Here is a 143,274-nt window from a genome sequence, read left to right as displayed (position 1 = left end):
TGTGATCACAGAGTGTACTTACACAAACCTAGATGGTATAGCCTACTGCACACCTAGGCTATATGGTTCTAATCTTATGGGACTACTATTGTATATGCAGTCTGTTATTGACTGAAATGTTGTTAGGCAGCGCATGCCTGTGTATGCATATACAATTTTGAGATTACTCTTTACGAAAGGTTACAAAAAAAAAATAGAAAGTGTCCTCAAACTATGCAAATTATCTAGGTACTACCTCAGCCTGACTAAGTGGACTCTCTGAAGATGGTCCTGGGAACCCAAAATTCATCTCCATTCAGATGAGTCTTACACACATTTCAATTCGGAACCACTGGCTTCTGGGTATAAGAATTATTTTGGGTGGAAAGGTCTCAGGTTCCTATTTCAAATGAGCCCACTTCTTGGGTCCTGAAGAGCCTCAGGTTTCAGACTTACAAAAGGGCAGAACAGCTATCAGAGCAGGGCCTGACGCACTCCCTGTGTACACACCAGCTACTGTCCTTCCAATCCCTGCACACACATCCTTCCTGTGTGATTCACACTGGGCGTAGTCACCAGGAGTACGTGGCTGCCAAGTCCATGTGGTGTCCCCATTTTGGAAAGAAGGGACTTGAGGACACTGTGGTATCACTTGCACCTTTCGTATCTCAGCCTCTAGTAGCGCCTTCATTGAATGAGGCTATTTTCAAGACTCACTGAATGGAAATGTCTCAGATGTTTGGTCAGCAAGCATTGTCAACATATGTTCACTCTGCTGGATCTCTTGGACAGGCCCTTCCTCTCAGGCTCCAGCATCTTCTGAAGGCTATACATTGGTCCTGGCACCAGGAGGAACTTCCCAACCAGGAGGCAAGGTCCCCACCTGTTCTGTCCAGACTGCCCTAGGCAAGGCATTTCCCATCCCAACCTCAGGGTCTCACCTGAATCATGAGGCCTATGTTACTTAAAGGGTTATATGAAAGGTACCAGGTAACTGCCAGAGTGACCTTGGGGAAGTACATTCAGTGGTTGGTGGTTATGCAAACTCACACACCTGTCTTGCCCCTTCAGAATGGATTCTACCCGGTTGTCCCCAGATACCAGCACCTTCCAGGTCCCTACTTTTTGGGGTCCACTGACTTCCTGGTGATAAGGCTTCTGGAAAATCAAGTCTCAAAAGACTAAACCACCTCCTTTAATTCTGGGGACTTCTAAGAAGTCCAGGAGCCTTTCTGACCTACTGGAATCAATTCTAATTGGCCAAATGGAAGAGTCTGACATCTTTTCTTTTTGTTCTTGCTTTTAAAATTGTCAATTTACTATCACAGTGACACTGAATCAAAAGAAGGAAAACTGTACATAGTCTCACAAAACAATTACAGATGTCCTCATGTTTTGCTTGCCTATAGGTACACATTTGAAATAATTTGTTAGCCAAATAACAAGTGTACCACCAGGGAAGGAAATACTGCAGAAAGTTTAAAACGGAAAGCAGCATCTTCTGCCCCACCCCACCTGACAGTTATGCAACCCAACGACCACTTTTACCATTTCCATTCCGGTTCTTCCTGAGCTACCTCTGGAATTCTGATCTTTCGTGGCCTAGAGACTTTACTGACTTCCTGCTCTGATGAGAAATTTAGATTTGACTCACATCACTGCTCCTCTATTTGCTCCCAATTTTTGTCATATTAGTATTGAACCCCAATTTTGGTCTCCTAATTAACCTATTATATTTAAAAGCCCACATCTAAGAGTAGGCTACAGGGACCCCCCCACCCCCGACTTTACAACAGCTGCAGCCTGTGCTGTTACTGTTCATGACAGGGCTGACAACAAAGGTGCTCTACCATGCTGCCATTATGAAATCCTCATGTCACAGCTCTGGGTTTCTTCCACAAATTAACACCACCAGTACCTACTGTTTATATCATATCCATGCAAATACTGTTCAGTGAAGGGCCAATCAAAAGAATCTGATTATATTTCCCTCTTTTATTTCAATTTCCTAAGTCCTCTGCCTCTTCCAGGAAGAATTATCAGCATCAGGGTCAAATGAATACTACTTTCTAAAGTTTGCTTCATATTTGGGCAATTGTCTTGTACCATCTGTACACTTTCTTGAACAATTTCTTGACCTCAAAGTCTCTGATTACCTACTTTTTTTTTTTTAATTCAAAGAAACATTCCTTTTCTTTAAAAAAACCACATTCCTTTCTTGGTTTCAAAATTATTCTCTCCAGAAGATTCTGCAATATCTTCTTAATAATGGTGTTCTCAATTTTTCATGCTGTATGGATCTTACATCAATCCTGGATAGTGGTTGGCATGATCTGAAGATATTCCTTCAGCTCTGGGAAGTTTTCTTTTTTTTGGGTCAAGAATCTTATAAAAATTTTATTTTCTTCAAGATTGGCACCTGAGCTAACAACTGTTGCCAATCTTTTTTTTTCTTCCTGTTTTTCCTCCCTAAATCCCCCCAGTACATAGTTGTATATTTTAATTGTGGGTCCTTCTAGTTGTGGCATGTGGGATGCTGCCTCAGTGTGGCCTGACGAGTGGTGCCATGTCCGTGCCCAGGTTCCAAACCAGCGAAACCCTGGGCCGCCGACGTGGAGTGTGTGAACTTAACCACGCAGGCACGGGGCTGGCCCTTTTACTTGAAATTTCATAGTCTATTCTTGTTTTCACAATTCTCTTTTCTAAAGAGCATCTTGTATTTATCTTTTATTTGCAATTATATCTTGACTTGCTCTTAGAACAAAACATTTTAAATATTTGGTTACCGTGAACAGTTATTTTCTTCGGGGCTGTTTTTCCTTAGGTATTTTTTCTTCCATGTTGGAGGCTTTCTTCAAGCCTCTGGCTCCTTGGCTCCCACCCATACAGAAGGGGCTATTGGAAAGCAGATGGGAAGCTCCATAGATGGGGGGAGGCAGTTTAATGGCATACCTTGCTTTAGGGGGAAAAGGGCAAGAACTAGAAGGTCCTTGAAATGCCAAAACAAGGCAGCCCTTGTTCAGGAGCATAATACACCAGATTCCCTACTCCTCCAGACTAATTTTTTAGCATATAACTCATTCCCTTCTTTACTTATTGCTTACCCACAGCCAGATACTTAATGCAAGACAAGAAAAAAAGGGGAGGTCGGGGGAGAAAACTTGGGAGTTTCATGGCTAGACCTTCAATTAACTCTTCTCTCCTGCTCCACCTGTCAGTCGGCAGCTCTGTGGGGGTCCCATGACCACCACAGCTGCAGTCCTCTCTTCATGCTCCTGGCTTCAGCCTTTCCCACTCTGCATCTTCAGGTGACATCTCCTACCTGCTTTCATCTTGCTCAAGTTTGCAGTAATGGCCTCTCCCATGTTGTTCACCATTGTTGATTTACATTTCAGCCGTTTTTTGAACACGCTGCTCAATTGACCTTCTTAACCATCTATGTACACGTTTTTATGTAGTTGTAATGTTTTGTGTACATACTATTTTGGGTCCTGTTTTCATTTCACCTGATATTTTTCATATTGCTATGCACCCAGTTCTGATTACAGTCAACCTAACTGTGCAACAAAGGTGAGTTAGAGTAGAACAGAGTCCCTGAAATACTCAGAGTCTACCTTTAATTCTAATAAAAACCATTTCAGAAGACTTCCCATCCTTAGTCTTCCTTCAATTTGTGTTGTTAATTGCTGGTTTACATTGAAAATGGCTGGTTTTCTAGTTCATCACTCAACACCAACTTCCTCATGCAATGATTTCTTCTTTGATGAAATGTTTGGGACTCTGTATCAGGAATATCTTCCAGTCCCCCATCATTTCTAGGAATGTGTTACAGGGACAACATCTGATTAAGTTTGGCTGGTTGTTTGCACTAAAAAGATTATCTGGTAGGGAATTCAGAATGGCATTGTACCCAAGTCCTGTTAAGAGCTCTGACTGAGTTTTTCATCAGTGGTCCCGATCATAGCTTCTCACCTAAATTCAGAAGTAAACACATTTTAGTGTACATACAAATCACTTGTGCTGCTTTTGGAAACTGCAGGCTCCTGGGTTTTAATGCTAGAGATTCTGATTTTGTAGATCAGGGTGAGCTTGATAACGTGCAGTTTCAACACACACACCAAGCAATTCTGATGCATGTGGTCACTAGACCACATTCTGACAGTCATACTTTGGTCATCTGATGTCTAGTAAAGTAGGTCTGGCAGTAAGCTTTTCCATCTTGATTATTCATAGGTTTTCTCTCTCATGAGTTTTCTCATGTTGAACAAGGGAAGTATTATAACTGAAAGATTTCCCACATTCGTTACATTCATAGGGTTTCTCTCCAGTATGAATTCTCTGATGCCTAGTAAGTTGACACCGCTGGCTAAAGGCCTTTTCACAATGATTACACTCATAGGGTTTCTCACCAGTGTGTGTTCTCTCATGTTTTGTAAGGGTTGATCGATCACTGAAGGCTTTCCCACAGTTGACACATTCATAGGGCTTTTCTCCAGTATGTGTTCTCTGATGTTCAATAAGGCGTGACCTCTGACTGAAAGCTTTAACACACATCTTACACTGATAGGGCTTCTCTCCAACGTGTGTTCTCTGATGCACAATGAGGGGAGACCTCTGGCTGAAGGCTTTTCCACAATGACTGCATTTATAAGGTCTCTCTCCAGTATGGGTTCGCTGATGCACAATAAGCTGTGATCGCTGCCGAAAAGCTTTCCCACAGTCATTACATTCATATGGTTTCTCTCCAGAATGAATTCTCTGATGTGAAAGAAGGTGAGAGCTCCCAGTAAAGGCTTTCCCACACTGATCACATTCAAAAGGCTTCTCTCCAGTATGAGTTCTCTGATGTTCAATGAGGTGAGAGCTCCCAGTGAAGGTTTTATCACACTGATTGCATCTATATGGCTTCTCTCCAGTGTGAATTCGCAGATGCCTAATAAGTTGAGTGCTTCGGATGAAGGATTTTCCACACTGGTTACATTCATAGGGCTTCTCTCCAGTGTGCGTCCTTTTATGTGCAACAAAGTCAGAGCTTTGGCTGAAGGATTTTCCACAATGAGCACACCCATAAGGCTTCTCTCCAGTATGAATTCTTTGATGTACAATAAGGTTAGAGTTCCACCTGAAAGATTTCCCACATTCATGACATTTATATGGTTTTTCTCCAGTGTGAGTTCGCTGATGCCTAATAAGTTTGGAACTCTGGGTGAAGGATTTCCCACACTGGTTACATTCATAGGGCTTCTCTCCAGTGTGAGTTCTCTCATGTACGACAAGGTCATAGCTCTGGCTGAAAGACTTCCCACACCGGCTACATTCATAGGGCTTTTCTCCAGTGTGTGTCCTCTGGTGCACAACAAGCTTAGAGCAACAGCTGAAAGATTTTCCACACTGATTACAGGCACATGGCTTCTTTCTGGTCTGAATGTCACAGTCAGTAAAAGATGAGGCCACATGGAAGGCATCACAGTCCTCCTCATACCTGAATGGTACCTTTCCAGGATCTCTTATTTCAGTTTGTACAAGGCATTCGTCACACTCACACTGACTTTCCCCAAAATGCATTGGCTTGTGTTCACTCAGAGATAGGCTATGGTTAACGATGTCTCCATAGTCCTTACAGTCATTACTGTTCTCTGCTGAAGAAATTATATTATGAAAATGAAGGGAGGTATCACAGTTGAAAGAGTCACTACTGACAGTATATTCACAAGGTTTTTTATTTCCCATTTCACCATTTGCAAGTTTATTCAAGTAAATGCTCTGACAGAAGGCTCTAACACTTTGATGACTTTCACAGGGCTTCAAGTCAGTCCAGTCTTTCTGATGATTAATGAAAACTGAATTCTGTTTCAACTTTTTAACCTGTGCATTGAACTTTTGGAAATGTGTTCTTATGGGTAATGTTGAAGGTAGAAGGCTTAAGCTCAGATAACTTCCCCAAAGGTCATGCTCACAATGTTCCCCTTGAGCAAACAGTCTCTCTGACATGAGTCTTGTTTGACTCCAAGAGTCCTCCTGGTGCTCTCCTAGCTGGTCCCTCCAATCCTGCTCTTCTCCTAATGACAGGGACCAGAAGCCCTCTTCCCAGACACAGTGTTTCACTTCCACGTGGTGGGATGTATCCTCTGCAGCAGTACCCTCTTTGGAAGTTGGCTCTTTCTTTTCAAGTGTAGTCTTCCAGTCTGAAAGAAATCCAAAATGTCTGAAAAATGGAGAAGCATCAGAGGGGAGGGTGAGATGAAGGAGACCACTAAGTATGAGAAGTGTCTCTGGGTTGGTTTCTAATCCATAGACTGTAATTTCACACAGGACATGAAAGGGAGGGATGGATCAGCAAACAGGAAATCAGTGGTAAAGTACAAAAAACAAGCAAAGATAATGAGGTGGTGACCCAGGAAGACTGGTCCCCAAAGAGGGAGCAATGGAATAAGAAGCAGCAGGGGAGGGTGAAGATTAAGGGAGAATTCACAGAAAGAATTGGGTCTGAAAGTATACAGCCCTCAATAACCACAAAAGATACCTATGTCCTAATTGCTGGGACCTGTGAATGCAGTGCCTTATTTAGAAAAAGGGTCTTTGCAGATGCATTAAGGATCTCGAGATGGGGAAATTATCTGGTGGGCCCTAACTGTCATCACAAATGTCCTTATATGAGGGAGGCAGAGGGAAATCTGATACACACAGAGAAGGTGATATGAAAATGGAGCAGAGAGGTTTGAATATGTTGGCCTTAAAGACTGAAGTGATGTGGGCATGAACGAAGGAATGCCATAGCCACCAGATCCTGGACAAGACAAGGAGAGATTTTATCCTGGAGCTTCCCAAAGGAGCATGGCCCTGCTGACACCTTGATTTCAGCCCAATGATATTGATTTCAGGTTTCTGGCCTCCAGAACTGTGGGAGAATCAATTTGTGCTGTTTTAAGCCATTCAGTTGGTAATTTGTTACAGCAGCCACAGGAAACTAAGATGGGATCCTAACTGGTGCTTCTACCTAGATTACTGACCCTTAGTTTATTTATTTCCTAGTTTTGGATCTTGAACAGGATTCCAAATACCAGTACTGACTTAATATTCTCTTTTTTCTTTTCCTCAAAGCCCCCCAGTGCATGGTTGTATATCTTAGTTGTACGTCCTTCTAGTTCTTCTATGTGAGCCGCTGCCTCACCACAGCAACTGACAGATGGGTGCTGTGGTTCTGCGACCAGGAAACAAACCTGGGCCACTGAAGTGGTGAAGTTAACTACTAGACCATCATCGCTGATCTGACTTAACATATATATATTTTTTGGTGAGGAAGACTGGCCCCGAGCTAACATCTGTTGCCAATCTTCCTCTCTTTTTTTTTTCTCCCCAAAGCCCCAGTACATAATTGTATGTCATAGTTGTAGGTTATTCTAGTTCTTCTATGCAGGATGCTGCCACAGCATCACTTGATGAGTGGTGTGTAGGTCCACACCCAGGATCCAAACCAGTGAACTCCAGGCTGCCAAAGTGGAGCGTGAGAACTTAACTGCTTGGCCACAGGGCCAGGCCCTGACTTAATATTCTTTTTTTTTTTGAGGAAGATTAGCCCTGAGCTAACTACTGCCAGTCCTCCTCTTTTGGCTGAGGAAGACTGGCCCTGAGCTAACATCCATGCCCATCTTCTTCCACTTTTTTATATGTGGGACGCCTACCACAGCCATGTCCACACCCGGGATCCGAACCAGCGAACCCTGGGCCACCAAGAAGTGGAACGTGCACACTTAACCACTGCACCACCGGGCCAGCCCCATGACTTAATATTCTTAACACATCACTTCTACCATTTCTTCAGGCTGCCCACAGAGGAAAAAAAGTCTTTTGAATCACCCCAGAATTGATGCCACAGACTCCCCAGAAAAGCACTGTCATCCCAGAAGCAGCATGGTTGGCCAAACTGGGCTGCAACCAACTGGCCACTTCTGAGGCTCATTTTCCTGGGCAGTAAGCCAGGAACAAGAATGTGTAGTTTGCAAGGTTCACTGTGAGGTGTAAATGAGTCAATATGTGAGCCTCACACGGTGTGTGGTACATGGTGCACTGTTAGCACATGGTACTGTTGATAAAGTCACACTTGTTACAGTCCTACTGGGGACTCCCCCCTCTGCTGAAGATACTGGGCGTCTTACAATGAGTGCCACAGGCTCCCAGCTCAGGACTCTGGCCTGGTCCTCCAAGATTCCCCCTTTACTTGTCACTCTGTCCATTTTAGTCATGTAGCCACTCATATCCAGTGCTATCAAGGCCTCTGCTTGAGTCCCCATGCTTTGCTCTCCAGGCCTGCCAAGGAGACAAAGATCCTCCTTCTGGCAAAGTATTAACTACACTCTCTAGCCATCACTTACCTTCCAAGAGGATGTTTCCCTCATGTCAGAGACCCTCTTTCTCTCTTGGGCAACGTCCTTACCTACACTCAACATCCTCCACAATCAACATAGTTCTCCTTCCTAAAACTCTCCAGTTTTCCTTTGGAGTATGGCCTTGGAATCCCTGTTGATAAAGAATCTTTTCAAATGCAACAATGGTTCAACAAAGGAGAGTGAAAGGGTATTTGAGGATGAGAAGGAGGAAAGAAATCTTTGGTTGGCTAAGATATGTCCAAGTTGTGCCTAGCCATTGGAAAATGGGCAAAGGAGGCTAAACATTCTACAGCAGTATCTCCATCAGGAACATGAAATGAGGAAGACAGACTGTGCAGGTCAGCCAGAAAGTAACGTCTATGACAGACTAGAAGGGAGACGCTGCCAGTAAACCGAATAGAGAATGACGTCATTTGAGAACCAAAGATAAGTACATGTAGGTGAGACTTCAGAGGAAGACATAACAGGCTGCAGGTGAGAGTCACAGGGTAGGAAGGAGCAGGAATACACGGGATAAATTCAACACCTCCAGGTCAGGGGCATGTCAGATATGTGAAGGACACATATGATGCTTATTGCTAAGCGAAAGCAGCCAGTCAGAAAAGGCTATACATCCATGATTCCAACTACCGGACATTCTGGAAAAGGCGAAACTCAGAGAGACAGTAAAATAATCAGTGGTTGCCAGGAGTTAGGGTAAAGGGAGGGATAAACAAGTGGGGCAGAGGATTTTTAGGGCAGTAAAACTACTCTGTATGATACTATAATGGTGGATATATGACATTATACATTAGTCCAAACTCACAGAATGTACAACACCAAGAGTGAACCTAATGTCAACTACTGATCTCTATTGATAATAATGTTATCAATACAGGTTCATCAATTTTAACAAATGTACCACAGAATGCAAGATATTAACAATAGGGGAAACTGTACGGGGCGGGTGGTATATGGGAACTCTGTACTTTCTGTTCAACTTTCTGTAAACATGAAATTACTCTAAAAAAATAAAGTCTGTTAGTTAAAACAAAACAATAAAAAAATCAGAAGCAGCCCAATTAGTTGGGGTGATGAGCATGTTCTAAAACTGATTGTGGTGATGGATGCACAAGCTGTGAATATACCGAAAGCCTTTGCATACTTTAAAGTAGTGAACTGTATGGTATGTGAATTGTATCTTGATACAGCTGGCAAAAAAAAAATTCCAATTAGGCTGACACACTGGGACGTATAAGGAGATGGGTCTATGGGATGAGGAGAGGCGGGAAAGCAGGTCCAGGAATGGCCACTTAGGAATCCTGGAAGGGTTGCTGCCATTTCCTAGGTCACACGAGTTCTCATCACACCTCAGGATCACCTAGAAGTCATGGAAACGTCCAACATGGAGGAGGGGTGGACATCCAACTGCAGGGCAAAGGCCAGGCTTGAAGGGGAGGCCCAAGGAGCTGCTGCCCCAGGTGCAAGTCAGGATCAGGGACTCAAGGAAGAGAGGCGGCACAAGGACCTGGGAATAAGACAAGTTGGCTGAGGGGTGAAGACCAAAGGGAAGATGTGAACAGAGTGAACCTTCATGTGATAAATGGCTGGATGACAGTGACATGTGTTCTTCATGGCCTGGGACAGAGGGACAGGCTGACGTGGATGGGAACGTGGCTGCCTTCTTAGACATGAGGAGGCAGCAGAGAACACCGAGGAGGCTCCCCACAAATGGCCTCCCTCCTCCTCAGACCCGGGGCCCAAAGAGAGCCCTCTGCCCATGTTAACCGACTGGGCTGTGGGCCGGCTCTCACCTTGGGGGGGTCCCTGCCTCGCCCTCCATGGGTCTTCCCCTTGCTCCAGCCAGGAGATCATGTCCGGTTTGGAAAGCAGAAGCCCTGGTCAAGGGGGAAAACACAGGACTTGGTGCTCTGCTTGGAGACAAGGAGAACCATGTCCTCGGGCCCGGCCCTTTGCCCTGGGGTCAGATGTGGATGGACTAGGAGGGCCCCAGCACCATCCCAAGCAAACTCCTTGCTCCCTGAACTACAGGTCACAAACCTGCCATGGAGGCAGAACAAGTGGCCCACCCAGGATCTGCATCTCAAAGGAACCCACTTCTGGAATGCTTCCTCCCAGCCTAGGTGCACCTATGAGAAGAGCCAAAGCTTTGAGCCCCAGAGCCCGCCTTACCCAGGGAGAACAGGTGGCTGCAGGTCTCCAGAGTCACGTCACGGTACAGCATCCTTTGGGCTGGGTCCAGCTGTCCCCACTCCTCACGTGTGAAGGTCACAGCCACGTCCTTGAAGCTCACAGGGGGCTGAAACATCACTGTGTTACCATGAGGCCCTGCCTCCCGACGTGGAGGGTGGGGGGTTGGGGTGGCACAGGGGACGGAGAGGACGTGCACTGAAGATAATGTCCAGGAGTGCCCCAAAGGTTCCTGGCTTTGGGCTGTACTCAGGTCAAACACAGACCCAGGCACATGGCCCTTCACCTGCCAGCCTTCCTTGAGAGCAGGCTTGAGCAGCCTTTTCTGGTGCCAGGCCCAAGTCGGCATCTTAGCTTCACAACTTACTATCTGGACATCTGGACATGTCTCTGAACTTCTCTGGCACGAGTTGCCCTGACATGACTATGAAGACAGCCTCCCATATCAGGGAGTCTCACAGGACATGAGGGGAACTGGGCCCTGGCACCCGGGAAGCATGCAGACAATGCCTGTGGTGTTGGGACCCTGAACAAGGTCAGGGACCTGCTCCTTACCCCATAGCGTGCTGCTGGTCTCTAAGGGTATGGAGGCTCCACTCTGCCTGCCCTTGAGGGCCCACTGAGCAACGACCACAAACAGGAGGTCTGAAGCAGAGACCGGGCCCATGGAACAAAGTAAGGGAGGCTCAGGCTGGGTCAGGTCCTAGGAGCTCCTGGCCCATTCACACAAGGAAGGCAGGGAGCCCCTGGGCGTCTCCCGAAGGCATAAGGCAGCATTACTGAGCTCCCATGTGTGCCGGCCTGAGGAGGCTGGTGCTACTCGTGGAGCCATTTTGCAGCCGAAGAGACTGAGGCAAAGAGAGTGAAGGTCCCTCACTCACCTGGGATGGGACCGGCTGAGAATGCGCTTCTGTTTCCTCCTCATAGCTGAAAAAGTTGTCGTGAAGAGGGCAGAGATCCTCAGAAGGCAGGGCTGGGGTTAGGGGAATAATTAGGGATTCAGCCCCACTTCAGAAGCCCCAGGCTCACAAGCCCACCCCCAACCCCCAACAAACGAGAGGTGGCTGGTACAGCTGAGGAATATTCTCTTGGGGTGTGAGGAGCAGGAAGGCAGGGCTCCGACCTCGCCAAGGCTCTGAGGTCAGACGAGGTGGTAAAGCTGGCTTTCCAGTTGCAGAGTGGGCCAGCTGCCTACGTCTGGGCCTGGGCTGCCCCAGGCTCGAGGTGAGTGCCCAGGCACGCACTGGGGTGTCTGAACCACGAGTCCATAGATACACAGTTGTCCCTCTAGTCAGAGAAGGAAGGGCCAATTTCTCCAGTCATTTCAAGAGACCAAATAGGAGGAGGCAGAGTGTCAAAACAACAGTACAATTTAAAAATATCCCAATGAAACATCAGCTGGTTTCCAAAAAAACCTGTTTAGTTTTCACATACCAGTGAAACATGAGCTGATTGAAAAAAAATTTTAAATATCACAATGAAACACTGGCTGGTTTCCAAAAATGAGGGGTCTGGGGGGGGTGAGAATGGGGATAAGGAAGATATGAAAATTCCCAGGAGGACAGCTGAGGACACTCGATGATGGGGTGGTGTCACAGGCGTACCCTCCTTCGAGCCATTCTGGAGGTGCAAGGATGCTGTCCCACAGCCTGGGTGGCTCACTCATCACCCTCTGCTTTCCTTCACTTCGTCATCATTTCCCACACTCTGCTTGTCCCACTGAGACAGCCAGGCAAAAACCCTCCTAAATCTTGCCCCCAATCCTTCCCCATATTTGACTCCAGCTGACCCCACTGAAAGCACACCCACACCCATGCCTGTGCTCGCACACCATCTCCCCAGTCACTGGTCAGCGGGATGGCCCAACACCCCACAAATGCATCCTGTGCGGTGCCTTTGCTCACACCCAACAACCGCTCACTTGGCCAGATGGCGCCTCTCACTCACCTGGCGCCTCTGGCTGAACTCTCACCCTCTTGAAACTCAGAACTACCATCTGGCCTAGAGGCCCCAAGGGACAACGACTGTCACTCGTGACTTCCAGGAGGCAGACATTCACCATTCTCCCAGCTTTGAACACTGGCATTTTCCTCACCTCACTTTCTCTATAAAACCCATTTTCCTGGAGAACCAAGGATCGAGTCACAAGTCAGGGAAATCATGCTCTCTCCGTGCCTCATGTTTCTGGCAGGTCTCACCTTTGTCTTCAAATGCTTGGGTAAGTTCTTCCACCAGCATCATCTCCTCTTTGTGGTTCTCCAGGTGCTGGGGTTTCTCTTAGGTCCTGAGCTCCCGAGAGCGTGCGTTGGGGGGCCGCTCCTGGACACTGCCAGCAGGAACACAGGGCCAGCACCACCTGCAGCTACTGGAACCATGAAACCCTCCAAGGCAGCTTCCCGCCAGCTCTTATTTCCAAGACAGTCTCTTCTGGGAACCCTACTGCTTCGACACACAGCTGGGGTCTGAGAGCTCCCTTAACTCTGCAAGGACGCTCTCCTTCTGGGCACAATCTAGGCAGTGGGTCCCAATCTCTCTTCCTCACACAAACTTACAGTTCTTCAGGCAAAACAAGCATTCAACTCCTCTCAGAATAACTAGAAAATGAAGAGAAAGCAAGCTGAGCAGCTATTTCCATGCTGACACAGAAGATGATGCCTTCACACCGCAGGGCTGTGTCTGACCTGGCACCCGACCAGGAGATACGGCAGCAACGCACAGGCAACGGATGGAACGCCAGAATGATCAGAATTGAGGTCAAATAAGGAATTTGGGGGGGAAAACCATTCATATCCCACTAAAAAATGTTTAAGGCAGAACATAAGTCTGTGAACAAACGTTCAACGTTCAAGTCTCTTAGAGTTGGTGTGAGCACACGTTTACCTGACTTGCAGCATTAAACTCAAAGAATAAAATGACCTCCCCCCAAAAAGGCAAAAGCTCCATCCATCCACAACATGGGGTGGCCACATGGCCAGCACACAAGCGGCTGACTCCGCAGACCTGAGTTCTCCACGTCCTGCACATCCTAAGGAAAGGTCTATTCCATGACCAGCTGCAGGGAGGTCACCTCTGAGTCCTTGGGGATATCCTGCCTGATAAAATGTCTTTGTTTCCTCGGGGACCCCTCCACAGTGAGTGCCAGACTCAATGAAAGGACAAGGCCACCAAGAGGAAGATGTCTCCAGGACGTGTAAGAAAGTCGGCCATTTCTGTAGAGCAGTGGCTCTCAACTGGGGGTGGTTTTGCCCTCAAGGGACATCTGGCAATGTCTGAAGACATTTATGGTCGTCACAACTTGGCAAGGGGTGGATGTAGAGGGGAAAACTACTGGCTACCATCTAGTGGGTAGAGGTGAGAGACGTACTAAGCATCTTGAAGCGCACAGGACAGCCTCACCAGAGAATGACCGGCCTCCTGCGTGGAAAGTGCCAGGGACGAGAGATTCCGCTTCACAGACAGACAGGAACTTGAGGGCAATGCTGCGTCACGGGGGCACCAGGATTCTTCAGCTCAGGGCAATCTTACAGATCAGCATATCTGCAGAAAATCTGAGGCTATAGATCACTCAGCCCCCTTTATTTTCACTAACTTCTCTTCTTGAGTGAAATGGAGAACTCAGAGGTTGGTTAGGTCAGAAGTGACAGCCAGCTCTCAGGATCCTCACCTCTCACTCACCACAAAAGGCTGTCACCCACCGGATGCCACCACACCTGCGACCACATCCCCTTCCACTCTTTCCTCCTCTGCTCACGGTGTCTCAGTTGACCCCTCTGTTTGCACACTGATTGGGGTTTTGCAAATTTTTTTTTTTAAACTTTAAAGATTTTATTTTTTTTTTCCTTTTTTCTCCCCAAAGCCCCCCGGTGCATAGTTGCACATTCTTCGTTGTGGGTCCTTCTAGTTGTGACATGAGGGACGCTGCCTCAGTGTGGTTTAATGAGCAGTGCCATGTCTGCACCCAGGATTTGAACCAACGAAACACTGGGCCGCCTGCAGCGGAGTGCGCGAACTTAACCACTCAGTCACGGGGCCAGCCCCAAGTTTTGCAAATTTTTTTACCATGACTGTGGTTGGCTGAAAAATGGCCCCCAGAAGACGTCCATGTGCTAATCTCCAGAACCTGTGACTATGTCACCTCCCATGGCAAAAGGGACTCTGGAAATGAAATTCAATTCAAGATCCTGAGATGGGGAGATTGTCCTGGATTTTCTGGGTGGGCCAATGTCATCACAGTGCTCCTTACAAAGAGGGAGGTAGGAGGGTCAGGGACGGAGGAGGAGAGGTGCTAACAAAAGCAGAGGATACTGGGCTGTTAACCAACACGTTGTCCCTGCCCTTTGTGCTGCAAACCACTCATGTATGTATTTCCCAACCTGGAAATGTTTATTTTAACACCTGATCCCCACCCTTGTGCCAAGAATGCGGGGGGCCGAGCTAGGACACTAAAAGTCCTTCTTGACACCTCCTCCATGCTCAACTGTCACATTCGGTCAGTCACAAAGACCCGGGGACCCTGCCTTTCAAATATCACGCACCTCTCCACACCCCTGGTCCTCAATGCCTGGCCCTGCTATTGCTTCTTGCTTGGGATACCACAGCAGACCTGACTGGGTCCTGCCTCTTATCTTTCCCCTGTTCTCCCAGGAAACCATGGGGACCTACAGGATGCAGCATCTATCACAACACTCTTCTAAGTGCAGCTTCTCGCTGTGCTCAGGTTAAACTCCAAATTCCTCCACAGGCTTTGGAAGTTCTTTTCCAGATTGAAACCACCCATGGAGTTCTGGTTCAGATGCCCACCGTGTGTGTCAGTCATGTGAACATCTTTCAGTTCCCCGTGCTCCCAATGCTGCACCTCTAGTCATTGGTACGTGCTTTCCCATCTGACAAGCACCTCATCACTTTGCTGACTCCTCAAGTCTCTGTTTCCATGCCAATTAGGGGCCATGCAAATGAAACTCTGGGCTTCTAGCGAAGTTCACACATTGGGGTGTCCACTCTGCTCCTTTGACAGATAAGATACAAAAAGGAAACATATAAGAGACACAGCACAGATAAAAAGCAGCACTGAAGTCTCCATGGATGAGTGGAAAGTACAGCAAAGTGGTGGTGGGTGTGGGGTCCTTGGGCGATGGGCTTTTGGGGGCCATGCAGGAAGCTGGCAGAGGCTGGGGTTTGGTTCCTGTGGCCTGAGAGGATGAACCACGTGCCAGGCTGTGCTGCACCAGAGTGGAGGCCTCAAACTGAAACCAGAACCCACAGTACCCCTACCCTACTTGCTAAGAAATCTGCTGACAAAACTGCATGAGATGAGCAAGCTGCTCACCTGGTGCATCAGTTCCCTGCGGCTGCTGAAACAAACTGCACAAACATGTAGCTTAAAACAACAGGAACTTATTCTCCCACAGTTCTGGAGGCAAGAAGCTTTTCTGCTGAATGCCCTTTTTATTTGTTGCTTTCATCTCTTTGCGATTTGTTCTGAGAAATGGGTGAGCTGAGGCTATAAAACATCTAGGAGGGCATTCCTAACTCATGATTTTCTTTTTAAAAGTCACCAATAGGTAAAAGTGAAGAGGTCTGAACAGCCAAGTCAGAACTGAGTAAACTAATACCCAGGAAGCTGCCCAACCTCACCAGAACCAAGAACCCCAAATGCAGGCTAAGGTGTGGCCACGAGAACTGCTCAGAGGAAATCTGTTACAAATGGAGAGCAGCATGGCAATGTATAACAAGAGGCTGAGTTATCAAGGTCTCAAGTCTAGAAATCCCATCACCAAAGTGATGGAAGACATTTTAAGGTTAAAGAAAAAAAAATGTGTGTGGGGGTGTAGCCTACATCTTTGATAGTAAGAGTTAAGCAGTCTGTGGAACATCCTCTTGATGTTTTATTGTGGAACCTTTAAAGTAAGACTTTCAATGAATAATATTCAGGAGGAATGTTCAAAGTTCTAAAACTTTTAATTTATTTAAAAGTCACAGAGCAATCACAATCTCGGGCATTTATTCCAGATAAATGAAAACACGCATGCAGAAGCCTGTATGCAAATGTTCATAGCAGAAATTTTCATAACAACCAAATACTGGAAACAACCAAAATGTCCTTCAATGGGCGAATGGCTGAAGGCTGGTACATATATACCATGGGAAATTACTTAGCAATAAAAAGAATGAACTATTATACATAACCTGGATAGCTCTCAAGGGCATTAAATTTAGTGAAAAACATTAATCTCATAGGTCAATTAAAAAAAGAGAGAGAGAGAGAAACATACCATGTTCATGGATTACAGGACTTGACATAGTAAAGATGTCAATTCTCCCCAAATTCATCTATAGGTTCAACCAATCCTATCACAATCCTAGCAAGGTTTTTGTAGACACGCACAAATTTACTCTAAAATTTATATGGAAAGAGAAGGGCCCTAGAATACCTAAAACAAATTTGAAACAGAGGAATAAATTGGGACAAGTTACTCTTCCTGACATTAAGGCTCACTACAGAACCGCAGTAATCAACAGTGCGGTATAAGCAGAGGAATGAACACCTAGATCAATGAAACAGAATAGGGAACCCAGAAACAGACCCAGAAACATATACCCAGTTTATTATTATTTTTTTAAGGTATAAAAGAATCCATTGGAGGACTGAAAAGCATCCAAGAAACGGTGCCAACAATTGGATATGCACAGGCAAAAAAACGAACCTCAACTTATCTCACATCTTACACAAAAATCAACTCAAAATGGATCACAGACATATATAAAACATAAAACATTTAGAAAAAAATAGGAGAAAATCTTCAGGACCTACAATGAGGCAAAGAGTTCTTTGACTTGACATCAAAAGCATAACACACGATAAACTGGACATCAAAATTTTAAAAAACGTTTGTTGCCTGAAAGCCCATGTGGACAGAATGAAAAAGACAGATTATACATTAGGAGAATATTTGCAAACCACATTTCTGACAAAGGACTCATAGCTAGAACACACAACGAACTCTGAAAACTCAACATTAAATAAACAAAAAAAGTCCAATTAGAAAATGGATGAAAGACATGAAACAAACATTTCACCAAAGATAAACAGATGGCAAATAAGCACATGAAAAGATGCTCAACATAGTAAGTCATTACAGAAATGCAAATAAAAGCCACAATGAGATATCACTACACATCCATTAGAATGGCTAAAATTTTTTAAAAAGTGACAATACCGTATTGGAGAGGATGTGGAGAAATTGGATAACCCATAGATTGCTGGTGGGAATGTAAAATGGTGCGGCCATCTGTGCTATGGAAAATAGTTTGGCAGTTTTTTAAAACGAAAAATGGACTTACCATATAACCCAACAGATGCACTTGGGGCATTTATCTCAGAGAAATGAAAACTTATGTCCACACAAAAACTTGTACACGAAAGTTCATAGCAGCTCTATTTGTAATAAGCCAAAGTGAAAACCACCAAAGTGTCCTTCAATGGGTGAACAGTTAAACCGTGATACCTCCATACCATGAAATACTACTCAGCTACAAAAAAGAACAAAGTAATGATACATGCAACAACGTGGATGACCCTTGACGGAATTATGCTGAGTGAAAAAAGTAAAGCTCAAAAGGTTACATACTGTATCACTGCATTTTTATAATATTCTTAAAATAATAAAAATATAGAGATGGAGAACAGATTAGTAGTTGCCACGAGTTAGAAACTAGGGGGAAGGAGTGGGTATCCATATAAACATGTAGCAGGGAGCCTTGTGATGGAACAGTTCCGTATCTTGACTGCTGAGCTGGTTACATGAAGCAACACATGATAAAACTGCATAGACCTATACAGATGCACGCACACACACTAATGAGTGCATGTAAAACTGGTGATATCTGCAAAAGCTCTTTGGAGGGTACCGATATCAACGTCCCGGTTTTCATATTGTATATAGTTATGAGAGAGGTGGACACTGAGGGAGGTTGGGTGAAAGGTGCACAGGATCTCCCTGTACATCTTTTTTTTTTTTACAACTTCCTATGAATCTATAATTATTTCAAAACAAAAAGTTTTTAAAAAGTTATGTATGATTTCATTAGTAAAACATTCTCAAAAACACAAAACCATAGGGATGAAGAACATACCAGTGGTTGCCAAAGGATAGGATGGGGTACAGATCAGGTGTGAATACAAAGAGGTAGCAAGAGGAAGTTCTCTTGTGGTGACAGAAAAGAAGGCGCTACCGCCAGAGTCCTGGACTCAGGGGACTGCAGGGTGATGGAGAGAAATGGGCAGATTCATTCTCCACCTTGGAGGCAGAATGGCTTGTGCAACAGATGTGGGGGATAGGGGTCACCAATGACATCTCTCGTTCTGGATGGAAGAACTACAAAAAGGTTGTACCTTTTGTGGAAACAGAAAAGGGGGAGGAGAATCAAGACAGGTTAAGACTGGACACAGTTTCCAAGTGGAGATGTTACACAGGCAGTTAGATCTGCCAGCCTGAGAAGAAACTGGGCACCAGCAACATAAAGATATTTAAATATCTTTTAATTTAAATAATTTAACTTCTTGTAAGCCTGCCTGCTTGGAGACAAGAAATTCAACCCTCTTTAACATCTATGTTTTGCCCTCCTCACAATCCTCAATTTCTACTGAAACAGTTCAGAAGATTAATTTGACACTGTATTAGTTTCCTAGTGCTCCTGTAACATATTACCATAAACTTCCTGGCTCAAAACAACACAAAGCTATTATTTTATGGTCACCGGGTTAAAATCAAGGTGTCAGCAGGACCGCACTCCTTGGGGCCCTGGAGGAGCCTACATTCATTGGTTGTAGCCCACAGTCAGCAATCCCATCACTCTGACCTGTTTCTGTCCTCATATCCCATACTCTGACTCTGACCCTCCTGCCTCCCTCTTATCAGGACCTTTGTGATGACATTGGTTCCGCCCAGATAATCCAGGATAATCTCCCCACCTCAGGATCCTTAACTTAATCACATCTGCAAAGACCCTTTTGCTATGTAACCTAATATATCTACAGGTTTCGAGGATTAGGATGGGGAAATATTTGGGGCCATTATTCTGCCTACCAAAAACATTATGTTTTTCTATTCTTAAAGAGAGCTTGGTTTCCTTTAAAAACCCTTTCCTGAAACCTACATAACAGTTATAACCAAATAACAACGACAGTTTAGATTTAAAAAAAAAGATTTAAAAGTTTTTATTTCTTTATCAAACACCATCACAGTCATAATGGATATAATGTTTAAAAAGCCAAAATGTATTCGTGATATAAAAAACAAAGGTGCAAGATGAAAAGTCAGAATATTCTGTCCCATTTTCAAAACAGAATGCTGTGATTTATTGTGTATCCTTCCAGAAATGTCGTGTCTAAAGCTTGTGTTTTATACTTTATAATATAAAATATGTTTCATCTGCACACAGGCACATACACAAATGTAATCAACGTGTACTAACTGGAAGCTTTTTTCACTTACGGTTCCTGGACTCCACTCCATATCCATACAGACACATCAGTTGTATTCCTTTATAAAGCTATCTGAAGATCCACTCTACACAGGGACCATAAGTTATTCTGATGGACATTTAAGTTTGTCCTGTTTTTTGGCTATTATAAGCAATGGGCAACAAATCTCTTTGCACATATATTTTACACACTTGTGGATTTCTGAAACAGAAATGCCAAGAGGTAGAACTGCAAGGCCAAGAGCATGGCTGCATTTAAAAATTTCAGTAAATGTTGCAGAAGCTCCGGCAAATGGCTGTTGCATTCACACCACTATGACTCCCACCAACAATGTGTGAGAGAGGTCGATTCCCTCTGCTCTGAGATCAGAACACCAAAACCTGTTAAAAAAAATAATTAACTCCCCTAAATTTAATGTGTAAATTCAATAAAAAGGCCACCAGAATTATTTTTTGAACTTGACAAAATTAGACTCAAGCTTCTTTATTAAAATAAAGACATGAGAAAGAAGAGGAGCAAATGATAGACATGAACAGGTAATTCACAATAAAATAAATGCCATGGCTGATCCATGTAAAAAGCTGCTCTCTGAGTCAAAGACATGTGAATTAAAACACCACGGGGCCTCTGACCCCAGCCTCCTCCCCTGCCTCACTCTCCTTGCATTTCACCCCTCAGAATCCACCGACCACTCAGGCTGTACTTCTTGTAAGCCAGGTGCTGTGCCCAGCACTTGCCTGAATTCATGCATCTGATCCTCCCCGCAACCCAACAAGGAAGATTAACAGCACTGTCCTCATTTTGTAGACGAGGACACCAAGGCAGAAAGAGCTTGAGTAAACCCTAATCAAGGCCTTATGGCTGGGGAGGAGGAAGCCAGGAACTCTGCACCCATGGCCCTAAGCACCCTGCCATCCTAGCTCTCAGCCTCCTGCTCTGGTACACCCCTGCCCAGTCCACTGCCCCTGCCTTCTCTCTTAGCATCCTCCATCCAGGGCTCACCAGTCAGCCTCTCTCACTTGGGTGCTGTGCACAATCTGCCCCACGCCACTGGCTGCCCTCTCTGCCTGCCTCTGCTGGCTTCTGAGTCCTGTGTGGTACAAGACTGCGATACCGACATCCACTCCATCTCCATCCCCCTTACAGCAACAAGTCCATGCTCGAACTCCCTCTTCCAGCCCCTCTCACCATTATCCTCTCTGTGCAGACAAACCTGCCTCCTAATTCACTCCAAGGGATGACCCTAGACAACTCCACTTTCCTGGCACACAAACTCCTCTAGGCCTGCACCCTCCCTAGTGGGTCCTCTCAACTTCTCAGAGGAGAGGTTTTCCTTCTGGTCAAAGTAATTCCTGCATCCCAGCGCCCCGCTCTTACCCCTAGGCTGCTGCTCCTCAACAGCTGAGCCCTTGGCAGAGGGGCCAACACGCCCAGTCTCGTCCTCTCCCTGCCCTCTCACTCAGGAACACACACACACACATAAATGTACACCACACCTAAGAAAGCTGCCCAAGACTCTACATGAAGCCATCTTGTCCTGACACTCCTGCCCATCCTTGGGCAGTCTCCCACTGTCTGTGTCCACCTCCACCCTCTGTTCTCTCCTTCCTTGTCCAGAGGCATCCAAGGGTGAGGGCTGGGAGCACCCATTCTGCTGCCAGCCTGCCCGGTCTCAAAGTCCCAGCTCCACCAGTTGCCACTGTAGGACCCTGAACAGCCCTCCTTCACCTCTCTGGGCCTCAGTTTCCTCATCTATAGACTTCTGGGAGAATAGCAGGCCCTGCCTCATGGTGCTGCTGTGAGGACTAAATCAGTACTATTTATAGACCTTAACATCGTGCTGACACACAGCAGTGGCAGAGCAGATTTAGTCCTATCACTATACTTGCACACAAAAGTCCCCTTCGTTCGTCATGCTGCACCCAGAAGGGGACTAGTCTGGCTGCAAGGCTGGGGAAGAGGGTGCTTCTTCTCCTTCCTTCTCCGGTTTCCTCTTTCCCTGTTAGTGGGGTGGGGTTTCAGGGACCGCCCCAGGCTCCGTCTCTAGTCCAGACCTGCCTGCCTCCAGGGCTCCCTGTCCCTGCCATTCCTTCCTGCACATCCAGCCACACACTCCAGAATCCTAAACTCAACACCGCTGGAGAGACCAGGAATTCCTTCTCTCTCTCTCGCTCTGTAACCTCCATCCTGGCTCCTCGCTAGAAGTGGAAACTCAGAGTCCTCAGCTCTTTCCACCCCCCCTTGCACTGAGTTACTTCCACAGCCAGATGCTTCTACTGCATGAGGCTCCTTGAAACCCAGGCTCGAGCCCTCACGGACAGGGCAGCTTCCAGACCAGAGCCCCTGCTCTCCTCACCCCAGTCCCGCTCGCCTCTCCAGCGCCTAACTTGGGGCGCCAGCGAACACAAGCAACGTAGGCCCCGACACCCCGGGGTTCATGGATGCCGTCTGCCCCGCCTGAACGGCTCCTAGTTCTCTGATCGCTTGGGAAACATACGTTTTCTCTCCAAACTGAGTTCAGAGTTCACGTACCAGTGGAAGACAACGTGTCCACGTCCCGGGGCAGCCGCACGGAGGCTGTCGCCTACCCTCCCGCACAGAGAGCCTCCCGCGGCGGGCGGCGTGAGCGCACTAAGGGGGAAACGAGACGTGAGGCGCGGCTGCCGGACAAGCCCCATCCCCTACGCCCGCCTCAGGTCCCCGCCACCAGCTGGGCGCTGAGGGGACGCCGCGGCCGGAGCGTCCACCAGCCCAGCCCAGCCCAGGCCCCGTCCTGCAGCAAGGCAGCCTCGGACCAGATCAGACCCCGTCGGGCTCCGCTGCAGACGGGGCCCTGACCGGACCCGCTCCCGCCCCGTTCACGCCGCCGGAGGGACTTGAACCTGACAGGCCGCTGCCCAGGCCCACTCCATCCCAGGGCGCGGCCCAGGTCCCTTCAGCCCGCCCTGGCCCAGTCCTCCATCCCGGGCCCCGAACGCAAGGCTCACCTACTAGCGCGGGGCAATGGCGGCGCTTCCGGTGGGCGGCGGAAGTGCGCGCGTTCGGCACAACGAACTACAAGTCCCAGAAGACCGCGGGCCGGCGGCGGTTTCTCCCGCCAGCGGCGTCGAGGGTCGAGTGTCTTGCTGCCGCCGCCAGCCCGAGGCCGGGTGTCACGGGACGGTGGCTCGCGTGCTGGTCTCGAGCGTGGTTCCTTCGGCTCTTCTCCTGGGTGCGCCTCTCCCCGTGGCCCCAGGTCTCCTCGTTTGGGGCTGAGGCCGCGACGCCAGAGCGGACGCCTGCGGCCGACGTCGAGCGCGGGGTTCGCGTCCGGGCGGCGCTGCGCCTCCGGCGTCTCCGCCTCGTGGTCCTCCGACGCCTGCCCGCGGAGGAGGGTGCGGCGCGCGGCGGGGCGGCGGGAGTGAGCGCTCCGAGCCCGGCGTCGTCCTGGGTCTCGGCCGCCGCGGAGAGGGAGGTCTGGTGGCGCCCGAGCGAGCGTGAGAGCCGGAGGCCGGGCGGCTGGAAGCAAGGCTCCCGGTGGCGGCCGAGGGTGCGCCGTTGGCTCTCTCCGGCCTGCCCTCCGTGCGACAGCGGCAGGCACAGGGCAGCCGGCGGCCCGGGCGGGGCCGCAGGGTGTGGGCCGCAGAGTCGCCTTGCGTCTGCTCGGCCGTCGCTTGGGGGCTCGGTGTCGCCCCCTGGGCTCGGGGGCGGAGACCCGCCGCCGCTGCCCGCCCGGCTGTTCGCGGAGGGCTCCCGCGGAGCCGCCCTGGCCGCGCTCGCACCTCGGGCCCCAGCGTCGCCTTCCGTGCCTGTGGCCGGCCTGCCTGGCGCGGACGCCCCCGGGGCGGGCGCTCCGCACCTGCTGACGCGGTTTTAGTCCTCCCGGAGTCTGCAGTCCGCTTCGAAAGGGAGAGGCTCAGGGAGCGGCGTTGACTCAGGCGAGGGCATTGTGGCCAAGGAGGGATGGCGCGTCTGCGGTTTTCCTCTCTCCAAAGTGGACGCGGGACGCTAGTGTGCCGTTTTGTTGGCTCTGGACGGCGTCGTCTGCGTGGGGTGTCGAACAGTACGCGGTGCCGGCACCGCGGGGCGAAGTCGGCGCTGAGAACGGCAGAGCTGAAAGGTGGAAAGGACCAGGGTCAGTGTTGGGATCCTCCTTGAGTCGCTGAATCCGCTCTGGAACTTTTCCTTCGGAGGTAATAAACGACGCTTTGTGTTCTTGTCGTAGAAAATTTCAAACGTACAAGAGTAAAGAGAATGGAATGGTGAAACGTTATGCTTTCCCCATGTATTATCCAGCTTTATTTACTGTTAGCGCTCTGCCTTTAGACTTATCTTATCCCCACCTGCTCCCAGCCACCACTGGATTATTTTAAAGTAAATCCCGCATACGTCATTTCACCCATAAATACCTAAGAGTGGCTCCCTAAAAGATGATGATTTTTTTTTCCAGAATAGGGAAATCCGTAGAGAAGGTAAATTAGTGGTTGCCTAGGTCTGGGGGGAGTTTGAGGGGAAATGTGAGTGACTGCTAAATGGATATCAGTTTCTTTTGGGGGTGATGAAAATGTTGTAAAATTGATTGTAGTCATGGTTCTAAAACTAAGTACATTAAAAACTATTGAAATGTGCACGTTAAGTGCATGAATTATATATGAATTGTATCTCAATAAAGCTATTTAAAAATCAGTACATAAGGTTACCAACACCTACTGAGATAAAAAATATATAATGGGGGAAAAAAGATATTTTTTCCTCTACCAGTTTTTGTTTAACCATTTGCAGACTTAACAGTATGTTTTTCTCCAAAAAATTCATTTAAATGGCAGACTAGAAACATTTTAACGATCTGTCGGAAAACCCATTTCATGTTTAAGGTACCAGCAACTATGGTGTTATTTACTATTTGAGTTTAGGGATGGTAATTTTTTTATTCCACTCACTATTTCTCTGTTCTTAAGATCTTCAGATTTGTTGAATATTTCCCTGGAGACTGAACAGTCTCAGCATTAAGATACGACAATGTACAGGTTTGTGCTTCAACTTGCCCTTTGCATTTTCAGAGAACTTGGAGTCATCCAGCATTACCAAGGATTGTCTCTCTGTTATAGCTGCCACCCACAGTCCTAAAGTCATCTCACAGTTTGTGATCAGTAATGATTGGTGCAGAGTGCATATGTCAACATGGAGGTACCAATGTCTGGCGACAGCCATCGCAGTCTTCCCTGTCTCTTGGAAAAAATGTTGTGTTTTCGGACATTGAATATCGAGGGGAAGAAAATGGTTCCTAGTTTTTGGTGACAGACCTTGAGCTGGGAGGTAGAGTGCTGGTCATGGGAAGATGTGGTTTCTAGTCTTGACTCTGCTGTGTTATTTTGGGCAAATGCTGGTCTTGGGCATTGGATTCCTCTTCATCAATGAAATCATGTTGACCTCTTCCAACTTTAAGGGCCATTCATATATCTTTACCATGTTAATTCTTTTAATTGAGAAATTGATTGGCTACAAGTTAATTGTACATTAGTTCTGAGTTTGATAATCTCATTATGTAGCTGATTTTGATAGCCAAAGAAAGATTTTTAAATACATAACTACAAAATCATTAACACACCTAAAAATATTAATAATTCCTTAATATCAAATATCCAGTGTTTACTCCAAATTGTGTCAATTTTTTTACATTGTTTATTCAAATTAGGATCTGAACAAGGTTTACACCTTGCATTTGGTTAATGTATGTGTCAATTTTTTTACATTTTGTTTATTCAAATTAGGATCTGAACAAGGTTCACACCTTGTATTTGGTTAATGTATGCTTAAGTCTTATAATTTATGGATTTCTCCCATAAGGGCTTTTTACTTTTATTGCCTTTTATTTGTTGAAACCAGGTAAATTTTCCCATAGGATTTACCACATTCTGGATTTTGGTGATGGTACCCTTATTGTGTCATTTCTCTGTCCCTTGTTTTTCTTGTAAACTGGTAGTTGGATCTAGAGGCTTAATTAGGTTCAAGTTTGCACGTTTGTTTGACAATCCTTCATAGGTGTTGAAGGTGTTTCCTCTTGCATCACATCAGAAGGCACATGTCTGGTGCCCTTCTGTGATGTTTATTTTGATCATTGAAGAGCTGACAGCCTGATCCACCTGTTACAAAGTTCTTCAACATTTTTCACAGAATGGTTTTAGCAAACGTTGATGATCATTGCCTACACCCATTATTTCATTAGGAATTGCAAAATGGTGGTTTTCTTTTTTTTTAATAAATTACTTTTTTTCTTAAATATTGGCACCTGAGCTAACATCTGTTGCCAATCTTTTTTTTTTTCTTTCTCCCCAAAGCCCCCCAGTACATAGTTGTGAGTGTCTCTGGTTGTGCTATGTGGGACGCCACCTCAGCATGACCTGATGAGCAGTGCCACATCTGTGCCCAGGATCCAAACCGGCGAAACCCTGGGCCACCAAAGCGGAGTGTGTGAACTTAACCACTCGGCCATGGGGCCAGCCCCATGGTTTTCTAATTATACCATTATTTCTGCATCTATTTGCTGGAATTCGTCCATAAGGAAAAACTTTCCTTTATCAACCTTTTGGTTACCTTGAGGTATGGTTTGTTCAGAAAAGCTAGGATAAATGCTTTATTCTTTCCCTTTGCTTTGAGAAGACTGAGATGTGCTAGCATCCTCCAAAAGTAGCCAGAGTATGTTTTATATACATAGATTTTTAACATATTCTGTGTGTTTTGATCTATTGCAGTGAATAATTTTTTTTTTTTAGATTGGCACCTGGGCTAACAACTGTTGCCAATTTTTTTTTTCCCCTGCTTTATCTCCCCAAACTCCCCCTGTACATAGTTGTATATCTTAGTTGCAGGTCCTTCTAGTTGTGGGCTGTGGGACGCCACCTCAACATGGCCTGACAAGCGGTGCCATGTCCGCGCCCAGGATCCGAACCCTGGGCCGCCGCAGCTGAGCATGCGAACTTAACCACTCGGCCACAGAGCCGGCCCCTGCAGTGAAGAATTTGATGCTCCACTTGTCCAAATGTTGGCCAGGAGCAGCTCCTTCAAGCTGGCTCCTGTATCCTTTTGACAGGACCTCAGAAGCCTTTGATGGCTTCTTTGCTTTCCAGTCTAAGAAGATGTTGCAAGGCTCAGATTTACATAATCTGTAAATTTCCTACCCCAACTCTAAAATTGGCCATTTCTCTGAGGAACCTGGTTCTTTTTAGTGGGAAATGTGTTTCAGAGACCACGCTCTGGGCAATAGGAGTACTCATTACTACTAGGGTAGTTATTATAAACCTCTACAGTAGACAAAGTTGGGATTTTTTTTTTTAAGAGATAAAACATTTTTGGATTTGTCCTGATATTTTTAATTCAAATTTAGGATGACAGGGCTTTGATTTTTTATTTTATGCTTTGATTTTTTATCTGTGTGGTAAGCTTTTCATTGAATACCTTCAATTTTTAGAGATCACTAAAAAATAATCTAATTTATAATTATGCAAAAACATTTTCATGGTTCCAAAGTGAAAACTACAAAAACAAGTGTACATTCAGAGAAGCCTAGCCTCAGTGCCTGCTCCTCCCTCTGTTCCTGCCCTCTCCCATTGGTAACCATTTATATAAATTTTGGATTATCCTTTCATTTTAAAAATATATATAAACAAGTACATTCTGCATGTGTATCCCTCCCCTTTCCTTAGATAAGGGGTCCCATACCACCCAGTGCTGTGATATACCTTGTGGGTTCCACCTAACCGTTTGGCTGGAGAAGAGTCCCCGGCAGCTGGCCAGGGTACCATTGTATGGCAGGACTGCAGTTCCTTCCACCCGTCCCCTATTGATGACGTGTAAGCCGTGTCTAGCTTTTTGCTATTACAGATAGTGCTGCAAGAGATACTCCTGTGCCTGCGTCCTTTTGTATTTTCTCCAGTGTATGTTTGGAATGGATCCCTAGAAGGTGGGTCAAAGGTAAACGTATATGTACTTTTGCCCAGTACCTCTCCTTTGAGGTTGTACCTTTTTGCATCTCACCAACAATGTGTGAGAGGGTGTGTTCCCCACAGTCTCATCCACTGGCTTGGCATCAAACTTTTGAATCTTTGCCAATCTGATAAGTAAGAAATGGTGTTTCAGTGTACCTCTAATTTGCATTTCTCTAATTATGAGTGAGGGTTTCTCTAATTGTATCTTTTAATATGTTTCAGAGCCATTTCGTTTCTTGTTCTGTGAACTGATCATATTTTGCCCATTTTTCTGTAGGGTTGTTAGTCTTTTAGTCTGGCTTTAGAAGTTCTTTATTTGGGCCACCCTGGTGGCGTAGTGGTTAAGCTCATATGCTCCACTTTGGTGGCCCGGGGTTCGAGGGTTCAGATCCCAGGTGCGGACCTACACCACTCATCAAGCCATGCTGTGGCAGTGTCCCACGCTGGGTGTGTTCCCAGCTCTAGGCACAAAATAGAGGAAGATTGGCAACAGGTGTTAGCTCAGGTCCAGTTTTCCTCACCAAAATAAATAAAGTCTGAGTCCCCCCCACATGCAAAAAGAAGTTCTTTATTTATTAGCAATATTAACCTGTAATTTAAATTGCAAATTGCAGTTTTTTGCAGTTTGTAATCTTTTTATATTGCTAATGGTATCGTGGGATTTTTTTTCCCCATACAAAAGTTTATTATTATTTTTTGCAAGAAAAGATTTGCTCTGAGCTAAGATCTGTTGTCAATCTTCCTCTTTTTTTTTTCGTCCCCAAAGCCCCAGTGCATGATTGTATATCCTAGTTGTAAGTCTTTGTAGTTCTTCTGTGTGAGACACCACCACAGCATGCCAACTGACAGATGGGTGGTGTGGTTCCAAGACCAGGTAATGAGCCTGGGCTGCTGAAGCTGTGAGAACAACGAACTTTAACCACTAGGCCATCAAGTCTGGCTCACAAAAGTTTATTTTTACATCATCAACTTTATTAATATTTTTCTTTATTGCTTCTGGATTTTGATTCATGGATAAGCAGTATTCTCAAGTTATGGGGGAATTCACCCATGTTTCCTCTAGTACTTGTATAGCTTTATATTTTACATTTAAATCTTTGATCCACTTGGAATGCATCCTAGTGTAGGGTGTGAGGAATAACTTACATCTTACCTTTTGCCATGTGCTTCCACAGTTACACTAAGTAGTCTAGGTAAATAGACTACCTTTTCCTGTTTTGAGGTGCCTCTTTTATCATACACTAAATTTCCACATGCAGTTGAATCTATTTCTAGATCCTCTTTTCTGTTGGATTCGTCTGTCTATTCATGTGCCAATACTACAATTTTTCAAAGATAAAGGCTTTGTAATATGTTTTACTGTCTAGTAGAGCTAGCCCTCCCTCATTGCCATTTCCCAGGGTGTGCCTGACTCTTGCTTGTTTATTATTTAGCCCTTATAAATTATGGAGGGTTGGAAGAGGAGCTAGTAATAATAGTAATATCAGTAGTAATAAAGAGCTTACTGACTGCCAGCCCAGTAAAGCACGAGTGTGTATTAAGTCAGCACTCCTCTCAGCAACCCTATAAGATGGACACTATATTAACTTCCCCACGGAACAGATAGGAAAACTGAGGCACAGGGAGGTTAAGTAACTGGCCCAAATTGGCACAGCTGGTAAGTGGAGGAGCCCAGATTTGAACCGAGACCATCTTGCTCCAGAGCTTGGGTTTTTCCCACTATCTGCCAGTTTTAGACCAGACTGACTTGGAAATTCTGGATTCCCTCAACTCCTAGTTCTCAGCCATGTCTCCTCTTCTACTGGACCCTCAATTTCCCTAGCGCTCCCAGGAGGAGGCCTCAAGTGGAGCCCTCAAAGTTGGGGTGTACAGGCTGAGCATTGGTGCTGCTGGCAAGAACCACTCACCTCACTCAGATGAGGTGAGATTGCAGGCAGAAGCAGCCCAGAGCACCGCCACCCCCGGGACGGGAGGGAACACTGCTGACCACTTCTCTGACCCGGCTGGGCTTTCCAGGTTTGGGTGCGTTCCCAGCTCTAGGCATAAAACATCATCCTGTGTGACACTCCCCGGCTGGGTAGCCCCTCACACAGCTCCCGGGAATGCCACTCCCATGCAGGGCACTGCTCATGCGGCCTTTTTCTTCCTGTTTTGTGGGTTTTTAGTTTCTCAAACCTGCTTTTCTTTCTCTTGGTGTTACGAATGGAATTCCTGCCTTTGGTTCTTCCCAATGCAGGTGGAAAAACCCCAGTGAGGGGCCCGCCTGGTGGCGCAGCAGTTAAGTGCGCACGTTCTGCTTCTCAGAGGCCCGGGGGTTCTCCAGTTCGGATCCCGGGTGCGGACATGGCGCCGCTTGGCATGCCATGCTGTGGTAGGCATCCCACATATAAAGTAGAGGAAGATGGGCACGATGTTAGCTCAGGGTTAGTCTTCCCCAGCAAAAAGTGGAGGACTGGCAGTAGTTAGCTCGGGGCTAATCGTCCTCAAAAGAAAAAAAAAGAAAACCCCCAGTGAGATGAGAGCAGGAATATTCCCTCTGCCATCGGGGCTGCAGAAGGACTCTGTGCTGCATCAGGGAGTCACCTTGCAGAGGCAAGGAGACTTGCTAACCACCTGGACTTGAGATGTTGCCATGCCCTGTGTGAATAAACGTTACCTCTAAGGACAGTCTCTAATTCTGATTGATTGTCTCCTCACCAGTGTGGCCCTGATGATACACTTCTGTTAATATCTTTGCTTCCTGTGAGAATGTGAACCTTACCCCAGCCCTGTCCTCCTGAAATATAGCAGCAGTGGAAGAAATCTCTCCCCCTTGTGTTCCTGGAAACGTCTTACTGCAGAGAACCACCACCATTCCAAGCTTGAGTTAGAGAAGACTCACAGATAACCTCTTGTATATCTAGGATCAGCCAGAGACTTTCCCTTTGTCTCATACGTGATTAGCTGAACTGTTTGTCCCCATGATCAGTTGGAACAAAATGCTTGTTACCTTGACGTGACCAAATTTAGTTAACCTTCCATCCTCCTGATAGGACCCTGAGTTTTAACATACCATCAGCCTGGGCCAGCATCAGAATGCAGAACAGCCCCTCCCTAACACTCCTCCCGAAAATCAGCTAAAAAACCCCAAAACATTTCTTGAGCAACTGTCCAATGCCTGTTCTTTCTAGTATCTCTATAAAAGCAAAACCTTTTTCTGCCCAACATTTGAGACCCAGATGTTAGAGCCAGAGTCTCCTCTCTGTTACAGGAGTCTTTCCCAATAACGTGTCCCCTTCAGTCTGGATTTCTTTTCACTTGATGCCTGCAAGGTCCTGGGAGAGCTTCTTTGTTAAGCCCCAGATGAGGGTTGTTGCCACATCTTGTCTCTCCCCCTGTGCCTGGAGTGGAATTACAGGCTTCTGCTAGATTTCATATTTACACAAAGAGTTTGAGAGTCCATGTCTCATTTAAATTAACACCTAAAATGTACCTTGGAGTGTGCACAGTGAACCAGCTCTGAGGTTGACATTTGTTGCTGAGGGTGTGATTTCTGCAAATAACAGGATCCTGTCAGCTTAGGATAGGTCCTTTCTGGATCTACTAACCGATGCCACGCAAGACGGTAAATGCCTTCTCATATCTTCCAAATAGGTCTACTTGGTTGTCCTTGGTAACGAGTGACAGAAACTGACTGTGACCCATTTGAGCAGAACAGCTGGAAGGGGTTCAGGCCAGGATGAGCTGGAGAAGGAGGCATGGAAAGGGACTGGAATCAAGGGAAGTGGTGGCAGAGACCTCCTAGCCAGATGCCTTCCTTGGCCTTGCTGTTGCAGACATGCGTCCAAACTCTGGATCTGGTATTTCTGGAACTTTCTGTAGTAGGCAGAATGATGCTCTCCTCAAAGATATCCTGGGGCTGGCCTGGTGTTATAGTGGTTAAGTTTGTGCACTCCACTTTGGCGGCCCGGGATTTGCACGTTCAGATTCTGGGTGCAGACTTAGCATCGCTCATCAAGCCATGCTGTCGCAGCATCCCACATAAAATAGAGGAAGATTTGCACAGATGTTAGCTCAGTGACAATCTTCCACACACAAAAAAAGAAAAAAGATATCCATGTCCTAACCCCTGGAACTTGTGAAAATGTTACCTTATGTGGCAAAAGGGACTTGGCAGATGTGATCAAACTGAGGATCTTGAGATGGGGAGATTATCCTGGTGAGCCCAGTATAGTCACAGGGCACCTTATTAGTGAAAGGAGGCAGGAGAATGAGAGGGAAAGGCCAATGGGACAATGTAACCACCCCCTAGCTCTTTAGGTTAGGGGAAAGTTGATAAAGTGAGTGGGGGTTGGTATAAACCATCCCACAACAGACCACCTGCTATGGACTGAATGCTTGTGTCCCCCCAAAATTCATATGTGAAAACCCTACCCCCCAGTATGGCGATAGTATTAGGACATTAAGGCTCTGGGAGTTAATCAGAATTAGATGAGGTCAGCGGCTGGCCCAGTGGCATACTGGTTAAGTTTGCTCATTTTGCTTTGGTGGCTCAGGGTTCATGGGTTCAGATCCCGAGTGTGACCTAACACACCGCTCATCAAGCCGTGCTGTGGTGGTGTCCCACATATGAAACAGAGGAAGACTGCCACAGATGTTAGGGCTAATCTTCCTCACCAAAAAAAAAAAAAAAAAAAAAGAATTGGATGAGGTCATGAGGGTGGAGCCCTCATGAATGGAATTAATTCCCTTATAAGAGTCACGGGAGAGCTTGCTTGTTCTCCCTCCTTCCACCAGATGAGGAAACAAACAAACCTGCAGCCCAGAAGAGAGCTCTCACCAGAACCTGGCCACGCTGTCACTCCGATCTCAGACTTCCAGCATCCAGAACTGTGTGAAATAAATTTCTGTTGTTTATAAGCCACTCAGTCTGTGGTATTTTGTTGTAGGAGCCCACACAGACTAAGACATCACCCATCCTTTTGCTGCAAGTATATCCTAGGATCTGAAGCTTTCTGATCCTCACCTTGGGCTTAGATGCTCCTGTATCATCAACTGCCTACCCCCTGGAGAGAATCCTACACCAGTTCCCTCCCCTGCCTCACCTACCTGCCATCTCTGACAAGTCGCAGCAGCCACTTGGTTAAGCAGAAGGTGTAAGTTGGAGCTGCGAATGGAGAGAAGGGATCTGGGTTCCACAGGTGTTCCTGAAATGTGGCAGTTCTTCCTTTCTGGATGCTGAGATAAGGCTGGGCTGTGAATAGTCTCCATAGAAAACAGCCCTACACCTGGGAGGTGGGATCAGATATTAATTAAGGCAGCAAAAGGGGAGAAACTTCTGGTCGGTTATGGAGAAGACAGGGTCGTTTGTTTTTGATAGAACGTGGATCTGCACAACTGAAAACATCCAGAAAGTGCCTGACTCACACTCAGCCTCACTAAAGATTTTTCCATACAAATATTTATATGCCAAGATTAAAAAAATATATATATGGTCTGTTTTGAGAAGTCTCTTAGTCAGGCATTTGCTGAGGCCATATACCCTAGAATTTCCAAGTGTGTAAAGAAAAAAACCTCATGCAGCACCCCAGGGAGAAGGCATTGACACGCAACACCCAACATTCCACACACCCTCGCATAAAGCACAAAGGGTCAGTGAAACCCAGATTAAGATCTCCTGATTTAGGGAAAGCAGAAAGTACTGACCACCAGGGAAGATACAGCCCAGCTCATGGAAGGGACCCCACTCTCCTTTCCTGTCAGACGCTCAGGTGAGATAGACTCACCGGATAGGCAATGGGTTGAAATGACTCCTCCCCACTTTGAGGCTCCCTGCATCACTGGATATATGGCACTATCATATACACTGTTTTGAGCACACATGCCTTCTGTACCGCCCAGACACTTACACCTGTGATGGGATTGTCCAATGGGTAGAAATGATAGAAAGTGTGGCTGTCTCACACTTTTCCAGGAATGCTTCCCAGAAGCCAGGTTGGACTTCTTAATTCTTTGTCCCTCATCTTCCTGAAATCCTCAGACAAAGGAGGTAAGTAGGCTTCTATTTTCCTTTTGAACTGTTTTTATTTGTTGTCAAATAATTATCACAGGAACGTTTGGTCTGTTTTTATTTGTTGTCAAATAATTATCACAGGAACGTTTGGTTAAATTTTTTTTTTAAGATTTTATTTTTTCCTTTTTCTCCCCAAACCCCCCCCCCCCCCCCCCGGTACATAGTTGTGTATTCTTCCTGTGGGTCCTTCTAGTTGTGGCATGTGGGACACTGCCTCAGCGTGGTTTGATGTCCGTGCCCAGGATTCGAACCAACAAAACACTGGGCTGCCTACAGCAGAGCGCGCAAACTTAACCACTCGGCCACGGGGCCAGCCCCTGGTTAAATATTTTTAAATGGGAAAATCACATCAACTGTTTATTCTACTTTTGTTCTTGTGCATGTGCGAACATCTTAATATAACAGCACAATCATGTATATCATGTACTTTTCACTTCACATCATAATTATATCTTATAGAATCTGCATAAAACAGATTAGAAACTACACTAGTAGCCCCAAATTGGAAATGTCTAAATAAACAAGAACATTAATATTACATTTCCATCTACTATTTCAATGTCTGTATCAATAATGCAGTCATCTGAGGAACAATTTCCCCACATCAGTGTTTAATTAATTTTCTTGTCCTTGTAATGGTTCTTTCTCAGATTTAGGCCTCAGTGCTATTAAGAACATTGTCTAGTTGATCAACTTTTGTAGGATTGTCATAAGAGCAAAGGTTGACCATATGGCATTACATTAAAAAATGTTATTTAACACTTTTCTTCAAGAGAGAGTTCTCTGATGCCCAGCAAGGGTAAAGCACTGCCTGTAAGGCCTTCCTGCACTGATTGTGTGCAGAGGGTTTCCTTCCACTATGAATTCTCTGGTGTTCCATAAGGTCTGAAGGCTTTTTCACATTCATTACATTTGTGTGGTTTTTCATCCGTATGAATTTTTGGATTCACAATAAAATAAGGGCTCCATCTAAAAGATTTCCCACATTGACTAAACTTGCAGGGATTCTCTCCAGTCTGAGTTCTCTGATGCCTAATGAGTAAAGGACTTCAGTTGAAAGGCCTTCTACACTCAGGATACTCATGCAGTTTCTCTGCAGTATGACTTCTCTGCTGAGTAACAAAGTGAGAACACCAGCTGAAGCACTTTGCACACTGGTTACACTCATAAGGCTTCTCTTCAGTGTGAGTTCTTTGAAGGGAAAGACAATCAGAGCTCGGAAAGAAAGATTTCCTACACTGGCTACAGTCGTAAGGCTTCTCTTCACTATGCTTTCTTTCATACACGTTAAAATCAAGGATGTGGCTGAAAGATTTTCCACATCAATTACAACAGAATGGTTTTTCTTCAGTGTGAGTTTTCAGATGCCTATTGGTTGAGACCTCCTGCTGGAAGCTCTCCCACATTCATGACATTCCTGGGGTCTCTCTCCAGTATGAGTTATATAACGTCTAACATGGGTGCCCCAACTAAAAGACTTCCCATGTGGATTACATACAGTTTTTCTTGAATATGAGTTCTTTAGAGTGTTGGTTAAATTTTATTAACAAATTTTCTGAAATTAAAGCATTCTTGCATTCTCAAAATAAACCGTTTGGTCATAGTGTCATTCTTTTGATACATTGTTGGATTTGTTTAAATATTTTATTCTCAACTTATATATTCATATTCATAGATGAGGCTCGGTGAAAAGTTTCTTTTTTATACCATTTTATCAGATATGAGTATTATGTTAACTTCATTTAATACTTTGTGAAGCTGTCCATTTTCTTTTGACGTGGAATTGTTTAACAATTTGGCATCATTTATTCCTTAAATGTTAGATTCAAAGCCAGCCATCAAGCCTCCTGGGCTTTGTGCCCATGTCTCTTCCATGGTAATTGTTCTATTCGAGTTTTCTGCTGCTTCTTGGGTCAGTTTTGTTCATTTATATCAGGAAAATTTCCAGAGAGTTTTGTGTAATAGTCTTATAAATCTTTTAATCTTTTCTGAACCTGTGGTTATCTTCTTTCTCTTTCGTATCATAATACTTTTGTTCTCTCCTGAATCAGGCTTGGGGGGCAGTTATCTATTATCTTTACCTTTTCAAAGAACCAGCGTTTAGACTCATTCTTTCCTTTCCCTTTCTTCTCCATTTCATTAATTTTGGCTTTAATCTTAATTAACTTTAATAAACTTCTATTTTATTTTTGGTTTATTGTGCTGTTTTTCCAATTCTTTAAAACAAAAAATTCTTCATTTTTAATAATTTCACTTTAATAATACAATTAAGGCTATAATTTTTTACTCTATTATACAGCTTAGCTGTGCCCCATTTATTTTGATGGGTTGTGTTTTCCCTCTCTTTTTTAAAGGGAGTTAATAATCTGATTTTATTTTCTTTTTGGTTCAAGGATTAGTTTGGAGGCTGTTTCTTAATGCCTAGGTAATTAAGATATTTTTGGTGATCTTTTTATTATTTACTTATACTCTTATTAATTTATGACCAGATAATGTGGCCTATAAAAATCTATACTTTAGGGGCTGGCCCAGTGGCGCAACAGTTAAGTTTGCACGTTCTGCTTTGGCGGCCTGGGGTTCACCAGTTTGGATCCCAGGTGGGGACATGGCACCACTTGGCACGCCATGCTGTGCTAGGCGTCCCACGTATAAAGTAGAGGAAGGTGGGCATGGAAGTTAGCTCAGGGCCGTTCTTCCTCAGCAAAAAGAGGAGGATTGGCAGCAGTTAACACAGGGCTGATCTTCCTCAAAAAAAAAAAAGAAAAAAAATCTATACTTTAATATTTGTTAACTTTTTTTGTAGTTAAGCACACATATTCTTGAAACCTTAGGGTACAAAATCCTATGTACATTTGTTAAATTCACTTTGTTAAATTGTATTACTCTTTTGTTTGTTTGTTTGTTTTGGTGAGGAAGATTGGTCCTGAGCTAACATCTGTTGCTGATCTTCCTCTTTTTGTTTGAGGAAGATTGTCCCTGAGCTAACATTTGTACCAATCCTCCTCTATTTTGTATGTGGGACACCACCACAGCATGGCTTGATGAACAGTGTGTAGGTCTGTGCCTGGACTCCAAACTTGTGAACCCCAGGCCACCAAAGCAGAGTGCATGAACTTAAACACTGTGCCACTGGGCTGGCCCCTCAATTTTTTATTAAATTTATTTCATATATTAGATATATCAGATTCCTAAGGCAGTATATTAAATTTTCTCTCCTAATTGTTTTTCTCTTCTTTTCTCTAATCAAGTTCTCCTTATATTTCAAAATTGATTTTTGGTATTTTTAAGTGCCATTTTCTGGTTACATATAGGTTTTTAATTGTCATATCTTTTATAGCACTTTGATCACACCAACATGTCTTTGTCCGGTTTAACCCTCTAATCTTTTTTTTAAGTGCAGTAACATTGGCTTATAACAGTATATTAATTTCAGGTGTACATCATTATACTTCAATTTCTGTGTAGGTTACATCATGTTTACCACCCAAAGACTTATTATAATCCATCACCACACACATGTGCCTAATCGCCCCTTTCACCCTCTTCCCTCCCCGCTTCCCCTCTGGTAACTACCAATCCAATCTCTGTTGCTATGTGTTTGTTTGTCATTGTTTTTATCTCCTACTTATGAGTGAGATCGTCCGGTATTTGACTTTCACCCTCTGACTTATTTTGCCTAGCATAATACCCTCAAGGTCCATCCATGTTGTCACCAATGGCCACATTTCATTGTTTCTTATGGCTAATATTCCATTGTGTATCTATACCACATCTTCTTTATCCATTCATCCCTTGATGGGCACTTAGGATGCTTCCAAGTCTTGGCTATTGTGAATAATGCTGTGATGAACATAGGAGTACATGTATCTTCACTAACCCTCCAACCTTAACTTCCACTTTTGCTGGATTCCACATTAGTATTGACACATCTTTTGTTTTGTTTCTCATGTCAGGTGCCACTTGTGTGGTGCTTTATTTCCAATCATTCTTTAACATTTTGGTTAAGAGTATCTCAAATTAGTAAACAACTCCATGGAGACAGAGGTAGACCAGTGGTTGCCTAGGGCTGCAGTAGGCCCCAGGGGGGATTGAGGTGAAACATGGGGTGATTAGAAATTGGTACAGGATTCCTTTTGAGGATGACAAAAATTTTCTAAAATTGTGGTGATGGCTGCACGACTCTCTGGATATACTAAAAACTGTTGAATTGTACACTTAAATGGATGAATCACATGGTATGTGACACATAACTCAATAAAGTTGTCATTAAAAAAAAAAAGTATCTCAAATAGAAAGATGTAACTAGACTGTTTTTCACCTAATCAAGTTTTTAGTAAGGAATTTTCCTTTCACATTTAGTGCCACCCTATATAATTGATATTATTCCTATAGCTCTATGCTTATTATTCACTTCACTTCTTCCTTTTTCCCCCTTGTTTTTGCTCATACATTCCATTTTCTTTCCTCTGTTATTTTGAAGTCTTACTCTGCTTTCCCGTTTCACTGCTGATGAATTCCCACTCTTACACTTCTAACAAGTACCATAACATATTACCTCATGAATATTAGATATTAAACAGGACAGCAATGTCACCATCCCACTACTTCTCTGTGTCCACCCCCACCATGGGGAAAGATAATACATTAGAATGTTTTCACCTCCTCTTCTGTAGTTGGACGTTTTGGCTACAAAAAGTAACAGAATGACCCAGCTAAAATGGCTTTAACAATAAGAGAGTCATTTCATATAACGAGAAGCAAGATGGTAGCAGGGTTGGGTTAGTGGCAAGTGAAGATACTGTGGACCCAGACACTTGCCATTTTTCTGTTCTTCCATCCTCCACAGGTTCACAAGATGACTGCAGCAGTTATCTTCACATGGAGAAGAGCCAAGGAAAAGAAGAATCTAGGGGCCAGCCTGGTGGCACAGTGGTTATGTGTGCACATTCCGTTTCCGCAGCCTGGGTTCGCCAGTTCGGATCCCAGGTGCAGACACTGCACCGCTTGACAAGCCATGCTGTGGTAGGCATCCCACATATAAAGTAGAGGAAGATGGGCACGGATGTTAGCTCAGGGCCAGTCTTCCTCAGCAAAAAGAGGAGGATTGGCAGCAGATGTTAGCTCAGGGCTAATCTTCCTCAAAAAAAAAAAAAAAAAAAAGAAGAAGAAGAATCTTGCCCAGGTCACATGCCCAATATCTGGCAAAGAGGGTGGAATTGCTGATTGGCTTATACAAATGCACACTCGGCCCCAGGGATTGAGATGCATGAGAAAATAAGCACCTGAAAGAACTGGGACTCCAAGAACAAAGAAGCAGTGGGGGGCTAGCAGTTGAGTACACAGTGTGTAGTGTAAACTGACTTTTAAAAGCAGAAAACATCAGCCCACATACCAAGAAGTGCTGAGGCAGGGGTCTCTGGGGCTTGGTGAGGCACCATGGACCCAGGTTCCTTCCATCTTCTGCTGTTGTCCTAGGCTGTGCCTCACATTTAGTCCCGGTGTGTTTTCACAATGGCTGCTACAGAGCCAGGGGTCACACCCAGAAACAACAATGTACAGGGGATGAAGAAATCATTGTGACTCTTAAACGGTGTGCAAACCTTTTGTGAGACCTCTGAGTGCACCTCCTCTCATGCCTCATCGCCACAACTGGACACTGGCCCACAACCATGTGGAAGTAGGGAGGAGAAGCATCAGGGCCAGCCTTCTTTCTTCTGTGTCCCTAGAATCTAGTTTGATTTCATGGTTCAGAAATTTGGCTTTCCAAACACTGAAGGAGCTAGAAACCCCAGTATTCTGGTTTAGGATCTGGGACAAAGTTTTCTTCTGGATTCGCCACAATCAGTTGTACACAACCATTTCTGACTTGCTGTCACATTTCCACTGGAACAAAATATATTCGGCTACCACAGGTATGACTAGTCAGGAACGTGTGAAATGAATGAGAAACCTCAACTATATTGGAGTGGGTAAGGCCTGCAGGGGGAGCTGTCAGGTCTTATCACGCATTGTCAATTACTCCAAACAGGGAGAAAGGTCCTCTTGAGTCTCTGGCAGGATGTAAAACTACTTTACGAGGAAGGAAGATTTCGCTCCACCCTGGCGATAGCCCAGCCAATGAGAAACGCCGCAGCTCGGCCAATGAGAAGCAGTCACCACCCCTGAACTATTACTTTACTCTAACAGACTTTCATTTAGGACGGCCTCTCCCCACTTCCTCTTTTTTTCTATAACTGCCTGCTTTCTTCCTTTGTTCTCTGGGTTTCCTTGTGGTTTCCCATAGCATGCACATCCCAAATTGCAGCTTTTGGCTGTTCCTGAATAAACTCATTTTGAAGGTCAAATAGTTGGCAAATTTGCTTTTTAAGTTGTCACACTGTGTAACAACGGTTTGGTCTATGATGGACTGAATATATGATGCAGGTCCCATAAGATTAGTATCATATAGCCTAGGTGTATAGTAGGCTATACCATCTAGGTTTGTATAGTGTAGGGGAGGAAGACATTTCCTCTTCCCAAATGTGGGTTCGTCTGGCTGGAGAACGAATTAAATTCACATGAGACAGAATAGCAAGAGAAAATTAAACAAAGCTTTATGAGGAACCATGGCCCGGGGCCTTTCTTCCCAAAGGAAGAAAGGGCACCGAAGAAGTGGGGTGCACAGAGTGGTTATATACCCCCAAACAGGGTGTTTCACGTATGATTGAAATGTCCCTTTTACAATAGTCACGAGGCTGCTCTGTCAGCACAGCGCTTGATGGAAACGGCAGATAGGTCTGCTGTCTCAGTGACTGCCGCGGGCTGACAGGTGTGTTGCCTCGGCCTGGGGGGTCACAGATGAGCGCTGCAATCAGTTCCCAGCCTAAGGAAAGATGCTTAATCCTTAAAGAAATGCCAACATTGGGAGGGGGAGGGAAGTCAGTTACAGGAGGTTACCAGAGAAGCACAATAAAATGCAGATTTTAAGTACTTGCCTTTGGTAGTGATTAAGAGTTTCTAGAGAGAAGGTCATCTCCTTTCTTCTTCCTGGTACAGAGAGGGAGGCACCTTTTACAGATAGAGATTTACCTTACAAATCTAAGTGTCCTAACAAAGGGCAAGTTCCATTCCTCAGAGCCTCCTGCCCTGTCCCAGTTTATCAAAAGCAATCAGCCTCAAATAATCCTGATGCCAAAGAGACATATCTCGGGGTGGCCAATTTCAGGTCCCTACAATAGGTACCCTCTGTGATGTTCAAACAGCAACATCATCTGATGATGCATTTCTCAGAATGTAATCTGCTGTTAAGCAACGCACACCTGTACTACTGGAATCCACATCTTCGCACAGAATTATCACTACCCACATCCAGGTCGAGATAGCAGTCTGCTCAACAAATTGCTTCTGTGCCTGCTGAGCCAGCTCCTAACCATCTCCTCCTCCCCAAATCCCATTCTCCCTTCCATCTTTGGGCCCCGTTCCTTTGCCCTTCTTCCACTTAAGTCCCATGATTCTAATTCTAGACCTAAACACACATCCCACAATTGTTTTAAGCGTCCCTTGAAGGATGGTTTCAAACTTGACATTGACCTCCAGTAGGTCTTGACATACCCAAATATCATGAATGATTTTGGAAGTGGTGGTTGGTTATTGTGAATGATGAGGATCTGGGAAAAGAATGAGACCATATACTTTAGTGGATGCATCTCCTAAGTAACTGGTCATCCACCAGCTCATTCCCCATTCTGAAAAAGCCCCACTCTCATACACCAAAGTCCTGCTTGATTCTGACCCTTCTATACATCCCGGAAGACTTGCTTTAATTGTTTATGTTTCATCTTGTACCTCTCATGATTTTCTATTGGCAATGTTTTTCCAACTATAATCTAAGCCCCTGGGGCTGGTGGATGGTTCTCAATGTGGCCATTGAATTCTCTTCCACAGGCCTTCAAGCACTACTTGTTGAGCAAATGATGAAATGTCTGTAGATCTCTCGGCTCTGTCACTCACAGTTCTGTCCCTTTGGACAAGTTACTCTGAGTTTTCCACTGCTCACCCACAAATCAAGAGGAATATTGCTGGCCTGGGAAGGTTACTGTGAGCACTAAGAAGACACTGAAATCAAGCAGGGGCTCTCATGTCATCCAGATGGTTGGCTTTCATTACATTCCAGCTCCAAGAACAACAGGCAGGGTGGTGGTTTCTGTGTTATGTGATCTGGGGATCTGAGGCAGCAGAAAGCCAGATCTTACTTCATGATCAGGACCCTTGTCTATTTTCTCCAGCCTTCAGTTGACTCAACATAATTCTAACCAGTTACTACCCTCATCCATTTCTGCAAGCGCAGCTGCCTCTCCCCAGATGTTACATTTGCTCCCTTTTCTACCAGACAAAAGCCCTTGTCCCAAGCTCAGCAAAAACTTGAGCATCCTACTCAGCCAGATTGTTAATACTTTTCCTACCCAAACAATCCCCACATTTCTATGAGAACCGAGAACCATTCTACAAACCCCAAACCCCTAGTTCCCTTCGGGTTGCCAATCCTAGGCAGAGCGCCTACCATCTTCTTTCCCTTCCCTGGATCCAGTGCTTCCCAGCAGGATACACCATCCCTCCAGGCACAGTATCAGCATCCATTGGCAGCAATTTCCAAATTACACATACCCCCTACATTAGTCTGCTATTACAGCAGACAAATTACCACAAACTTAGCAGCTTGAACAATACGAATTTATTATTTTATCATTCTGGAGGTCAGAAGTCTATCACAGGGCTACAATCAAGGTGTCACCAGGACTGCATTCTTTCTGAAGGCTCTAGGGAACGAATCCATTTCCTTGCCTTTTCTAGGCTTCTGGAGGGCTGGCACATTCCTTGGTTTATGGCCCTGCATCACTCCAGTCTCTGCTTTTGTCATCATCTCTCCTTCTCTTACTCAGACCTTCCTCTCTCTTCTAATGATGCTTGTGATAATATTGGGCCTACCGAGATAATCCAGGATAATCTCTGTTTTGAAATCCTAATGTAATCACATCTGCAAAGTCCCTTTGGCCAGGTGGGGCACCTTATTCACAGGCTCCAGGGATTAGCAGTGGACATCTTTGGGGGCCATTGTTCTGCCTCCCACAATCCCCCAGGAGACTTGGAAACACCCTGAGCCCTGATGGCAAATTCATGAGTGTAATGGTGTGTGCCAGTGGTATGACTTATGTGAGCGTGGAAAAAGATTGGTAACCACGAGCTCTGTATATTCAAATCTTGCATCATCTGATCCGATTTTAAGGAAAGTGGAGACTCTTCCATGAGTCTCTTTGGTCTTCTGAAGCAGTCAACTGGATTTCATATTCTGATATCAAATTAACCATAGCTTTAAATCTTTCCTAACTGAGCATTTACTACCTTCACATTTCCTTTAGTGAGAGTGGTAAGTGAGGAGAGGCTCAGGCCATGAGACAGTGGCCCTGCTGGCCCTCCTGATGGTGTCATCCACCATCCCCTTGATCACCCTCCACTCCATCATCCAGGTTCCTCACATAATCCTGACAGATGTCCATTCACATGCAGGGGGTTCGTGCAGCACCCTGCCCTCCCGCCTGTGACCATGCTCTGAGAGCTCTTCCTCCACCTGCCTCCACACCCGCTCCCCTTAGCCCTGCAGGACTACTTCCTGGGTCCACACAGCACCCATCCCACCAGCTCCTTCCCGGTTCCCTTTCCCTGGGACCCTCACTCCAAACACTTGTCAACCCCATCAGCATCTCCAGGATGCCGATCCAGCTGCTGTTTCACTGTCGTCCCTCAGCCGTTTAGATTCATGACCCATCACAATACTCCCTTCCCCTTCTCTCCTTCCATCATAATTTTGGGGGGCAAAATCCAAACCCAAATGTCCATCAGCTGATGGATAAACAAAATGTGGTCTATCCATACAGTGGACTATAAAAAGGAATGAAGTTCTGATGCGTGCTACAAAATGGATGAACCTTGAAGACATTATGCTCAGTGGAACAAGGAGATGCAGAAGGCCGTATGTTGCATGATTCCACTTGCATGAAATGCCCAGAATAGGCAAATCCACAGAGACAGAAAGTAGATTAGTGGTTCTAGAGGTGGGTGAAAGAGAAAATAGAGTAACTGTTCATGGGTATAGGATTTCTTTTGTGGGTGATAAAAATGTTCTGGAATTAGATAGTGGTGATGGTTGCAGAACCTTGTGAATACCCTAAAAATCATGAATTGCGTTCTTTAAAAATCAAGGGAATTGGGGCCGGCCCCATGGCCAAGTGGTTAAGTTTGCGTGCTCCGCTTGAGCGGCCCAGGGTTTCGCCGGTTCGGATCCTGAGCGCAGACATGGCACAACTCATCAGGCCATGCTGAGGTGGCGTCCCACATGCCACAGCTAGAGGGACCCACAACTAAAATATACAACTATGTACTGGGGGGCTTTGGAGAGAAAAAGGAAAAATAAAATCTCAAAAAAAAAAATCAAGTGAATTAAGTTTAAATCTCACTCCGACTTAAGCCCAAATCTCTGCTCACCTGCACACGGGCACCTGAACGAAGCTGGTGAGACATAACCATGCCAACAAGCTCACTTTTCAGCAAGTGACCCCAGATCTCAGGGGCCCTGGGGGAGCTGCTAGGCAAGCCCACCCCTATCCATTCACCCTGCTTTGAGGGGGTGATGTCACTCTCCTCACCTCCAACATCCTGCAGCCCAGTGGAAGTTTCAGCTGACAACCCTGCTTCTCATGTCACCAAGGAAACAGAAGCCCCCAGCATCCTCTATGACCTCATCTCACAGAAGTCACATGGTGTGACTTCTGCTTGCACTACTGGTCGAAGAAGTTACAAGCCCGGCCAAATTCCAGGAAGGTAAGGCACGCGTAGCCCTATGTGAAACTGTCACAGATTGAAAACCACTCAGTTCACCTCCTCCGAGGACCATCTTCTGGCAACAAGTCAGTGTGTGACATTTCAGGAGGAAGTGACCTTGCTTGAGGACATTGCTGTGGCCCTCACCAGCAGACACTGGGCACCATGGAGGCGCCACTCCCCACGAATGGACATCTCTACATCATCAGGACTTGAAGGAGCTGCTGTTCTCCATGGAAAACGGCTCTCTCCCTGGAAAGATCTCCACCTTGTGCAGTAGGAGGGCAGTGGGACTCTAAGGAAGTTCAACCCCAAGTGTTCTCATTGCTCAAAGCTAATGTGCACTATCAGGCTGTGGAAAAGACAATTAAATGTGAGACAGCAGCCATGAGCCCGGCGCCCAAGGCATGAAGAGCACTGGGCTGCGGTGTCATCTTCATCTTCTCCAGGCACCTGGCCTCCAGCATCTCTAGTCCTGTCTCCCAGGCTGCTCACCCTGCAGGGAAAAGAGTGAGGTGCTTGCTTTCACTGCAGAAGGCAGGACTGCACCTCACTCTGCTCAAAACGGCCCCAAGGGCATGGAAGAGGCCGAAGAGTTTTAGATAATGTTTTGAAATCTTAGGTAGCACTCAAGAGAGCAAAGGTGGAGTCAAGAAGCTAGAGATGGAGTGGGTTTCAGGCTACAGGCTGTGACCTGGAGAAAGAATTTTAATCTGTCATCTCATGTGAAATGTGGGCATCAAATACATGGCTTAGTACTGCCAGTCTTGTTGCTTAAGTTGGTGATGGGCACCGGGCCAGCATAGGTCCCTCCCTCGGAGGAGTCCTTGAGGAAAAGTGGAAATGTGAAGCAAATGAACAGCCACAGGAAGGTCCCATGCTGGCCTGGGGTTTCCAGCCCTCTAGGCCTCCAGTGGTTCCTGAAGGTTCCCATTCCCTGCTCCCAACCGTATCTCGATGATGCCCTACAGAATGAACAACCTGTGCATCCTGACTCACTTGGAATCTTGGGCTGGAGAGGCTGCAGTCTTGCATGGAATCTGCTGGAAGTGGTCTGATCATCGCCTTCCTTTCTTCTTAACATTGCTTATTTTAAATAACAAATCATTAATGAAGAGATATTTAATTAAACAGGTGGGAAAACACACACGCAGATTCTACCACAGAAATATAGTTTATTTATCCATGTTCTCTTTTAGTCCTTGCCCAAACACATAAATACTTTACCACAAATATAATACCAGTGCACCGACTTTTTGGTACCTGGCTCTTTAAACTTACATTATAATAAGAATTTTAAGGTTTCACTAATATCACTTTCAATGATCAAATTTAACAAATTACAACAGCAATTCAACTGAGTGAAAAACTAATCTGTTTTTCCAACTGTTATATTCACTGGCAACAACTCCTCCCCAGTTTTCCTATTTACTCATGTCCAGGGCAGTCTCCAGGGTTGTCCTTTGGTCTTGAGAACATCATCACTCAATGTTTTTCACTTCAGTTCTGAATCCCACCCAGGCCTGCTCATGTTACAACTGCAGGATTGGGTTGAAAAGTGCTGGCTGGAGGGCTAGGAGCTGGGCTGTTTCTTCTTGCATTTCACCCCACTGTGGGTTTTCTGATGCCCGATGAGATGCGAGCTCTGGGAGAAGGCCCTCCCGCACTTGGTACACGTGTAGGGGCGCTCCCCAGTGTGAGTCCTCTGATGCCTGATGAGATGGGAGCTCTGGCGGAAGGCTTTTCCGCAGTCCTGACACTGATAGGGCTTGGCTCCGGTGTGAGTCCGCAGGTGCTGGGAGATGGCTGAGCGGTCATTGAAGGTCCTCCCACACTCTCGACACTCAAATGGTCTCTCTCCAGTGTGAACTCTCTGGTGCTGCGTGAGGGAGGAGCTCTGAACGAACGCTTTCCCGCAGTCCTGACACACGTAGGGCTTCTCCCCCGTGTGGATCTTCTTATGCACAGAAAAGTATCTCGGGTTCCGGAACGTTTTGCCACATTCACTGCACCGGCACACCTGGCTCCCCTTGCGAATCCTCGTAAATGTGATCTGCTGAGCACTCCGGCTGAAGGCTCTCCCACAGCCACCGCTCTCCCCGGCATTTTCTCCTTTCTTCTGATGAGTTTTCACACGTGGATTAGGCATCATCTTTTTAACCCGTGAGCTACGCTTGCGCAAGCGTTTTCTAGGAAGAGTCTTCTGGGGTGAACTGCGGCTTGTGTCAAGACCCACGTTTGCCTGGGATCTGGGGCGTTCGCAGAGCTGCTTCTGGGGAAGCGTTTTTTCCTGAGTAAGCCCCCTGTGTTTCAATCCTGCGTCCAAGACTTCCGGGGCCCCACCCTGCAAGATGTCCTCTGAGGTAGAGGACCAGGCGTCATCCTTTGAGAATTCTTCCACTTTCAGGTCATGGGCTGGTTCTTCCTCAGGAGTGTCAGAGTTTGGAGTTAACTGTTTATTTTCCAGCGTAGTCTCCCACCCTGAAAGAAGCCAGAGGGTGTGGATGCAGTGGAGAGAAAGTGTTAAATTTGGTTGACAGTATGACATAACTAAGTATTCAAATTCGGAGGATTTTTTTTTCCAAGTACAGTCATGAAAGCTGGGGAGAGAGACCGTGAAAAGCAATGAAGCGTGGGGCCGGCCCCGTGGCCGAGTGGTTAAATTTGCATGCTCTGCTTCAGCAGCTCAGGGTTCCGCCGATTCGGATCCTGGGCGCAGACACGGCACTGCTTATCAAGCCATGCTGAAGCAGCGTCCCACATGCCACAACTAGAGGGACGCACAACTAAAAATATACAACTATGTACTGGGGGCACTTTGTGGAGAAAAAGGACAAAGTAAAATCTTAAAAAAAGCAGTGAAGCAGCAAAGAGGGGAATATGGAGCTTGGTGATTGAGGGGGAACATGGAGCTTCATGATGGAGGGGTGGGCAAGGGGGCAAAATGGAGCTTGGTGATGGAGGGATGGGCGAGGGCTGGGAGAGTTTTCCTGGCTGTCTGAGTTCATCTTCTCTCATACACCCTCAAGGTAGATGGCAAATTAGTCCTTTGCTAGACCTGAGGTTGCCTCTACCCATACAACGCCCACCCCTCCAGGTCCACACTGTCAGTTAAAGGCCCTGGATGGTGCAAGGACTCTCGAGGGCATGCTCAGTCCTTGCACTGGCCCAGAGAAAGGACAAGCCCTGACTCAGGGTCCCTGAAGCATCAGAGTCCCAGAAGGGAGGAGCGGCCAGCAGGAGCGCAGCCTCACCCACGGAGACCAGGTGTCCGAAGGTCTCTAGCATCACATCGTGGTACTCGGTCCTCTGCGTTGGGTCCAGTAGCCCCCATTCTTCCCTGCTGAAGTCTACAGCCACATCCAGGAAGGTCACTGGCTCCTGCAATGTCACACACTTGTGTCTCCTCAGCAGGAGGGTCAGGGAATCATTCATGGGGACAGAAGAAAGGCTGGCCGAGACGTTCCGACGGAGCCTGCTGTGTTGAGGATGCCCCTGCTTTGGGCTTTGCCTAGAAACGCTGACTTGGGGCCCCTAAGAGGTGCAGTGGGTCCTTTCTCACAAAACCAGAGTCTGGGGCCAGGCTGGGGGCAGAGCGCCTACTTTGCTAGGAGCTAGAAGTGCCACAGCAAACTGCCTCTGCCCTCCCCAGCTGTGTCCAGCCCACCTTCCTACAACTTTCCACAGGAGACTGCCCCACCTGGGGCAGACTCACGTCTTCCAGGACAGGCCCTCCCCATGTGGCGGAACCAGTCCCTAAGTGTGGAGCGGTCACCCAGGCTGCCCTGTGGTCAGTCCTTTCTGAGGAGGCGACCAGGACTCTAGGACGAAGAGGCCTCCTCCCGGCCCTCTCCCTGGATCTGGGAGGCACTTTGCCCACAAGGGCAAAGCCTGCTTGAAAAGGACCAGGAGAAAGCAGACCCATGAGACTGGCGTTGGAGAGAGGTTCCTCCATCATCTGGGAGCCCCTGAACACAGCCTTGCCTGCAGCCTACCCCAGACCACTCGTTACATGAGAGCCAATAAACTGAGCCTCAGCCACTCACAGCAGAAACAGCCCTCACCAACCCCCCCCCCCCCCCCCCCCCCCCCGCCCCGACACACACGCCACCGCTTGGTCACACTCTGAGCCTCAACAGTTGGGCCAGTCCTGTTTTATTTATGTCCCAGCTCTGGGTCATTTTCAAGCAAATCCCAGACTTTGTTTTAGTCACAAACACCTAAATCTGCATTTCTGAAGGATGAGAGCTCTCTGGTTCTAATTGGGATCCAGATGTGGCTGGGGCCCCTGCCTGAGGCTATCCTGCCTCCCATGAGTCTGTAAACACTTGGTCCCTCCCTCTTGCCTCCAGATGTCTTGACTCCCAGTCACTGTGCCCTTTCTTGGTCTCCAATGACACCAGGGGGGCTGGAGGACAGGCCTGTGCTTCACCCTCAGAAACTGAAAGGCCTGGCCCGTGGGAGGCCTCGGTGTGGGCCCACCTCATGGGGGATGCTGTGACCAGAGAAGAGGGTGACCCTCCCCACTCACCTCAGGCAGCGCTTTTGCTGGCCGGGCAGCCACAGCCTCCTGCTCCTCCTCCTGCCGAGCTGTGGTCTCCAGAGGGCAGGTGGGGCCCTGACTGGGCAGCACTGGGGGAGACAGCAGCACAGGGATCAGCCAGTGTGGAGCCAGCTGCCCCCCCAGGGGGGAGCAGGTTCTGCCTACATCTCTGTGTCTGGGGCCGCGGGGCCACCGCAGCCACATCTTATCCTGTGATTGTCCCTTCTTCTCACCAGCTCAGCTCCCTACTCGCTCTTCCTCACCGCCGGGGCCCAAAGCTCCCAACCTGGATAGCCCAGGATGCATCACCCCACACGATCACAGTGCACCGGTGTTCCCCACTGCTGAGACCCCTGGTCCCCTCCCTTCCTCTCCAAGGACTGCTCCAGACCAGTCCCTCCTCTGAGGAACCTGCCGCATCTCCACACTCACCTCAGCAACTGGCCTCATACTTCTTCCTCAGAAACCAAGACCCCAGAAACCAAGACCCCATTTCTGGCCTCTGAGTCCTCGACCCCGTTCCCCTCAACTCCTGCTATATGGAGGGTGTGACTGCCCCTCATCCCCAGAGCTGGACCCACTCTCCCAACACACACCCATCTTGATGTGAATTTACCAAATTCCCCCCACCTTAGCAAACACTCTGTCTGATTTTATGGCCCCTCTCAACCACAGCGCCTTCACAGCCAGCTTTCCTGTGTCCCCACACGGTCCACAGGCTTCTATACTGATGACTCCACCTCCACTATCAAGCGGGACATGCTCTGTGACCCAGGCTGGCCACCAGGCTACTGCTTCTCCTGGCCACAATGACAGCATCAGAGATGAACACGGAAGCCACAGCCAGCCAATGAGAGCCAAAGAAGCTTTTGTTGGAACATTTAGGAAAGAGAAATTCCACTGGCAGGGAGACTCCACATAGAGACAGCCTGCCTGTAAGTGAAGCCCACAGAGGCCAGCACAAGCATAGGAGGGATATAGGAGATACAGGAGAGAGGATGAGTCCTGAGGACACTACTGGAGCCCTTGGGTCCAGCCACGCCTAATGCTAGCTCACCCTGGGACTTCTTCAATAAATTCTCCTTCTCCCTTGGGCCATCCTGTGCAAGGTGGTGTGGCAGTCACACCCAAGAGTCCCAATTAACTCGCTGCCCACAAATGCAGGGTTTTCTGGAAGGCTTCTCCCCAGCGTCCTCTGCAATCCTGACCAACTTCAGTCACCCCCAAGGTGTAAACGCAGGACAGACTTGCTGACTTTCATCTCATGAGCTCACAACTGCCTCCTTGGCAGCTGTATTGGTTTCCTATCACTGCTCTAACAAATTGCCACAACAGGGGCTCAACATAACACAGATTTGCTATCTTATGATTAAGAAGATGAGAAGTCTGACACAAGTGTCACTGGGCTAAAATCAAGATGTGGCAGGGCTGCATTCCTTTCCGAGGCTCCAGGGGAGAATACAGTCCTTGCTTTGTCCAGTTTCTAGAGGCTGCCTAAAACACTTGGCTCATGGCCCTTTCCTTGCATCCCCCCTGCTCCTGTCCTCAGGTCTCCTGACTCTGACCCCGTTGCCTGCCTCTCATAAGGACCCGTGATGACACTGGGCCCTCCCGAATAATCCAAGACAATCCCCCCATCTTGAGATCCTTAACTCAATCCTATCTGCAGAGTCCCTTTTGCCACGTGAGGTAACATGTTCACAGGTTCAAGGTATTAGGACATGGACACCTTTGGAGGCCACTGTCCCGCTAACAACAGCGCCCCAGACTCAGTGCATATGAGAGATGACTCACACTCCTGCCCACCCACTCCCTCCCACACCTGCTCCTCCAGGGAGCCCTGTTCTCTGAATCCCACTGTCCACTCTGATTCCTCTCCTCCCCCTCCATCACAAAAGTCAATCAGTCAATCATCTGTTTGCTCAAGAAACATCTTCCAGGGACCCACCAGACGCTGGAAGCCATCGCATGTGTGGGAAGCAGAGAGCAAAGTGTGGTCTATGGAACTTAGCCCCACAGAAATGAGGTCTCGTGGAGTCTCACTCCCAAATACGTCCCATACGCGCACTCTCCCCCGCCCGCCACCACCGTCACTCCTGCCCAAGCCAACACACCTCCCACCGGGCATGGCAACAGCTCTGGTGGCCCAACCGTTTCTTGGCTTGCCTTGTTCTCCATCCCCCCTCCAACAAGCTGCGGCCCGGGGAATCTTTAAAGCTCGCTCAGATGGTGCCACCTGCCCTGAGAACTCAGGGACTGGTTCCACCGGTTTACGACAACATGAAAATCCCACCGGAGATCCTGCTAGCTATGCCTCTGCCCCTTCTACCACAGACCTACCCAATTTCTCTCGGGTTTCTGAACATACTGTGATTGCTCGCATCCTGGGCCTCACAGGTGACGCTCCTCCTGCTGGGCACATCCTTCCTGTCGCCTCCGACCTCCACTCCAAGTCGTGGGTCAGCTATGGCACCCTGGCTGCACCCCAAGCGCCTCTTGGCCCCACCACTGTCACATGCACGTTCACCTGTCAAATTCTGGTCTTTCCTACTTGACCGGAGGCCGGCTGAGCTCGTGAGTCCCCTGGTCCTATCTGTCTTGGTCACCATGTTATCGTCAGCCCCCTTGAGCATGTGAGAATAGAAGACACTCTGGGAACATCCCTGTGTCACTGAAATCAGCTCTTCTATTGGCTCGTGTGCGGCACGGATCCCAAAGGGAGGAAAATGCAGCACTTTACCTGTCAGAAACCTGTAGAGGGCTTATTAAAGGATGCAGTGCCAGGCCCCACCCGAAGGTTTCAGTAGCTCTCAGGTGGGGCCTGAGACCTTCCACTCCACAAATGGGTCCCAAGATGAGGGGCAAGAGTACGTACATCAGCAAGAAAGCACCTAAAGCTCTGACTCGGGAACACGCCAGGGAGGCAGATGACAGAGTGCACACGACCCCTTCCCTACCCCCCAGAATGCCGGGAGCCGTGTTACCGACGCCTATACAGCCGTCTGACAGGGTCCGGGCTGAGAAGGGCCGGGGGGTGCAGGGACGCCCCTCGGTGAAGAATGGCTGGCTGACACCCCTGATATTTTCTGAAATGCATGCATGCTTTCTATCAAGGTTATGACTATACTTGTTTCTGCTTTTTATTCTTGAAGATATACAGTTTAGCTTAGCTTTTCAGCCCCTTACCTTACTAACAAAATGATACTTTCTCCGGGCAGTGTGCTCAAGGGACTATTAGCCCTTCCTCCTGAAAGACAAACGAGTGCTTTCACCCCCTAAGGGGCGCGGGAATGTAAAGGTGTTCAACTACCCGCTGAGAACGCAAATAGCCCTGGGGATAAGATACCCTGGAGTCGCCTTTTGTTCCCATTAACCATCTACACTAACGGGCGTAAATGATTGAGGGAGGCAGGGATGGCTCCCCCAGGACGTAAACAGACGGAATGCTGTCCTGTCCAGAGGCCTGGACCTTCTCTCTTTGATTTAACTTTACCATGAATTACAACAGATGTCAAGGTACCTATCTCTTTTAGCTTAGAGACAACAAACAATAGTTAATTGCGGAGAAGACGATCATTAACCTTATGCTCTGTAGAACAGAATGCTAATAAATATTCTTGTGCTCGTTTTTTACTTCCTTATCTCTCTGAGAATATCTGTAGAGCTATTTCTGTACTAATCCTGAAAAATATAAAAACGACACTTGTGCACAGTAAAGTTGGACTTGATTACACCAACCCAAGTCTCACGTCTCTTCCCTCCCTGCGCCGACTCCGTCCCTCCCTCAAGAACCTGGACTCAGCCAGAGCAGGACTCTGGCACCAGAAGCCTGGAGTTCTTCTCCCCTGATCCCCTGATCCTCAAAGGTGCCTGCAGGAGTGCCCTTCTCCTCACCCTTCCCCTGCACTCACCTTCCTCCCCAGATATCCAGGTCACATCTTCCACCAGGGCCACTGCCTCCTGGCAGTTGTCTGGGTGCTGTGACTCCACCCACATCTGGAGCTTCCCAGGCAAGGCGCCTAGGAACTGCTCCAGCACCAGCAGCTCCAGCATCTGCTCCTTGGAGTGCGCCTCAGGCTGCAGCCACTGGCGGCACAGCTCACGCAGCTGGGTCAGGGCCTCTCGGGGCCCTGCTACCTCCTCAAAGCGGAATGCCCGGAACCTCTGGCGAGCAGCCTCGGGGTCAGTTGGATGCTCGCCCGGCTGCTGAGTGGGCTCCCTGAGGACGTCTGCGCTCAGGCCCTCCTCTTCAGCATAGAGGGCTTGGATCTGGGCATTCCGGGGACAAGCGAGCTCCTGGTTCAGTGTGAGGACTTCGACGACCTCAATCTTCATCAGGGGATTCCCAGCAGGAAGAGGATCCAACTGAGGGTCCAACTGAGCCTCAGGACACTCTGGAAGTCAAAGCAGAACAAGACAGATGGCAACAAGCACCTGGAAACATGTGCCACAGCATGAGCCACCAGGGAAATGCAAATTCAAGCCACAGTGAGATACCACTTCATACTCACGAGGGTGGCTGTTACCAAAGACGGATGGTGACAACTGTCAGTGAGGATGTGGAAAAACTGGCACCCTCATGCACTGCTGGTGGGAACACAGGATGCTGCACCACTTTGCAAAACAGTCTGGCAGCTCCTCACAAAGCTAAACATAGAGTTATACTCTGACCTAAGAGCTCTACTCCTAGGTATATATCCAAGAGAACTAAAACATATGTCAACACAAAAACTTGTACAAGAATGTTCATAGCAGCATTATTCATCATAGCCAAAAAGGGAAAACAACTTAAATATCCATCAAATGATGAATGGATAAACAAAATGTGGTCTATCTATGCAATGGAATATTATCTGGCAATAAAAACACATATAGTGATACACACTACGGCATGTACGAACCTTGACAACATCATGCTAAGTGAAAGAAGCCAGACAGAAAAGACCACATATCGTATGACTCCATTTATAGGAAACATCCGAAATAGACAAATATAGACAGACAGAAAATAAATTAGTGGATTCTAGGAAATGGGGGAATAGAGGGGTTTGGGGGCTGATGGCTAATGGATACAGGGTTTCTCTTCTGGGGTGATTAAAATCTTCTGAGATTAGATTGTAGTGATGGTTGTACATCCTTGTGAATATAGTAAGAACCACTGAATTGTGCACTTTCAAAGGGTGAACTTTATGGTATGTAAATTATATCTCAATACAGAAAAATAAAAAATTAGAGCAAAGAGAAAAGAGGGATGCAGAGACCGTGTGATGCTGTAGATGCCTGCAGTCGTGAGGGGAATAGTACCTGATCCTGTCTCCATGGGAGCCAAGAACCAGGCTGTTTGGAAAGGGCAGGGCTCTGGGTCCTGGCACAGAGTCCACAGCAGCATCTGCTGAGCAGAGCTCCGGGATCGCCCTGAAGTGCTAAGGAGGGCGCTCAAAGCGACAGAAAACAAGCAAGCTCTCCAGACTCTGAAAAGAGACGCTAATTCTAAATGACTTAGAGGCTTTAGAAAAATAAATACAGCACAACCAGAAGGAACTACAGCTAGAATATACAACTATGTACTAGGGGGCTTTGGGGAGAAGAAGAAAAGAAGACTGCCAACAGATGTTAGCTCAGGGGCCAATCTTTAAAAAACAAATCATGTTCTCTTTAAAAATTTTTTTAAGTAAAAAAAATAAATAGAAAAAGCATAAATAACCATGGATTATGATTTACTTCCAACTAGATTCACGATGTTTTATAAAAACAGAAACGCCACGGCTGACATCAAGGTAAACCTGCACTTTCATCCTCGCTGTTGTGAGCATAAGGGGTTAGCAAAACTCTACCCGGGAAGGAACTTAGCGCACGAAGCAAGGCCTCAGCAGAGGGTACCCAGGGACTCTCAGCAGGTTAACCTACTCACGGCCAGGGAGCTATCCGGACACAAGACGGACGTAGAAGCACGAGGGAAAGAATATTGAGACAAGGACCAGACCACACAGAACAGAACTGCAACCCACAGCCTCGGTGACAACAAGCCCAGACGGGCAAGACTGGGTCAATCACTGCCGGTTTCTCTTTTTTGCCCAAATCAATAACCTCCAACGTTCTTTTTTCGCATAAACATTCCCGTTCCCTGCCTGCCTTACAGCCTCTACTGGACACAGCGATGGGGGCTGAGCCCCTTGCTATGCAGTCTCTGAGTAAACAGCCTCTGCTTGCTTGTCCTCAACACGCGCTTCCTGAGCAGTGTGGCATAGGATGGAGCAAAACTGGAAAACACAGGTCGTATTAAGACACGGCTCGAGAAAATGGTCAAAGACTCCCCCGTAAGCGTTAAAAATTACATCAGTTTTAGTGAGAGAATGACAACAGGAAAGTTTCTGTCACATTAACTAAAAAGGAGCGGAGCAGGAAATGACTAGCGTGGAGCAACTGCAGCTGGGTTTAAGAATAAAGGAAAGAGAGCCCGGCGGCGGACGAGCGGTTAAGGTTCCGCGCTCCGCCTCTGCGGCAGGGGTCGCGGGTTCGGATCTGGGCGCGGCCTTGCTGCACCGCCAGCCACGCTGCGGAAGCGTCCCGCACACAACAGAGGAGGCTCGGCCAGGCTGTCAGCTCAGGGCGGGAAGGTCACCGGCACGAGGGTTCTTATTGTCCCCCAGGACGGGAATCAACAGAGACAATGAGCGGGAAAAGAAAATTAAGTTTATCATCACATGGCAGCCGGCGCGGAAGGAAAAGGACGGGCAGCGATTGTCCGCCTCCGCCCCTTCTCCGGTGGCGCGACGGGCACCGCCCGCCACCTCCCCACAGCCACGACTTCCGGCCGCGCCCAGACGTGCGACACGCGCCCGCGCACTACAACTCCCGGGAGCCTCCGCGGCGCAGACTTCCGGCGCCGTCACCTTGAGGGATGGGTCCGCCCGGCGAGCGGTTGGGCTCTCGTCCCCTCCCCGGACCCCCGTGACGCGGATGCGTGCCGGGAGCCTCCGCACACACCGGCCCAAGCGGCAGGGCTCCCCTTCGGGCGCCGCAGGGTCGGGGCGAGCGTCCGGCCTCCAGGCCGCTTCGCCCCGCGCTCCGAATCCCTCCGCGTCCCGGTCCCTGTGGGCGCCCTGTCCCGGACACAAGCCGCGCTTGCCTGCGGCTTCCTGTTTACGCTCTTCGGGCCTAACGGGCACCGCCCGAGGAGCGAGCCGGCCGGTCGGGAGCCCCACCCGCCCCGGGGTTGCCAAGCAGGTCCCGGGCCGCCGCCAGCCGCTCCCTCCCTGTGTTTAAGGTGTGGGTATTTTTTTGGATAAGAATCATCAGAGGCATTTGGTCTCGTTTCCCACACCTCTTGCCCGAGATGGACTTCTGGAGTAGTTTCATTTGGGGGCTCGCTCTTCCCTCGCCTCACCGGCTACTCCCTATCACACACTGGGCTTACGTTAGGCATTTGAGTCCCCGCCTCTTCCCTAGGACTTTGGGGGCTTTATCCCTCCCCCCCACCACTAATTTGGAGCCAGCTCATTCCCCCCGCCCCCCTTTTTTTTTTTTGAGGAAAACTGGTCCTGAGCTAACCTCCGTGCCCATCCTCCTCCATGTTATGTGGGACGCATGCCACAGAGTGGCCTGATGAGTGGTGTGTAGGTCCACACCCGGAACCGAACCTGCGAACCCCGGGCCCACGAAGCAGAGCGCGTGAATTTAACCACTACCCCATGGGGCGGGCCCCCTGTTTTTCTGTTGAAGATTCACCCTGAGCTAATATGTGTGACAGTCTTCCTCTACTTTATATGCGGGTCGACGCAACGGCACGGCTGACGAACGGTGTAGAGTCCGCGCCCGAAATCCAGGCCTGCAAACCGGCGCTGAAGCAAAGCCTGTGGAACTTAACCACTATGCCACCAGGCTGGCCCCTATTTTTCCTTTCAGTTAAAGCTCTTAGGGCTTGAAGTTTCCCTCTGAGGATAACTGGAGAAGCCAGGGATAGGAATTCACCGGAGTCCCAGCAGCACTAGCCTGAGGAGTGCCCCGATATGGGGGGGGGCGGGGGCGGCTGGACGACTCCCTAGGGCCCTGTGCTAGGCCACAGGCAACATTCTGAGTAGTAATCATGCATGACACTTAAAAGCAATTTTAATTCTCCAGATTGCTTCATAGCTTTCTAATTTCTATCTTTGTTCTGTACTCCTTGGTTCAGAGGGATTTTTATTTAGTGCTTTCTCCCTTAAGAAAATGTTGGTTTCTTTTTATTCTACTGCACACCCCCATCCCCAATCCATTTCTAATTTACTTATTTCCCCTTTAATCTTGATCATGTATTTTGTTCCTCCTCTTATCTGTGGGGCATCAGGGTGCTTTCTCAAAATCTTGCATTGAATACTCACTCAAAAATGTTAACTGTTTAAGCTGTAGAGCCTATGTGGGTTTGCGTGTCAGAAACTCTGCCAGTCTTTATGGTGCTGAGAGCCCAGTGGATCCCCAGTGCAGCTCTCCCTGCTGTAGCAGCCCTTCAGGCCAACACAGGTTCTGCACAGTTACCATAAAGCACCTACTGAGTGCCATGCAGTATGTGCTAGGCCACAAGCCTGGAAGCTGATGGGTAAGTCATTCTAGGCACCTCAGTTCTCAATCTCTCATCCCTTGGACCATTCCCCAAGCCCTCTAAGGTAATCCTTACTGCTGTCTGCTCCAGGAAATATTATTTGCCCCACTTCACAGAGAAAATGAAAGTTCTTAAGTTTACTAGCTGGCAGGGGTGGAACTGTACCCCAGGTACTGGCTTTCAACTCACCAGCTGAATGACCCCTGGGGGAATTTGGACAATTCAGTTCTCTCACCTGCAACTCCCTGTCTATCTAGTGGGTTGTTACACAAATTCACTGAGGCTGTGGCCAAGGGGCTTAACCCATCTGGGTCTCAGTTCTCCCACCCTAAGTGGTCAGGTACCCAATGCCAGGTACGGTGTGTAGTAAAGGCTGATGGGAGCTGCTGTTTTCTTCTCTCGTGTTCTTTCTGTCTCTCTGCAGCTTCCCTTCCAGGGTAAGCTGTCTCCCTCAGTGCTGTTTCCTAGTGAATGCTGACTGACGAACCAGGTATACTAGGGCTACCAGTTCACAAATATACTAACGATGCCCAGGATCAAGAGGAGTGCTTACCTCAGCTCCCCTCATCCCTGTGCCTTTCCCTCCTTGTCCAGAATGCCCCAGCTCCCCACCCTTTCTCCTCTCCCTATCATTCATTCCTCAGCTCTCCTGGGCACCTTGTTGCATCACCTTCTAAGTATGTCTCCCCAACTGGACTGCTGAGGCTGCCAACTGGGTTTTGTGCATCAGAGCCCCCAAAGCCAGGCCCAAAGGAGGATCTGCCAAAGGCACTGATCATCATCCTTACATTAGTGAGTCTTCGAATCAATAAGTGTAACTACTGTTTCATGATGGCCCTCCAGGACCTGGGCTTTACACCACCACAGTCCCAGTAAGTGACAGCGTCCAACTTTTACAGAAAGGAAAGTGTTGGGAGAGGCTAGGAGCCCTGCCCAACGCCACACACTGGGCAACGAAGCAGCTGGAATCCAAACCCTGTTCTTTTACGCCCTTTACACCAAAGGGGGCTTCCCACAGCCACCATCTTACTTTTCATCAAATGTGCCCCCGCAAATGTCTTGTCCAAAGGTCTCCGCACTTGCCACAGCCCTGCCTGCAAGTCTTTCCCATCTTCACCTGGCTCCCCAGTGCCACCCAGCTCTTAGCTTGGATATCACCTCCTTGGAGCTGTCTTCCTGCCTGGTTCTAACTAGTACTGAACACTCACGCCTCTCCACTCCCCCAGCATATCCCATGGTTTTATTTTTCTTCCCAGCAGTGATTGCCACCTCAAAGTATCTGGTTAATTCACTTATGATCACCTCTCCACCTTCTCTAGAGCAGTACTGCCCATTGGAACTTTTTGTTGGAGGAAATGTTCTAGGTCTGCACTTTCCAACACAGTGGCCATTAGCTGCAGGTGACCAATGAACATTTGAAAGATGGCCAGTGTGATTGAGGAGGTGAAGTGCTAAGTATATGTTAGTCGGTTTAAATTTAGAGACATGAGCTTGTGGCAGCTCTGGGATGAATGTAGGCCCACAGTCAGGCCTCGAGACCCCGTTTGTCACTGGGACCCGACCCTGTAACATACTTGGCATTTTGGCAGGTGCTCAAGCGGCAGTTGTTGACTCAACACAGCTTCTAAGTGACTTGGTAAAGGAATTTCCTTCACCGGGACTTTTGGGCCTTTTAGCCTTCTGTCTGGATTTTACCATACGTCTGTCAAATTCCAGGAAATCTCACTAGCCTTGTAATAGTGTCTAATCTGTAAATTATGGGAGGACTGCTGTGCTACAAAGTTCCCATCTTCACCTTGGGAGCCAGAGCAGTGGGTGGGACTGCAGCCACGGGATAAGAGGACACCTGGTTTACGTCCCACCTGCTTCTTCCCAGACCAGCCAGGTCAGAGGTTTGCTCTCCTGCTCCCACAGGTACAGTGGCTCCAGCAGCACTTCTGTAGAGGCTGCTGGCTGGCATGACTGTAGGACTTGAGTCAAGAAAGGGACCTCATACACTTCTAGGCTTTGTAAGCCCTCAAAAGACACTGAAGCTTCTACTGTTCAAGTCTTCCATGTCCCACTTACTTACAACTTTGTCCAAATAAAGCCTGCTCATTCCTTAATAATTTATTCTTAGGTACTATTTCAAAAAATTATTAACAAAATCTCTCCTCCGTCTGGTATTAAATTGGTTATTCCTGGTATAAGCCAAAGCTATTAGCTTCTGTATTATTTTGTAATTCGTCACACTGCTAAACTCTATTATAGCTATTTCAGAGAATTACCTTTTTGTTTTTAAAGGTGGTTAATTGTTATGAACTACAAATATTTCCTCCTTTCTAACATTTTTGTCATTTTGTGCTTTGGTGAAAACAATGCTATGTATACTTTTGCAGACAGAACCTGTTAACATGTCAGCCTGTGTTCTGTCATTGAACTGCTCATGTTCCATGGAAAGTATCTTTTAACAGGAAGTTGGAAAATACTCATTGCCTAGGTCAGTAAGGAAGTGCAACTGACCACTTTCTTCCAAAGTTAATTTTAACATTTCTCCTGGGACCAATTCTGACAACTTTATACTTTGCCAGAAATCTTTCCATCTTGTTTCTTCATTCCTACACTCAGCAAATAATTACTGAGCACCTGTGCTGTGTCAGGAACTGGTGATACAGCAGGCAGGTGATAGCTGTTTCCATTTTAGGAGCGTAGGTATGGGTAGCACCTTTAAAGTGGAAACTCTCTCTCCCACCCAGCTTCCTTGTCAGGAGACAATCACAGCCTATCAGTTTCTACATTCTCCCAGTGATAACCAGTCGACACACATTCATATTTGTGTGTGTATGTCTATTTTTAAGGAAAAAAATAGACCTCAATATTATGTGCAGCTATATATCTTTATATATGTTAAGATACATTAAAAGATAATATATTTAAGAGACACACACATATGTATCTTGGAGATTGTTTCCTATCAGCATGTAGAGCTGGCTCACCCTTTGCAACAGTTGTGCCAAGTACTGTGACGAAAACAACTACATGTGTTGCTGAGTATCTGTAAAGAGTTTTTTCCCCTGAACAGGTTTTTAGCTTGCCTTTTACTTATTCCTGTTTAATCAAAGTTGGTTTTGCATTTTGTCTATCCAGAAATAAGCTCTTGGATTCTTTTTTTTTCTCCTACATTTCTGATTGATTTGTTCCTGCTTTTATCTTTTAATTTTTCCTCTTTCCTTAGAACTTTTGGTGGTATTTTTTCCCCCAAAAAATATCTGAGTCAAATGCTTAGTTCATTTGTTTTCCTTCTTATTCAATTAACAGTTAAGGCATTTCAGGCCTTGAAATTACCCCAGGAACTACACCTGGTTGCCAGAGAGCAGTTCCCGGATAAGAGATCAAGATTACATGAGTCCTAGAGAGCATCTATGTGGAAGGTGACAGAGAACATAAAGTATTCTTGAATACAGATCACACAATATGTGAACACTCTGCTAGGCTGGATTCCTGCCAAAACATGTTTGATAGTCACTCAAGATTCTATACTCTTGACCCCGTCCCCAAAGATGTGAGCCTCTCAAAGTTCTTCGTAGCCCTTTCTCTCAAGAGTTCTCATCATCCTTTACCCACCCTCTTGTCTCAAAGCCTGGCCTCGTCTTCGAACTCTCCTCTTTGAAGATGCCCTCTTGTTTCTTGCAATTTCTTCAAGCATTTATTTACCCAACAGTTTCCTGAGCTAGAGATTCACACATTGTCTTAGCAACTGGGGATATATATGGGAAACTGAAATAAGGACGCCTGCTCTCACTCATGTTATTTAATATTTGTTCTACATGTTCAGATCAGATAACAGAACAAGTTAGCAAAGACAGGACCTGTTTTACTACATTTACGTACTTAGGAGATCAAAGTTTTATGGAGTTTGCCTTCTGTATGACTTACCTGGTGTAAAAATAGGGTAAGACATTTCATTTTTATTATTCAATGTGGTTCTTTCCAGTGTGAATTTTATTGTTGTTCTTCTGTCAAATAAGGTGAGAGCTAAGGCTAATAATCTGCCTGCACAGATTACATTGAGAGTCTGCTCTCATATGAGTCCTCTGATGCTGAACACAATGAGGACTCCTACTGAAGGGCTTCTTGCCAGTGGGTTCTGTGACTCCTGAAGCCTTCCTAACACTGATTACACTCTCAGGCCCTCTCCAGTACGACTTCTAGGGCTGAGTAAGAGAGCTACATATGCAACCTTTTCCACAGCAATCACATTCCCATGGTTTCAGAGTTCACAGATGTAATTATTGGGTATAAGAACTTTTCCAAATTCAATCAAACTGGAATTCTTTTTTTGTCCAGTACGAACTCTCTCAAGTAAAACAGAATCTGGCCAGAAGCCTCTCCTGCTATGATCATATTTCTGAGATTTCTTCTCTATTTGAGTTCTCATGTGAAAAAACTCATGAAAAGGACTTCCTCCACTCAGGGTCTCTGCACTTTAGTCTCCCATGTGAGCCTTCTCTTAGTTAAAGAAGGCTGAGCAGGGCTGAAAACAGGCTTTCTTACACTAATTTATTCAATCTTGTTCTTGAATGAATTATCCTCTGTAAAAACAACTAATTTCCTATGTACCCCACATTTAATGCCCATGTGAATCCTCTCAGGCTACACAAAGGAAATCCAGAGAAGGATTTCCTTCTCTTCCCAACAAAATGATCTCCTTGTATATTTTTTCTATTGATGTTTGTACTAATTTGAGAGTTGCCACATTCATATTTGTAGGGCTCATCTCCTGCTTAATTTCTTGACCAGCTGAAAAAGTTAAATGTCCTGCAGGCTTTCCTACAATCATGACCTTCAAAATAGTGCCCACTCCATTGCTTTCCTAATGATTAAACGAAGATTATGTCTCAAGGTTTTGTGAGTTTTTAAAAAATTTTTGGTGAGGAAGATTGGCCCTGAGCTAACAACTGTTGCCAATTTTCCTCTTTTTCGCTTGAGGAAGATTGTCCTGGAGCCAACATCTGTGCCAGTCTTCCTCTATTTTATATGTGGACACTGCCACAGCATGACTTGATGAGCAGTGTGCAGGTCTGTGCCCAGGATCTGAAGCCATGGACCCTGGGCTGCCAAAGTGGAGCGTGCTAACTTAACTGCTATGCCACGAGGCTGGCCCCTATGTCTCAAGTTTTCCACCAAAACCACACGTGGGAATACTTTCTTGAAAGAACAGGGGCAGGCCCCGCGGCCAAGTGGTTAAGTTCGCGCGCTCCGCTTTGGCGGCCAGGGATTTCAACGGTTAGAATCCTGGGCGGCATGGACATGGCACCGCTCAGTGGGCCACGCTGGGGCGGCATCCCACGTGCCAAAACTAGAAGGACCCACAACTAAAAATACACAACTGTGCACCAGGGGGCTTTGGGGAGAAAAGGAAAAATAAAATCTTAAAAAACAAAACAAAACAAAACAAGAACAGAGGGATGGCTGAGTGCCATCAAATATTCCTCCACATTCCTTCAAAGCATCTTTCCAAATCAGTGCCTTCTTGAAGACAAATGCCATCTGACCTACTTTAGCCAATGCCTATGCTGCCATTTTTGCTATCATGGAAAGCTGGAGAGGCACGCAAACTGATTTGCATCAGAAAGGCCTAGCTTTCCATTCCATCCTAGTTCTCTGCATTAAGGAGAGGCACAGCCACACCAGTGTGGGAGGAAGAGACCACTGCAGCAGATGGTTGTCCCATTGGACAGTAAAGCCATTCCAAACACCTATGAGTCCCATGGTTTTATGCACAGCCTGGACCTCCTCCTGAGGTCCCGACAAGTGCATTCACCAGCTTTACAAACCTCTACTTGGATGTCTAAGTCCCAGCTCCATTCATATGTCACTAACAGAACCAGTGAATACATGAGACAGTTCCAAACACTCCTGAGTCTAAGTGAAAGCTACTAGGAAGTTGTCTGTACTATTCATGTAACTCTGTTTAAATTATTTCAACTTAAAAAGTAAACACAAAACCTCTATTTCCACCCTTCAAGAGTCTGTGCCTTTACCAGGTTTCCCCATATCATTGACTAAGACCAAAAACTCAGGAGTAATAGTTTTCTCCTTTATTGTATTTTTTTTTTTTTAAGGAAGATTAGCCCTGAGCTAACTACTGCCAATCCTCCTCTTTTTGCTGAGGAAGACTGGCCCTGAGCTGGCTAACATCCATGCCCATCTTCCTCTACTTTATATGTGGGACGCCTACCACAGCATGGCTTTTGCCAAGCGGTGTCATGTCCACACCCAGGATCCAAACCGGTGAACCCCAGGCCACAGAGAAGTGGAACGTGCGAACTTAACCGCTGCGCCACTGGACCGGCTCCTCTTTTACTGTATTTTTAAAACGAGATATTGATACCTACATTACAAAGAATAGTTGCAGGAAATCCCTTGAAGCCTTCACCTATGAGGGATTCCAGGTGGCTTGCTTACCCTTGCCCGCTTGGTCAATTACTCACCTAGTCCCACTAAATCCACCTGGGGATGGGGTGATGAATCTCCCCACTGGATGGGGAGAAACCCATGCTAGCTACTCTTAGGCCAGCTAACACCATCTCTTCCCGAGATACTACCACGGCCCCCTGCCTGTTTCCTTCTGAGCCCTACCACAGCTTTCTTCACAAGCACCCAGAGTGAGCCGTGAACAGCCACGCCACACACCTGCTCAATGAGAATCAAACTCCCCTCACAGTGGAGGCCCTGTGTGCTCTGCCAAACTTAACTTGCATGTCAGCACACCTGTTTCCTCCTCCCAGCTCAGTGGGCAGCTTTCCCTGAATATTCTGAGCTTGTTCCATTCTCATGGTCTCCCCAAACAGCATCTCTGTCCAGGCCTGGAAGCTCTCCTCACTGCCACTCTTACAGGGCTGCAACTTCTTTTTCTTCAGAGATCAGCTCAACTCTTCACCTGCAGTGTCCCCTGACCACCTCTCTAGACTAACTCCCCATTGCTCCCTGCTTTACATCATGCTGTTCTTTCTCAGTGCTCACACAATTACATCTGTGTAACCTGTCTGTAGAAGGCGATCATCTATTAGGCTACGACGTCCACAATGGCAGGGATTATGCTGGGTCTTTGGCTTACTATCTAAGTGTTTAGTATACTGCAGGGGACACAAAAGGCCTTCCACAAGTATTTGTGAGTGAAAGGAGGGAGGCAGGGGAGGGAAGACATCACATAAAGGACTCTGACAGAGCGGAGATGAGCCAGGCACTTATCCTCTTAGGCCTAGCCTGCAAGGGTGACCTGACAAGCCTCCCTGCACCCCACCAGAATCTCCTGTCACCTGTCAAGCCAGCTCTCCTGAGATGTGCAGAACCACAGGTGCCCAACACCTCCCATGGCAGCTAGATTCAGGGAACTACTGGATCATCCAGAAGTGCATGGCTGGGAGGTTTGCCCACACAGGACGTAGGACTTAAACTCCAGGGAGGACGAGAGACAGACCTGACAGAGTCACAAAGATGGGAGGGAACATTAAGAGGCTGGATCAAGGAAGCCACCAAAGGGAACAGAAACCACAGTGAACAGATGCAAACTGCCTGTGCTGCTGGGGTCCTCCCAGAGGAGGTACAGTTTAGCAACTGGTGCTAATGGTTAGAACGGGTTTTCAATGTAGGGAATGAAAGGAATGACTGAATATGGAAAGAGAAACAGAAAACATTAATGCTGAGCCATCAAGCTGAAACAGAGTCCAGAAACAGGGGAGGAAGAATTGCAGAGACTCCAGTCTCTCTTGTGGAAAACAGAAGGTCATCACCAAAGACTGGGGCCAGGCCCAGATTTCACAGCTGAATATTGCCAGGAGCGGGTAGCTCCAGTGTCACTTGCATTAGAGCACAGAGAATAAAGGGGAGAGCATCCAGAGTTTTCTTTACAAAGCCAGTGCACTCTGATACAAAAGCTGACAAAGAAAACCACCTCCCGGACCTAATTCATTAATATTGATGCTTTTGTCCTAAAAAGTCAGTCAACGGACACCAGCAGCAGATTACACCCAGGGTGCTTCCATGTTTGTTATGTCACTGTGTTAACTGTTCAAAGGAGGAAATCCCTATGGTCACTTTGGAAGGCCCTGGAGGGAAAATTACTGATTTTCATGTATTAGGAAGGGCTGGATGACTTATTTCTTTATCCAGGTAAAAACTGTTTTAAATGAAAGCAGAATCCAACAGCGTGCTTGTCAAAACCCAAACAGTTGCCCATTCAGAGACCGGACACTCACTCTTCACACTTTCGGCTTCACAGTATTTCAGAAGTACCAACTGTGAAGAATTAATTATGTGATTGTGCAAAAGAAGTAAAAATGGGGCCGGCCTAGTGGTATAGTGATTAAGTTTGCCGGTTCTGCTTTAGCAGTCCGGGGTTCACCAGTTTGGATCTCGGGCGAAGACCTACACACTGCTCATCAAACCATGCTGTGGTGGCATCCTGCATAGAACTAGAAAGACAACTAGCATACACTATATACTGAGGCTTTGGGGAGGAAAAAAAAAGTAAAAAAGTATTAACACAAATGCCTCTTCCTTTATACTTGCTGGTAAAATGACTTTGTACTAGAGAAAATTAATGAAAATCTAACAAAAATATTACAAATAATAAGAGAACTCAGCAGCATGACCGGTTCATCAGGAACTACGCAAGAATCCAAGGGAAGATTAACCTGAGCAGATAACAGCAACGTAAAGGCCGACAGTCCTTGGAAGGCCTGACACAGCGCAGTGAGGTGAGCAGACCCTTCTTTGTACACTTAAGCCAAAACTTGACAAGACAGACCAATTCGGCATCAAGGAACTTCTAAATCCAATCAAGTGTAATATACATTCTACAGGATTTTCTCAATGAACCCTAACAGGCTGATATAAGTGTTCATCTGGCAAACTAGGTGGTTGAGGACAACTAATAATTTTTTTTTTTTTTAAGATTTTAGTTTTCCTTTTTTTCTCCCCAAAGCCCCCTGGTACATAGTTGTATATATTTTTTTAGTTGTGGGTCCTTCTAGTTGTGGCATGTGGGATGCCACCTCCGCATGGCCTGATGAGCAGTGCCATGTCCGCACCCAGGATCCGAACTGGCAAAACCCTGGGCCACCAAAGCAGAGCACACAAACTTAACCACTTGGCCACAGGGCCAGTCCCAAGAATTTTCTTTTAAATGAGAGGAACTACTATTTATCCAATTTTGTTATAAAACTATAATAAGTACAGCAATATGATGTTTACTTGGAGACAGATCAAGGGAGCAAAAGGGGCAAGGAAGAAGGCCTGCACACGCTAACAATGAGAATTTAGTCCATGGTAAAGATGGTGTTTCCAATAAGCAGAAGAACCCAGTCAGAAATGGTGTTGAAAGAACTTTTGCCCCTGGGGCCAGCCCTGTTATCTAGTGATTAAGTTCAGTGCACTCTGCTTTAGTGGCCAAGGTTTGGTTCCCAGGTGCAGATGTACATCACTCGTCGGTGGCCATGCTGTGGTGGCGACCCACATAGAAAATACAGGAAGACTGGCACAGATGTTAGCTCAGGGTGAATCTTCCTCAGCAAACCCCTCCACCAAAAAAAAAAAAAAACACTTGTGCCTCACACCACATACACTAGGAAACTCCGGATAAATCTAACAGCTAAACAAAAAAAGAATACTGGAATACAAGAAAGTATTTGTACAACCTGCCTATGTATGATAAGAAACCTAGAATAAGAATAAAGACAGATTTGAAAGGAAAAAACGCCTGAAATCATAAAACTTCTTTATGGAAACTAAAGGTAGAAAATAAACGTTGGCCTGAGGAATTTGCAACATTAACATCAATAATACAGAGCCCCCCCCGACACACACAAAAGACCAACAGGAAAAAAATGGGAAAGTATATGAACTCACAAAAGAAAAAATATAAATGGTCCACAAACTTATGAAAATATGTGTAACTTCATGATGGAAATGTGAACTAAACTGAACACGTTATCTTTTCCCATCAATCTGCAAACCTTAAAAAGACCACTATAAATTGCTAGCGATGAAGGGGAAAGGGAGCTCTCATGTACTTAAACAGCTATGTGTACTTTAAAGGATTTTAGATGATAATTTGTTGCTATCAGATTTTTAGCTTACATCTTGGTTGCCTCTGAAGTTCCATTTCCTGAAATCCTACCTACAAAAAAACCAAGTTAAATGTGCAAAAAATGTATGCAAAGAAGTTTTTTGCAACAACGTGAATGTCCATCAAAAAGAAAAAACCAGATGAGGATTACACTGCATCTGTCAAAATGAATGAAGCAGGCCTGTCTGTACTGACTATGATAAGGCCCCCAAAACACAAACGTGTATTCATATGCATACATGTAAACATACATGAAAACTGCTCAGAAACACACCAGTTACTGGTCATTACAGGAGGGGAGGGCAGTAGAGAATGAGTGGAGTAGAGTGAGGGCGGCTCTCCTGCCCACCTGCCACCAGCAACAAGTTTACATTCAACCAAGCAGTATACCCGACTCTGAGGCCAGAGGAAAATGCAGAGCTTGATTGCACATGTCTGCGGCTACTCACCACAGCACCCCACCTACGGTTTCTCCCATCTACCTTTTCTAAGACACCAGTCCCTGACTAAGCAGTCGGCCCATTCCCTGCCAGGACTCCCGTGTGCCTGGTTCTCACCTGAAAAGGTGTCTTGAGGAATTCCTCTCTCCACCGACCAGAGCTCTTCCTCCTCCTCTAACTGAGATACCACATCTGGCTTGGAAAGCTGATGTTCTGCCCAAGGGAAAAGAGACAGGGCTTGGGGGTCTGTGTTCGGGAGAAAATGCTTAACTGCTGTGGCACATGCAGTCCCCGAATTCTCCCGCTAGGGCATAACTTCTAGTCTAGGGCAGTGATGATAACCCCGCCCATCCCCTTTGCCAGCTGCTTGCTTTCCTGGACTCCCTTGCCAGTAAGGGTGGCAGTGGGACACAGTTCTGGCCAGCAAGACACACAGGGAAGTCTGTCAGCTGCCAGCCTTGAGGCTTTTTCTTGCTGAGCGTTACAGCTGTGAAAAGAGAAGTAGCCAGGTCTGCCCCTCCCCTTCTTTCTTTCTGCCTTGAACAGGGACGTGATGTTTGGTGCCACAGCCATGCAGCTACTAACTTAGAAATGGTTAGTTCACACACTAACACAGAGAAATGGAAGGGATCAGGATCTTTGGTGACACTCCTGAGCTGCTGGACACTGACACCACGTCCTCTGGAATTCTTGTCAGAAAAACAATTAAGCATCCACTACTGCACCTAAAAAGATCCCTGACAGGCCCACCTCCCTGGTATTCAAGGCCTCAGAGGGATGGATTAGGTGAAGCTTCAAAAGTCAGACGTGAAGTAGCCTTGTTCCTATGGGTACAAAGTAAATCCCTCTCCCTCAGGCCCCAGCCTTGACACTTGCACTCTGATCCCTGCAGCCTGAGCCCAAGCAGACACACACTTCAGAGGCACCACATTGGTGCTGCAAAGCACAGATCTTTATTGACACGGAGACCAGCCTTACCCACTGAGACCAGGTTCCTGTAGTTCTCCAGCATCACCTGCCTGTACAAGGACTTCTTTTCAAGGTCCAGCAGTCCCCACTCCTCGGGAGTAAAACCCAGGGTTACATCTTCAAAGGTCACTGGTTCCTAAAACCCACAAGTTCCTTAAGGCCAGGGCCTGTTGTCACCCACACTGACAGGAGGGGGAGGCTGCTGGAGTACGTGAAGGCAGGCTACAAGATGACCTGAGAGCATTCCAGGTGTCTCTTTGTGTGTTCCTGCATTTGTCCGAAACCGAGTAAACCCGAACTTGACCCTATTCAGGTCACAGTAAAGAAAACAATACGAGAGAGCAGGGAGGATCCTCCGTTCTCTGAAAACCTCTCCTTTACTCATCAATCTGGGGATTCCAACACCGGCATCAGCGCGTGTGCCCCGAGCTGAATCCTGGCACCCCAGCCTCAGCCCCCACCCACCGTCCGTGCTGCTTCTATTCCTTCACCTGCCCAGAGTCCATCCTCACTTTTTTTCTCCTGGCGACTGAGCTCAGATCACACCTAGCTTTGACGCCAAAGGAACTGCTGAAATCTAACTCTGAGTCTGACCTCCGCTGACGCCCCTCCCAGTATGCTGGATAAGTTAGAAACCCCGTCCTCTGACCTCTAACCTCTAACCACTCCCTGGGGAAGCTAAGCAGCCCACGGTTCCTGCACTCCGCAAGGTCTCATACCCACCCAGTTCCTCTCCTCCTCCTCCTCCCAGAGGGACCTGGGGCATCTCAGGGACGGTGGCGTCCCACTGCCCTCCGGCCACCCCGCCCCCAGGGCCGCGGTAGACTCAGGAACTCCAGGAAGCCTCTACTCACACAGAACCAGGCCGTCGGAAGCCCGGAGGCCATCCCTTCCTCTTCCTCGACTTGCCTCGTGGGAGCGGACGGTCCTGAGAAGGTCGAACGAGGGAATGAGGGGCGTGAGGGATACGTGGAGGGCCCCCTGTGCCCCCAAGCGACCCCCAACGGGAAACGACACGTCCTCCCCCGCCTCCGAAAACACCCTGAGGGGCCGACTCCACCTGCTCCCGGACACCCACAGCCGCTCCCAGCGCCCAGCTGAGTCCGCCCTCGCCCCTCCCCCCTTAAAGAGGTGGACCCCGCCCCGTCCGCACGCAGGCGGGGTTGGCCGTCAAGCCCGCCACGCCCGCAGAGAGCTGCCCGCCCTCGGCCCCTCGGCCCCGACCACGCCGCCCCTTCCAGCTCTGCTGCAGGAGGACGGCAGGCGACGCCGGCCCCTCTCCTGCGTTTGGCGGGGAAGGGCCTGAGGCTGGGCGCGTCCCGCGCGGCGGCTCCCAATCGGCCCGCAAGGCCCCCGACAGGCGCGGGTTTCGCGCCGCACTCACCCCGCGCGCGGCGCACAATGGCGCCCGTCGGCCCGCCGCGAAGTGCGTCAGCGCGCCGGCCGGGACTACAACTCCCAGACACCCCTGCGCCGCGCCCGACCGCTCCCAGGCGGCGGCCATCTTGGCTGGCTAGCTCGGGGTGCCAGGCGAAGCCAGGGCAGGCAGGAGAGGGCCCTCGCCGGCGTCCCTCGGCGGTCCAGCCGGGCAGGAGGAGGCCTCGGGTGGGGCACGCCGCGCCGCGGGGCTCCAGCAGTGCGTGGGCAGCGAAGCGGTCCAGGAGAGGGTCGTGCCCCGCCACGAGGGCGACCACGCGTGGGGAGAGCCGGAAGTTGGCGAAGGGGAAGGCGTGGGAGGGTAGGCGGGCCGGAAGTGGAGGGGTGGGTCAGAGTCGGTTGGTGGGGGCCGTGGGCCGGGCAGAACCGGAACTGTGGGGGCGGGGCTGGCTGCTCCTCGCGCCCACGGTAGAAGAAGGAGGGCCGGGAAGCGCCCAGGGGGCGGGGCTAACGTCCCCCGAGTTCCGCGGGGAGGAGGAGGGGCGGGCAGGAAGCGCACGGGGAGGAGCCAGAGACCTCCCAAGTTCCGGGAAGAGGGAGACAGGATGCACGGAAGTGCGTGTAGGGGCCTTAATGTTCATCCATATCTAAGGGAGAGGAAGAAGGGGCAGGACTGGGAGAGCAGGAAGTGGGCTGGAGCGGGGTAAACTTCGCCCCGGGTCCTAGGAGGAAAAGAAGGGCGTGTCTGCCCGGAAGTGTGCGGAGGGGCCGGGCCTGAAAGGTCACCCAAGTTATGGGAGGGGGCAGGCGCGGGTGGGCGAGGCCTGTCAAAAATAAACCCGAGCTGGAGCGAAGTTAGAGCAGTGAAAATAGATTTTATTCGATAAACCTATTGCCACAGGGGACGAGAGGCTGCAGTATAGAGCTGGGCTCATTTTGAATACAGCCAGAACAAGTGAGGTTGATAGCCGGGGGGCAAGTTGGATTGCAGGGTGGCGTTGTGGCAGAGAAAATTGGGAAGAAGAGACATCAAGTCTGGGGGGCATTCTGGCTGAACCAACCCAGCAGGATTCTTGCTGGAGGCAGGCCAAGGTGATCATATAGCACCTGGGGGAGTGGGATGGGGGGGTTGATCAGATATCAGGGTAGAGAATTCTTGATAAACTGATTTAGCAGGTTCTTGCTAAAACTGGATTCTCCAAGGAAGTACACGGACAGGCTTGTTCAGGAGAGGGTTCAGGAGAACCTGACTAAAGTTTGGTTAAGCAAAGAATCTTTGTCAGGGAGGAGGAGTGGGCTGCGCAGGATCCTTTGCCCAGTGTCCTTTCTGTGAGCCGAGTTGCCTGTGTCTAGGAAATGAGAATAGTTGTCATTGCTAAGGACCTGGTGTGTGCTGGTCTTCCTTGGGCCCAGCGTGCCGTAGTCTTCCTTGGGAGCCTAAGAGGAAGTATTCTCTTGTCTTCCTCAGAGTCCAGTGTCTGGTGTTCTCTCATCTTCCTCAAGTCCCCAGGCCCCGTGTGGTCTTGTCTTCTCAGAGCCCAGGCTCTGATGTTTTCTCTCCCCCTTGGTGCTTAGAGGTCTCTTGTGCCCCTCGGTCCCAGGGCCTGGTACTCTGCTCTTTCTTGGAGTTTCCTAGCAGGTCTCAGCAACCCTATGCCTCCCTTTGGGTTGTCCTATCCACTGCCTGCTGAGCTTGTTCGATGAGTTGTTAATTTTTCTGGCCACTGTGGAGAGCATCCACCTGCAGGCTGCACATCGTTCATCTTATTTGCTGCAATTAGACAGTAAGTCTGTTGATTTTTGCACGTTAGTATTTACTCAGAAACCATGCAGATATCTTTTATTCTAACAGTATTTCCTTGGATTTTTCTTGGCTATTGTAGATAAGACATCATCCTCATTCCATAAGTAATTTGGCCTCTTTTCCATTTTTTTCTTTTTTGAGGAAGATTAGCCCTGAGCTAACATCTGCCGCCAGTCCTTTTTGCTGAGGAAGACTGGCCCTGAGATAACATCAGTGCCCATCATCCTCTACTTTGTATGTGGGACGCCTGCCACAGCATGGCTTGACAAGCAGTGTGTAGGTTTGCACCCAGGATCTGAACCAGTGAACCCCGGGCTGCCAAAGTGGAACGTGTGAACTTAACTGCTGCACCACTAGCCTGGCCCCTCCTTTCCCATATTTTGACTTTAAAAAAGTCGATGTTATATAGCCCTAGGTACTGTGACGGAACCATGTTAATTAGTCATATTATTGTTTTGTTTTGGATGTGACTGAGATGCTTCTAGTGGTTCACTGTCAAGTTTGATGGAGGCCTTTAACATCTTAAGGAAACAAACTGTTTATTGGTATAGGATGAAAACGTGACTTTAGCTTCAAAGGTGATTTTAAATAAGTATATTATTGGAGCTGGCCTGGTGGCATGGTAGTTAAGTTCTCACACTCTGCTTCAGTGGCTTGGGGTTCGTGGGTTCTGATCCTGGGCATGGACCTGTGCACCACTCATCAAGCCATGCTGTGGTGACATCCCACAAACAAAAATAGAGGAAGGTTGGCAGCAGATGTTAGCTCAGGGCCAATCTTCCTCACCAAAAATAAATTAAAAAGTCCGTTATTGAAGATTGACTCACAAAAGCCACTTTAATACAACTTTTAATAATAACTGCATGTTTTTTTTCTTGTTTAGCAAATTAAGCATGCTATTTAATTTGCTGTAATTTGATTATGTAAAAAACATTTCTGAAGAAATGTTAACTGTTATGCACGAAACTGTGAAACATGTTATGCATCCTGCTTGCATACAGGGCCCCAATCCCTTGTTTAAAACCTTCAAGGCCAAAAGTATTTTGGAATTCACAAGGATGTGGATTTTAGCAGCAGAGTAAGGTGCACACACCACGCAGTACGTAACGTCCCTGACAGGTCTGGGGCAGCATCTGCCATCAAACACTTGAGTGTATCTGTAGCAAAATACGTGAAGAATCACACTAGGTTGGAGAAAGACAAGGTGTAAATAGCGTTTTTAGTTCAGGTAAATTTTGCTGATACATAATACAGAAAGAAAGTTTTTATTAGAAAAAGTTTTGGAATTTAGAATTGCAGAAAAGGCATTGTGGATCTTACATGAAAATGGCTGGATTAGCAATAATAGTTGTTTCATTCAATTGCAAAGTTTAATTTGTACTTTTCCTCACTTCATATACTCCGTATAGACACGTTTATTGAGATAACTGAATTGTTAAAATATATTAACATTCTTCTATATGCTTTCTTTAATCAGTAGTCCACTATTCGTTTAACTTAAACAATATATAAGAATAAGAGATATAAAACTATGTATTGGCCACATCACTATGGCAGCTGGTGACATTTAGTTGAGCAGTAAACCAGCCATGCGACTGAATCGTGGACCTGCGATTTGATCTCCACTCACCATTCGCTATTCTTGTTTCATCACACAGAGCAGCTCAAACTATTCCCTGTGAAGGGGAACACATGTTTAAAAGTCATTTAAAAAAAGAAGATGTATTTTTTGTCTTTAAAACATGAGCCTCTAGGACGCTTCTTGGAACTCCTCAGAGCTTGAGAACTTCAGGATGGACAAGCAGAAATAAATTAATCAGAATTTTACCTGTAAATTATTAGTATCATAACTACTTCCCATAAAACAGGCTTTTGGGTCTATTTATTACTGCTACACATTTACTCTTTGCCTGTTCTCACCAACATCAAAGATGAGGTCATCATCAAGATAATCCAAACTCTTCGTAATGCATGGGAAAGGCAAAGAGTCTGAGCTCTGAGCAAGGGTGGACTGAAAACAGCCTCCAGAAGACAGTCTGCCTCAAAGAGGAATGCAGGAAGTCCACAGAAGCCTGGACAAACCAGTAAATCAGGTTTGGAATAATCCAGTTCGTACCTTTGTGTCCTGTATCCCTTAGGGTGTGTTTGGTTGTAAATACTCGAAATCCAACTACTGTAAATAACAGACTATTTCCTTGCAGAACTGAAGGTTTGTAAACAGATGGTTCCTGGTACTGGTTTAAGCTGTCCACCGGCATCACCCAGGACTGGGCTCCTTCCTTCTTGCCATGCTCAGTATGGGAGTGTCTCATCCTTTGGCCACTAGGGCACAGACAAGAGACAAGCCAGCCACATGCTTACTGCTGGCCCTGAATACAACCCATCTCAACATTTCTCTCTGCCTTAGGAAGTCACCCTTTTCCTCCCTGATGAAAATCGACCCCCATCTTTCTTCTTGAGTCTTTCTCTTGTCTATTCACTCCTCTGGTCAATAGCCATGGATAGACATACACATCCAAAACTAAAGAACGTATCTGCTCTCAGCAGTCTTAATTTTAAAATTTCTGGATGTTCTTGTTACCACAAATAAGATATGAAACAGACCTAAGTGCTGTAACTATTGGAAAAAAATATACAAAAGTGCATTTATTAACAGATAACATTAGCACACAAAAAATCCAATTGGAAAACTTTAAAAATCAATGAGATTGCGTTAAACCACAGAGAATAAGAATTAAAGATACGTAAGTCAACACACACACATACACACAAAAGTATAAGCTTAACAAGTATATTGAAAAGGAGATTCCTTTCACAGTAGAATCATAAAAACATAAAATGTTTGGGATTAAGTTGGGAGATGCAGGGGATCTACATGAAGCTAAGTTTCTGGAAAGAATTACAAGTAAACTTGCATAAATGAAAATGCTCATCGTGTCCCAGGATGGGAAGGCCAATTGTAAACCCCAGGTCATCATCACTAGGCTCCATTCACTTCTGCGCTTCTTCCTCCTCAAAATGTGAGGGAAGGAACTGGCTGCCATTCTTCACAAGAACAATCAAGTCACATTCAAACACATCTTATGGAGAAATGCTCTCAGAAACTACTAGTCAGGGGCCGGCCCTGTGGCTGAGTGGTTGGGTTCTTGTGCTCCACTTCAGCGGCCTAGGGTTTCTCTAGTTTGGATCCTGGGCACGGACATGGCACTGCTCATCAGGTAATGCTGTGGCATCGTCCCACATGCCACAACCAGAGGCATTCACAACTAGAATATACAACTGTGTACTGGGGGGCTTTGGGGAGAAGAAGAAGAAGAAAAAAAAAGAAGATTGGCAACAGTTGTTAGCTCAGGTGCCAATCTTTACAAAAAAAAAAAAGGAAACTACTCGTTAAAAAATGTTCTCTTTTTTCTTTGCCAATAAATTTAGACCTCAAAGCCATCAGTAGCATAGAGTTGTAATTACAGAACTTTTTATGTGTAGTGGGGGAACTCGTAGGTCAGCAAGTTGAATTGAGGTGTGTGGTTTGTTTCAAGCACCTTTTTTCACTCTGAGAGGACTCCTATGTCACCCACCATGAGGAAGGACATGACTGACAGAGACTGTATCCCTGTCTGCATTTGTAGTTTGAGGAATTCACCACATCGGCTTGGTCCCACTGTGTGTTTTCACATCACACCCTGGACCTCTGGATGTCTCCATCTCTTCTCTGCATCCCCTTGGCTGTGCCTCAGACTGCAGCTGTGGTAACTTGGCCCTTCCTGCTGATTGCAGTGGGTGTCTGCTCTCTCTGGGGTGCCCACCTCCCGAGGAGCGACTCTGAGTCAGGCCAGCAAGTGTCACCCTGAGCCTGCAGACCCTCGTTACCTGTGATGCCTGCTTCTAGTAGGCCCTAAGTTGTCGCTTAGCATTCCTAAGGAAGAGACTTGAGAGCAGAAGCTGGTTGTGAGCAAGAAAGGGTTATCATGTAAGACGGTCTTTTGGCCACAAGTAACAGAATGTGTCACCATTCATTATCTTACATTGCCTGAAGTCCAGAGGCAAGGGCTTCTGGGCATGGTTCCTGGGCTCGACTGTCACACTTAGCCAGCCACCATCCATCTCTTGGCTCAGCTCTCAGCATGTTGTCCTGGTTATTCCTAAGGCTTGTGTCCTCATGATCTCAAGGTGGCTGTCACAGTTCCAGGCATTGCACATAGCCATGCAACACTTGTCTGAAAATATTGGCATCAGGGGATGTATTTGTTTCCTTTGCCACTGTAACACATTACCAAGTCTATCATCTCACAGCTCTGGAGGTCAGAAGTCCATAATGGCTCTCACTGGGCTAAAATCAAGGTGTTGGCAGGGCTGCGTTCCTTTTAGAGGCTCTAGGGGAGAATCCATTTCCTTTCCTTTTCTGGCTTCTAGAGATCACCTGCATTCCTTGGCTCATGGCCTCTTCTTCTGTCATCAAAGCCAGCAGTGTAGCATCTTCAAGTCTCTCTCTGACTCTGACCTCTGCTTCTGTCATCCCATTGCCTTCTCTGACTGACTGTCCTGCCCCTTCTTAAACAAGGACGATTGTGATGACATTGGGTCCACCACAAATAATCCAGGATAATCTCTCCGTCTCAAGATCCTTAATTACACCTATAAAGTCCCTTTTGCCCTGTAAGATAACATATTCACAGGTTCAAGGCATTAGGATGTGAGCATCTTTGGGGAGCTATTACTACCCACCATGGGGAAGGAATAAAATCTCTTCAGATGCCTTCTTTCTTGTAGACTTCCTCAGATCCCATTGTCCAGGACTGACACCTGTGTCCATGTCTTGGCTGTGAGAAAAGCTGGGAAAGAGAGTGGCTGGCATTTTGGCATCTGTAGAGGGTGCTGGACTCCTCACCATGAAGGGGGGTGGCACAGCCACAGTGGCTGGCACAAAAGTCTGTGTGTGTGCTCATCTGCCCCAGAGACCTCTCCTCAAATTGAGTTATAAGGCCATATGCCCAATCTGAGAGCAGCTAGTGCTGGAAATTTCTGGACTTGCTGCCAGCAGAGATCCTGAACTGAATGAAGTCTCAACATCTAGGGGAGCAGCGAGGAGGTGGGGATCCTGGTAGAGGGTCTGATGGTAGTGCTGGAAAGGAAAGGTGGCATTTCTGTGAGTATAAGGGAACAACAGGAGATCTCCCTTGGGTCCAGGAGGAAAGCTAGCATTTCAGAGGCTTCTCATAAAAGCAGAGAGAGAGGAAGGTCTTCAGGGTTCATGTGTGGAATCTTACCCCTCATCTCTTTCCCAGAACACGCCAGATGCTCTTTTGCATCTATGGGTGAGGTTCCCTCCCAACCCCAGCTTTGCAAGGGATTTTAGTTGAAGTTTGTGAGGTTTGCATCATCCTTGGAGCGTGGACCATCTGCAGGCTTTTTAATCCTGTCTGCACACTGGCTGTGCACCCCTAGAAGTGTAAAGATGCACACAAGTCTTCATGCTACCTCTCAAGGTTAGTAGTAGAATGCCATTTGTGAAACAGCGGAGAGTTAGCATCGAGCTGTCTGATTTGTTTGAAATGACAGCATTTGAATTATGCAGGACGAAAATGGATGGGATATTCTCCAGCCCTCTTCTATGAATACTATAAAATTACATATATTACATAATTACATATTATGTATTATGTCATTACATAAAATATATTGACCCCTGTGATTCTAAAAGATGAGTGATCTCTGCATGACCCTTCAAATTTGGTGTTCTCTGAGTCACATGTGATGTAAAGAGATAGATGTGCTGTTGTCATGGAGAACATTTACATTTTATTATCTATGGCAATCATTTCTATGAGACATTGTCCATTAGGCCTAGACCCAAGTCGCATTAAGTAGTGTTTCTATGGCAAATTAAGGGCGTACTTAGAGCATACCTGCTCCTCCGTGTCTGCAGGGGCCACAAGTGCAGAGTCTTATTACATCCCAGCAACTATTTATAGGTCAAAAATAATTTGTGGATCCTGCCTCCTTTGTGGTTTATGTCTGATGTCAAATAAAATGGAATTCCAATCAACATCTTTCCCATATTGGTTATGTTCAATGAGTTTCTTTAATCTATATGAATTTCCTGGTGTCAAATAAGGCGAAAGCCAATGTGGGAAGCCTGCCAACATTGACGCTATTTGTAGTGTTCTCTAGTGTGAGTCCTCTGGCGCTGAGTTGCGAGAACACCCCCTGAAGGCTCTTCCTCACTGAGACAGGCAGAGGACCTTTCCAGTATGAGTTCTCTGATGGAGTCACACAGTGCTGAGGTATGTTTAAAGCCTTTCCCACAATGACTGTATCCATAGCTGTCTCTCCAGTGTGCCTTCTGTGATGTCGAGTAAGGAAGGAGAAAAGGATGAAATCTTTCCCTGAATGATTACATTGTAGGGTTTCTCTTCTTTATAGACTCTTAGATGTAGAGTAAAGCCTTCACTCCTTGGAAGTAATTTCCTGAATTCACCACAAATATAAAGTTTCTTATAGGTAGAAATTCTCTCATACTGAGTAAGGATAATTTGTGCGTCTGCATGTATAGGATTTTTCTCCTGTACAAGTTCTGAAATGTACTGAAAGTCAGTCTTTCTTGGTGGAGACTCTCCCACACTAACACATTTGTAAGGTTTGTCTCCTGGGTGAATTTGCTCATAGTGAAAAGGATTGACCTCTGTTCAGACTTCTCTACACTCATTACATTTACATAGTCTCTCTTGAGTATGGCTTCTCCAATGTCACTGTACAGTGGAGGAAGGATTGAGTTCTAATTAACTTCCCCCAAATTCATCATTCTTGCAGTCTCTGTCCTGGGTCAGTGTTTTCTCAGGGCCATATGTTCCACTTGTCTCTCCAGGTTCTCCTGCTGCTGCTTCAAGTGGGTTTCATATTCCTGGTCTCTGCCAAATGTGGAGAGATATAGTCCATGCCTTGTGAATCTTTGTGTTTTCAGGACCGCATATGGTTCTAAGCGAAGTGCCCTGCTTTCTGGTTAACTCCTTGCTTTTGATTCTACTTCCTCAACCTGGAAGAAAACAACAGATAATTTTAAGTGTTCAGAGAAAAACTCCTGGAGAGGAAATAGTGAGATCAAGTGAAGAAGCACATCTGAAGCATGTGGATTTGTTTTCAAATCTGCCTTGCAAGGAGGGGACGAGTTGTGAGCAGAGATGAGCCCAGTCCTTTGAGGCAGCTGATGGGACACTAGGTCATCTCTGCTCTGGTTCACTCCTCACTCTCCTTTTCCAGATGCTCTTCTAGACTCCAGTTCTTTGGGCACTGATCCTGAGCTCTCTTCTTTCTCTTGCCAGTGTGATCTCTTTCATTCCCCGGGATTCAAATACTATCTCAATGTTGATGAATCCCAGTTCTGTAGCTTATCCCAGATTCTTTCCTGAGCATTGGACACATTCATTTGTCTGCTAGGCATCTCTACTTCTGCACCCATAACCTGTCAAAACTGAACTTGAGTCCTACATCCACATCGGCTCTTACCCCACCTTTTCCCTACCGGTAGATGGCCAGGGGCCAAGGACCCCTCTACCTCCTTGAATCAATCACCAAATTTTGAGTCCACCTTAAATACCTTCCATTGGCCCCCTTTCTGTTTCCATTGCCCATCCTGCACCATCACTGCCCTTCTCAGTTGAACTACCACAGTAGTGCTTTCACTGTCATCTCGTCTTCTGTTCATAGCCCTGTCCAAACACATCCAGAGCAGCCTTTCAGAAATAGAAACCAGATCATGCCATTTCCTGCTCAAACTCAACCAGTGGTGCCCTGCTGCTCTGATTTGTAATTTTCTGTAGAAGATCCAACTCTTCTATGCTGATGACTACAGACAGGCAGATACCACGTCTGTGTGTTTATCCCTTTAGTCCCAGCACCTGGTGTGGGACAGCCATCACTGTTTGTTGAATGACTGTTTGAGGTCACTTGCATCCCTCACCACTTCACATGTAGTTGACTTCCAAGTTGAGATCACTAACCTCCAGCTTCTAAATTTCCAGACCACACGTCTGCTGAAGATCTTTCCCACATGGCAGGCAGTGACCATGTAATGATGTAAATCAGACCACGTCACTCTCCAGAGTGACCCCACCTCTGGTGGCTTCCCATCGTTTTCAGAATGAAGCCCAAACTCCTAATGAGGGCCCATAAGGCCTGTGCCTCTGAGCCTCATTGCTCCTGCCCCTCTCCTTTCTGCTCTCTCCTCTCACCCATCCATTCTGGCCTCACCACCTGCCATCAGTTTCTTGATTGCACTGAAATCTTTCCACCTCAGAGCCTTTGCTAGAGCTTCCTTTGGCCAAAATGCTCTTCCCCAGCCCATCATGTACTGGCTCCTTCATAATACTCTAGAGGCCAGATTCAAGTTGATCTCTTCAGAGAGGGCTTCATGGACTGTTTAGTGGGCTCAGTAATAGTCCCCCAATCATGTCCACATACTAATTCCCAGAACCTGAGAATATATTACCTCATATGGCAAAAGGGACTTTACGTATGTAATTAAGTTAAGGAGCCTGAGATGGACAGATTATTGTGGATTATCGGGTGGGCCTGGTATAATCACAAAGGTCCTTAAAAGTGGAAGAGGAGGGGCCGGCCTGGTGGCGCAGTGGTTAGGTGCACACGTTCCCCTTTGGCACCCCGGGGTTTGCCAGTTCGGATCCCGGGGGCAGACATGGCACCGCTTGGCAGGCCTTGCTGTGGTGGGCGTCCCACATATGGGGTGGGGCAGGATTGGCAGCGGATGTTAGCTCAGGGCTAATCTTCCTCAAAAAAAAAAAAAAACGACAAAAACGTGGAAGAGGAATGCAGAAGAGTCAGAATCAGAGAAGGAGTTTTGATGATGGAATCAGAGGTGGGAGTAATATAGGGTCACGAACCAAGCAATGAGAATGGCCTCTAGAAGGTGGAAAAGGCAAGGAAATGGATTCTCCCCTAGAGCCTTGAGGAGTAACAGTAACCCATTTTAAACCTCTGACCTCCGGAACTGTAAGATAATAAATGTGTGTTGTTTTAAGTCACTAAGTTTGTGGTAATTTGTTACAGCACCCACAGGAAACTCATACAGGCAATATGATCTAGAGTACCTTCCCCTTTGCTGCCTCATAGCTCCTTGTTCATCATGAATGTGATGATGACTTGTACATGTGAAGATCTTCCAGAGAATATGTAGCTTCTGGCACAACAGCTGCCTGCCATGGAGAGGAGCTGAGTGGCGTTGGTAAATGAACAGAGGGTATGGTGTTAAAAATAACTGTGGGGGATGCGTCTGGACTCAATTACCTCATACTTGGATTACTGAAGCAGTCTTAATCTGCTCTCTTTAGTCTTTGCTCTGTGATGCACACTTCCTATACCCCAGTAACATCGTATCTTCAGGACACTCTAATCCCAGTCATCTTGAACTCCAGTCCCTCCAGCATGTGACCTGGCTCATTGGCAGCCATGGGACTTCAACTTTTCCCCTTACTGAATTACTTGAGTGTTCAACTGAGAGGCATAAGAGATGCATGTAACCTACAGTCCTCAAGGAAGATTCAACTGAGGGACACTTGCAGCCTGCAGCCCTCAAGGAATCTTTCATGGAGGAGATACAGAGTGGAGATATCAGGTCATGAGTGCAATGTAACTAAAAATACCAAGGCAGGAATGACTCTGCAAGTACGAATCCAGGCCTGCAAACTTCAGGAAGCGCAGATGACAGAAAAGCATCCTGAATTGCACCATGACGGGGGGATCAGCAAAACCCAGGCCATCAGAAACTTTACAGTCCCACAGCCCAGGTTTCACAACAGCTCAAGTAAAAGGAAAAGGAATGGATGGAGGTGTGGTAGGCAGCCTCCAAGATGCCTCTAGTGATCCCACCAGAATTCACGCTCTCCTGTGTTTCCCACCTCCCACACTGTGCCAGGGTTGGTCTGTGTGACTCACAGAACATGTCCAAGAGCAGATTATGAAAGACATTGTGGCTTTAGTCTTGGTTGTTTCTCTCTCTCTTCGCACTGGAGGAAGACAGCTGCCCTGTTATGAGGACACTCAATTAGCCATGTGGAGAGGCTCAAGTACTGAGGAACTGAGGCCTCTTGCCAACAACCACATAAAGAAACATGTAAATGTGTCCTCTATCACAGTTAAGTCTTCATATGACCATAGGCCCGGCTCATACCTTGAACACAACCTCATGAAAGATTCTGAGGTAGAACCATCCAATAAAGCTGCTCCCAAGCTCTTGACTTACAGAAACTGTGAGGATATCAGATGTCTGTTGTTTTAAACTAGGAGTCAGAAAACTACAGCTTCCAGGCCTAATCCAGTCTGCTGCCTTTTTTGGGCGTGTGGGGCAGATGGCTCAGAAACAGAATAGTTTTACCTTTTTTGTTTGTTTGCTGAGGAAGATTCCCCTTGGGCTAACATTTGTGCCAGTCTTCCTCTATTTCGTATGTGGGTTGCTGCCACAGCATGGTTGCCAATGAGTGGTGTAGGTCTGCTCCCAGGAACTAAACGTGGGCCGCTGAAGTGGAGTGCACCAAACTTAACCATTAGGCCACAGGGCCAGGCCCCTAGTCTTACATTTTTATTTTATTTATGTATTTATTGTTTTGTTGAGGAAGATTGGCCCTGAGCTAACATCTGTGCAAATCGTCCTTATCTTGTATGTGGGATGCCTACACAGCATGGCTTGATGAGCGGTGTGTAGGTCCATGCCTGGGATCCGAACCTGGGGCCATCAAAGTGGAGCATGCGAACTTAACCACTACATCACCAGTCTGGCCCCTAATTTTATATTTTTAAATGGTTAAAAAAAAAAAATCAAAAGAAGAATTGTATTTTATGATGTGAAAATTATATGAAATTCAAATTTCAGTGTCCATAGAGTTTTATGGGAACACAACGATGCCCATTCATTACCTATTGTCTGTGGCTGTTTTTGTGTTACAGAAGCAGAGTGTAGATGCAACAGAGACCGTATGGCCTACCAAAGCTAAAATATTTATTTGGCCCTTTACAGAAAAAGTTTGCTAGCCTTATTTTAAGCCACTATGTTTTGGGGTAATTTCTTACACAGAAGTGGATAACTAATACACACCAAATCTCCCTGCCCCTCAATTTTGGACTAAGACATGAGACTTGCTTTGGCAAATAGGATGTTAGCAGTTGTGACGTGAGTAGAGGCTGGGACTGTGCTAATGTGGCCAGACTCACCTTTTTGCGCTTCTGCCATCGCCATGACAAGAATGTGACCTGGCTAACTCACTGGTCTAAGATGGGTGGAGATAAGGGGAGCAGATCTGCTCCTCACTAGAACCTGATGGCCACCTCAGCAAAGTCCTGCCTAGATCAGCAGACCTCCAGGTGACCTACAGACATATGAGCCAGAATAAATGATTATTGTTTTAAGCTACTGAATTCTGGGGGCAGTTTGTTGCACAATCTTATTGTGGTTACAACTGACCAATATGTATTCCCAGTAGCAACGTAAACAAGAACTTTTCCCCTTGGCTTACGGACAACACAGGAATGGTCATTGTTTTTAATCTTGATATAATATTATGTGATAACAAGAAAAATTCTACATGGTATGATCTTAACCGGGGCAAAAAAAAAAAAAAAAAAAAAAAGCAAAAAGCTCAAGGAGAAGAAAACAAGTGAAAGAAAATACTCTAAAATGTTCACAGAGATTGTGCTTCAAATACACTCGTTCAGTTGTCACTGATGGTAAGTTACTGTAAGTCACTGAGGAAAGAAGGGGAATTTGTTCTGGGATCCAAGGAAGCACTGAAGAGCTTTGCAACAACAAAGATAGCTTCTGGCCTGCAGCTGCCTGTGCTTCCATCTTTGTGAGGATGGCTCACAATGGGCCGGGCTTGTCTATCTGCCAGATCCTATGCTCCTGACTACAGCATGGTGGGGGTGTGTGTGGGGGGTACAAATGGCCCAACCGAGGTCAGGAGTCCACATCCGCACCCATGAGCCAGAGCAGTGAGTTACACTGCACTGTCAGGGCCATGTGCCCGGTGGCCCTGAGGGTGAGGCACTGGGAGTAGGGGGCGTTGCAGAAGAGGCAGACACTGCAAGGAGGACAGGGAGAGTCCCCGAAGGCCATCCTGAGAGAGGCCCTTGGGTAATTTCCTTCCACCTTTCTCCTTTGTTTAAAGATTTTATTTTTCCTTTTTCTCCCAAAGCCCCCCAGTGTTACCGAACCTGAAGTGAGTTCGCTCACCCATTGCACAGCAAGCCAATCTCTGACACCGGGTGTGGTGGAAGAAAGTAGGAATTTTATTTTTTTTGCACAGCGCTGAGCAAGGAGAGAGGGCAGCTAACGCTCAAATCCCAAACTCCCCGAAAAGCTAAAAGGAAGGGTTTTTATTTGGGGCTTTAGGTAGGGGAGGGGGAGCATATGGCCTTGCTGGTCGGAGCTTTCCCACCAGCCTGTCTTTGGCCTTGAGACACTTGCAGAGAGGAGGGAGCTCATGACCTTGCTGGTCAGAAGCTTTCCCACCAGACTGTATCTCTTTGTGGGGAGGAGATAGTCCAGGTGCTTGTCCTTAACAGTGTCTGTCTCCATGGAGGATAGCGGATTCTGGAGGCAGGAAGCCAGAGAGTAAGCAGGGAATGAGTGTTTTGGTTTTAACCCCATATATGCTGGGTTTAGTGTGGGGAAACGGATATCAGGGTCGATATCACCAGTACATAGTTGTGTATTTTTAGTTGTGGGTCCTTCCAGTCGTGGCATGTGGGATGCCGCCTCAGCACAGCCTGATGAGCGGTGCCATGTCCGTGCCCAGGATCCGAACCAGTGAAACCCTGGGCTACAGAAGTGGAGCGCGAACCCAACCACTTGGCCATGGGGCCGGCCCCCCACCTTTCTCTTTTCACTAAACAATTAAAAATGAATTTTAATGAAGAACGTTAATTTAAGAAGATTAAACTGTATTTCTCACTGATAAGGTCTTTTAAAAATTTAAATTCTGTAAGCCAATTATATGGTGCCAAAGTCAAATTAGGGAACAACGTATGCTTGGAGAAGCTCCCCTCCCACCCCTGTCCTTTCCATCCTGGTTCCTCTACCACCTGTGGATAAGTCATTTTGCATTAGTTTTTGGTTTATTCTTCCATTATTCTTTAAATATATATTTATGAATAAATATATAAACAAATATAAACGTGTGTGTCACATGCATAGATATATACACATACATATCACAAATATGTGCCTCCTTCCCACTCTCATGGGTAGGCCTTGTAAGTCACTAGCAACATGCAGGGACCTGTAGTCCTCTTTCAGGGAGGGCAGTGGAAAATTGGGACCAACAATTCAATTGACTGATTTTCAGTCAGTGAATATGCATTAAGCACCTAGTATGTGCCAGGTATGAGGGTGAAGGAATGAGCTGGGCAGATATCTGGGGGAACAGTGTTCTAGGCAAGAGGGAACAGCATGTACAAAAGCCCTGAGGTGGGAGTATATTGCATATTTGAGCACCAGGGAGAGGACCAGTGTGACTGGAGCTGAGTGAGGCAGAGGGAAGGGAGTAGACAGTGAGCTCAGAAAGGCAGCAGGGCTGACCTGGCCAGGCCTTGCAGGATGCTAGTGCAGACTTTGGCACCTCTTTGGTTGTAGTGTGGACTTTTACCTGAGGGAGCTGGGAGCCCTTGAAAATTCTGAGCAAAGGCGGGAGGTGCCATAGGAACTCTGTGGGGAAATAGACTTGGGGACAGGGATAGAAGCAGGGAAGTTGGTGAAGCAATCACTATAAGAGGTGCCGGCAGCCAGGCAGGCAGGAGGAGTAGGCTGCCTTCTGGGCAGGTCTGAGCATGACACTGGCAGACCTGCTGCCCAATCACAGGTAGGATCTGAATTAGGAGAGTCCAGACAGTGGCGCGGTGTCGACCTGCACCAGGGGAAGAACAGAAACACTGGTGACCAAGACAGGCAAGGCTGGGGGAGGAGCTGGGGCTGAGGGTGGTGCCGGCATTCGGTTTGGGGCATGTAAGATGCTTGTGACCTTCAGGTGGAGTATGGTGAAGTATCAGGTGGAGAACTCCAGACTGTTTGAGTCCGGAGTTCAGGGATGAGTCTGGGCTGGTATTGTACACTTGGGGGTCATCAGCAATAGAAAATCCGAAGAAAATGAGGTGCTGACTAGAAGAAGGGGTAGAAGGAGAGGGCTCGAGGCAGAGGAGTCCAATTCTGGTGGGGACCTGGTGTGAGGAGGGGTAAAGCGGGTAGAGTTCGACTTCCTTTCCCAAGACTGAGGCACTGTGGCCTTCATGGGCTCTTTCCTCCATCAAAAAATATAAAAATTTTCTATTTTATGACTACATTGCTATGAAGATAAATATAATCCAGATAGGTTTATATTCATTTTTCTCTTCTTTTTTTTTTTTTTTTTTTTTAGGAAGATTAGCCCTAAGCTAACATCTGCCACCAATCCTCCTCTTTTTGCTGAGGAAGACTGGCCCTGAGCTAACATCCATGCCCATCTTCCTCTACCTTATGTGGGATGCCTGCCACAGCATGGCCTGGCAAGTCGTTCATAGGTCCACACCTGGGATCCAAACCAGCCAACCCTGGGCCACTGAAGCAGAACACGTGAACTTAACCACTGCGCCACTGGGCCAGCACCTTTTCTCATCTAATTTTAAAGGAAATGATACATTTTTGTGGACGCTTAAAAGTATTGTGGGGGAAAAAAAAAAGGGGGCCGCCCCCGTGCCCGAGTGGTTAAGTTCGCATGCTCTGCTGCAGGTGGCCCAGTGTTTCGTTGGTTCAAATCCTGGGCGCGGACATGGCACTGCTCATCAAACCATGCTGAGGCAGCGTTCCACATGCCACAACTAGAAGGACCCACAAGGAAGAATATACAACTATGTACCAGGGGGCTTTGGGGAGAAAAAGGAAAAACTAAAATCTTAAAAAAAAAAAAATGTGTCTCTCTCACACACACACACACACACACACACACACACACAAAAAGTATTGTGGGCCCTGGACACTGTGCCTTCTGTGCCTGATGGAGAAGTCTAGGCACTGAAGAAGATCAGAGGCCACACACCAAGGCTGATGGAGCTGGGGGCAGGGCTCTGACTAGCGTGGCTTTGTAACCTGAGTGAAGGATGTTATTCTTTAACAGCAACACATGTAACGACAGAGAGAAGGTGCCAAGGAGAGACAGGGTCTGGTTGCTGCCCAGGTTCCCCTTCAAGGAGGGACTGCTGTTAGCTGTGGGCTCCTTCAGGTGCCAGACTTATGCTCCTTTCCTAGCAGCTTCTGGCCACTAAGCAAGCCAGGCCACTGTCCAAGGGCCTGGATGTGTGCACCCAACAGGAGACTCCTCTAAAGGGCATTCTTTACTCTGGGCTTATCTCTGGGCAGCAGTGTCGTCTGACAGTACCTCCTGCCCAGGCCTGCTTTCTCCCCCTTTTTGTTCTTTTTCTTTCTTTTACCAGTGTTATTCCCCAATAAACCTTGAGAACTTCCAACTCCATCTCAGCGTGTGCTGACCTCAAACTGCAACACTTGAAGCCAGGCAGTCAGGAAAATCAGAGGAAAAGGAGGCAGGGGTGCTGGTACGTAAAAATTCAAACGCATTTATGAGATAAACAGACTCCAGCATAGAAATGGACAGACAATATGAAGTGACTAGCTCCAAAACAGATTTGGTAGCTGGTGAAAAGACATTCAGGAATTGTGCAAACTCGCTGGTTATTGAGGACATGCAAGTTAAATTAATGATGCACTTCACTTTCTGGACTGGACATTGTGGTAGGCAGAATTCCAAGAAGGCACTCATGATTTCTGCTTCCTGGTGTCACACGATGATTAGGTCGTATGGCAAAGATGATAGGATTGTGAAGATGTAATTTAAGTCCCCAAATCAGTTGACTTTAACCAAATCAAGAGGGAGATTATTCTGGGTAGGGCTCACTTAGTCAGAAGCCTTTAAAAGAGGGCTCTGATAGAGACTCTGTCCTGCTGACTTGAAAGGAGCAAGCTGCTGTGCGCTCTGCAGCTGCAAGGAAAAGTATTCAGTCACAACCCAAGCGAACTTGGAAGCAGATTCTTCCCCAGGTGAGTCTATGGATGAGAATGTAGCTCACTGACCCCTTGACGGTGGCCTTTGGAGAGCCTCAGACAGGCCCCGGGGAAGCTGTGCCAGACTCCTGCCAGGAACTGAGACAATAAACGCACATTGTTTTAAGCTACTGGGTTTATGGCAGCTTATCACAGCAACAGGAAGCAAGAGAGATATGACAGGCTTAAAGAATGAGGGTCCCTGCTGGCGAGCCTGGGTGGCGGTGACCTCCACACTGCAGGTGGCACATGTAGGAAGGGAAATTTCATAACCTGTGACTAAAACTACACAAAATATTCTTACCCTTCTCCTAGCGTTTAGGCGTTCCACTGGTAGCAGTTCTCCCTAAAAGAGCCTTGGCAGTCTAACAAATGCGAATTTGCGAGGAGGGTTTACTGCGTGCAGGGGGCAGGGGTGTGAGCAGATGCAGTCCTCACACAGCCTCTAATTGCCCCGATTGTCAAAGGATAAAGGCGAGTTTCAGAGTCGAAGTCCTCTGACTTGAGTTCCGGAGGTAGAAGGCATCTATGCCAATCTGAGGCAGAAGCTGTGTCTGAGTCCGTGGTGGCTGTTAATCCTTTTAAGTTGTCATAAAAATAATCCCAGTTATGGATAGCGATAAAGCACATCGTCAGATGTTAATCGTCTAACCCGGGGCCTGGGTGCACGGGCATTCACACAATTCTAAGTTTTCTGAACATTTGAAAATGTTCTTCATAGAATGTTGAGGAACAGTAAATCCAACAAACGCAGTACTTTTCTGCGTGCACGCCCCTTCGGCTGAGGGAATGACCCCGTAGTTCCTAGAAACTCTCTCTGAGCCGCTGATATTTATTGTATTAGAAGCAGACCCAGGCAAGAGCACCCAGGCAGCCCAAGCGCGCGGCGGCCGGGGAGAGACCCCCGCAGTCACCTGCCGCCCCCTGCCGGCCGCGTCGGACTCCGCGGGCAGCCGGAGGGCGCGAGTCCCGGCGAGAACCGCACGCGCGTCAGGCTCCTGGCGGCCTTTGCTCGAGTCTGAACACCGCAGTGGCTCTCCCTTTCGCCTGTGGGGTCACTTCAAGCCGGGGGGCCCCGGGATCCCCCTGAGCACCTCAAAAGACCCTCACGTCCGGGACCCGCTGTCATCGCCCCTTGTCGCCGACAGAGGGCGCCGCCGCCGCGGCTAACGCCACCCGCGGGAGGTGCTGGAGCCCCCGCGCCGCGAGGCCTTCTGGGAGATGTAGGCGGCGGGGAGTACGCCTGCGCAGGGAAGCCCGGAGCGGATGCGCATGCACAGTGGCGCGGCGGGCGTCTGCCATTGCGGGTGGGAGCCGCGAAGAGCAGGGTGCGGGCCCGGCTGCTGGGTGATGAAGGTGCGCCGGAGCGTTCGGCCAGGGCGGCGGCGGCGGTGCAGCCGGGAGAGCCGTGGCGGGGCGTGGGCGGCTGGCAGTGAGTGGAGGTGGTCCCCCAGGCCCCGGCTTTTGGGCGGGCACTCGCTTCCGGGCCGACCGCACGTCCTCGCAAGACTCCGCCGGTCGGTGGCTGCCGCCCTCTGGCTCTCTTTCTGTGCAGGCCTCTCTTCCCACGCACTGCGCACCCGCCCCAAGGAATGGCCCAAGTCCTGTCCACTCTCAGGAGCCAGCTCAGCTCCAGAAACTCCTCGGGATCCAGGCTAAGGGGCGAGTTCTGAACCCACGTCCTTCGCGATGTCCAGTGGTGGGCAGGGACAGGGGTCTCTCAAGAAAAGGCGGACTCCAGTGACCCCGCTCACGAAACCCTGCCCTGACCGCAAGAAGGCTCCTTGGAATCCTGATTCTTCCCTCCGGGAGTAGCTCCCCTGTACACAGCTGTAGGGGCATCTTGATATGCATTTCTGGTTGGGACTGTGCCTACGAGTGGAATCGCTGGGTGACAGGTCGTCCTGTTGTTGAGCTTCAGTAAATGCTGCCAAACAGTTTTCCAAAGTGCTTACTCTACTTTGTTCTCCTACAAGTAGTATGTGAGAGTTCCACTTGCTCTACATTCTTGCCAATACAAAGGTGGTATGAATCCTTTCAATTTTAGCCGTTCTGGTAGGTGCGAAGTGGTATGTCATCGGTTTTTTTAAAAAAATAGCATTATTGAGGTATAATTTATGAATAATAAAATGCACCCATTTTAAGCAAACAGGTAAATGTGTTTTGACAAATGTATACAGTTCTATAACCAGCAACATATCCAAGATAGAGAACACTTCCATCACCCTAAAGTTTCCTGTGGCCTTTTGTAGTTGACTCACTGCTCCCACTCAAGACCCTTTCAACCCTGATCTGCTTTCTGTCATTATAGTTTTGTCTTTTCTGAAGTTTCATACAGTTTCTGGTGCTGGTCCAGCTGGTGTAAGCTAATTACAGCCTATCTTTCCCTCTCACTACAACTGAAATCTCCAGATAGAATATAAAACCAGCTACTTACGGACTCTGAAAAGTAAACAATAGCAGGCAGATTGGGAACTGAAGCCAAAACTTGAATAGTTATCTGTGTGTAATAGAGGTGTCCTTTGTGTTTTTTTCCTCCCTGATTTTTCTCTGAGTTTTCACATAAGAGCAGGTGAAATTCTGGCACTGTACCATAGGCACAGACAGCAAAACTCCAGAAAACCCCCTATTTCTAGTCAGAGGACCAGAAAAAGAAGCCTTAGTTGAACAAACAGTTTCACGGAATCCTATTCTTTTCTTGCTCTTTTCACCCACCACTTTTCCTGGAAGGCATACCCCGTTGCGTGGAATTGCACAATAGCACAAGGGGCTAAAACTTTGAGAGAAACCTGTCTCTCTGGCTAGAGAATCCAGGAAAATGGACTGCTGTTGTCCGAAGACTGTGGGGAAAATCTCAGTTAATTTTTTGCTTTGTTTTTCTCTCACTGCTACACCCCAAAGGTGGCTCCAGTGGCACAGAACTGAATTCTGAAAGAAACTCATTTTTTTGGCCAGAGAAATTAGGGAAAAAAGCTGCTGGCTGCCAAAAAATGTGGGGGAAATCCTGGTGAGGAAAGAGCTAAAGAAGAGGATCCTCAAATTCCATGTATAAACTGAGGTAAGTCCTATGGGACAATACCAAAAGCTCTAAAATTTGTGCCATGAAAGCATCAGGAGAGGAGAAAGAGATTTGTGTAGAAAAAAAATACTTGAAGAAATAATGGCTACAAAGTCTCCCAATTTGGTAAAAGACATTAATTTACAAAATCAGGAAGCTCAGTCGTCCTCAACAGAAAACCATGCCCAGACAAATCATAGTCTGCTAAGAACCACCCCCAGCTTCCCACCAGGAAAAAACAAAAAATTATTGAAAGCAACCAGGAAAAGGAAAAAGAAACATTTTATATAAGGGAACAATAATTCAAGTGATAGTGGATTTCAAGTTAGAAACCACAGAAGCTACAAGAGAGTGAGAAAACATCTTTAAAGTGCTGAAAGAAAAGAAACAAGTCAAATGAAAGTTCCATATCTAGCAAAAATATCCTTCAGGAATGAAGCAAAAGAAAGGCATTCACAGGGGCCCAGCCTGGTGGCGCAGCAGTCAAGTTCGCATGTTCCGCTTCTGGGCGGCCTGGGGTTTGCTGGTTCAGATCCAGGGTGCGGACATGGCACTGCTTGGCATGCCATGCTGTGGTAGGCATCCCACATGTAAAGTAGAGGAAGATGGGCACGCATGTTAGCTCAGGGCCAGTCTTTCTCTGCAAAAAGAGGAGGATTGGCAGCACTTAGCTCAGGGATAATTTTCCTCAAAAAAAAAAGAAAAAAGAAAGGCATTCACAGATGAAGAAAAAGTAAGAGAATTCATCACCAGCATAACCTGCTCTATAAAGATTCCAGAGGAAGTTCTTCAGGCTGAAGGGAAATGATAGCAGAAGGATCACTGGAATTTCAGGAATGAAGGAAGAGCAACAGAAATAGTAACTGTGGGTAAACACAACAACTCTCTTTCTCATTAAAATATGCACGAATGTTGAAAGCAAAAATTATAACATTGCCTGAGGGTTTTTCAATGTCCATAGATATAATACATATGGGTAAAGGGCTGTATGTGATTGTAAGGCGTCTATATTTTACTTGAAGTGTAAAATATTAACTCTAAGTAGACTATGAAAAGTTAAATACATATATGTTAAATACATATATCATAATCACTAGAGGAAGCATTAAAAATAATACAAAGATATATAGCTAAAATGCTCATAGATAAACTAAGGTGGAAGGCTATGAAATATTCAAATAATTCAGAGAAGGTAGCAAAGGGGAAACAGGAACAAAAATCAGAAGAGACAAACAGGAAACAATAAAATGGTAAGCATAAATTCAACCTTATCAATAATTACATTAAAGTGAATGATCTAAACACACCAATTAAAAAAAAGAAATTGTCACATTGGATAAAAAACAAAAATAAGACCCAACTGTATGGTATCTACAAGAATCTCAGCTTAAATACAATGATACAGGTAGTTTAAAGATAAAAGTGTGAAAAAATATACATGGCAAACACTAATCAAAGGAAAGCTGGAACGGCTATGTTATTATCAAACATAGCAGACTTCAGAGCAGAGAAAATCACCAGGGATAAGGAAGGACATTACACAGTGATAAAAAGTCCAATTCATCAAGAAGACATAATCCTAAATATGTAAGTACCTAACACTAGAGCTCCAAAATAAATGGAGCAAAACTGGTAGAAATAAAAGAGAACTAGATCCATAATTATAGTTGGAGACATTAACATTCCTCTCTATAATTAGTAGAACAAGTAGACAATCAATAAAGTTATAGAAGACTTGAACAATATTATCAACCAACTTCACTAATTTGTGATTTGCCACATCATAAACAACATTTCTGGCCCCCCAATTCTTTTCCTATACTCTTTTTACAAAAAGTGAATCCCAATACTGTTTAATATATATATATATTTATGCTGAAGAAGATTTGCCCTGAGCTAATATCTGTACCAATCTTCCTCTATTTTGTATGCGGTTTGCTGCCACAGCATGGTCACTGATAAGTGGTGTGTGTCTGCTCCTAGGAACTGAACCCCGGCCACCAAAGAGGAGTGTGCCGAACTTAAGCACTAGGCCGTGGGGCTGGGCCGTAGTATAATTTTTGCTTGCTATATGGTGAACTTGTTTTCATATGAGTACATACAGGACTAGAGCTTTCTTCCTGAATTTTTATTTTAGAAATAATTTAGTCTTAACAGAAAAGTTGCAAAAGTACTAGAGTTCCTGTATACCTTTCACTAGCTTTCCCTAATCTTAACGTTTTATGTAACAATGATATCTTTATTAAAATTAGGAAATTACCATCGGTTCAGTGTTAATGAGTAAACTACAGACTTTATTTGCATTTTATATTTTTCCCCTAATGTCTTTGTTCCAGGATCCCACATTGCATTTATTATCGTGTCTCCTTAGTCTCCTCCAATCTGTGACAGTTCCTCAGTCTTCCCGTCTTTCATGACCTTGACACTTTTGCAGAATACTGCTCAGTTATTTTGTAGAATGTCTCTCAGTTCGGATTTGTCTGGTGTTTTTCATGATTAGATTGAGTGGTGCACTTTTGGCTAGAATTCCACAAAGGTGACGGTTAAGGTGGTGCCTGCCAAGTTTCTCCACTGTATAATTACTGGTTTCCTCTTTATCATTAAAAAATATATTGAGGGAGATTCTTTGAGAATCATCTCTTCACCCTTCACTTCCCCGTTTAGTACCCTGGGCCTCGGAGCCTACCTGGGCTTCTCTGGGGGTCCCACTATCCACCCCCAACTTTAATGCTGGATGGTGGGAGTATGGGTATTTATTATTTTTGTATGTATCCGAATTATTTGTTATTGGAATTATTTTCTTTTATACACACATACATAAAATTGAGAACATTTCTTTTTTTCAAAGCACATTTTCTAACTGCTTATTACTGATTTTTCCATAACACATACATTGATTTGTATTGTTGTCTATCTAAAATCCTTAACTGTCGTATTATTTCAAAAATGCATAGCTTGTTTCGATTTCTAAGTAATTATACTGTCAGAGAATAATGAGGGGTCCTTATCTGAATTTTAATATATTTTTCTAAAAAAATTATGAATTATGATTTAGAATTATTTTGGCACCACTGCAGTAAATAAAAATAATGCTCTACAGTAATAATGGCATCGGATTAAAGCCATGGGAGAAAGTAAATATCCGCGAGTCCATATGGATATCAATAAATAACCGAATAAGTAAATAACCGGGGGGAAGGGCATCTCTCCGCTCGCACCCCCGGCTGACCAGCGCGCCGCCCGGCGGAAGCCGCAGGCTGGGCTGAAAGCCACCCGGACTGGAGGGGAAGAGTCCAGCGGACGAGAGTCGGAACCCCCAGCAGACCCCGCCCCAGGATGAGAGGACTAGACCCGGGGTGCAGCCGGGAGCAGAGGTGAAAGGTCGGGAACGCCCTCCACACCGTGCGCTTCGGGGTGGGGCCGCGGGGCCTCCGGAGACGCGCACATCCGGGTCCTGGCGCGCGCATGCGCACCCGCCCCGAACATGGCCGCCGCCGCCGCCTGCCCCCCTGAGGTGAGTCCCGCCGCGCCCGTCGGCCTTTCGGTGCCTCGGTTTCCCCCACAGGGCGATGTGTGTGTGTTGGGGGGTCCGCCGGGTCCTGGTGGGGCATGAGCGCTGCATCTTTCGGCGTGTTTCGCGCGGTCAGTGGGCGCGTCCGGCTCGGAGGGGCCTTCGCGGGTGAGGACTCCCGGCGGCGGGTGTGGACCCCTCTTCTGGCGGGTGAGGACGCCCCCCTGACCCTTTCTTCACATCGCTGAGGCGTTCTGCGCTCGGACCCAGCCCGTCGTTCCACAGGGGCCGTTTGGCGGCTGGCCGCGTCGTGTCCTGGCGGCTGCGGCGACCGCCGGGTGTGGGAGGGCCGATGTGGGCGTCGCTGGGTCTCGGGCCCAGGTGGCCTCGTCGCGCCCGCGGCCGGTGCCGTTTCCCGCCGCGCCCCGCAAGTGTCAGAGCACCTGTTCTTTTCTCCCTTGGTATCTGCAGACCCGGGTCTTGCTGCAGTCCCAGCGAAGGCCGCGTTTTCCTCCTGCTCAGCGGCCGTTTCGCTTTCCTCTTTGGCTTAGTGGTCCATTTCCTTAGCTCCTCTCCTCCCGTAGTTTATGGTGAAAGTTTTCATAGGGAAAAGTTGTGCGACCTTATACCGACCGGTTAACGTGTGCTGTCCTTGCTGTGTCCGCATATTTTCCTCTGTTCGTCCTTTTAGCCATCCATTAATCTTTTTTGAGATACGTTGAAAGTAGGTTTCGGATATCACAGCGCTTCCCCCTCAAACACCTCACTATGCTTAACATCAGAGCTCAGTATTGCTTTTTAAGTTTTTGAGGCAAAATTGACGTACAGTGAAATGCGCAGAACTTCATTGCATCTCTGGATGAGTTTTGACAAATGCAACCCAAACCTTTATGAAAATTACCGTCACCTCTGAAAGATCCCTTATCCTTTGCCAATTTAAAAAATTTGGTTGTTAGAGACTTGGACTTGTAAAAATATGTTTTTGAGTACCAAGCCTTTGTCTCTTTTTTCCCCTCACAGCAAATAACTTGCCTCCAACCTGAGGTCCTTTCTTTCCATTCCCACCCAACCTTCTTTTTTTGTGAGGAAGATTGTTGCTGAGCTAGCATGTGCCAGTCTTCCTCTATTTTATATGGGATGCAGCCACAACGTGGCTTAATGAGTGCGCTAGGTCTGTGCCTGGTATGGGAACCTGAACCCTAAGCCACCGAAGCAGAGTGGTGAACTTAACCACCACACCACCAGGCCCGCTCCCCCACCCCAACTTTTTATTTTGAAAAGTTTCACATCTATGGAGAAGTCACAGGAATAGTTCATTGAACACTTGTAAATCCATCCAGGTTCTCAAGTTAACACTTTGCCACATTAGCTTTACCTTTCTTTTTTCCCTGCCTCAAACACATGCGCACATGCACACACACACACACACACACACACACACACACACTCCCTCTCTCTCTCTCTCTCTCTCCCTCTCCCTCTCCCTCTCTCTCTCTCTTTATGTTTTACACACACACATACCAAGAGGATAAAAGGTTTATTACTCACATAATGAGACTGTCTTGGGAGAGCAGGGCAGGCTTCCCAAGGTGATCCAAAAATAGCCTGAGAGAGCAGGAAAAGGAGAGTGACTGGGCTTTTATTGTAATTAGAGAGAGGACCTAGGAGCAGGGTAGCCTTGCATTTGTTGGGGCTGCATGGTTTGAACTTCCTGCCAACAGCAAGGAGAAAGTGCTCAGGCTTCTCCTTAGCTTGTCTAGATGTGGGGTGGAAGGAGAACGGGCAGTAGGTGGTGGTAGTGGGGGCTTGAACACAGTCAGTCGTCAGAAATGGAGTCAGACTCTATCACAACTGGTAGTTAGGTGGGTTACTTTCTCAGGACAGGGCTAATGTTGGTGGCAAATAATTTATTAAAGAATGCATTGTTTGAACAAGTAAAGTAAACGTCATGTGTGGTCCACAGATATGGCGGGAACCATACCCATGGAGTCGAACAGCTGAGGTCTCGCAACCATTGATGTCAACATCCGGGCATCCAGCCTAAGGAGATCCCTCTGAAGGGTCATAGAGACTGGGGATTAAGCCCATCAGAGGTGAGTGCCTCGGAATAGAATTCTACACAAGCTTGGCACATCCGCATAAAACTGTTACTTCTCTCATGAAGTCTTAAGGTACCAGAAATGTGCCAGGTGGGGTCTAGACCAGTGGTTCTGACTCTGACAAACTCAAGATCTGCTTGTTTTTTTCAAACAGCTTTATTGAGATGTAATTCACATATATATAATTCACCCTCTTAAGGTATACAATTCAGTGGTTTTGAGTACATTCATTAGGTTGTGCATCCATCACCAATATCAATTTTAGGATATTTTCGTCATCTCAAAAAAGAAAACCTGTGCCATTAGCAATTACTCCCCATCGTCTTCATTCCTCCCAGCCCTAGGCAATCACAAATCTACTTTCTGTCTTTATGCGTTTCCCTGTTCTAGAAATTTCATATAAATGGCTATGTGGGTATGTAGTCCTTTATTTTGGCTTCTTTCACTCAGCATGATGTTTTCAAGGTTCATCTACATTGTAGTAAGTATCAGTGCGTTAGTTTTTGTGGGTGATATTCCATAAGTTCCATTATATGGAATATTGTATGGTAATTCTCCATTGTAGGGATATACCGCGTTTTGTGTATCCATTCATCACTTAATGGACATTTGAGTTACTTCCACTTTTTGGATATTAAGAATGATACTTTAATAAACATTCTTGTACAAGTTATTTTGTGTGTGTGTGTGTGTGTGTGTGTGTGTGGACGTATGTTTTCCTTTCTCTTGGATAACTACCTTGGAGTGGAACTGATTACAGCCATCCTAGTATGTGTGAAGTGGTGTCTCACTGTGGTTTTGATTTGCATTTCCTTGATGGTTAATGATGTTGAGCATCTTTTTATTGTGCTTATTGGCCCGTTTGTATATCTTCTTTGGAGAACTGCCTATGCAGATCCTTTGCCCATTTATTAAATGGGTTAATGATCTTTTTGTTCTTGAGTTATAAGAGTTATTTATTTATTCTGGATACCAGTGCCTTATCAGATACATGATTTGCAAATATTTTATCCTATTCTGTGGGTTGTCTTTTCACTTTCTTAGTGATGTTCTTTGAAGCACAGAAGTTTTAATTTTGATTAGTCCGATTTATCTATTTTTTTCATGACTTGTGCTTTTGATGTTGTATCCAAGTTTCTGAAGATTTATGCCTATGTTTTTCTTTTAAGAATTTTATAGTTTTAGCACTTATATTTAGGCCTTTGATCCATTTTGAGTTAATTTTTGTGTAATGCTCACTCTTTATGATCAATATTTTGCAATGTGCCTTTTACCATCCTGAAAGGAATTTTATGGATAGTGTTAAATATCCGTATAATTAAAAAAATTCTAAAGTCCTATGTGCATGTAAAGAATCAATAAGAGGAAAGGCATTTATATTAAAAAATACATATATTTCTATATTTAAGTGCTTGGGCACAGCTACCCTAGAAGATGTAGGAAGCAGCCCAGTGCTAGAGACTGTAAGTTTGGATTAAGAGAAATGAGACAGTCAGAATTCATAGTCTTCAGTGAAATTGAATGAGATGAGGTGTGGGTGGATGCTGCTGGAACAGTGAGTGTTGCGGAAGTGGACCCAGACCAGGTGTATTCAGTAGGAAAAGAAGAAAGACGGTACCTTGTTGGAGGCAGGTTCTAAGTACTTAGGCAGTTAAGCAACCCAGGCTGTCTGGATGAGCTGGGTCTTATCCACATGCTAAGGATCATTCACCCCCTGTGTTATGACTGCAACAGCATCAGGACAATTTATCACAGAAAACTGTTCTCCAGACCTGAAGTCCCAGCAGGTGCTGGGGCAGCATTCAGTGTGTAGCAAGCCGTGGAGACCACCTTCTTCGATGACCATGGGGAAGAGAAGGACAGGCTGGGGAAAATTAGTAAACATGGGGCTTCAGAGAAGTGGAGTGGTGGACATTTGAGGACAGGGTCAGATGAAGAGTAGGGGAAAAACAGGAAACCCCCAAAATAAATGAACAGTATCGAGATGAATTTTTTACAGCATAATTTTGTATCATGGTATTGCTAAAAATAGTAATATACAAATATGTATGAGGGCAATAATATGAGACATTTTTAAAACAACCTTAATTAATGAAATTCAGTGCGATTCCTGCATTAAATGCCCTAATGTAATGCTATTTCCCCAAAGCCTGTCTGTCCTACTGTCCCCCTATATACTGGTGACCATGTGTTCTTTTTGCAGTAACCTCACTATGGCACTCAGTCCTCATCGACTGAGAGTATAGTTGGGATAGCCAGTTTTTGTCAAGGAGAGAGATGAAGAGTAGGGAATGAGTTCCTGAAGGCGGAGCGATATCTGGATTTCCTTTCAGCCTCCTCCTCCTCAATGAAGGCACCTTTTTCCTAATGTCTTGTAACATATTCTTGTTCTGTTCTCAAGTACCCCAGCTGGATACCTGCAGGGACTTTGATCCACAGGCTGGTCAGGCATCAAGTGGGGCAGTCCCAGGCACACTAGCAAATCTGCATCCCCACCCAAGATGCCAGCAGCTCCCCTGCCTCCATCTCTGTGACAACCTAAAGCCTCACAGATTTCCAGGTGCCCACAGGGCAAGTACTGCCAAGGTCAAGAGCTGCAGTTAAGGCTGAGGCAGACTTCTCCCCTTAAGCGGACATGTCTGTGTGTCTCTGCTTAGCATCACTGGCATAGTTCTTGAAGGTGGAAATTTACTTATTACAGTTTTATTGAGATATAATTTATATACCATATGATTCATCCATTCAAAGTGCACAATCTGGTTTTTAGTGTATTCACAGAGTTGTGCAACCATCACTACGAGGTAATTCCAAAATATTTTTATCGGCCCAAGAAGAAACCTGTACACATTAGCAGTCATTCCCCATTCCCCCTTCTCCAAACCCCTGGCAACCACAAATCGACTTTCATTCTGTATGGAATTGCTGTTCTGGATATTTCATGTAAGTGAGATCGTACACTATGTAGTCTTTTGTGTCTGAGTTCTTTCACTAAGCATAATGTGTTTTTTTTGTTTTTGCTGAGGAAGATTACCCCTGATCTAACATCTGTTGCCAGTCTTCCTCTTTTTGCTTGAGAAACATTGTCCCTGAGCTCACATCTGTGCCAGTCTTCCTCTATTTTGTATGTGGGTCAACGCCACAGCATGGCTGGTGAGTGGTGTAAGTCTGTGCCTGGGATCTGAACCCATGAACCCCAGGCTGCCAAAGCAGAGCATGCCAAACTTAACTACTATGCCACAGGGCTGGCCCCTGAGCATAATGTTTTTGAGGTTCATCTATGTTGTTGAGGCATGTATCAGTCCTTCATTCCTTCTTATGGTGAAGAATATTCCATTGTGTGCATTTCCACATTTTGTTTATCCATTCGTCAGTTGAAGGACATTTATTTAGGTTGTTTTTGCTTTTTGTTTATTATGAATAGTGCTGCTATGAACTCATAATTCATGGACAAGTCTGTGTGTAGACATATGTTTGCATTTTTCTTGAGTAGATACCTGGGAGTGGAATTGCTGGGTCATATAACTCTATGTTTAACTTTTTGAGAAACTGTTAGACTGTTTTCCAAAGCAGCTGCACCCATTTTACGTCCCCACTGACAGTGTGTGAGGGCTCCAGTTTCTCGACATCCTCACACTTGTTATTATCTGTTTTTTGATAGTGGTCACACTGTTGGGTGTGAATGGTATCTCGTGTGGTTTTTAGCATTTCCCTAAATGACTAATGATGTTCATCATCTTTTCATGTGCTTATGGGCCATCTGTATATCTTCTTTGGAGAAATGTCTATTCAGATCCTTTACCTATTTTTAAAATTTGGATTGTCTTATTATTGAGTTGTAAGAGTTTTTTTAATCTTCTATATACAAGTCTTTTATCAGATGTATGCTGTCTAAATATTTTCTCCCATTTGGTGGGTTATCTTTTCACTTTCTTAGTGGTGTCTAAGTCTTATTTCAATAAAGAAAGTATCTGTTATTGGTAAAATGGACATTCTCTTTCCTCCTTGAGGTCCGATCCTCTCCATACCCCCAGGATAGTCACGATCACAGGTTTGGTAGATGTCTTGCCAGGACATTTTAATATTTTTGCTTCCAGAATATTTGGTGTCTAAGAAATTTCCCTAATGGTATCATCCTGTATATGTCTGACTTATCTCATTTCTCTTAAGTGCACACATGCATCCTTCTCCTACAGACCTGTAGGGATGTGCTCTCCAACTCTCGTTTTCACAGGACAACCGCAGGCCACGCAGGCCCCAGTCTATTCAGAAGGCCCACTATGGGAAACGTGGTATGGTGACAGGGCAGCTTCAAGAGGGTTTTTCACTAGGAGTGTCCAGGAGTGACAACCCAGGGCATGGTCCTGACCAGCTGGCCCCTCCCATGACTACTGAATGCTGTGGACTTAGCAGGCATCTGGGGTCTTGGTCTTGGCTTCAAAGTGAACAATTCTGATGTTTCCTCATTATCTGTGATGTTTACCTTAATTCCCTGTGTTCTTAGTTGTTAAGGATTTTCGTCATGAGTTGGAGCTTTCCTTAAAGTGCTTTCTGAATTTATTGACATAGAGTAAAAGGGTGTGCTACTTTAATCTGAGAGTGTTTTAATCATGAGTCTGGGATTTCCTCAGATTACTGTCTGAATTTATTGAGATAGAGTGTAGGGGGCTGTCTTTTACTTTTATCTGAAAATATAAGGAATTGTATCAATAGATGTTCTAATGTTTTGCAGTCCTTGCATTCCTAAGATAAATCCAACGTTGCCATTTTGGTAACTTTTTACTGTTTCTTTGTTAAATCCTCTTTTCATGATTAATAGCACTTGTGTGTGCCTTGCTCTTTTTTTATGATCACTCTTGCCAAAAGTATGTCTGTGTCATTAGTCTTTTTAAAAAACAGACTTTTGGTGTTTTTCATCTTCATGGCTGTTTGTTTTCAGTTTATGTGACTTTTGCTCTTACCTTTATTACCACCTTGCTTCTAGCTCCTGTTGGCTTACTCCATGGTTCTTTCCCATAAGTCTTAAGTTGAACAGTGAGCTCACTAACCTTCACTCTTCTTTTTTTAATATGAGCATTAAAGACCAGCATCTTCCACCAAGAGCTATGTTAGCTGCATCCTCATTTGTTACATTTTCAGATGTACCACTTCCATCATTGTTCAGTTCTAGGTGTTTTCTAATTTCTGTCAAGATTTCTCTTTGATCTGTGAATTACTGAGAGATAGATTTTCATTTTTCCAGATAAATAGTTTTACTTATTGTTTTTCTTGTATTTGATTTTCTTTCTGTTCCCAGTTTTTGACTTTAACGACACTTATAGTCCAGAGGCTGTGGTCTGTGTTGTGCTGTGGTCTGGCCTTTGTTGAACTTGTTCTTTGCCCTGGTTTATGACCAGTGTTAGCAAATGCTCTACTTGTGCTTGGAAAGCATTTGGCTCTTAGTGTTGGTATGTGGCTCTCCATCCAGCTATGTGGTCATGCTGGCTAATTACGTTCTCTCCTGCTTAACTGTGTTTAGTTCTGAATTTCCATTTCATTTTTGTTTGTTTGTTTTGTTTTTGTTTTTTCTTTTCTTTTTTTTTGAGGAAGATTAGCCCTGAGCTAACATCTCCTGCCAATCCTCCTCTTTTTGCTGAGGAAGACTGGCCTTGAGCTAACATCCATGCCCATCTTCCTCTGCTTTATATGTGGGATGCCTACCACAGCATGGCTTGCCAAGCGGTGCCATGTCTGCACCGGGTGATCCAAACCGGCGAACCATGGGCTGCCGAAGCGAACATGCGAACTGCTGCACCACCAGGCTGGCCCCTGAATCTCCGTTTCTCAAAGAGGTTCATTAAAACCTCCCAGGATGGTTGGATTTGCTGATTTTGACTTGCAGTCCTGGCTGACATTGCTCTGTGTTTTGGGGTATGCTGTTAATGTAGACATCTTTGCCATTGTTTTATCGACCTGTTATGGTACTTGAAGTTTATCGTTGGTTAGCAAAGAGCCATAAAATGTTTGTTTGGTTAGTGTTTGTCTGTTCCAAACTTTCGCTTTTGTCTTCCGTGTCCTTTTGCTTTAGGTGTGTCTGTCACAAACTCATTTTTAATGCCATTTGACACAGTGTCTTTATCTGGCCCATCAAGGCCATTTACACTTATTGTTGACATCCTATTTCATACTTTCTATTAACCTGTCCATTCTGTGCTTTCCCCCCTTACCACTGTCTTCTGGGTTGATCTAGTTTTCTTTTCTTTGTTATTCTTCCCTTCTATAATGAAATTTTTCCATCTCAGCACTATTGACATTTGGGGCTGGATTATTCTATGTTGTGAGGGGCTGTCCTGTGTATTGAGGGGTGTCTAGCAGCATCCCTGGCCTCTACCCTCTAGATGCCAGTAGCATCTGCCCCCCAGACATGACAACGAAAAACATCTCCAGACATTGCCAAGTGTCCTTTGAGGGTAAAACCATCCCTGATTGGAAACTACTACTCTGTGGGTTTGAAAGTTTTACGTGATTTTTGTGCTTTGATTCTTGACTTGACCAGGTCTGACATGAATCATGAACAATATAGGGATGTCAGGACACTTAATTTTTTTGCCCCTTCCCATCTCACAGGCCACTGCCTTCTAGTTTTTAGTCCATCCTGTTGTTAACCCCCTGTCATTGTCATTGCTGCATTTTATATGGTCACTGCTGGATTTGATTTAAATACACATGCTTCATTTCTGGATTTTTCCCAGAACAACCTTTTCTAATTCTTTTAGCTAGCGTCCTTGGAGATAAACTCTGCTTTTGCTTTTCTGAAGCTGTCTTTATCTTGCTGTCACTCTTGAACGAGAGTGTATCTGACAATTTTTCCCTCAGCATTTTGAAAGTCACCTTCCATTACCTTCAGGTTTCTGTTTTTGCTATCACGTGGCCATCACCATGCTTTTCATTCCTTCACCAGTGGCCTGTCTGCTCCCTGCTGGCCTATGAGACCATCTCCTTAGGTATAGATTGCTGTCTGTCTGTGCTTGTGACTCATGCTTTCTGAATCTGAGATGCCTACAAGTGGAATTGCTGGGTGGTGGAATGTCCCCATTTTATGTTTTGATGGCTGCTGCCAAGTTACTCTGCAGAGTGGACTGACCACCTTACATGCTTGCCAACTGTCTTCCTGCGTGACCTACCCAATTTTTATATTGTCGTATCTCATTTTATTTTTATGAAAATATGAAATGGCATATTTTGTGTTCTTAAACTTGTAGTTTGTAATTGCCTGAACGATAATGAGAATGAGCAGATATTCATGTTTTCCGGACATTTCTATTTTCTTTGTGTGAAGTGCCTCTTTGTGTCTTTCAGTCATTTTTTTCTTTTTTTTTCCCTCCCCAAAGCCCCAGTTGTAAGTCGTTCTAGTTCTTCTGTGTGAGCTGCTGCCACAGCATGGCTACTGACAGACAGGTGGTCTGGTTCCATGACCGGGAAGTGGACCTGGGCCACTGAAGCAGTGTGCACCGAACTTTAACCACTAGACCATCAGGGCTGGCTCCCCATTTTTTTCTTTTTTGTGCTGTTCTATAAGAATTCTTTATAGATCTCAGCCATTATTCCTTTGTCTCTGTCTCTTTTATGTTTTATAATATTTTCTCTCCAGCTGCCACCTGTGTTTTGACTCTTATTGTGTCTTTAGTTGTATGGAAGTTTTTAATGTTGATATCAAAGTTGTTAGTCTTTGTCTGTATGGTTTTTGCTTGTTAAGCCTTGTTGATCAAGGACTGCCCCATTCGTGGAGGTATCCTACATAATTTAAACTTTGGTTTTATGTTGAGGTTTTATGGGATAAAGTATCTATCTGGAATTTTTAAAAAATATTTTTTCTGAGGTAAGGATCTAATTTCATTTTACCTGAAAATAATATGGAGAGCTAGTTTTCTTGATATCATGAAGTCAAAGGGGTGGGAAGGTGGTTAGAGGAAGATTGATAATGGTGAAGACACTGGCAACCAGTTACAGAACTCTGTCCATTCCCCAGCTCAGAGCCAGCCTCAGATGTGATCTAATTCTCATAATAACTCTGTAAGGTGGTCATCAGTATATCTAGAACTTTCAAGTTACTGAGCCTGTGCTGCATCCCTTCCATGAAGTCAGAACTCTGACCACAAAGCTGGCGTGAGAACTCCTTCAGTGCTGTTGTAAGCACATTGTGAAGTTAAGCCTTTGAAAATGTGTACTGATTGTTGGTATGAGCAATGGGTCAAGCACACAGTGGCTGAGCACGCAGTGGCTCAGATGGTGTTCCAGTGTGAGCAGTGACACTGGTCTCAGGTCTCCCACGTCTCAGGCTAATCCTTTTGGTGATATTTGCCCCCAGTACCATTCTTCCTGCCTGTTCTCTGGGAGGATGAAAATGCCATGTGGCTGTCTTTGAACCTGTTCTTGGCTCCATCTCTTGGCTCTCACTTTATCTCCCCCTTGTACAGATGTGAATTTGAAAATGAAAGCAAGTAGAAATGACACCCACATGCCTGGCCTGCATCCTTTTTCATTCCTCTTCCAGGTATAGCTTCATGTACTTAAGTCTGTATTTTTCATTCTTTACTTTTCAGCCTGGGACACGAGATTGAAGATGACAGCTCAGAAAATTCCTGAGGAAGAACAATCCTGTGGCATGGAAATGGAAGGATTTACGAGAGAGGGTTCCTGTTTCTCCATTCTAGGTGACAATTGGGACTGCAGGAACCAGGACGGACATGTGAGGCAATCAGCTTCAAGTCAGGAGAAACTAGGGGCTCAGGAAGCAATTTGTGAATATCCTGGATTTGGGGAGCATTTGAGTACAAGCTCAGATGTTCCACCTTCTCAGAGAGTTCCTGCAACAAATGGTTTCCATATACCTGACTCAGATGTTAAGAGTTTTGTTTGTGACCCAGCTTTACACAGTTGTCAGAAAAGTTATATAGCTAAGAGAACTGGTGACAATGATGCCTGTGGAAAAGCCTTCAACCATTCCGTGGACATTAGTCAATTTGGAAGAAGTCAAATAAGAGAGAAACCTTATAAATACCCTGAAAGTGTTAAATCTTTCAACCATTTTACCCCTCTTGGTGAACAAAAAGTAATGAAAAGAGGGAAGAAGCTGTATGAAGGTAAGGTCTTTGGAGACATCTTTACGCTGAGTTCATCTCTGAATGAAAACAGGAGGAGTCACCCTGGAGAGAAACTATACAAGTGCACTGAATGTGGCAAGTGCTTCAAACGGAACTCCTCTCTTGTCTTACATCACCGAACTCACACTGGAGAGAGACCTTATACCTGTAACGAGTGTGGAAAATCCTTCTCCAAGAACTACAACCTAATTGTGCATCAGAGAATCCATACAGGAGAGAAGCCCTATAAATGCAGTAAATGTGGGAAAGCCTTCAGTGATGGGTCAGCTCTGACACAACACCAGAGAATTCACACTGGGGAGAAGCCTTATGAATGTCTAGACTGTGGAAAAACCTTCAACCGAAATTCATCCTTGATTTTGCATCAAAGGACTCATACAGGGGAAAAACCTTATAGATGTAATGAGTGTGGGAAACCTTTCACCGACATCTCCCACCTCACTGTGCATCTCAGAATCCATACTGGGGAGAAGCCCTATGAATGTAGCAAATGCGGAAAGGCTTTCCGGGATGGCTCTTATCTCACCCAGCACGAGAGGACTCACACTGGAGAGAAGCCCTTTGAATGTGTGGAGTGCGGGAAATCCTTCAACCGTAACTCTCACCTGATTGTGCATCAGAAAATCCATTCTGGGGAGAAACCCTACGAATGTAAAGAGTGTGGGAAAACTTTCATCGAGAGCGCTTACCTCATCAGGCACCAGAGAATTCACACTGGCGAGAAGCCCTATGGCTGTGACCAGTGTCAGAAACTTTTCAGGAACATTGCCGGCCTCATCCGGCACCAGAGGACTCATACTGGTGAGAAGCCCTATGAGTGTAATCAGTGTGGAAAAGCTTTCAGGGACAGCTCCTGTCTGACCAAGCACCAGAGAATCCACACTAAGGAGACCCCATACCAATGTCCAGAATGTGGAAAGTCTTTCAAGCAGAACTCTCACCTGGCAGTACATCAGAGACTCCATAGCAGGGAGGGTCCCAGCCAGTGTCCTCAGTGTGGGAAATCGTTCAGAAGGGGCTCCTCCCTCCTCCGACATCAAAGAGCACACCCTGGAGAGCAACCCATGGAAGCATAATGAATGTGGGCCACCCTCATCTCCTGACTTGCTCTCAAAAATTCTGTGAAGGAGGAATGTCTTCAGGGGTGACTTTTTCATGTCAATAGAAAAGAATTCTTTAAGCTCTCCAATGAACTGATGAATGTGAGATGTTCCTTAGCTGTACTATTAAGTCTATACATTAGGGAAGTCCTGGAGAGAATATAGGATGGTGATAAATACGGAAATGGCTTCAGCCTGTCCCAAATGTGATAGTGCACACACTGGAATAAAGCCTGTGAATGTCAAGAATATACTTCCCTGGGGATACCTACCCACTCCTGCATCAGAATGCTTAACTGGACAGAACCTGTGAGTGTGTTCAGTGAGTAATCAGGATGAGGAATTCTTTAATAATGAGTCTGCCTTATCGTGCAAAAGCAGGCTCTTACTAGAATCAAGTGGAATCAGTGAGAGAAGCTTCCAGCAGCAGCTCTTACTGTCTTTTCTGTATCAGTAAAGACATCCTGGTGAGAGACCCCACATGACACTCCACCCCACAGCAACCACAGAATGATAGTGAGATTTTGCTGTTTGAACGTATTTCCATGTTACAGTCCTGCCAGATGCTGAGGACTCCTTTTGGGAGGCAGAGCTTCAGGAGGAAGTTGCTTGTGAATGAACAGTGACATCATCCCTCTTAAGAAAAGACTGAAGCAGTCTTGTACTAGGACGGAAAGGTCTGCTGCTGAGAATGTGATGGCATTGCTCTAGTTGTTGAAAGGAAAACATACTGAGTTGTTATGTTTACATTATCACTCCCATTGTTGTTCATTTAGGACACTTCTGATTTGTTCCATGTAGCCATCCTGAACCATAAATGTAAAGGTTTTGTTGCCATATTGGAAATGCTTGTAATAGGGCAGGTGACAAAAAAAGGCAGAACATAGAAGATTTGCTGTTATTACAGCTGTGTAAAGATATGTGCACATATAGATGTAGACTGAAAGTTGATCATGGAGAAATAAACTTATGGTTTTATTAGGGGACTGCAAATGTGAGTGATTTTTTTTCTCTATTACAAATCATACATTGTTGCTATAGTAATTTAATAAGGAATAAAAAAGTGAGGCCAAAAGGAGGTGAATTTTGGGTTTCTTGGACCTTTTTTACTGGAAGGGGCTAGACCAGGGTCACGGGGCAGCTGTAAGCATGGATGAGGGGCATCCAGGCAGGAGCTTCTCTGGAATCAGGGCACCCCACAGCACAGGGTGTAAAAATAGTTTCCTTCTTTGGGATTTGGATTATGAGGGAGTGTTAGTGTGGAGGAGAGGGTGGGTCTCAGGGAAGGGGGAGTAGGAGGCTACAGAGAGGTCTGGGATGACCTGGGGATGACCCTCCTGAGGCAGCGCAGTGCTGCCCAAGTGAACCGTGTAAGCTGGTTAACATGGCCTCAAAACCCTGGGGTGGCTCCCCTTGGAGTTTTGACTTGCTCCTGTGGGGAAGGAGTCTGAGTGAAGGCTGCTGAGCTACGAGATAATACATTTGTGTTAAGGTGCTAGATAGTGGTAATTTATTACAGCAACAATAGAAAATTAACACAAGTGTTAAAGAAGATTTTCGCCTGCCCTTTCCCTCTCTCTTCTGGTCCACCCTGCATTCTCTTGGCCTGCTCCTGCCTGAGACTCGAGCAGGGCCACTGCCAGTCCACACCTTGTTTTCATGCAGAGGAGGAAGAAGGTCCCCTTGGGGCAGTGCAAAAGGAAACCTCTCCACTTGCAGCAGCCCTGGCTAAAACTGGGTGCTGAGCTTCATCTACACCAGGGCTGACAGCTGAAGCTGGGAGAGGCTGATGGACCATCAGAGACCTTGTGCATCGCTGCCTGACTTACGGCCGGTTGGTTTTAACCTTTCATGTCCAGACCCAGGCCCTCCTCTGTCCTCTCACTGGCTGGGTTGCAATACTTCACTAATACGACAATCAGGAACTCCCTTGGTAGTCTGAATGATGGCCTCCCAAATACGTCTACATCCTAATCCCTGGAACCTTTGATTGTTACTTTATATGGCAGAGGGACTTCAAAGGAGTAGTTAAGTTAAAGATCTCGAGATGGGGAGCTTATCCTGTGTTATCTGGTGGCTCCAGTGTCATCCCAAGGGTCCTTATAAGAGGGAAGCAGGAGGGTCAGAGTCAGAGAAGAAGAGATTGATATTGAACCTGATGATGTGAGTTCACTCACCCATGGCAAAGCAAGCCAATCTCTGACAGTGTAGTGGAAGAAAGTAGGACTTTATTATTGCACAGTGCTGAGCAAAAAGAAAGGGCAGCTAACGTTGAAATCCCAAACTCCCCGAAAAGCTAAAAGGGAGGGTTTTTATTTGGAGTTTTAAGTAGGGGAGGGGGAGCATATGGCCTTGTTGGTCGGAGCTTTCCCACCAGCCTGTCTTTGGCCTTGAGATGACTTGCAGAGAAGAGGGAGCCTGTGACCTTGCTGGTCAGCAGCTTTCCCACCAGCATGTGGCTTGGCGGGGAGGAGGAGGGGGAGATAACAAATCCAGGTGCTTGTCCTTGGCTGTGTCTGTCTCCATGGAGGACAGTGGATTCTGGAGCCAGGAAGCCAGGGAGTAAGCAGGGAATGAGTGCTTTTGTTTTAACCCCATATATGCTGGATTTAATGTGGGGAAACTCGTAGCAGGGCCAGTATCAATGTGATGATGGAACCAGAAGTTAGACTGATGCATTTTCAAGATTCAGAGGTGCCACAAGCCAAGAAATGGGGGCAGCTTCTAGAAGCTAGAAGAGGCAAGGAGACATTCCCCCTTAGAGACTCTGGAAGGAATCAGCCCTGCCAACACCATGATTGTTAGCCCAGTGAAAGTGATTTTGGTCTAAAGCCCTCCAGAACTGTAAGAGGATAAACGTGTGCAGTTTTAGGACACAAAGTTTTTGGTAATTTGTTACAACAGCTACCTTTTTAGTTCTTTTAGATCTTTAACCTTCCCTGCTCCTGCTCAGTGAAGTGCTCAGTGTGTGTTCCCTTGCCTTGCAAGTTATTAAACCCAGCTTGAAAGAACAAAGGACTGGGCCGGCCTGGTGGTGTAGTGGTTAAGTTTGCATGCTCCGCTTTGGTGTCCCATGGGTCACCAGTTTAGATCCTGGGTACGGACTTACACACTGCTCGTCAAGCCATGCTGTGATGGTGTCCCACATACAAAATAGAGGAATATTGGCACAGATGTTAGCTCAGGGCCAATCTTCCTCACCAAAAATTTTTTTTTAAATGTTAAAAAAAAAAAAGAACCTCTGGTGGTCTCTGTCTACTTTGAGAGTAGGCACAGTGTGCTCAGCCAGGTGCCCTTTGGGTGTCTACACAACCCTGAATTCTAGAACTAGACTAGAGTTAAGTCTATTAACCAACAGCCATTAGTGAAAAGAAGTCTCAGAAAAGCTAAGGAAGAGATGCGCCTTACCTCTATGCCCACCTCCCACCCCGTTGGTTAGCCGAGGGGAAGGCAGCTTTCAGCATCCTAAGAGAAGTCCAGAGCCTAAGAATGTGTGTGGAAGTTCCAGACATGTTCTCTCATCCAATATGGACAGTTGGGATATTCCTAACTGTTGCCACCACGTTCCTAGTTCCTCTTAATTCACATCCATCTTTGCATTCATTAATGCATAACATCTCAAAGAAAAGAAAGTGGGCCTGGTGTTTTATAGAGGGAGAAAAAGGAGGGAGTTGTCCATGACTCTTAGGGGACACACGAGGAAGGATGGAGTAATTGAGGAAGAGTAGAGCCCCTCTCTACCTGGGTCTGATCTCAGATCATGTTAGAACAAGGTGGTCTTTTGCATGGTTAGCTGTTCTGGGAACACAGAAGGGTGAGAGAATTTCTCCAGGAACGTTGATCTCAGATAAAGTTCAATATTTTCCGTGTGTCTTAATCCATTCAGGCTGCTATAACAAAATACCACAGATGGGGTGGCTTAAACAACAGACATTTACTTCTCCCAGTTCTGGAGGCTGGGAAGTGCAAGATCAAGGTGCTGGCAGATTTGTGTCTGGTGAGAGCCGCTTCCTGGTGCATAAATGGCCATCTTGCTGTGTCCTCACGTGGTGGATGGACGAGAGAGCTCTCTGGAATCTCTTTTATAAAAGGGCACCAATCCCATTCACAAGGGCTCCACCCTCAGATCTAGTCAGCTCCCAAAGGCCTCACCTTCAAATACGAGCACACTGGGAGTTAGGAGTTCAACGTGAATTTGAGGGCACAAACATTCAGTCCATAACAGTATGTAGGTTTTCATTTTTCTTGGGGGAACACCCAGGAGTGTGATTTCTGGGTCATATGGTAAGTCTATGTTGAACTTTGTAAGAAACCACAAAGTTTTACAAAGTGGTCATACAATTTTGCTTCCCCACCAGCAACAAAGGAGACTTCCTGTTGCTCTGCATCCTTGCCAGCACTTGAAGGTCAACTTTATTTTTATTTTGGTCATTTTGATAGGTGGATAGAGGCTGCGAAAGTAATTTTAAGCTCTCAACAGGCAGTAATTCTGGTGGCATACTTCTATCAGTCACCTTCAGGTAAGTTATGCTGCAGTAACGAATGGCAGCAGGAACCTGGACCCTCACAACACCAAAGCCATGTGTGTTGCAGCTCTGCTGCCGCCTACTCCATTTGCTTTCACCCCCAGGGCCCAGGCTGTTGGAGCAGCCTCTCTACCTGGGGTATTGCTGGCCTCAGCAGAGGGAAAGGAGGACGGGTGGATCCACGCAGAGGCTCTGAACGCTTCTCAGAAGTGCCACCCCACACTTCCACTCACCTCTCACTGCCAGAGCCAGCCCATGACCAAGCCTGAAGTCACGGGGCAGGGATGTGTAACCCTCCCTGGGGGAGAGGCAGCAAGTATTTTCAGCCATAATACAGGTTATCTCAGTTGTCTGTCTTCATAATTTTTCAGCCTGGCAAGAATGTTTTACTCGATAGCCCCTGTCACCTCCCCAGCCCCATCTTCTCCTACCTCCCCCTCTGTCACTCTGTTCCAGGCTCAGTGGCCTCCCTGCTGTTCCTGAAACATACCAGATGTGTTCTCATCTCAGAGCCTCTGCAGTCGCTGTTCCCTTTGTGGAGATCCTGTTCCCTCAATACCTTTGGGCTCACTTCCTGCAGTTCATGACACATCACCTTCTCAGTGAGGCCTTCCCTGACTTCTCTTATTTAGAATTGCAAGTGTCCCTGCCCAGCACACATGCTCCCCATCCTCGTTCTCTGCTTTATGTCTTGCGGAGGCAATGACCACTGTCTGATTGACACGTGGTGTATTGTACTTGTTTATCTCCCCTGCTGGACTGTAAACAGCTTGTGTTTTCTTCTGTATCCCTGGATACAGAATATATCTAAGGATATCTAATATCCTTGGATATTACAGCAGGTGCTCAGTAAACATTCATTGAACTAGAAGAGTTAGATGGATGGGGCCAGCCTCGTGGCACAGTGGTTAACTTTGCACGTTCCACTTTGGCAGCCCAGGGATTGCCGGTTTCGATCCCAGGTGCAGACCTACGCACCGCTCATCAAGCCATGCTGTGGTAGGCATCCCACATATAAAGTAGAGGAAGATGGGCATGGATGTTAGCTCAGGGCCAATCTTCCTCAGCAAAAAGAGGAGGATTGGCGGTAGATAGCTCAGGGCTAATCTTCCTCAAAAATAAGTAAATAAATAAAAGAGTTAGATGGAGGTGAACCATGAGTGAACAGTGAGCAGCCACACCTTGGGTGATTATCTTTATTTTCTGTTTCTAAAGTAATCCTTGCTCACTGAAAGAAAAGAAATATACAGAAAAATAGGAAATTAAGAAATCGCATCCAGAATCTCACCTGTCACCAGCAATCATTATTAATACCTTGGAAAACATCCTCCAGTTCATTAATTCAATCAACGAACATTTGATAAGGATCTCAGATGTCTGCATGTTGGTCCCCTATAGAGTCTGATTAGGAGCATGGCAGACAGTGTGTTCAGCCTCATGGAGCTATCCAGCCAGAGGGTAAGATGGGCATTTATCAAACAATCATGAAAACATCAGTGTGAACCGTAATAGGGAAAAGAACCTAACAGAGCAGAGAGCTGCGAAAGGACAAGAGAGTAACCAAGGGGTGGGGAGGGGACACTGTCCCACACAGGGAACAGCATATGCTGATGTGGGAGGGGAAGGGAGCAGACAAGGCAGACGGAGCCTTGTCGACTTCAGATAATGTGAGGCGAACACTCAGGATGGAGACCCAAGAAGCAAGTGACCACAGGAAAAACAGGGAAAGGAGGAAGCCAGAAGAAGAAGAAATGGCCAAGGAGGGAGGAGGAAGCCAGGGGTGGGCAATGTTATGGACCAAGAGAGAATGGGATTAGGGAGGAGAGACTCCCGCCACCGTGTCGAATACCAGCGAGGGGCAATAGGGCCGTAGGTAGAATCCCTTCTTGGGCAACAGTGGGAGAAGTGGCTTCCCTGGAGAAGCGGTGGGTGAGAGGTGCAAGGCTGCCTTCACCAAATAACAAATCCACATTTACAAGGGCAACACTTAAGACCCCAAAAGATGATCAGGCTGAGAGTATGTGTAACCAAGTCCCAGGAGAAGAAAATAACAAATACATCAGTATATGGATGTCTAGGCTTCAAGTGCCCAAAGGAATTAAACTGAATAAGTGGTCATTTCTCCTAAAGTAGACTGAACAATTTTTAAGTTAAAAAATTTTTTGTGTATGTGCAATTCAGTTGTTTTTAATATTTTCACAAGGTTGTGCAGTCATCACCATTCTTTAATTCCAGTACATTTCATTACCACCCAAAAGAAACCAAATACCAATTGGCAGTCATCCTCATTTCCTCCTTCCCACAGCCCCTGGCAACTGTAAACCTACTTTCTGTCTCAACGGATTTGACTAGCCTGGACATTTTATGTAAATGGAATCATACAATATGTGGTCCTTTGTGACTAGCTTATTTTGATTAGCATAATGTTGTCAAGGTTCATCCATGTTGTAGCATGTGTCAGGACTTCATTCTTTGTTATTTCATCGTATGGCTAAACCACGTTGTGTTTATCCATTCATCAATCGAAGGACATTTGGGTTGTTTCCACTTTTTGACTATTATGAATAATGCTGCTACGATCGTTCATGTACAAGTTTTAGTGTGGATATATGCTTTAAATACTCTTGACTAGGGGCCAGCCCTGTGGCCGAGTGGTTGAGTTCTCACGCTCCGCTTCAGCAGCCCAGGGTTTCACCAGTTTGCATCCTGGGCGTGGACATGGCACCACTTGTCAGGCCATGCTGAGGAGGCGTCTCACGTAGCATGACCAGAGGCACTCACAACTAGAATATACAACTATGTACTGGGGGGCTTTGGGAAGAAAAAAAAAAAGATTGGCAACAGTTGTTAGTTCAGGTGCCAATCTTTTAAAAGTAAATAAATAAATACTCTTGAGTAGATACCTTGGAGTGGAATTGCTGGGCTACATGGTAACTCTTTAACATTGAGGTTAAGAATTTGAGGGTTGCCAGACTTGTCCACAACAGTGGTACCATCTTATGTTCCCACCAACAACGTGTAAGTATTCTGATTTCTGTGCATTCTTACCAACATTTGTTATCGTCTTTTTTATTACAGCCATCCTCGGGGGTATCAAGTAATATCTCATGCTTTTGTAAACATTTTAAAATAGTTAAAATCCATATCCCACACTATATATTAGGAGTCAAAAAACTTTTCTGTAAAGTGCACAATAATAAATATTTTTAGGCTTTGCACACTGTATGGTCTTTGCTAAAACTACTCAACTCGACTGTTGTAGTGTGAAAGCGGCTGTAGACATTTTGTAAGCAAATGGACATGGTTGTAGTCCAATAAAATTTTATTTATGGACTCTGAAATTTGAATTTCATATAATTTTCACGTCATGAAATGCTATTCTTTTGATTTTTTTCAACCATTCAAAAATGTAAAATCCATCCTTAGCTCTCGGACGCTACGAAAGCAAGTGCTGAGTTTTGACCTGCGGCCCATAGTGCGATGACCCCTGCCGTACACAAAAATCACTTCCTGAGGACTGCAGCTCTACTGTGAAAGGCAAAAAGATAGAGTTCAGAGAAAAATACAGAATATCTTTGTGATCTTGGTATAGGCAAACATTTCTTAACCAAATCAAGGAAGATTAATAAATTTGGCTACATTAAAATTAACAACTTGTGTTCATTAGAAAGCAGTATTATGTAAATGAAAAGACAAGTGACAGAGTGGGAGAAGTTAACTGTTGCTCACAGACCCAACAAAGGACTGTTACGCAGAATACATAAAGATCTCAGCATCTCAAAAACAAACGCAGGGGTCTCCCCGTTGTTGAGTGATTGCATTTGCTGCTCCGCTTTGGTGGCCCAGGGTTTCGCTGGTTTGGATCCTGGGTGTGGACATGGTGCTGCTCATCAGACCATGCTGAGGTGGCATCCCACATGCCACAACTAGAAGGACACACAACTAGAATCTGCAACTATGTACTGGGGGGATTTCGGGAGAAAAAGCAGAAAAAAAAAAAGGATTGGTAACAGTTATTAGCTCAGATGCCAATCTTTGAAAAACAAAACAAACACAGAGGAGAAGCTGGCAAATGACTTCAGCAGGCCCTCTAGTGAACGTCCCCGCGACGCCCGCCCCTTCCCCCCTCCCCTTCCCCCCTCCCCTTCCCCCTCCCCCTCGCCTCTTCCCCTCCCCTCTCCCTCTCCCCTTCCCCTCTCCCGCCCCCCGCCCCCGCCCCCGGAGAAGGCTCCTCCGGGAATCCAGCGCACGCACATGCGCACAGCGGGCGGCGCGCCGACGTGGCCTCTCCGGTGGCGGGAAGTGTGAGTTCTGCCTGGCGGCTTCTCCGCTTCGGTTTTGGCCCCCAGGTCGCGGAGCCAAGGCCTGGGCCTGGCTGTGGGGGCAGGGGGCTGACGGGGTGGGCGCCGCTGGGGTCCTGGGCGGGCCAGAGTGAGGACCCCTGTCCGCGGGGCGCGCTCTGTCCTGGCAGGATGTGGCCCCCATCCCTACCCCTCCCCGCGTGGGCGCGACGCTCCTCGCCTCCGTGCTCCCTCCGCCGCCGGCGCCCGAGGGCGCATCCCGCCTCGCGCGCCTCCCTCCATCCTCACGACCTCCTGGCCTGCGCACTCCGTTCTGTTTCCTGTGTCCCCCTCCCCCGCCCCCAGGATGCTGTTCCCTCTTCTGGTCTTCCTCCTCCAAAGACCGATCCCCCCTGCGCGTTTGGGGCGCCTGGAATGTTTCCTTCTTCTCCTGCCCTCTGGGAACTCTCCTTCCCAGGCTTCTCCCAGTCCCCCACCCCTGGATGCCCTGAAGCTGCCCCCCGGGGGCAACATCTCAGACTTTGGGGTCCTCAGCTGGGCCTCTGGTCTCCCTTAAACTCAGTCCTTCCTGTGTCTGTAAATGGCGGCTCCTCCTCCTTTTTTCATTTTTAGATTGGCACCTGAGCTGACATCTGTTGCAGATATTTTTTGGTTTCCTTCTCCCCAAAGCACCCTAGTACATAGTTGTATATTTTAGCTGTAGGTCTTTCTGGCTCTGCTATGTGGGACTCGCCTCAACCCTGGGCGGGCGAAGTGGAGCCTGGGAACTTAACCACAGGCCGTGGGTGCCCCCTGGTAGCCCTTTCTTCCGCCCACAGTCCTCAACGTTCACCTTCGTGTTTCTCTTTCTCCAACCCCATCGTCATCTCTGCCCGAAAATGCCAAGCGTGTACCCGTTTCCAGAGTTCAGTCACTTCACTACCCCCTTCTCCCTGTAAGAGGCACTTCCTCGCTGCTGCCCCCACCGTCTGTTCCCTGTTGGTAGCCAGTGGGAGCCTGACGGGTCCTGTGTCAGATCCTGTCCCCTCTCTGCAGTCCTTCGTGGCTCCCCTGGCTCAGTAACAGCCAGAATCCTCGAGAGCCCTAGAACTGGGGCTGCTGGGTTGGGGTGACAAGGAGCTTTCTTCAGAGTGAAATCAGAGCCCTGCCCCTTCCTTGGGCAGTGTGTTCCCTGAATCTGCTTGGTTTCTGAGTTGTAGACAGTGGGTAGAGACTGGGACAGTCAGGGACGCCAGCCCTAACTCAAAAACTGGCCCAGGTCTGTGTGCCTCCTGAGTTTGTTTGGGAGTGTTTGATAGCGACAGCCTTAGCATTTTGTTCTTTGTCTGGGTCTTCCCCACTAGAATGCCGGCTTCACCAGTGGGGTATCTTCAGCTGTCTCACCCGGTCCTGAGTCATCCCTGCCTAGAACAGGGCTTGGCACACAGTAGGTGTTCAGTAAACATTTGCTGAGTGAATGAAAAACTACCATACCCATGTGACCACAGGAGGGAGCTGGCCCTTGTACAAGAGACAAGATTACAGAGGGGGTGTGTGATTCATCCAGCAAACTCTTCTCTCTTGTCCCCAGGCTGTTGTTAGAGTTTTCCCTTTTTTAATGCCTCTGGCAAACTGTGTGTTTTTGGAATTGACATGCTTGATGTGTCGACCTGTGCAATGTGCTTCTCTCACCAACCTTTCAGTACAAGATGGAGCTTTCCACACCTAATTTTTCACTGCTGTGTAGTATTCCACCTTTTGAAGATGCCACGATTTATTTGTCCCCCTACCCGACCCCCCCGTTGATGTATATCTTGGAAGTTTGCAGTTTTTAAACATTCCCAGTAGTGCTATAGGGGCATCTTGAGCATATGTCTGCTGCAGGAGATTGTAGCAGCATTCTTGCTAGGCTTTAAGCCTAGGAAAAATAAATTCCAAATGGGTGACTGGGAGATATGTGATCTGCTGACTCTCATAATGCTTGTACCAGATTGCTTGTGCTTTGGAATCCAAGGCAGGAGGGGAGTATGTTATCGGGCATGAAGGCAAGGGGCTTAGGAACTCCGCCTGCATACCTTGCTGATTGTTCTTAAGATACTCCCCAAGGGAACGGCCTTGGCTAGGGTTGGTGTGCTTCGGGGGGCTGAAGAATAGAACCTTTGGGCTTTGGCTTGCGTGTCCCTGCAGGCATGAGTTCCTACTATTGTACATGCTTGTGATTCTTTACCCGCAAATAAATATGTGGCGATACGAGGGACCTCACCTCAGTCCTTCAGGCTGATGGTCCCCTGTCCCATTGAAATAATATAGATTGTGTTCTGTCTATTAATTCCGTCCACCCCTTCGGCTGGCTGCCTAGCTGGTCTCGGCAGCATGTGTCCTTGTAAAATGAGTAATGGTTTGGTGTCTCCAGCCTCCTGGTTTTCAAACTTTTGTGAGCCAAGCATTGGAAGAAACACAAAATGTCACAACTCACATACATATGTAACTGGAGCAAAAGTTTGATGAAACAACACTTACTAAGTGAGAGGTCCTCTTATGTTAGTTTTGAATTTTAATTTACATCATTGTAAAAAGAATGCCAGTGTTGATCCACTGCATTGCTTTGTGTTTTAAATTTTGATTTCAACCCAAAATTGTTCTCCAAAGAGACCATGCCACTTTTTATGCTAATAAAGACATGTTAATGATGTAGAAACTACCCATAATATACTGTTAATGGGGGAAAAACAAAAAGAGGACCCAAAATTGTATATACAGTTTGACTCCAACTATGTCAAAATGATTCTCTGGGAAGATAACAGGAAATAAATGCACCCAAGACTTAATTTTCTTTATACTTTTATGTTTTCCAAGTTTTCTATGAATGTGTATAGTGATTTTTTTCTTTTTTTTTTCTTTTTTGCTAAGGAAGAATAGCCCTGAGCTAACATCTGTTGCCAATCCTCCTCTTTCTTTTCTTTGGCTTGAGAAAGATTCACCATGTGCCAACATCTGTGCCAGTCTTCCTCCACTTTATATGTGGGTTGCCGCCACAGCATGGCTGACGAGTGATGTAGGTCTGTGCCTGGGATCCAAACCCATGAACCTGGGCCGCCGAAGCAGAGCACACTGAACTTAACTGCTATGCCACAGGGCTGGCTTGTATAGTGACACTTTTAATAGTAAAATATTGAAATGGAATTTGATACCAGTTTTATTTAAATAGGATGCTCCCCTGTCGAATCTAAAATGGAATTCTGTTTGCCCTACTTCCATTTACCGGCAACTTTTCTGAAGCATTTTGAGCTCATGTAGCAAAGAAATTAAATAAATAGCTTTCAACTGGAGTCAGTTGCCAGCTGCAAGAAGGCCAGGGAAACTGGGTGGTTTGGACAGCTTTGCCCCAGCTCGACCCCAGTTCTTCCTCCACCCCAGTTCTTCGAGGCAAACAGCCCTGGCTTTCTTGTTTTTTTCTGCATCGAAACCTACTGTGCAGGGGCCGGCCCCATGGCCTAGATGTTAGATTCGGCATGCTCCACTTTGGTGGCCTGGGCTCAGTTCCTCGGCGTGGACGTACACTACTCATCAGTGGCCATGCTGTGATGGCAACACACATACAAAATAGAGGAAGAGTGGCACAGATGTTAGCTTAGGGCGAATCTTCCTCAAGCAAAAAGAGGAAGATTGGCAACAGATGTTCAGGACGAAACTTCTTCAGCAAAAAAAACACCTATTGTGCAGAAAGGATTTTACAAGTCAGCATTTTCCCAGTGGGAGCGTTCCATGGTTTTCTTACAGCTCCCAGCTAGGTTCATGTTTTTCCCCCTAGAATACCTATAACCACCTCTTGAACACTTTTTGAGAAAACTATTATAAATTCATTCTCACCTAGCTGTTAATGAATTCTGGTCTTTGATGTAGTACCTCTCCCTAGAAGCATTAATGTTTTTCCTGCCTACTTTCTGTTTTGACAGGTTTCTAAAACATTAACAGGAAAGTTGAAAACATTAACAGGAAAGTTGAAAAAATGGGTAATGAATACCCATTACCCACCACTTAGATTTATATGTATTCAATATATGACAGGTATTATGTGTTTATGATATACATTATGTGTGTATATATGCATGTACATATGTGTATTTATACATATTTGTGTATATGTATGTGGATGTATATGTATGTGTGTATATCTGTATATAGGTGTGCATACACGTTCATGTGTGCTGTATGAGTTGATTTCTGTATATGAATATGTGAGTGTATATTTATGTGTATGAATATATTTATGTATGTATGCATGTATATTTACTTATGTGTACATAAATGTATACTTCTTTATGTGGTAACCATTTGGAAGTAAGTACAGGTATGACATTCACCCCAAAATATTTCAGGACATTTATTCTAAGAATAAAAACATTCTTCTGTACAACCATAATACTATAATCACCCCTAGAAAACTAGTGATAATCTCCTATTATCATCTGATAACCCATCTCTATTCAAATTTCCCAAGTTGTCCCTCATGCCTTTTATCGCTGTTATTTTTGAGTCATGTCCCATGATTTTGTTTTGTTTTCTTTAATCTTGTTTTATTTTGAAATAATTATAGATTTACAGAGAAGTGTGAAGAAATGTACAGAGAGATCCTGTGCACCTTTCACTAGCCTCTCCCCTTGTTAACATCTCGCACAACTGTAGGACAGTGTCAAACCAGGACATTGACATTATACTGTCCAGAGCTTGTTCAAATTTCACTTGTACGTACACATACTCATTTGAGTGCATTGTAGCTCTGGCCATTTTGGGCTGTGTAGCTTGTTGTAACCACCACAATCAAGATACTTGACTCTACCTCACTGCAAGACTCCCTCATGCTCCGCCTTTGTAGCCACGCCTGCTCGCAGCCCTCTGTCCCTGACCCTGGCAGCCACTGGTCCATTCTCCTTCTCTATGATTCTTCTTTAGCAAATGTATAAATGGAGTCATGAAGTATGTATGTTTTTAAGATTGGCTTTTTTCGCTCAGCATTATTTCCGTATCAGTAGTTCCTTCCTTTTTAATGCTGAGTGGTATTTCATGGTATGGCGGTCTCACAGTTTCTTTAATCATTTACCTGTTGAAGGATGGTAGGCTAGTTTCCAGTTTTTGCTTATTATTAATATACTGATTTTTGTGTGAATCTTCATTTCTCTGGGATATATGCCCAAGAGTGCAATTACTGGATTATATGGTAGGTTCATTTTTAGTTTTATAAGAAACTGCCAAACTGCTTTCCAGAGCATCTGCCCATTTTACATTCCCACCACCAGTGTATGAGTGATTAAGTTTCTATAAATTCTCGCTAACATTTGGTGTTATTACTATGTTTTAGCCATTCTGATAGGTATGCAGTGATATCTCATTGGGGTTTTAATTTGCATTTCTCTAGTGGCTGATGATGTTGATCATCTTTTCTTGTGCTTATTTGCCATCTCCCTTTCCACCATGAAATGTCTGTGTATGTCTTTTGCCCATTTTCTAATTGGACTTTTTATTTTTAAATATTGAGTTTTGAGAGTTCTTTATATATTCTAGATGGAACCAGCAAGTCCTTTGTCAGGTATGTGATTTGCAAATATCTTCTACCAGTCTGTGATTTGTTTTTCATTCTCTGAACAGGATCTTTTGCAGAGCAAAGGTTTTTTTTTTTTTTTTTTTTTAAGATTTTACTTTTTCCTTTTTTCTCCCCAAAGCCCCCCCGGTACATAGTTGTATATTCTTAGTTGTGGGTCCTTCTAGTTGTGGCATGTGGGACACCACCTCAGTGTGGTTTGATGAGCAGTACCATGTCCTTGCCCAGGATTTGAACCAATGAAACACTGGGCTGCCTGCAGCAGAGCGTGCGAAGTTAACCACTCAGCCATGGGGCCAGCCCCACAGAGCAAAGGTTTTAATTTTGAGGAGATCCAAGTTATTAGTTTTTCCTTTTATGGATCATGCTTTTGGTGTCAAGTCTAAGAACTCTTTGCCTAGTCTTGGGTACCAACGATTTTCTCCAGTGGTCTTTTTTTTCTACAAGTTTTATAGTTTTAATTTTTACATTTAAGCCCTGATCCATTTTGAGTTAATTTTTAAATATAGTGTAAGGTAAGGGTCCACTTTATTTTTTCGTATATATATCCAGTTTCCCCAACACTATTTGTTGAAAAGACTGCCCTTTTCCGTTGAATGGTCTTGGCACCCTTGTTGAAAATCATTTAACCATATATGGGAGGGTTTATTTCTGAGCTCTCTTTTCTGTTCTTTTGGTCTGTATGCCTGTCTTTATGCCAGTACCACATTGTTTTCATTACTCTAGCTTTGTAATAAAAATTCCTGATTTTGAAATCAGGAAGTGAGAAATCTCCAACTTTGTTCTTCTATTTCAGCATTGTTTTGGTTATTTGGGGTTCCTTGAGATTCCATATGAATTTTAAGATGGATTTTTCTCTTTATGTAAAACATCACTGGGTTTCTTTATAGGGATTGCATTGGCTCTAGATAGCTTTGGGTTATTGTTGACATCTTAACAATGTTAAGTCTTCCACCATGAAAACAGGATATCTTTCCACTTACTTGTGTCTTCTTTAATTTCTTTCAGCAGTGTTTTGTAGTTTTGAGTGTATAAGTCTTTTGCCTTCTTGGTTAATTACTAAGTTCCTAAATATTTTATTCTTTTTGATGCTATTCTAAAGGCAGTTTTCTTAATTTCCTTTTCAGATTGTTCATTGTTAGTATAAAAAAGCAACTGATTTTTGTGTGTTGATTATGTATTTTGCAACTTTGCTGAATTTTTAAATTCTACCAGTTTTTTTTTTTTTTTTTGGTGTGTGTAATCTTTAGTGTTTTCTATGTGGAAGATCATGTCATCTACAAATAGAGATAATTTTACCTCTTCCTTTCTAATTTCGATGCCTTTTATTTCTTTTTCTTGCCAAATAGCTCTGGCTAGAACTTCCAACACTGTGTTGAATAGAAATGGTGAAAGTGGACATCTTCTTTTGTCTTATTTGTGATCTTAGAGGAAAAGCTTTTGATCTTCCACCATTGAGTATGATGTTAGCTGTGAGTTGTTTTTTGTTTTGAATTTTTTATTGTGGTCTAAATAGTTTATAACAGTGTGGATTTTCAGTTGTACATTAGTATTTGTCAAACACCATATAAATGTGCCCCTGTACCCCTTATGCCCATCCTCCTCCCTTTCCCCCTGGTAACCACTAAATTGTTCTCTTTGTCCGTAAGTTTGTTTATACTCCACATATGAGTGAAATCGTATGGTGTTTGTCTTTGTCTGGTTTATTTCACTTAACATGATGCCCTCATGGTCCATCCATGTGGCTGCAAATGGGACAATTATGTCTTTTTTATGGCTGAGTAGTAGTCCATTGTATATATACACCACATCTTCTTTATCCAGCCACCAGTCACTGGGCACTTGGGTTGCTTCCATGTCTTGGCTATTGTGAATAATGCTGCAATGAACATAGGGGTGCATAAGACTCTTTGTGTTGTTGATTTCAAGTTCTTTGGATAAATACCCAGTGGTGGGATAACTGGGTCATATGGCAATTCTATTTTTAATTTTTTGAGAAATCTCTATTCTGTTTTCCACAGTGGCTGCACCAGTTTGCATTCCCACCAGCAGTGGATGAGGGTTCCCTTTACTCCAAACCTCTCCAACATTTATTATTTTTTGTCCTGGTGATTATAGCCATTCTAATGGATGTAAGATGATATCTAAGTGTAGTTTTGATTTGTATCTCCCTGATGATTAGTGATGTCGAATATCTTTTCATGTGCCTATTAGTCATCTGTATATCTTCTTTCAAAAAATGTCTGTTCATATCCTCTGCCCAATTTTTGATTGGGTTGTTTATTTTTTTGTTGTTCAGTTCTGTTAGTTCTTTCTATATTATGGAGATTAACCCCTTAGTGGATATATGATTTGCAAGTATTTTCTCCCAGTTGGTGGGTTGTTTTTTCATTTTGATCTTGGTTTCCTTTGACTTCCAGAAGCTCTTTAGTCAGATGAAGTCCCACTTGTTTATTTTTTCTTTTGTTTCCCTTATCTGAGTGGACATTGTATTTGTAAAGATCCTTTTAAGACTGATATCAAAGAGTGATATGTTTTCTTCCCAAAGTTTTATGGTTTCTGGTCTTACCTTCCAAGTCTTTGATCCATTTTGAGTCTATTTTTGTGTATGGAGAAAGATAATGGTCTACTTTCACTCTTTTGCATGTGGCTGTCCAGTTTTCTGAGCACCATTTATTGAAGAGGCTTTCCTTTCTCCATTGTATGTTCTTGGCACCTTTGTCGAAGATTAGCTGTCTGTAGATGTGTGGTTTTATTTTCTGGGCTTTTAATTCTGTTTCGTTGATCTGTTTGTCTGTTTTTATACCAGTACCATGCTGTTTTGATTACTATAGCTTTGTAATATGTTTTGAAGTCAGGGATTGCTATGCCACCGGCTTTGTTCTTGTTTCTCAGGATTGCTTTGGCTATTTGGGGTCTTTTGTTGCCCCATATGAATTTTAGGATTCTTTGTTCTATTTCAGTGAAGAATATCATTGGGATTCTGATTGGGATTGTGTTGAATCTGTAGATTGCTTTAGGTAGAATGGACATTTTAACTATGTTTATTCTTCCAATCCATGTACATGGAATATCTTTCCATTTCTTTAGGTCATTCTCAATTTCTTTCAGTAATGTCCTATAGTTTTCCTGGTATAGGTCTTTCACCTCCTTGGTTAAATTTATTCCTAGATATTTTATTCTTTTTGTTGCGATTGTAATTGGGATTGTATTCTTGCGTTCTTGTTCTGTTGGTTCGTTATTAGAGTATAGAAATGCTACTGATTTTTGTAAGTTGACTTTGTATCCTGCAACTCTGCTGTAGTTGTTGATCATTTCTTAGTTTTCCGATGGATTCTTTTTTTTCTTTTTTCTTTTTAAAGATTGACACCTGAGCTAACATCTGTTGCCAATCTTGTTTTTTTTTCTTCTTCTCCCCAAAGCCCCCCACTACATAGTTGTATATTCTAGTTGTAAGTTCCTCTAGTTGTGCTATGTGGGACGCCGCTTCAGCATGGCCTGATGAGCAGTGCCATGTGCGTGCCCAGGATCCAAACCTGTGAAACCCTGGGCTGCCAAAGTGGAGCATGCAAACTTAACCACTCAGCCATGGGGCCGGCCCCTAGGATTTTCTATACATAAGATCATGTTGTCTCCAAACAGCGAGAGTTTCACTTTTTCAGTGCCAGAGTTTCACTTCTTCAGTGCCTATTTTGGATACCTTTTATTTCTTTTCCTAGCTTAATTGGTCTCGCCAAAACCTCCAGTACTATGTTGAATAAGAATGTGAGTGGGCACCCTTGTCTTGTTCCTGTTATCAGAGGGACGGCTTTCAGTTTTTCCCCATTGAGTATGATGTTGGCAGTGGGTTTGTCATATATGGCCTTTATTATGTTGAGGTACTTTCCTTCTATATTCATTTTTTTTTCTTTTGAGCAAGATTAGCCCTGAGCTAACTGTTGCCAATCCTCCTCTTTTTGCTGAGGAAGACTGGCCCTGAGGTAACATCTGTGCCCATCTTCCTTGACTTTATATGTGCGATGTCCATGGGAAGCCATTATGGCTTGCCAAGCGGTGCCATGTGTGCACCCTGGATCCAAACCAGTGAACCCTGGGCCACTGAAGCAGAATGTGCACACTTAACCTCTGTGTCACTGGGCCGGCCCCTATATTCATTTTATTGAGAGTTTTTATCATGAACAGATGTTGGATCTTGTCAAATTCTTTCTCTGCATCTATGGCGATTATCGTGTGGTTTTTTTTTTTTCCTCATTTTGTTAATGTGGTGTATCACATTGACTGATTTGCAGATGTTGAACCATCCTTATGTCCCTGGTATGAATCCCACTTGATCATGGTGTATGATCTTTTTAATGTATTGATGTATTGGGTTTGCCAATATTTTGTTGAGGATTTTTGCATCTATGTTCATCAGCAATATTGGCCTGTAATTTTCCTTCTTTGTGTTGTGATCCTGCCCACATGCAGTTCAGGGCTAAACAAGGCAGTCTCTGGCCATGAGGGCAGAGCAGTGGTTACCTACTGGGAGATCGGGGATGCTTTATGTCATGATCTCTGGTTGCCCAGCTGTCTACACATATGAAAACTCATGGAGACACATCTAAAGACTCAGTGAACTGCTCACTATGGATTTATTCTATCTAAGTTATACCTCAATTTACAGTAAAAAAAATGAATGACTGTAGCTTGGACCACAGTGGCAGTGGTGGAGGAGGTGTGAAGTGGTGAGATTCTGGATGTATTCAAGGTCAAGACTGACACATTAGAAGTGACTTTTGAGAAAGGAGCAAAGTGCAGGATATCGTCCAGGTTTCTGGCCTGCTCCACTGGGAAAATGGAGTAGCCGTTTGCTGGGAGGGGAAAGCCTCAGGGAAGAGCAGCAGGTTGGGTGGGTACTGGCAGTGTGGGACTCAGGCATCCAGCTTTTGATTTCTTCAGTGTGTGGTGCCTGGCAGAGCTGAGAGTTAGCGAGGGGTAGGCAGTGCACTGTGCAGACCTGGGTTCAGGGGAGCCATGTGGATGGGAGAGGTGCAGTCAGCATTATAACACGAGCCTAGTGTATTGTGCTGGTTTGGGAGAGTGAGGTGCAGAGGCAGGAGGAGAGGAGGAGAAAACTCTTGTTTGGACATATGGAGAGCAAGGCATCACCAGACATCGAAGAAGCATCTTGGAGACAGTTGGAGATCAAGGGTCCCCTTGATGAGGGGATGTCGGAAATATGGCTAGATCCTTTTCTGAAGCCTCTGAAAACAGAGTCACATATGATGTGCAGGTATGTATAGAGGCCAGCAGCTTTGCTCTTCACACAATTGCTAGTTCTTCTCGATCATCTTGTTTCTTAGAGTGTGTTCCCGGCTTTTCTCAAAGGGAGTTAGTACCAAAGTAGACCCCACGTTGGCTGTGGGGCCTCTGACTCTTCAGTGACTCCCAACAGCCTAGAGGACAGCAAGGATCTAGACCGTGTGTTCACTAGCCTCTGTCACACCAGAGGTTCCTGTCATTATCACTCTGGCTGGCTTTTTCATACTGAGTGTAGAAACCCAGACCCAAGAAGCTGATCTCCTGGAGTGCATCTGCACTACCTAGACATTCGGGCTGACTCCTCTTGCCTTGAACTCCCCAAATCTCCTCATTTTCCTAGCTTGCCAGGAGGAGCTTCCTTTCTTTCTACGAAGATGTAAGCTGTGGAATAGATTCCAGACAGTTCCCTGTGAGCTTCTTGTAGTTGCTGCCACAGAGGAAGTCTAACCTTGGTTCTTTCATGGTAGGCATGCCACACAGTGGCCTTGTCACATGGCAGGATTTATTCTCAAATGTGACACTTCAGATATGTGCTTGATTTGTCAAGCTATATGCTGTTAAAAATGAGGGCCGGGGCCAGCCCTGTGGCCAAGTGGTTAAGTTCGTGTGCTCTGCTTCAGCAGCCCAGGGTTTCCCCTGTTTGGATCCCGGGCGCGGACATGGCACTGCTCATCAGGCCATGCTGAGGTGGTGTCCCACATGCCACAACTAGAAGGACCCACAACTAAAATATACAGCTATGTACTGGGGAGCTATGGGGGGAAAAAGGAAAAATAAAATTGAAAAAAAAATGAGGGCAAATTCTTTTAGAACCTCTGCAAATAACCACATTGCTTTTATAAATACAGTGGCTCAAGGGAAGTGGTTAATCCTGAATTCTGAGGAGTCAATGAGAATGAGAAACCATTCAAACAATGTTTTACTACGCTAATGGTTGGAAATAGATCATATAGCCCTCAAAATATGAAATAGTAGAAATAATACCAAATATTCCAAAGAAATAACCACCATGAGAATTCCTCCACCAATTTGTTCAGTCTTAATTAGTTCTTATTTCACTGGCTATTGGTGCAGCAGTCCACTTTTATAAAGTCGTCATTTGCTTTGGGACTAAAAGTAATGCTTGAGATCGTGACTCCCTCAGTTCAGTAGGACAGTTGTCCAGGGCATGTCCACTGGCAATCCCATACCCATGAAGTATCTGTAATTAGAAGTACCTGGGGGCAGAGCAAAATGGCAGGGTGAGCTGACCCGGGATTCTCTCCCCTCCAAGATACAACAAAGAATTGGAAAAACTGAATTTCAGAGAATAAATCTAATGCCAACACTTTAGAGACCTACAATACCAAGAAGGCGGAGAACACAGACCTTGCTGACGGCCTCGGAGGCGCTGGAACGGGTAGGAGAGAATGTCGCTCCCTCCCCTAGAGTCTGCGATCCCTGCTGCGGGGGTCTGGGAAGGAGCTGGGGAGAGGCTGCACGACTGGGGGATCATCCAGGAGTCCTGCCGCTGGTTCAGTGGAGACCCGCTGATGGGGGAGAGCTTCCGTGCGTGGGGACCCCATAAACCCAGGGCCTTGGGAGACCAGAGAACAGAACTGATCCGAATCCATATCGGCAGGCGAGAAAAGCAGCCCCTCCCTCCCGGCAAAGCGTGCTGGGTGCAGCCATCTTGCCCGAAGGCAGAGAGCTCAGAATGCGGCTCTCGACCCCCATCTAGTGGTGACAGGCTATAACTGCAACCGAATTCTACCACCATGTGAAAAAACCACTCCTCTACCATGCAGCAATTTATAAAAGCCCCAGACCAGAAGGAAAACAATAAAAACATAGAGTTAAGTCCTGAGGACTTGGAATTAGGTAAACTAAGTGATAATGAGTTCAGAGCACCTATAATCAAAAAACTCAATGAGGTAGAAAGAGAAACAAGCCAATGAGTTCTGGAGTTACTTCACAAAAGAGATTGAAATTATAAAGAAGAATCAAACAGAATTACTTGAGATGAAAAACACAATGGACCAGATAAAACAGAATACGGATTACCTGAATGCCCGTGTAGACACCATAGAAGAGCAAATTAACATAATTGAAGACAGACAGGCTGAATGGTTCCAGACAGAGGAAGAAAGAGAAATAAGAATTTTAAAAAATGACGAAAATCTCCGAGAGATAGTGGTTTCAATGAGGAGTAAGAACTTAAGGATCATAGGAATTCCCGAGAACGTGGAAAAGGAAAATGGAGCAGAAAGTGTGCTTAATGAAATTATTGAAGAGAACTTCCCAAATCTAGGGATTGATGGAGAAATGTGTGTAGAGGAAGCTTTCAGATCTCCTAGATTTGTCAATGTAAAAAGATCTACTGCAAGGCACATAATAGTACAAATGGCAAGAAGGAAAGATAAAGAAAGAATACTCAGGGAAGCAAGAAAAAAGAAGAGAATAACCTACAAAGGAGCTCCTATCAGACTTTCAGTGGACTTCTCTACAGAAACCTTACAAGCTAGGAGAGAATGGAGTGACATATTCAAAGCTTTAAAAGATAAAAATCTTCAGCCAAGAATACTCTATCCAGCAAGAATTTCCTTCAGATATGAGGGAGAAATTAAATCTTTTCCAGACAAACAAAAGTTAAGGGAATTTGTAACTAAAAGCCCTCCACTACAAGAAATCCTCAAGAAGGCTCGCATACCTGAAAAAAGAAAGAAGGGAGAAAGGGGTGACAAACCACAGACTAGGGAGACCAATGGATAGAACCAGAACAGGATAGCAAATATTCAACGATAGCATTAGGGTAAAGGTAAGGAAACTACCAAAGCAAGGACGATCTTATCACTCTAACTACAAATTCATAACACGAGTTGGAGTAAGAAATGAAAATAATCATTTAGGAGGGGAAGAGCAAAGGGTCTAAATCAGTATAGGCCAAGTAAGTAAGAGACCACCAGAGAATAGACTATATTATACACGAGATTCTAAATACAAACATCAGGGTAGCCACTAAAGTAAAAACCAAGAGAGTCACAAAACATAAATAAGGAAAAATCTAAGAAACCCAGCATAAGAAATTACAGTATTAAATGGGTAGGCTAAAGCAAACAGGAAAAGAAATGCAGGAAAACAAGATAATGAGTGACAGATTGACAGCATTAAGTCCACATGCATCAATAATTGCTCTCAATGTAAACGGATTTAAGTCTCCAATAAAAAGACACAGAGTGGCAAAATGGATTAAAGAACAAGATCCAACAATTTGTTACCTCCAGGAAACACACCTCAGCCCCAAGGACAAACACAGGCTCAGAGTGAAGGGGTGGAGGACAATACTTCAAGCTAATAGCAAGCAAAAAAAGGCAGGTGTTGCAATTCTTATATCAGACAAAGTGGATTTCAAAATAAGACAGGTAAAGAGAGACACAGAGGGACAATATATAATGATCAAAGGGACACTTCATCAAGAAGAAGTAATGCTTATAAATATCTATGCACCCAACACAGGAGCACCAAGATTCATAAAGCAACTATTAACAGACCTAAAGGATGATGTTAAAAACAACACAATAATAGTAGGGGACCTCAACACCCCACTCACATCAATGGACAGATCATCCAGACAGAAAATCAACAAGGAAATAGTGGAGCTAAATGAAAAACTAAAACAATTGGACTTAATAGACATATATAGATCACTTCACCCTAAAACAGCTGAATACACATTCTTCTCAAGTGCACATGGAACATTCTCAAGGATAGACCATATGTTGGGAAACAAGGCAAGCCTCTACAAATTTTAAAGAAATTGAAATAATAACAAGCATCTTCACCAATCATAATGCTATAAGGCTAGAAATTAATTACAAGAAAAAAGCTGAGAATGGCACAAAGATGTGGAGACTAAACAACACACTACTGAACAAGCAATGGATCATTGAAGAAATCAAAGAAGAAATAAAAAAATACCTGGAAACAAATGAAAATGATAACATGCCATACCAACTCATATGGGATACAGCAAAAGCTGCATTAAGAGGAAAATTAATCACAATACAGGCACATCTTAACAAACAAGAAAAATCCCAAATAAGCAATCTTAAACTACACCTAACTGAACTAGAGAAAAAAGAACAAATAAAGCCCAAAGTCAGCAGAAGGAGAGAAATAATAAAAATCAGAGCAGAAATAAATACTATTGAAACGAAAAAGGCAGTAGAAAGGATCAACAAAACAAAGAGCTGGTTTTTTGAGAAGATAAATAAAATTGACAAACCCCTAGCCAGACTTACAAAGAAAAAAAGGGAGAAAGCTCAAATAAACAAAATCAGAAATGAAAGAGGAGAAATCACAACAGACTCTGCAGAAATACAATGGATTATAAGAGAATACTACGAAAAACTATATGCCAGCAAAATGGATAACCTAGAGGAAATGGATAAATTCTTGGACTCCTACAATCTCCCAAAGCTCACTCAAGAAGAGGCAGACAATTTGAACAGACCAATCACAAGGAAAGAGATTGAAACAGCCATCAAAAGCATCCCACAGAATAAAACCCCAGGACCAGATGGCTTTCCTGGGGAATTCTACCAAACTTTCAGAGAGGATTTAATACCTATCCTTTTCAAGCTATTCCAAAAAATTAGGGAAGATGGAACCCTTCCTAACACATTCTACGAGGCCAACATCACGCTGATACCAAAGCCTGACAAGGACACCATGAAAAAAGAGAACTGCAGGCCAATATCACTGATGAACATAGATGCAAAAATTCTAAACAAAATTTTGGCAACCAGAATTCAGCAATTCATCAAAAGGATCATACATCAGGATCAGGTGGGATTCAGACCAGGGACACAGGGATGGTTCAACATCCGCAAATGAATCAACGTGATACACCACATCAACAAACTGAGGAATAAAAACGACATGATCATCTCAATAGATGCAGAGAAGGCATTTGATAATATCCAACAGCCATTTATGATAAAAACTCTGAACAAAATGGGCATAGAAGGAAACTACCTCAACATAATAAAGGCCATATACGACAAACCCATAGCCAACATCATATTCAATGGGCAAAAACTGAACGCCATCCCCCTGAGAACAGGAACGACACAAGGATGCCCTCTATCACCACTCTTATTTAACATAGTACTGGAGGTCCTGGCCAGAGCAATCTGGCAAGATAAAGGAATAAAAGGAATCCAAATAGGGAGGGAAGAAGTGAAACTCTCACTGTTTGCAGATGACCTGATCTTATATATAGAAAACCCCAAAAAATCCATTGGAAAACTCTTAGAAGTAATCAACAACTACAGCAAAGTTGCAGGGTACAAAATCAATTTGCATAAATCAGTAGCATTTCTATATTCTAATAACGAACTAACAGAAAAAGAACTCAAGAACACAATACCATTCACAATCGCAACAAAAAGAATAAAATACCTCGGAGTAAATTTAACTAAGGAAGTGAAGGACCTATATAATGAAAATTACAAGGCTTTTCTGAAAGAAATGGATGACGACATAAGGAGATGGAAAGACATTCTGTGTACGTGGATTGGAAGAATAAATATATTTAAAATGTCCGTTCTACCTAAAGCAATCTACAGATTCAACACCATCCCAATCAGAATCTCAATGACATTCTTCACAGAATTAGAACAAAGAATCCTAAAATTCATACGGGGCAACAAAAGACCCCAAATTTCTAAAGCAATCTTGAGAAAAAAGAACAAAATGGGAGGCATCACAATCCCTGACTTCAAAACATACTACAAAGCTACAGTAATCAAAACAGCATGGTACTGGTACAAAAACAGGTGCACAGATCAATGGAACAGAATTGAAAGCCCAGAAATAAAACCACACATCTATGGACAGCTTATCTTCGACAAAGGAGCTGAGGGCATACAATGGAGAAAAGAAAGTCTTTTCAACAAATGGTGCTGGGAAAACTGGAAAGCCACATGTAAAAGAATGAAAATTGACCATTCTTTTTCACCGTTCACCAAAATAAACTCAAAATGGATCAAAGACCTAAAGGTGAGACCTGAAACCATAAGGCTTCTAGAAGAAAATGTAGGCAGTACATTCTTTGACATCAGTATTAAAAGGATCTTTTCAGACACCATGTCTTCTCAGACAAGGGAAACAATAGAAAGAATAAACAAATGGGACTTCATCAGACTAAAGAGCTTCTTCAAGGCAAATGAAAACAGGATTGAAACAAAAAACAACCCACTAAGTGGGAAAAAATATTTGCAAGTCATATATCTGACAGAGGCTTAATATCCATAATATATAAAGAACTCTCACAATTCAACAACAAAAAATCAAACAACCCAATCAAAAAATGGGCTGGAGACATGAAGAGACATTTCTCCAAAGAAGATATATGGATGGCCAATAGGCACATGAAAAGATGCTCATCATCGCTGATCATCAGGGAAACGCAAATCAAAACTACACTAAGATATCACCTTACACCCATTAGAATAACAAAAATCTCTAAAACTAATAGTAACAAATGTTGGAGAGGTTGTGGAGAAAAAGGAACCCTCATACACTGCTGGTGGGAATGCAAAGTGGTGCAGCCACTATGGAAAACAGTATGGAGATTCCTCAAAAAATTAAAAATAGAACTACCATACGATCCAGCCATCCCACTACTGGGTGTTTACCCAAAGAGCTTGAAGTCTGCAATCCCAAAAGTCTTATGTACCCCAATGTTCATTGCAGCATTATTTACAATAGCCAAGACATGGAAGCAACCTAAGTGCCCATCAACAGATGAATGGATAAAGAAGATGTGATACATATATTCAATGGAATACTACTCAGCTGCAAAACAGAACAAAATCATTCCATTTGCAATAACATGGATGGACCTTGAGGGAATTATGTTAAGTGAAATAAGCCAGCTAGAGAAGGATAATCTGTGTATGACTCCACTCATGAGGAATTTAAAAATGTGGGCTAAGAGAACAGTTTAGTGGATACCAGGGGAAAGGTTGGGTGGGGGGGTGGGCACAAAGGGTGAAGTGGTGCACCTACAACACGAATGACAAACATTAATGTACAACTGAAATTTCACAAGATTGTAACCTATCATTAACTCAAAAAAAAATGTGGGTGAATGAACACAGAAACTAGTCTGGAGAGAAAGATGAAGAAGATAAAATATTTGAAAGTGATGAAGTTTGAGGTGGAAAAAGGATAGAGGGAGGAAGAGAGAGAGATAGAACATGTCAACTTGCCATTTTCTTAAGGCCATTGTAATTTTTTTTAAACAATTTCATTCTATGATGCTCCTCTGGGTCCTTAAAATAAATTATATTTTATTCCAAAAAAAAAAAAAGTAGTACCTGGTTTACTCATTTCCACAGAGGCTCTGAGACTGCCCTTTTAGAAGACCCAGTTTCTCTTCTGTGGCTTTTAGCAGAGTCTCTAGGCAGGAAAGCTAAAACCACTGGTGGCGATGTTCTGAGAAAATGAAGTGGCTGTGGTTTGTTCCTGGAACCAGCAATGTCAGCATGGAGTAGAGGAAATACTCTGTTGGGGTGTGGTGCGGGAGTTTCTGGCGGTAGGAGCTACCTTTCCTCTGAGGGGGATGGACACTTCTGCATAGTGAGGCCCTTGTAAAATCTCCACAATCTTCCCACCTTTCTTATGAACAATCTCTAAAACATATTTATATTGTTGACATTTTGCCAATATAGAATTAGGTAGATAAGGGGTCAAGACATCTTGAAATGTTTGTTTCTCTGAATATAGTGTCTGATTTTGGAAATGCAAAACCAGAGACTTATAAGAGGTGATTGGTCTCCCAAGAGGAGCATGGCTGCCCAAGGGCAGTTACTGTCGTAGCTGGGTTGCCTCTTCGTTAAAGTGATGACCTGGTGTTTAAGAATTAACGTGGCAACAAAACATGGCGGAAAGCAGCACATCTGTCAGGAACCGTGGTTCCTTCAGAAAAGAAGACCTTTTGTTTTTCATAAATAAGAGAATAATGAAGTCACCCTGAAGCATAGAGAGGTATTTGGTGAGGTGCAGAGCCTCTGCTCTCTGGGCTGATTACAGAGAAAGGAAAAAAACGTGGAAGGTGAATGAGAGATGGAAGCATTAGGAGGAGCCTGGTGGGGCAGGCATGATCATCAGAGAGGGAGGGTTCCACAGTTTCCAGAGTATGGTGTCTGTCCTCCCATAATCCCTTTTATTAAAGTCATTTTCACTTGGGAGGAATCAGGATCCTCAGGAGACAAAGGAGTCATTAGAATCGTTATCCTGGGCAGGGGTGGGCGGTGGATGTGTTTGTAAAAGGGCATGCGTGGTAGAGACGCTCGTGGTGTTGACTGGCGTGCGTACAAGAGCCTCCATAGATGATAAAACTTAATGTATGTCTAGGCGTGTAGAACATAGTGCACACACAGACAAATGAACACAGCTACGATTGGGGCAGTATGATAGGATTAGGGGGTCGTATGGAAGTCAGAATCCTGGTTGTGATATTTTACTGTCATTTTGCAAAATGACACCATTAGGAGAAAGTAGACTAAGTGTACAAGGCATCATTCTGTATTCTTTTGTACAAATGCATGAGACTCTACAATTATTTCAATAAAAATTTCAATTAAAATAAAAAACTAAGCAGTACCTCATTTGGAGTTCAGGCTCCACAGCCTGAGATTCATTGTACCCTGGAGTTGGGCATCCTTGGCCTGAGTGGAAGACTGGGGAGTGCAGAAGAAGCCCAGAGGTCAGAGTGAGCTTGGGGTCATGGATGTAGACCCTGCTGTGGTGTGAGAAGAGGACATGGGTTTATGGGCAGGTGTGGAGAGATTGTGACTCCTGATAAGGGCTGTGAGTGTGAGGACTGGAGGGTCTGGAGTAGAGATGGCTGTCTGTTGTGCTGCATGTAGATGTGGACCAGCCAGGAGTCCTGAGAGAGAACTGGGAGAGAGGGGATGGGTGTCGAGAGTGAGATGTTCTCCAGGAGCTGTGAATCCGTTCACCCATTTGAGAGTGCGGTAACAGCTGTGGTCATAGAGAACCTGTGGTGTGTCACGGGGCTGCCTCCAATACTGTCACAAGGCAGTGAAGCCAGGGTCCAACTCGGATCGTGAGGCCGCCCAACTGCACTGTGTCTCACGCCTTACACGCTCTCCCAGTGAAGCCTGTATCAGCTGAGGTCTGTGCGTGGATCTGGGGGTTGGCGAGCTGCATGTTCAGTCCATTAAAAACTGAGCTGCATGTGGGGTTGTTGGGTGCCAGTGGGTGGGACAGATGGGAAACTGAGCACATGGCAGCACGTGGAGTCATAATAAATGGCCTTGGTGTTCCCGACATATGGTGGGGAGGGCCAGGATGCTGCTCACTCACTGCTTCAGGGAGCGGGGAGGGGAGGTTTCTCACTAAAAGTCCCTTTCCCCTTCTGGTAGGCCACCCTCTTTGGTAGATGTTCTTCCTCTGTTAAGATTAAAAAATCTCTAAAGCTATTTTTATTCTCTATAAATGGCTCCATTCTTCATCATCTTCATAGTCTCTCTCCTCCCTGCAGGTTCCTATCTAAACAAAATTCACATACACCTGACTAATTTCTTATTTGGGGGTATGGTTTTTTAAAACTTACCATGGAAATGTAATATACATGCTGAAAAATATACACAAGTGCACAGCTCAGAATTTTCACAAAGTAAACATAGTTTGCACTTTGGGTTTGACTTCTTTCATTCAACGTTATGCTTGAAAGATTCACCTGTGTTATTTTGTGTACTTGCAGTTTATTCACTTTTGATATGTGGTATTCCATCATGTGAATAAACCACAATTTATTCATCCACTGCCCAGTTCTTGGACATTTGGGTAGTGTCCAGTGTCAGGTTGTTATGGACCAAATTGTTGCTGTGAACGCATGAACACATCTCTCTTGGCTGTACACCTACGAATGGAATTGCTGTCACAGGGTGCACATAAAATCAGTTTTCGTAGAAATATGCCTGGCCAATTTTAACATTTAAATGCCATCATTTTAATAATTTTTTTCAAAATCTTAGGATTCAAATATTTTCTCCCTTTTCCCCCCTAGCCTGGGAAACAAGTCAAAATGGAAGCATCAACTCAGGATGTTGTTGGGGAAAAACCATCCAATTTCATGAAATTGGAAAGATTCTGGAGGGATGATTCCTGTGTATACATTAGGAGAAACCTGGGCATGTGAGGACCAGGTAGAAATGCTCCATAAAAACCCAGAGAAGTGTTTGAGGCACATGGCATTCACCCAGGAGAACACAGAGGATCTGGAGAGAGGCTTGGTCATTGTGATTATGGAGAAAGCTTGAGTCTCTGCTCAGTTCTTCCTCCATCTCAGAAAGGTCCCACAACAAAAGCTTTCTGTGAACATGATGCAGATGTTAAGCATTCTGGTTACATATGTAATTGTTGGGAAAGCTGTGAAGGTCACATGCTTGATGAAAATGATGACCGTAGAGCAGCCATCGGCCAGGCTGGTCAGCTTGGCCACCTTGGTGGAGCTCTAACAGGAGATTAGCCCTCCAGATGTACTGAAGGTGGTGGTTCCTACAGTGATTCTGCACCCATTAGTGGATAGGGCAGAACTGTCAGAGAGAAGCAGCCACATAAAGGGGAGGGCTGTGAGGAGGTGTGTGATTAGGGTGCATGTCCTGGTGAGCAGAAGAGAAATAACTCTGGCGATGAATGCTATGACTGCTGGGAATGTGGGCAATCCTTCAGACGGAAATCTCACTTCCTTGGGCACCAGAGGACTCACACTGGAGACTCGAAACTGTATACCTGTAGCTAGTGTGGAAAATCCTTCTCCAAGAACTACAACCTGCTTGTGCATCAGAGAATCCATACAGGAGAGAAGCCCTATAAATGCCGTAAGTGTGGGAAAGCCTTCAGTGCCGGCTCTGCCTTTATCAAGCACGAGAGGACCCACACGGGAGAGAGGCCCTATGAATGTGACCGGCGTGGGAAGTCCTTCAGCCACCACTCTTCCTTTGTTTTGCATCACAGAACTCATACTGGAGAAAAGCCATTCAAATGTAATGATTGTGAAAAATCCTTCCCTGATGTCTCCCACCTTATTGTCCATCTGAGAATTCACACAGGAGAGAAGCCCTGTGTATGTACGAAATGTGGAAAGGCCTTCACCGATGGCTCATACCTAATTAAATGTGGAAGAATTCACACCGGAGAGAAACCCTGTAAGTGTGTGGATTGTGGAAAATCCTCAACCACAACGGTGACCTCATCATGCATCAAAAAATCCATTCTGGAGAGAAACCCTACAAGCATAAGGAATGTGGGGAAACTTTCATTGAGAGGTCTTACCTCATCAGGCACCAGAGAATTCACACTGGTAAGAAGCCCTGTGGCTGTGACCAGTGTCAGAAACTTTTCAGGAACATCACTGGCCTCATCTGGCACTAGAGGACTCATACTGGTGAGAAGCCCTATGAGTATAGTCAGTGTGGCAAAGCTTTCAGGGACAGCTCCTGTCTGACCAAGCACCAGAAGACCCACGCTCAAGAGACCCTGCATGAGAGTGTCCCATGTGGGAAGGGTTTCCAGAGCCACCGTGCTCTTAGCAGACACCAGAGTTGCCACACTGGAGACACATCTGTGGGGACTCAGTGAATGTGACGATGGCTCTGTCTGATTCTCTTTACTTACTCACTGTCAGAGTCTTCATATTAAAGAGCATCTCTTTGAAAATAATGCAATTCATCCTTTACTCCTTGGAACAGAAACTTTTGACATTTTGTCCATATAAGAAATTGGGATATCCCACAACTAGAAGGACCTGCAACTAAGATATACAACTGTGTACAGGTGGGGGTTGGGGAAATAAAGCAGAAAAAAAAAAGATTGGCAACAGTTGTTAGCCCAGGTGCCAATCTTTGAAAAAAAAAAAAAGAAAAAAGAAATTGGGAGAATTCTTCTGCCATGTTGCTGAACTTACTGGAAAGAAACTCTAGAAACTGGACAAAGATATTAAGACCTTCAGGAATTGTTTAACCTTTACTAGACATGAGACTGTAACACATCACAATGGAATCTTTTGAAAGATGGTGACAGGGTTGAGAGAGGGGACCAGCGTGTCAGGGGGAGACTGACTTCTAATGGCATTTCTTTCTGATATTATGTGACACACATGTGGTTTGTAAATCAGAACTGAGGGATGGAATGAATGTGGAAAGCATTTAAACTGGAACTCTTGCCTTTCTTTGCATCAGGAGATTTGGTTAATGTGATGAGTTTGAGGTTTCAGTAAGAACTCTTGCTGTAACTCCTGGTGAAAAAGTGAATTTTTGAATGGCCAGTATAGAGTGATAATTTGGAAAAATCTCCTACGTTGTCACTAACCTTACTGTGATAAGAAAACTCATTACAGCAGACACATACCCATGTGAGGAAGCTTCCAGGTGGAGATCTGATCTTCCAGAGTAGTGTGTCTGATAGAGAAATAATGTGTACCACACATATAATTTCAAATTTTTTAGTGGCCACAAGAAAAAGTAAAAAGAAACAGATGGAATTCATGTCAATAACATTTTATTTTACCAGCTGTATCCCCAATACTGTCATATAAACATTCAATACTCACTACATTCCAGATTCTTTGTAACTGCACGTCCAGCGTCTGCTTCATTGAGCAATACAACTCGAGTGCATCAGAGAAACAGTTCTGGAGGGAACCCTCCTATAGGACATTTGTCTCATTACAGATCCACAGTCAGGGTTTCAACACATTTCTAGGAAAAGTGTGTGCCTGGGAGTTAGTCCAGAATCCCGAGGACTCACTGTATTTAATTTATTCTGATATACATGTTCTTTTCATATTTTAACATCTCAGAAATGAGGTTAATCAGCGGCATGCCGTACTTTAATTGGCAGCCTTTTCTCCTCTTAGTAGCACATCAAATGTGCACGTTATCATCAGTTGTGTCTTACATTTGATAAAATAGTAATATCAGAAGGAGGAATTGAATGATTAGTGAGATTCATGCATTTGAGGAGAGACTAGAACTTTCAAGGAAAAGGCTGTTGCTAGATATCGAGTGTTGTCTGATTTCTTTCTTGTAGCCTCTATCAGCTGTAATTATTTTATTTTATTGCAAGATTGGGAAATTCTCATTGTGGAGGGAGGTAAAACACAGAAGTGTGCATGGGCTCTTAACAAGCTGGTTAAACAGGGAAAACATTCTGCCCTCAGGGGGCTTCTATTCTAGCTTATATATTGAAATATCTTTACCTTCAGTATTGTGTGGATGTGTATATGCATGGCTACACTTTGGGCCTTTTATTTATAAAAGACAACCCTGTGTCTAACAGTCAGTAGATGCTAATTTAAGTGGTAAGTCCTTGGCTGCTCAGAAGGCCTATGCAGGAAACACAACCCCAACTAAAGAAAAATTGTATGAAATTACATGCAAACATTGGACCAGGACCACATGAGTGTTAGCGTCCACGGTTAGGACTACATCTTTAGTCAAACTTGGGTTTCTTATGGGTTTACATCTCAACAGCTGTGCGACCTTAGGTGAATTATTGAGCCTCTCTGTGCTTTAGTTCCTCACTTAAAAATGTGGATAAGGCCTACCTCATTAGGATAAGTGAAGCGATGTATGTAGAGTGCCAGGGACATAAGAGGCTTCTGTGTGTATGAGCTGCTTCTGCTCCCACCCCTGTTGTTGCTATTATTGCTCCTCCTATTATTACTGCTGCTTTTGTTAGTAATGATGTTTTTGTTATTGTTGATTATTTTGTTGTAGTTGCTGTTAATGATGATGATATTGGTGTTATTCCCTCTGACTCAGAGGATGGAAGAGAAGGGACACCAGCGGCCTTCCCAAGCCTCTCTAGACTCCGAGAACCTATCTCCAGTAGTTCATAGATGGCATTGCTTCCCAAACTGATGTATGTGATTGGTTGGAGGTGTCCTGAGCGGGGCAGAGTTGAAGGAGCTAGCCGGGAGAAGACTAGAGGGCAAGGGGGCTGGAATCTCCAGGGTGTGGGTGATGGCAGCTGGGGCGTGTGGATGCCTAAACAAGACAGCAGCCATTCTCTCAGCAGGAAATATCCTTTATAGTGTTCTGCCAGGTTCTGCCAACCTGGGAATGAGGATTAAATTACTCACACAGACTGGAGCTGGGATCATCATAACCTCTTCTCTCTTTCATCTTTATAACTTCACTTTGCTCACTGGACAAAAGGTGAGACCCACAGAACAGATTCTCAACCAATTAGACTTAGCCAGCTCCTTGACACTTCTGTATAAATGGACCCTGGAAAATGGAAAACTGCAGTGTTTGGATTAAAATATCTCGTGAATTAAAGCAAAAACAAAAACCTATACAAAGACTTTCAAAGTGTTCCTGTTTTCTGTAAGTCTTTGTTATGGTTTCATTCTTTACATTTAAATCTTAAGTCTATCTGGAATTAATTTTGATATAAATAGGGAAGTGTTGAGGTCCAACTTTTTTTCCCACTTGGATAGTCATTTGTCCCAACACCATTTTTTTGAACAGTTTTTTTCCTAATGGAGTGAAATTCCGTCTTTTATCAGAATCCCACATTCTAATGTATATTTTAATCTTTTTCTGGACTCTGTCCAATTGTTATGTTTCTCTGTTGCTATGTCAGATAGCTGTACTTGTAACAGTGGCTTTATGGTATGTACAAGGTCTCCTTATAACACAAGTCACATGTGAATTTATTTAGCTATATGGAAGTACATAGAATAAAAGAATTATATTCTGCCTTTACCCTTATGTCCTTGCCTTAGTTAAATGGTGCTACTAGTCCCTATGGACTTTTTCCTAATTTCCTCTACATAGTTACATACATTTATACCTTCATACAGAGGCCCTGCAGTGCAGAGGTCAGGAGCAGGACTTGGGGGCCAGACAGCTGGGCTCATATCCTCTCTCTGCCACTTCATAGTTGTAGGGCCTTGGACAATTTTCTCTCTCTTTTTTTTTTTTTTTTTGGAGGAAGATTAGCCCTGAGCTAACTGCTGCCAATCCTCCCCTTTTTGCTGAGGAAGACTGGCCCTGAGCTAACATCCATGCCCATCTTCCTCTACTTTATACATGGGACACCTACCACAGCATGGCTTGCCAAGCGGTGCCATGTCTGTACCTGGGATCCAAACCAGCGAACCCCGGGCTGCTGAAGTGGAATGTGCGCACTTAACTGCTGCACCACCAGGCCAGCCCCAGTTTTCTCATCTAATAAAGGAGGATGATAATATTACCTCATAAGGTTGCTGTAAGGATTAAATCAGTTAATATATGTAAAGTTCTTAAAACAGTGCCTAGCACTGCTGTGTAAGTGCTATATGAATGTTATAGAATTGCTGCTGTTAATATTTTTATACAAGTGTATACATACATATGAGGTTTGGGGGGGTTGCATTAATTTTTAAATAAAATAACTTTTGCACTCTACCTTTCAATATGTCTGTGTGTGTGCGTGTGTGTTTAATTTTTGTTAAAGTGTAACTAACATGCATCTGGTATAAAAAGTCACATGATGCTAAAAGTGTGTAAGGAAAAATGGCAGCTCCCCTTCTTCTTCCTCCCCGCTCCCTACCACTGCTCACCAGAGGTAACCACATCCTACTCTTCCCATCAGTTTTCCTGGCATTTACTTCCAGTTATCCAGCATTTCCAAATACTTGTACATACTTTTCATTTCACACAATGAAAATGAAAACAGAATAAAAGGAAAAAAGTCAGTGAAACCAAAGGCTTTATTTTGAAAAGATTAATAAAATGGATAAACCTCTAGCTGGTGGGACCAAGAAAAAAGG

General features: G+C 45.5%; 4 protein-coding genes and 2 pseudogenes across 36 annotated transcripts; 4 read left to right on the top strand and 2 right to left on the bottom strand.

Moving 5' to 3' along the window:
- Window positions 1–1,954: 1,954 nt before the first annotated feature.
- ZNF544 (zinc finger protein 544) lies at window positions 1,955–23,378 on the bottom strand. Of its 25 annotated transcripts, none has more exons than XM_070225063.1 (9): window positions 23,028–23,369; window positions 22,573–22,671; window positions 15,451–15,561; window positions 13,953–14,093; window positions 12,755–13,150; window positions 11,438–11,529; window positions 10,539–10,665; window positions 10,160–10,243; window positions 1,955–6,164 (listed from the first exon to the last, which is right to left on the bottom strand). In XM_070225063.1, exons 5-9 carry the CDS (start codon window positions 12,795–12,797, stop codon window positions 4,207–4,209), a joined length of 2,304 nt encoding a protein of 767 aa, XP_070081164.1. In that variant the 5' UTR covers window positions 12,798–13,150; window positions 13,953–14,093; window positions 15,451–15,561; window positions 22,573–22,671; window positions 23,028–23,369; the 3' UTR covers window positions 1,955–4,206. The 25 variants fall into 25 exon arrangements, with proteins under 25 accessions (XP_070081164.1, XP_070081169.1, XP_070081165.1 ...); XM_070225068.1 differs by having other exon boundaries at window positions 12,755–12,882; XM_070225064.1 differs by having other exon boundaries at window positions 22,923–23,033.
- Window positions 22,321–27,918, top strand: LOC111775147 (collagen alpha-1(I) chain). The gene is made up of 3 exons (XM_023649432.2): window positions 22,321–22,453; window positions 22,737–24,212; window positions 25,080–27,918. The coding sequence occupies exons 1-2, from the start codon at window positions 22,321–22,323 to the stop codon at window positions 23,894–23,896; spliced, it is 1,293 nt and encodes a 430-aa protein (XP_023505200.1). The 3' UTR covers window positions 23,897–24,212; window positions 25,080–27,918.
- An 18,147-nt stretch (window positions 27,919–46,065) lies between these two features.
- ZNF274 (zinc finger protein 274) lies at window positions 46,066–71,424 on the bottom strand. 6 transcript variants are annotated; one of them, XM_023650635.2, is made up of 8 exons: window positions 70,936–71,424; window positions 70,406–70,479; window positions 69,561–69,687; window positions 68,700–68,795; window positions 53,365–53,847; window positions 49,442–49,542; window positions 48,165–48,291; window positions 46,066–47,391 (listed from the first exon to the last, which is right to left on the bottom strand). In XM_023650635.2, exons 2-8 carry the CDS (start codon window positions 70,436–70,438, stop codon window positions 46,484–46,486), a joined length of 1,875 nt encoding a protein of 624 aa, XP_023506403.1. In that variant the 5' UTR covers window positions 70,439–70,479; window positions 70,936–71,424; the 3' UTR covers window positions 46,066–46,483. The 6 variants fall into 6 exon arrangements, with proteins under 6 accessions (XP_023506403.1, XP_023506404.1, XP_070081190.1 ...); XM_023650636.2 differs by lacking the exon at window positions 70,936–71,424 and adding an exon at window positions 70,612–70,671; XM_070225089.1 differs by lacking the exon at window positions 69,561–69,687 and having other exon boundaries at window positions 70,936–71,281.
- An 18,676-nt stretch (window positions 71,425–90,100) lies between these two features.
- On the top strand, window positions 90,101–108,723 carry ZNF329 (zinc finger protein 329). 4 transcript variants are annotated; one of them, XR_011422529.1, is made up of 5 exons: window positions 90,101–90,178; window positions 91,724–91,880; window positions 94,981–95,394; window positions 97,355–97,484; window positions 106,070–108,723. XR_011422529.1 is itself a non-coding variant. In XM_070225094.1 (2 exons), the coding sequence occupies exon 2, from the start codon at window positions 106,090–106,092 to the stop codon at window positions 107,704–107,706; it is 1,617 nt and encodes a 538-aa protein (XP_070081195.1). In that variant the 5' UTR covers window positions 97,351–97,484; window positions 106,070–106,089; the 3' UTR covers window positions 107,707–108,723. The 4 variants fall into 4 exon arrangements, 1 of the variants encoding a protein (XP_070081195.1); XR_011422530.1 differs by lacking the exons at window positions 90,101–90,178; window positions 91,724–91,880 and having other exon boundaries at window positions 94,958–95,394; XR_011422531.1 differs by lacking the exons at window positions 90,101–90,178; window positions 91,724–91,880 and having other exon boundaries at window positions 95,352–95,601.
- Window positions 108,724–113,669: 4,946 nt separating this feature from the next.
- On the top strand, window positions 113,670–139,094 carry LOC100064044 (zinc finger protein 329-like; annotated as a pseudogene).
- Window positions 141,578–141,834, top strand: EQUCABV1R-PS922 (vomeronasal 1 receptor equCabV1R-ps922 pseudogene; annotated as a pseudogene).

The sequence above is a fragment of the Equus caballus genome, chromosome 10 (assembly GCF_041296265.1).
Source record: "Equus caballus isolate H_3958 breed thoroughbred chromosome 10, TB-T2T, whole genome shotgun sequence".
Lineage (NCBI taxonomy): Eukaryota > Metazoa > Chordata > Mammalia > Perissodactyla > Equidae > Equus > Equus caballus.
The sequence above is the reverse complement of the archived record's forward strand: the minus strand, read 5'-3'. Positions and strand labels throughout refer to the sequence as shown.

Excerpts from the sequence above, each read along its gene's own strand:
- ZNF544 (XM_023650626.2), bottom strand. The coding sequence starts at position 12,797 with ATGATGCTGGTGGAAGAACTTACCCAAGCATTTGAAGACAAAG. Across the intron at positions 11,530-12,754 it reads CCAAGCATTTGAAGACAAAG|CCCTGCCTTCTGAGGATCTC; the intron begins GTGAGACCTGCC and ends CCCTAACCCCAG. Across the intron at positions 10,244-10,538 it reads CAGCCACCTGTTCTCCCTGG|GGCTTCTGCTTTCCAAACCG; the intron begins GTAAGGCGGGCT and ends CCCCTTGACCAG.
- LOC111775147 (XM_023649432.2), top strand. The coding sequence starts at position 22,321 with ATGAGGCTCCTTGAAACCCAGGCTCGAGCCCTCACGGACAGGGCAGCT. Across the intron at positions 22,454-22,736 it reads CGCCAGCGAACACAAGCAAC|GTCCCCGCCACCAGCTGGGC; the intron begins GTAGGCCCCGAC and ends CGCCCGCCTCAG.
- ZNF274 (XM_023650635.2), bottom strand. The coding sequence starts at position 70,438 with ATGGCCTCCGGGCTTCCGACGGCCTGGTTCTGT. Across the intron at positions 68,796-69,560 it reads CAGGAACCTGGTCTCAGTGG|AACATCAGCTTTCCAAGCCA; the intron begins GTAAGGCTGGTC and ends TCCCTTGGGCAG. Across the intron at positions 48,292-49,441 it reads CAGCAAAAGCGCTGCCTGAG|GAGCCAGTGACCTTCCTGGA; the intron begins GTGAGTGGGGAG and ends GTGACATTGCAG.
- ZNF329 (XM_070225094.1), top strand. The coding sequence starts at position 106,090 with ATGACAGCTCAGAAAATTCCTGAGGAAGAACAATCCTGTGGCATGGAA.